Below are 118,745 nucleotides of genomic sequence, written 5' to 3'. Positions count from 1 at the left end.
TTTTTTTTTAATTCAAATGTCAACAAAATACACATTTTGCCCAAGGGTGTCCAAATTTGTGCATGGATCTGTATATTATATGCACAATTTTTAAATTTATTTTTTCTGTACCCGCCTTAAAAGAATCATAATGTACTTTTTTCAAAAAAGATTTTACTGTTAATAGTATACTATATTATTTCTGCTGAATGGTAAGATGAAATTCAAAAGAAAAAAACTTGCATTTCAATATTTAGTTTCTAGGAAGGGAGGCAAATTTTGAACTGTATGGTCTATCCTTAAATAGAAAATAAAAGCATATAGAAATTGTAGTTTTAGAATTTTTTTTTGAATGGTTTAGTACTGCAGGACTGAAATTTTAATATTAACATTTGTAATTAGTTTTGGTAATTTGTAAACAAACTGTATTCAAAAACTAAACCAGCAGCGCAAATAAGCCTTATTAAAAGTTAAACATTCATACATGTGCTGATAAAAAACTGTTCTAATATTTTATTTCAGAAGCTCCCAAATTGCTAAATGACTAATATGTACAATAGGTACACTCTGTTTAATATAATTAAAATGTATTTAATCTGATACAACTGTGATTAATGATTTTTTGATTTAACATTAACTGCTTCTAAGGTGAAATGTTCTGGTTGTATTAGTTTAGTTTCAAATGCTTGTATATGAATTTTGGAACAAGATTTTAACGGGGCTCTAAAGTAGGACTGCCCAAGCGGAGGCCTGCCTGGCAAAATCTGTTGAAGCCTTTCTTTTGGCTCACAAGACGTCTTCTGAAATTATGCTTGTTGTATGCCACCAATATAAATATGCACAAAAGATGCATACAAAAAGTTTGGATACCCCTGGCCAAACTACATATTTTGTTCAGCAAACAAACTAAAACAATTGCATTATTACATTGTTAATATACAGTTAATTAACCTAAAAAATGTAAAAATAAAGTAAATGTATTAGCAAAGGTTTGTCCACCCTACTAAGTCAGCACCTATTAACACCCCTTCTAGCTAAAATCATAGCTTGCAAACATTTTTTTTTTACATTTTTTTTATTTCATTAAATAAGTTAGGGTTAACCATACATTGACATTTTTATAAATATTGTTTTAGTTTACTGTATTTACTACTCCTCTGATTTCAACAAAATATGTAATGATTGGGGTGCGCAAATTTTTGCATGAAAAAAAATATATGCATAAATATATGATAATTTTACATTTCATAGAGGTCAGTATTCGGGACCTGCTTCTCTGAGTGCAGACACTCTTCTAGTTTAGTAATAGCTGTGTTCTAGAAACCCAAATGAAACTAGAGGTTTATTTAAATTCAAATTGACTCCACTCTCCACCTAATTAATTACACTGCCCAGAATATCCATATATGTGTATAGTATTGCGATAAATCAATGAACATGTTATTTCTTTTTTTTTTTTTTTTTTACTTTAAAGCACTACATGTGTTTGTGATGAGGCAGGCTGAACGCCTCCCAAGGAGATGTGGTTGCTCCTCCGAAATCCCTCTTAAATGGTGATGCAATGGGAAACAAAATAGTTTTTTTTTTTTTTACCTCCTCTTTGCTCGATCAGCTGCTGGCTTGCTTTTGTTGCCTTGCTGCGTAATCTGCATCTCGTGCAGAGCTTGAAACATTTAAAAGCCTGGACAGCAGCTGTCCTTTTGTCACTCTTCTCCACCAGACCTCCTCAAACACTATTTGATCTCTTTTTGCTGTTCCGTTATTTCACCGAGTAATATTTTCCATTTGTTTGCACTAATAAAATCTTTGTCATTTTTTTGAGACTTTCAAATTTTCCTACTTCCATTATCTCTAATCTGCTCTGCAGGTGTATCACACCAATGTTCTTTGAATTCTTTGACGTTCTACTGTCTTTTTATAGCCCCAGGTGTGGTTAAATCTCTTCATACAAAGTCTAGTCTTGCAGGACGTGAAAGTGTCTTTCTGAGAAGGTCATGTCTTGTCTCTCTGAACAGGTCTCGTCACGTCCCAAGGTTTTTTTTTTATATAATAGAGAGAAATGTTTAAATAACTTTTGCTTATTCCTTAGTTTTATTGTATTGGCTTCTTCGTAAGTATTATTGAAGATCACTGTAGGCAGTCTTATTTGAATGACTGTGACTGAGGACGTAGATGTTAGATGAGAAGATTGAGGAGATCAAGCAAGAGGCAATATACAGAGTAAAACTTTTTTTTAGCAACAGCTTGGTAGCAAAAACAAATGAAAACTGAAAGCTGGAGGTGAAAAATACGGAGGACACAACATGAGAACTGCCCTGTGGTGTTGTGAAATTTTCAGAGTTAATGCAAAATTTAACTTGGAAATTTTATTACTGGAGTTACAAATAATTCGTGTAAACCTGAGATTATATAAATTGCATATTATGTAACCCAAGAAATGTCTATATTTATGCAGCCATGCACTAAATGGCAGAAAATGTGCACATGTAGGAAGATATGTTACATGAATTTTTATTTTTATTTTTTTTAAAGCCAACCACAGCTTCCCGACAGCAACCACTTCCCACCCCTGTCAATCTGTATTGTCTTTTCACCTTAACTGTAAAAAGGTAGATGACGTGCAAGGCTGTTGTTCACTTGACTTTTTAATTTTGCTCCTTAGAAGCCCAATTCACTGCACAGAAGTTATTTCTTGAGCCACAAAATATTGAGTCAGGTTGACAATATGTTTCTAGTTGTCTACGAACTGCTGTGTAAATTCAGAGACCCTAACAACTGACCAAATATACTAACAAAATCCACACCTCTTTTGGCTGTATTTTGGTTGTCCCATTTTTGATTGTTGTGGATGTGAGCTTAGTGTAACCAGTTGACAATGATGCACGAGTTGCATCTTAGAATTGGGGTGCCTGATTTATGGCTGTTTGTGCTAAAACTGATAAAAAAATGTTAAAAACTGTTTGCTGCAAGCAAAATTAAGTTGGCCTCCTTAATAATCAGTGGTAATGAAAGTAAAGACATATGTCTGATGTGAATTTAATAGGCTTAAAATGATCGATTTTAAGAGCTTTTTCAATGTTTGCATAGTTTTAGATGTCTCTGTAAATGGGTATTTTGACATGAATCAAGGTACACCTTCTGATGTGACAGGAATATGTCCTGCTTGTCAGTGTTTTCATTGCCTGCTTTATCTGCAATGACACAACGCTTAAATTGGTTTGTTGTAGTGTAAATAATACTCATTTATTAAGTAACTGTAAAAACTCATTGTGCATTTTGTTCCTTGACTCCACATTGCCACCTGCGGAACTAAAATTACAGCAGACGGTGCAAAGAGTTAATTGGAGTCTCCTGATCTACTGCAGTGATGCTCGACCTAAAGGTTCATGTATAGATAAGAGTGCTAAAAGAGAAGTAATTAACACAATCTCGAGGAGCTTTACCTTTAGTGACCACTGGGTGTATGTGTTTTGACAGAATATCTAACATTTTGAAACAAATGTGCCTATTTTGTATTAACTGTAAATCGCCACAGTAAGGATCTGTTACATGACTTACAAAACCGCCATCATAAGCAAGGCTATGTAAGTTGGAGACAAAGTCTCCAAGCCAGTGTTTTATGATACATTCCAGTTGAACTAATTGTTGGTTATTCAGTTTGATTGAGTGTTTTATTTAATTAAAATATTTACTATTGCTGCTATTTGTCAATTTGTTCCATGCAGTTTTATAAAACTTGAACATCAATATATTTTAACATAATCTTGGATTGTAATGGGTAACATTAGTAACCCCACTTGCATTTGACCGCCTTCTCCTATCCTGGTAATTTGTGTTTCTACTCACTAAGCCAGATATTTTGGGCACCCTTGCCTTAAACTATGTGTATTTTTTTATTTATTTAGTTTTGTAATAAAATGTGATACTTGAATGGTGGTCATTGTTTTTGGTGAGAATAAAAATAATTTGTGCCAAAATATAACCATAGAATAACTAACCGATGTTAGTTAACATTTTAACAGAAATATAATAGTGAAAAATGCTGGCTATAAAAACTTGTGTGCCTAGTATTATTGTCAAATTTTGCTTTAAATTTTAAAATAAATTTAAAGAGTAATCCTTTTCAATCTCTTTTACCGTGTTTTATATATAGTATCTTTTCATTAGGTACACTAAATAGTACAGAACAGATGGTACATTTGAAACATAAGGGTTGTGATCACAAATGCATTTGTTTTTTGATGACTTGCAAATTCTTCACTCCATTTGCAAAAGAATCTTATCGAATTCCCTCTCTTGATTTCATCCATGATTAAGTATTTGCTTTTTAGTTTAACTTGATCTTGTCATAACTAGAATCAAATGAGGCCACAAAATAAATATAAGCATATAAAGTATTATATAAGGTAATAAAATACTATCTAAAATCAGTAGAGAGATGCACAGAAACCACATTAGCTGTAATAAGTGATCTAAGATTAGACAAATTAATTTAGAATTGAAAAGTTCATGATGACTTTTTAATAGCCATTATCTCAATTTACCCAGAGTGAAAATTTGATAAAGTACACAAATTCCATACTTCCCGTAATTTTTAATGGTTATAATTTTGAGATAAAAAGCTGTGAATTATGAGTTAGAGTTTGTTGGCTCATTTATAAATGTGGTAGGATTACGTGTTATTTTAATGTGTCGACTGTGCTACAGCATCACTTGAGGTTTTAAAGCCAAGCACACGTGTGTAGATTAGTGAGCAGCACATCCACTGTATTAGAGAAGGTGCCAGTCTCAAGGAGGCTTTATCTCCTTGTAAAGAAAGTAACCAAACCTTGTTGAAATTCAAATGTGACAAAAGCTAGGGACAACTATTAGAAATATTGTTTTATTTTTTTCAGTTTTATAGAAATAAAAATCTTAACAATGATCTCACAAACCTTTTTTCATTTATGGAAGCTGTGTTCTTTAGCATTGTGTAACTATCTTATACTAATAATTAATCATTTTCTTAATTTAAAATTGTTTATTTTGAAATCTATTATTTGCTACCAGGATATTTTTTTAAATATTGTAAGCTTCTCAGTCATGGGCAGCGAGTTGCCACTTTTCCATTCCATTATTACTGTAGCTACTATTAATTTATTTCTTAGCATTTACTGTATATATTATGACTAGAGAACATAGTTTGCATTTTTATTTTGTTAAACATAAATAAAGCATTTTGCATGTCTTTATGAGTGTACACAATCTTTTAGCTGGTATTGTACATTGCTGTTGACTGGTCCATCCTGCATGCTAAACTTAAGCCCTCCAGTATATTCTACTTATTCAGAAGCCTGTGTTGCACTATTCAAAGTGAGTACTTGTTGAAGCCTCCTTTTCAGAACTATAATCTTATAATATTCTGTATGGTTTTATCTTTCAGCAGTAACACTTGAGTTTTGACTTATTTTGTATTTTGTTGTTGATCTGTTGTATTATTACATGTGGTTTAATATCCTTTTCCATTTCTATACAAAGCACTTTATTCTTTTGCAATGTAGTATTAATCATTCTGTCAAGCTGTTTGAAATTAAAATAATGTACAAATAAAGGTTGCTAGTTTGTTTTTGCAAATATGAGGCCCCTCTCCTGCTGTCTGAGATTCTAACTAATACTGCAGTATTAATTATTGGAGGATGATTGTGATTTAATTTCTACCAAACAAATTGGTGATTTTAGAGCAACAACCACAACAATATTTATTTTTATCACACACTTTACAAGATGGCAAAGAACAAGTGAGAAAAGAAACACAAATTAGATATAGATGATAAATTATTCAATAATGTTGAAAAAAATATTAGATAAGAATAAATTAGCAACAGATATACAGGCAATAGAGGGAAAAAGTCCTAATTAGATTTGTCTTGAGAAGGTGACGTTCTGAGCTTTTAGGCAAAAACAAAATACTGCTCTTATGGTATATTTTCAGATGTAATTTGTGGATACAGGAATACAACTTTTTTTTTTTTTTTTAAGTAATTTGTATACACTCTATATAATGTAAATATTTACAGAACACACGTTATTACAACTTTATTGTATTCCTTTCAGGTTTATCAATTTATCAAAAGTTGTTGAACTTTTCTTTATTCCTTCTCCCCTTCTTGTTCAAGTGGGATAGATAGAATTGTAGAATGGTAGGAGGCAATTCCTTTAATTATAACTTTGATGAAGATAAGAAGTTACACAAATGAGAGGAGACTGTTCAGTCCTATAAGCATATTTGGTTCGCAGCTCGTTTTTTCCAATATTTCTTCCACATTCTTTTCTCAAGAGTCATCTCCACATCAAAGATCGGGTGGGCAACAAAATATGGAGAAGATTTACCAGCAATTGTTAACATTCGCAGGTCAGTGTTATTCAGGTCAAGTTATTGTTGTCATACCCAACAGTACAATGAAAGGTGTTTGTTGCTAAACAACTGGTGCAGAAACCTGCAGTAATACAGCAGAATGACACGGCAGACACACATTCTTAAAATGGATAAAGAACAATTATAAAAGTAATTTTAATATCCGTTTACTAAATGATAAACTGACAAATGGACTGATGCAATCCTGCTTTCCTGTTCCTAAGGTCCTGGTTACATGAAACATTACAATCTTGTGTGGTTCCTGGCAGGAGACTTTAAAAGACTTTGCTATATAATTAAAAATGACATACTAATCTTAAAGTTCATCCTGTGCAGAACTAGAGAGTCAAATATAAAGTAAGATGTTGGAGTCTGAACTAGGGGGAGAAACTGTTTGACTATCTATAGTAGGGACAACCCTTCAACACTGGATCTGGGGGAGCAGCCATGGGAGGCACTGAACGTCCCCCGGAATGCAAGGTGGCAGCCCTCCTGGGTTACGTCGGGGCCACAGGTGTGGGACTTCAGGACTCAGGCCAGTTGTGCTCCGTGGCCACAACCCGAAGGAGCTGCATGGCTTAATGAGCCTCTGTGGGCTGGAATGCAGCCACACCCGGAAGTGCAGCCTAATTAGGCCAGTTACCACCTGGAGCACTTCTGGGAGGGCTACAAAAAGAGCCTGCAGCCAGTACTCCAGGGCCAGAGTCGGGAGGAGTGGTGGTGCCAGAAGGGTGTGTTTATGCTGCTGCTTATTAATAGTGCTCGAGTTGGGACTGTGTATTGCCTGTGGGTCACAGGGAAGACGTGTGCTCACAGGTGAAGAAAAATAAAACATTTTATACGTGCCTCCGAGTGTAAGCTGTACCGGGTCAGACGCTATATAGCGCTATCATTACACCTGCTATAACTTTGTATATAACTATGGGGTAGCGATAGTTTTTAGAGGTGTTACTGGTGAGGGATGCTCTTGAAAACCAGCTATTACACTCACCTAGTGATGGACGGATTGAAGCTCCACGAAGCACCGAAACATTTGAAGCAATTGTGCCGTAAATGGTGTCGAAGTGTTTGTCACTCGCGTCTCTAGTAACATCTCCTGGCCATTTTCATTAACATTACACAGAGTCATAATAAAGCTCAATGACGTCTAGTAACTGTTACTTCGTGTTTCACTACTACGGGTTGTCGGTGGCTTCTAGTCTCTGATGTCCCAAAAAATCTATAGAATTAATGCCAATGGGCAGAATATACTATACGCAAGACTTTTACTGAAAGAAAACAGACGCCTCACTCATGGAGTCTAAACTCTTATTCCCCTTTTACATTGTATTTTTAGCCCTCATCTTTTCTTGAGATTGCATTTAGTCCACCGTCATTTGGAGTGACACAGTCCCAATGTTGCAGGTTAAAATAATAATAATAATAATAATTAAAAAAAATGGTACATTGAAAACTGTTTTCTTTGTTCTGACTTACGGAAAATAAAGGCTTAACTCTCTAGTTTGCCATAATATAGGCAAGCACATTTGAGAAAGAAGATGAAATTCTTAAAGTAACAGACATTATTATTGCATCAAATAATGAGATATTTCAATTTTTAATACTTTATAAAATTTTGTAGACCTCAAAATGAATGTGTTTGCTACAAAGAAATAACGCCATCACGTTCAAATCTGTCACAATCACTGATCGTGCTGTCCTGTGGCTCGACCGACTGAGGTGGTTGCTTTTCTTATTCTGCACGTAGGGCAAACCCTGGTTCAAGTTGGGTTAAAGAATCACGTAAGTTAAAATTAAGGTGTTTTTAACCTACCTTGACAAAATAATTTTGATAGATACTGTGTGTGGATGGATTCCCACTTGCAATCGTTATCAAAAATGTAATGACTCATTTGCAGAAGGCAGTCATGTATTTACAATAATCCATCTTCATTGCTACTTGAGGACTATGAATCCCACCATTGAAAAGGATAACAAACCCACTGTGGCAGATTCAGCTGAATTCACTCTGCTGGCCCCAAAATTCAAAGGTGTTAAGCCGGAGCGTGAGGCCGAGAGACACAGTGCAGATGTAGTCACCAGCACAATCTCGCACACACATTGGATACTCCAAGGTGAGCACAGTTTGTATTACATGATCCACACCCTGTAGTTGAAATCTACTGTATACATAAAGTGTAATGTGAATAAAAGTGTGTGCTGCACAACTAATTACCACTGCCATTCAAACAGAAACAGCCCCATGGTCCTTAACAGCAGCTACTGTAGATGCCTTTGTGGTAAAAAGGCAATTCCGAAGATCCAGTTGAGTGCAAAAAAACAAAACTATAAATTATACATCATACGAATGCCGACTGGTAGATGCATAACACTGCAAAGAACAGCTTTAGTAATATGGGTCACTACACCCCTCTCGCCATAATCTCATCTCATAAACATCCCCCCTTTCCATCTTCTCATCATTATCACTGTTAGTATCTAGCTGTGGTATCTGTAATGAAGCAAAAGTAGATTGTGTCTTATCATCTTTAAACTGAGTAGAATAATCGCCACAGTTTAAAACCAAGTAAGTTAAGCTTCAGAGATATCAGTCTGTCCACTGAGGAAGCATAAAATATGAACCAATGTCACCTGCTTTGCTTTGGTGCAAATGAAAGTGACAACAGGTGCACTGGAGAGGCAACAGCAGTACAACCCCCATAACGGGGATGGCTTTGAGGATGGTGGCCACATATAGTTGCCAACTCCTTATCCTTCGTGACTGATTCTTCTCTAGTTTTGCATTTTGCTAGTGTGCTTGCCACTACTGGTAACATGAGGTGGTACCTTCAGCTGATTCAGGTTGCACAGCTAGTCCAGCTCCTCTAGGATGGCATATCCATAGGTGCCATTGCAAGAAGGTTTGCTGTGTCTCCCAGGAGAATGGATGACACACCAGGGAATGGACTAGTATAATGTAGGCAGACTGCATAATGTATTCTACTTTGCATTATACAGTAATGAGTGCCAGTGTGGCTAATAGACTGAGGCGTGGAAGACAAGAGACCTCCTGACCCCGATGTCTAGGCTCTTCTAATAAATATTCCCATCTTCTGCTTTTTTCTCATTATTGCCATTTGACTATTATTATTATTATTATTGAATAGGAGTGAAGTGGAAACGTGTCTTGTTTTAGGTGCATAGTATAAAGAATGTTAAAGCATTGAATAAAACTTGGTGTTGACAAGTGACAGTAGATTCCTCCTTTAAATAAACAACAGATAAAGAGCAGGGAAACGTTAAATGTGTCAGAGACTGGGATTGTGTAGCTGGAAGATGGTTTAAGAATACAGAAACGATAGAAGCGCAGTCTTTTTTTTTTTTTTTTTAAATTCTATTTACAGTACATAAAGGATTTGTTCTGCTGTGCTGCAGTTCAGACGTCTTATTTACTGATCCCTCGCTAGCCTTTTACAAGATGCATTCACAATGGACGAATGTTGCTGACAAAGTCAGATGCTTTTTTGAAAGTTTGGGTCCATATGGGCTTACCCAGCTGCTCATTCTTGTGATCTCAAGTGGTTCACTCAAGTGATCTTTATGTCCAGCACTAGATGAATCCACAAAGTTTCTTCACAACAGTTTTTGTCTCGCTAATGCAGATGCCTCGTGGCTCCCACAAACTGCAGAAGATGCTGCTATTGGCACTGGTTCTGTTTGAAAATCTCTGAATATTAATGTTTATTGAGGAGTGTAATGTGCCTGTCATGATGGCTGTATTGGCTTTCTAAACTCTTAACGTGAAGGTGCATTAGAAACAAGCCTCGAAGCAGCACTTAAACAGCTAGACAGGGTGTTGAGCAGCCTATCGCTACACTCGCCTCTCTCCTTAGTGTTCCTGGACATCGCCCCAGATGTCACAACGAGAGAAATTGGCCAGGGTTCTGTCCATCTTCATTTCATGTCCTCACATTGATAGGCCAGTTGCCAACCCAGGGACTCCAAGTTAGTACACAGCAGCTTATCTAGTTGTACTAAAGGAGCATTCCTTTAAGACAGCTGTAGAGAAGGGCACTCGGCAATCCAAAGGCTCTGAGTTTGAGATTCACCATTGTCATCTCAGGGACAATAAGCAGCTGAAAGATGGACATCATCCTGGACCAAATTCCAGACCAGGGACAGGAATTTGTATTGATATTGAATTAAACCTCGGCTGTATGGTACTAGAATTGAACTCCAAGAAGAAACGAATGATCAACTGTGTTAAAGCAAACACTAAAATCCAGAATTCAGGTAGTGTGTCATTTCTGCTTTCAGAAGATCAGCATCTTCTTTGGAATGTAATAGACAGCCTTCTTCAAGTTAGGATTGCATCTGCTTTAGCACAACTGTTTTCAGGATCTGAAGAGAAGACGAACTTTTGAAAAAGGCCTGTACACCATTAAGACTTTATAGACACAATTAGGTTTTCCAATGTGAGGCCTAGTATTAGTGGAAAGAATCCCTATATAAAAGCTTTAAGTACAATGAGTAGAATGACTAGACTCATTCCCATTTTGACAGTTTTGTGTTTTCTACAAAGAGATGTTAATTGACTCCAAAGATATTTTTTAATTTTGAGATTATTTTATCATTATAATTTTTGGCAGTCTCCAAAGGCAAAGAACACAGACATAAAAGAGTAAAGATATGATCTGAACCACAGCTGAAATTTATGCTTAATACAATACTATGATAAAAAAAGGCTTTCTCCAAAACAATTTAGTATTCACATACATGTCAAAATTTATTAGGTAGTTATTCGAGATACAAAATGGGAATATCAAAATTCCATACAGTATGTATCCTAACTGTAAGTCTTTTCAGGCAGCATTATAACTCACTACACTACCACACCCACCACAGATCAAGCGTAAAATTTGAAATAAAATTTTGTGACATGTATCACTTTAATTAATAAAATAAAAGGGAAACAAATTACAATAACCAAATATAAAGATAAAAAGCCATTGCAGATGTTTTCGCTGTCCATTTTGATCATAAAGAGCACTTGTGGTATATTTTGATTCACAACTGTTATTCATATTGTTTGGTTTTTCAGCAGTGTGTATTAATGCTTATGGCATTACATTGTACAAATCTGGTACAGTAGGTTTTACTGTAGAAGCTTGTTATGATACGATTGTTCTGATATTGCTTTTGGAGCGCAAACGGGTAAAGTGACATCCTGAGGGTCAGAATGAAGTCACCCATATGGCTTGTACTTCAAAGCCAGTTCTACAGAATAAAATCTCACAAAGATGGCCTCACCAACTAGTTGTCATAATGCAAATAATGCAACTGAAACGTCCCATCCCTGTATTTACCTTTCACATTTATAGCACAGGTATTTTTTCAACTTATCAGTAGGAGGAAAACTACATTTTCACGCTATACTGTATTACATAAAATGCCATCCTATATATGACATACCTGTACATTCCTATGACAAAACTGTTAATATTTTTCAGTATGTTTAAAATACGTATTGAAACACCTACAGTGGAGGAAATAATTATTTGACCCCTCACTGATTTTGTAAGTTTGTCCAATGACAAAGAAATGAAAAGTCTCAGAACAGTATCATTTCAATGGTAGGTTTATTTCAACAGTGGCAGATTGCACATCAAAAGGAAAATCGAAAAAATAACTTTAAATAAAAGATAGAAATTGATTTGCATTTCATTGAGAGAAATAAGTTTTTGAACCCTCTAGCAAAAAAAGACTTAATACTTAGTGGAAAAACCCTTGTTTGCAAGCACAGAGGTCAAACGTTTCTTGTAATTGATGACCAAGTTTGCGCACATTTTAGGAGGAATGTTGGTCCACTCCTCTTTGCAGATCATCTCTAAATCCCTAAGGTTTCGAGGCTGTCTCTGTGCTACTCTGAGCTTGAGCTCCCTCCATAGGTTTTCTATTGGATTAAGGTCCGAGACTGACTAGGCCACTCCATGACCTTAATGTGCTTCTTCTTGAGCCACTCCTTTGTTGCCTTTGCTGTATGTTTTGGGTCATTGTCGTGCTGGAACACCCATCCACGACCCATTTTCAGTTTCCTGGCAGAGGGAAGGAGATTGTCGCTCAGGATTTCACGATACATGGCTCCGTCCATTTTCCCGTTAATGCGATTAAGTTGTCCTGTGCCCTTAGCAGAAAAACACCCCCAAAGCAAAATGTTTCCACCCCCATGCTTGACGGTGGGGACGGTGTTTTGGGGTCATAGGCAGCATTTTTCTTCCTCCAAACACAGCGAGTTGAGTTAATGCCAAAGAGCTCTATTTTGGTCTCATCAGACCACAGCACCTTCTCCCAGTCACTCTCTGAATCATTCAGGTGTTCATTGGCAAACTTCAGACGGGCCTGCACATGTGCCTTCTTGAGCAGGGGACCTTGCGAGCCCTGCAGGATTTTAATCCATTGCGGTGTAATGTGTTTCCAATGGTTTTCTTGGTGACTGTGGTCCCTGCTAATTTGAGGTCATTAACTAACTCCTCCCGTGTAGTTCTAGGATTCTTTTTCACCTTTCTCAGAACCATTGACACCCCACGAGGTGAGATCTTGCGTGGAGCCCCAGAGCGAGGTCGATTGATGGTCATTTTGTGCTCCTTCCATTTTCGAACAATCGCACCAACAGTTGTCACCTTCTCTCCCAGCTTCTTGCTAATGGTTTTGTAGCCCATTCCAGCCTTGTGCAGGTCTACAATTTTGTCTCTGACATCCTTGGACAGCTCTTTGGTCTTTCCCATGTTGTAGAGTGTGGAGTCTGCTTGATTGATTGATTCTGTGGACAGGTGTCTTTTATACAGGTGACTAGTTAAGACAGGTGTCCTTAATGAGGGTGACTAATTGAGTAGAAGTGTCTAACCACTCTGTGGGAGCCAGAACTCTTAATGGTTGGTAGGGGTTCAAAAACTTATTTCCCTCAATGAAATGCAAATCAATTTCTATCTTTTATTTAAAGTTATTTTTTCGATTTTCCTTTTGATGTGCAATCTGCCACTGTTGAAATAAACCTACCATTGAAATGATACTGTTCTGAGACTTTTCATTTCTTTGTCATTGGACAAACTTACAAAATCAGTGAGGGGTCAAATAATTATTTCCTCCACTGTATGTGCCCAAGCATTTCTTCACAAAAGAACGATGCAGGGTTTTTATTTTTGGCCTGGAAGAGTTCCCATGTACTTGCAAATAATGGATAACATGACTTCATCTGCACCAGCACCTATGGACAGCAGCCTTGAATCTCTAGATAAAAAAGAAAGAAGAAATGTTCAGGTTATCAATGGCTTCTACCTTTTCACTAGAGTTAGAGTTCTCTTCTCATTTGAGTTATTACCAGAGTACGGTAATGTTTTATGGCTTTGGATACAGGAACAAGCAAGAATGATGTCCTACCCTTCATGTCAACCTGAAAGTAGCATGAAAACCACGACAGCACTAGACTTTAACTAGCAGCAGAGTGGACTGCTTACCATTACTTGGTGAAGAAAAAATGGGCGGTAGAATTGGGAAATAAGGTGGAGCAAGAACACTAGACATTGTCTGAGCGACCAGAGAGAGTCACCCTGGGATTCAGCGGGCAGCTGTGTATTTTTTGCATGTTCAATACTTCTTCCTACAAATGTTTACTAGTGAGATTAAGATACAAATCAGGTAAGTGTATGCAATTACAGTTTGTGATTCTAATCTAGCACAGAAGAAGTGATTCGAAGCAAGATACGATATAAACACTCCTGTCAGAGTACATTAAACTAACCTTGTATTTTCAGAGTAAAAACAGTAATATAATTAATGGTTAAAAAATGTTTTAAACAGATGAATGCACATATATTTGCATTTAGGCAATGATACTGGCATCAATAAACTGATTTAACATATAATAATTTATGGATAACTATTGTAATGCCACCGACTTACAATGATACTACATTAAAACAGTATGATCAGCATACTGAAGAATACAATTAATCTTTTTCTTCCTCCATCTTTTCCCACCTCCATGTGGTGTCAATGTTTTCTAGGTTTCAGGCTGTTATAATGAAGAATACGTTTATTTTACATTAAACTACAAAAAAAAAATAACTCGATGAGCTGTTTTCTGTCTTAAACTTTTGCTTTTCCTCAACACCATATGACCCCAGGCAATATCAAATTTTGTGAAAAAGTGGGAAACACAACATACTTACTGTATAGCCATATATTATATGTCTGTAACTGACTGTTAAGTTTGTTTAGAATTAATTCAATTGTAACTGTACTTTAAAAATTAAAATATTTCATGTTTAAAAAAACACAGAAATACAGTATGTCGACAAATCAGCTGGAAGTAATTTTACAGTTATGGTAACATTTTTAACAATTTAAAAAAGAACGCTAATATTCATTTCTATTATGAAATAATGTACTTCACTGCATCTTAAAATTTCTTCATTTTCATAGAGAACAACACCATTAATAATGTTTAGATTTATATTGAAAACAACATTATGCTGCATAGCAGTAATGTTTTTATATTGTTAATTTTTTTAATCCATTATCTTCTTTCCGACTTGGGCAACATGTCACAATCAGTGCCTACCAAGACATAACACTGGATGAGAAAGCAGTCCATCTTGTATACATGCACAAACTAACACACACTCAGTCGAGAGTGACTTCAAATGTGGAGAGCACATGCCAACTTAAGCAGGAATCAAACCGGGAGCCCCCAGTTTTGAAGTGTGTACCATCTCTCTCTGTTGATTTAACAGCTCTTTTCTGGGGTCACTCAGGCTGGCCATTCACTCCTGTAATAGAACAATTTCACAGCCAGATGCCCTTCCTGACACCAACTTCCTTTAGTTTCTATTTACAATGTGCAAGAGGGACAGTGGCATCCTTATTCTAAGCTCAGGTCACAAGACTTTCTGTAGGTGTTAATTTTTTAAAATTTGAACCCAAACAAAATTAAAATATTTTACTGTAGGTACATAATTATATTCCCATTTTTCTTAAAATACATTGAAACAGAAAATTGCTTAAATTCAAATGATCACCAACCGCATTATTGCAATACATCCTTTTTCAAGATTGACTTTTTTGTCTAAATAATGCATGACTTTAAAAACTATGCATAATATTACATCAATTAAAACAATGTAATCTTACTATTATTTTTTTTTTCAGAAATCCACAGAAAAGAGAGCAATAAGGATAATAAATAAGTATTACACAAAGAATGTGGTGTGGTTAACAATACAATTACCAGAGTCTACAAAAAAACTCGTAGATCTGGCCCACCTTAAATCTATTTGTACCAATCCGCCAGCGTCCCCTGTCCTGTAAATGTTAAGACGGACAGCAAGCAGCCTGCTATTCCATTTCCCACTGCCACAGAACATGCACAAAGTTCTCCCAGCTCATGCCTTGATTGATTATCTGGGAGTGAAGTGGTAGAGTTTTAGAGTGGAAATAATAGATTGTTATTTGGAACACATGCATTTCATGTGTGTTCTGTTTCTACAATAATCTGTGTAAACACATTGTTAAAACAGAAACTTTTTTCATATTTTAGTAGTAAATGACAAAATGTTGGCATAAACTATATAATGTGTGAAGCCTGAAGTCCAAAGATCAAATAAACACTTTCACAAAAGGTTCAAAGACGATACAACAGCTTCCGTGGCATAGCGGTAAGATTTGCTGACTTGTAATCAAGAGTCCCCGGGTCGATCCCAACTGCCTCCTATATTTGCCGTTTTCAGTAGTGAGCTGCTCTTATCTATACTAATAAAAGACAAAGCCTTCACTGACTGACTGACTCACTCACTCACTGACTCATCACAAATTCTCCAACTTCCCGTGTATGTGGAAGGCTGAAATTTGGCAGGCTCATTCCTTACAGCTTACTTACAAAAGTTAAGCAGGTTTCATTTTGAAATTCTACACGTAATGGTCATAACTGGAACCTACTTTCGTCCATATACTGGACATAGCCTGCAGCTCGGTTGCCGTGTGAGGCGGAGTTGCATCCCGCATCATCACGTCTCCCACGTAATTGAGTGCCTGCCCATATAAGGTAAATATTCACGGGTAAAGGACTGTGCTTAGCATATTCATAAGTGCAGCTACTGCGGAAACTGTCTGAAGCAGAACAAGCCTTTGTACACATATCAATAGGAAAGCAAGGTGTAAAGCTTAAGTTTAAATTACATTCATAGACACGCTGTCGCTAAATATTCGCAGGCAAATCCACAACTTAATACCAGGAATGCCTGTTAAACATCTTAGATTCACGAGTACCGATTTGGGTAGTGATCACTTCGATGAATGAAACCTGTTCAAAAAACGCATTACACAATTGAGAAGGCAGCAAAAATATGAAGCGAGTGACGCATACAAGCATATTCATAAGTGCAGCTACTGCAGAAACAAAGCACGGTGTAAACCTAAAGTTTAAATTAAGTTCATAGACAGGCTGCCGCTGGGGTTTGTCATGTCTACGATGAATACGGTATTCGCGAGATACAAGTTTAATGAGAAGACGCAGGGTATAAACGAGACTTTTGATCACTTTGTAACAGAGTTAAAATTGCTGTAACGGAGTTTAAATTGCTGGTATGCCAGATCTGAGCTAACATTAAATAAAGCCGTGGACATCGTGAGATCGCACAAGATAGCACAAGCACAGCTGTGAAGCTTTGATGCATGTATTCCGAGCGGCTCACGTGAACTGACTTTGCAGGACTGGGAAAGATAAAATTAAGTTTATAGACACGCTACCGCTAAATATTCACAGGCAAATCCACAACTTAATACCAGGAATGCCTGTTAAACATCTTAGATTCACGAGTACCGATTTGGGTAGTGAACACTTCGATGAATGAAACATGTTATCTTTACAACGGTTGACAAAAACGGAATAAAACTTGAACACAACACATCCTCCAAATACGAACCTGATTGAAAGAAATAATGATAATCAAATCCTTGATGACAGCAACTCTCATAACAGTGACAAAACTGTTACACTGACAATCATGTTACGTTATTTTTAAAATGTTTCCTTTTTCATAACTTCTTTGCTACTTGTTAATATTATACAGTACACACATACATTTGGTTTGCATCTGTAACAGACGGTGTGCATTTATAGGACTTGTTTTTTTTTTTTTCCACTTTTATTCTCTCAGTCACCATCATGATACATACACTGCCCTAGGGATCTGACGCTGTTAGTTTTTATTTGAAACTGGGAGTAACTGTACATGTGAGTGTTGTTTTGAGGCAATGGAGTATGGTAGTATGTATCATGATCATGACTGAGTGAATAAATGTGAAAAAAAAAAAACCCGGTAATTTTTAAAATATGAAAAGCACTTCTGTTTTAACAATTTGTTTACACAGATTATTGTAGAAACGGAACACACATGAAATGCATGTGTTCCAAATAACGATCTATTATTTCCACTCTAAAACTCTACCACTTCACTCCCAGATAATCAATCAAGGCATGAGCTGGGAGAACTTTGTGCACGTTCTGCGGCGGTGGGGGATGGAATAGCAGGCTGCTTGCTGCTTGTCTTATTCGGCACATTTACAGGACAAAAGATGCTGAGGGAGAGGTGCGGACGGATTTAAGGTGTGCCGTATCTTTGAGTTTTTTCGTTGGCCTGGTAATTCTAGTGTTAAAAGATACACGAGTATACACAAATTCTGTATTTGCCATAAAATTAGAGCAAACACAATAGTTCTACAACATGTGAGGGGTCCTCGTAACATGAACATTGTTTGTTGGCAACACTGAAATTATAGGCACCCTTCTGCTGTGTTGCTGTGGCAAATTCTATAAAGTGTCCTCTTATAGCCACATCTTCCCTCTTCACACCTGAAACTACAAGTGGCTGCAAGCAAGCAGTTTCCCCAAAATGTCAGATTATTAATTTACTCATTACTGGACATTATGAACTTTCTTCCTTTCTCCGCTTTATTCACCCTGACATGTTAACATTACTGCAGTGCCAGCAGAGACAGAAAAAGTTTAACTAGTGAAATAAATGAGTACTACTGCCTTTTATTTATGAGATAACATAATTTAAATGAGGTTAAGAAGTCTAAGCAAAATAAATTTCACAACTAAGGAATGAAAAAAAAACTTTTATGATTACCATAGATGGGACATCAAATTAATAATTGGATTCATAGATTAATATTTTCATTATATGTAACAGCAGAATAAAATTTGTTATTAGTAAAAATGAAAAAAATATTATTGAAATAATTCAAAATGCAAAAACTAATATTGCAGTTTTGAAAAGATATGAGAAAAGTCTTGCATTACACAGTAAATGACAAAGTGCAATACGTATAATAGTGCTTGGCAAATGTCAGTGTTAATGAAAAGCAACCAGAATGTTAACTTGCCTTAGTTGTTCAAGATCTACTGTATACATTTTGAAATTTAAAAAAGGTGGAGAAACGCAAAAAAGCCATCAATCATCACTGTAACTACTCACTCTGTCAATGTAAACTTGATAATTTGAAGGTGGAGTATCATATAACGATTTTCTAACTGTAATTTATACTGATGATGTTGTCCAGAAAAAGATTCTCTGTGTCCCCTGAAGTTTTCCACAGGTTTCGAATTCCAGTCCTGGGGCCTCATGTATAAACGGTGCATACGCACAAAAATTTGTGTAAGCCCGTTTTCAGGTTCAAATCGCGATGTATAAAACCTAAGCTTGGCGTAAAGCCACACACATTTCCACGGTAGCTCATACCCTGGCGTACGCAAGTTCTGCGCTCAGTTTTGCAGACTGGTGGCACCCAGCGTCAAAGCAGTGCTACTGTTCCTGTGTGGTTTATCTTTATTTTTTAGATCCACATCCCTGACATGGCTTTATAAATACACTGAAATTAACCACATACTGTTTATTAGTTTAAGCCATCTGATTGTAATTAACCTGTAACAATATAATGGTCCACAGAATGGTCAAACTATTCTAAATACAATAGCTGCTTTAGCGTTGTTGCTCTCACTGCACCTTTTTCTTCTTCTTCTTCTTTCAGCTGCTCCTGTTAGGGGTTGCCACAACGGATCATCTTTTTCCATATTACTCTCACTGCACCACTCGGAGTATTTATATCACTGCATCTGAGTGGGGAATCACAGATCTACAGCAGCTGATTGGAAAGAGAATTCTCGGTATACAGCATCAATCACACGCTGCCTCAGCCGTGCTGTCTATTGAACTGCTCGCATACAGCAAACACTTCAGAGCCTTTCCTGTAGGGACCTCACTGTTCAGAAACAGTTTCATCCCAAGAACTATAAATGCACTCAATCAGTCCATCAAGTGCTCCTTGTAGAACTGTTTGTACTTATAAGTACAATTACCTCACATTAAACTTGCGATACAGTTATAATATTGCACAACCTGAGCCACTTGATAAACCGTGTATTTACATATGATGATGATATCATTTTTAAGATGAAATGCAGCAAAATATTTTTATTATATTATACAGATAAAACTTGAACTTTATTTAAATAATTTATATTGTTAATAATTAAACATGTGAGGACACGGTGCCGCAGCGCTAGCGAGGAGCTTGTGCTCCGTTCACGGATTGTTCCTGCCTCGTGCTGTATTCTTGCTGGTGCTGGCGCGACACTGGAAGGACAGATGGATAGAATAATTAAACATGTACTACGAAGATATTTCAGTGTTCCTTAAAAGTTTTTAAGAATCACCGTTCTAAGCTTACAAATGGCTTACCCAGCTCTATTACAGAGCTGATTGTGTGGCGATTGGTTACTTGGAGAAAGAAAAGTAAGGACAGGAATTAGAAGTTAGTACGTTTGAAAGCGACAGTACTGCTGCAATAAATTATTCCATCGAAGGTTGCACACAGCGCAGAAAGCATCTTGCATGAGGCATGAACAATCACTGGGCCACCGTGTTCCCATGTTTAATAACATGCTTTAAGTCCTATCATCATGAAAATGATATCAAGTATACATCTCAGTATTTTAATTATTCAGAAAGCTGTAATATCACGAATGTAATGGATTCTGTGTCCTGTCGGAGGAAGAGAAAGCCCGTTTAAGAAGCACGTACTGATTCGGACACACAGAGCACATTGAAGATCAAATACAAAACAAAGCATTTAATGTGCTACTTTAGTTAAAATGGGATTTGAGAAACTAGTAAATTAAACGATTTAAAGATTAAGTTTATGATGTTCTACATTAATGACAAAATAAACTACGTGATTAAAGTTGAATTTTCGAAATTAAAGTTGACATTTCGTGCTTTTTCCCCACTGTACCCTAATAAGCTTTCATATGACACTCAGACAGTGGGCTACGACTCGCCTTTTCACACCAACTTTGGTATGTGACAACTTCTTTTTTATTTCGGGCACTGTGCGACTTTCTGAACTTGAGCTTTCAAGTTTCTCCGACACTCTGTGTCACTCAATCAACTTCCTTTTGTTGTTTATACCACTGTTTGAACCAACAAATAGTACATTTTTCCTTTCCTCCACTTGGTATTTGCTGAAATTCTTCTGTTTTCTGGGCAGCAGGCATGTGCATTAATTTTCACGCTGACCGGGATTTATGTAGCAGAAGGACCTGGACATTTTAATGCATAAGCACATTTCCGCTTTGGTCCATACACCATGTTATAGTGTGAATTCTACGCACAGTGTTATGCATGAGGCCCCTGGAGAGCCGCAGTGGCTGCAGGTTTTCATTCTAACCATCTTCTTCATTAATGACCAGTTTTTCCGGCTAATTAACTTGACTCAGTCCCCTCAGTTGTTTCTTTTTCCTTAAATGGCAGGTAAACAATAATGAGACACAAATCAAGGCACCACATGACCAGCTCATCTGTGCCCATCACACAATATCTGAAAATGAACAAAGGCGATGGTCTCGGTAAGGTGCTTTTGGTCTACTTCTCTGTGTCAGGCAGCTCCTATTTAAGTGATTTCTTGATTGAAACAGGTGTGGCAGTAATCAGGCCTGGGGGTGGCTACGGAAATTGAACTCAGGTGTGATACACCACAGTTAGGTTATTTTTTAACAAGGGGGCAATTACTTTTTCACACAGGGCCATGTAGGTTTGGATTTTTTTTCTTCCTAAATAATAAAAACCATCATTTAAAAACTGCATTTTGTGTTTACTTGTGTTATATTTGACTAATGGTTAAATGTGTTTGATGATCAGAAACATTTTGTGTGACAAACATGCAAAAGAATAAGAAATCAGGAAGGGGGCAAATAGTTTTTCACACCACTGTACATGCACTGATGTTTTATTTATGCTTATGCCTTACTTCTGTTAACATTTTCAAGACATGTTATTGAATACTCACCTATAAAATCTGCTTACAAAGACTTCACTGGTAAAGCCCATGCCTCCCCAGTACTGTAAACAGCTATCACTCAACTCTCGTACAAGTCGTCCTGCTTTCAGTTTTGCCATAGATGCAAGCCTCGTTACATCATTTCCTTTCACATATAAAGCTGTAAGAAATATTAAATGCAATTAAGAATAAATGAAATATTGAGCAAAAATAATCAAAGCAATTCCTGGTCATAATGAAAAATCATCTCCCCCCCCCGCCACCAAAAAGAAGAAAGGATTTCTAATTCACACTGATACTATAAATTACGGTTGACCAATCAAAAAGGGTCTACTTAAAAATGCAAAAATGAGTACATACCAACTGCACGGTACAGAAGGGAGCGAAGGAGTTCTACTTCAGTTTCCAGCTCTGCCAAACGGAAATGCACCACTTGGTTGTTAAGTACTGGCTGGTTAAAAATCTTCCTTTGCCTTGTGTACTCGATGGTTTCTTGAATCACATTTTTCATAGGTGTCAAGACTATAAAATAGGACAAATGTGAATTAAATAAAACAATTTTTGAAACGTTTTGACTTAAGTCAGCTACAGAAATGCTGTAAAAATGTTAAAAAAAAGTTAAACAGTTTGCTTTATTTTACCTCACTTTACTGTTTTTACTCTGAGTATGACCACAGCCATTCTATTGAAACCTTTTATTATTAACATTTGCTGCAAGCTGCTTTGCCCTCAAAAGCTACTGTCTGATGAAAGTAATCGGGCTCTCTGGATTTGCAAATCCAGGGAGAGAAAGTAACAAAATCACAACTCTATCAAAGAGATTGTAAAATTGTGTGCTTTATTATCTTAATATGTAACACAATTAACAATGCAAACAATTGTACGATTTTCTACAAAAGAAGTACAACACTGTATATCTGTTGAATAAGACACACTTTTTCCGGGAAGTCTTCAAGGTGCCGACTGGCTTTTCATTTGGTGTGCTGTGATACAAATGATGCCCTACAGCTCCCTTTGTCTGGGTCACAGGGACACCTCCAAAATAATAAAAACTGATCGCTTACGGCCCGTCTGTCTCTTGCCCACCCTTTAACCATTCGCTCCCTTTTCCAGTCGCTGTTGCCGTCTTCTTACCTAGCTCCACAGCTACCCCTTGCCAGGAGCGCCGTTAATTATCCCTAACCCCTGTCATTCAGCTGTTTCTCTAGGGAGGTGCAACAAGCCCTCACAAAGTGCTTCCCCCCAAGATTCCACCTCAACTCTGCTTCCACTTGCCACAACCCCTGCGGTAGCGATACATGTCACAATTTTATTTCAAATGTTACGCTAGATTTGTGATTGATGTGGTAATGCACAGAATTATAATGCTGCCTCAAAAGACTTCCAGCTTGGATACATACTGCATGGAATTTTGATGTTCCCATATCTTATAGCATGGGTCCTCACTCATGGTGCTCGAGGGCCGCAGTGCTTACCGATTTTCATTTCAACTAGTTTCTATTAGTCTTTGCTAATAATGAAACTTGATATTTGAGTGCAATGCTTGTTAGTGCTTTCTTTCATCCAAAACACATTTAAATTGCATTATAGAGCAGGAATACTCTCTTATGGTCCTGGAGGGCGGCAGTGGCTGCAGGTTTTCACCTCAACCAATTTCTTAATTCGAACCAATTTATTGCCTGCTAAAGTTGTATTTTTTTTTACTTAATTTTAGTTAATTCATTTGTTGTGATTCAGAACAATTACTTGCTTGTTTTAGTTTTAAACTGTTGCACTTAGGTTTTGAATGTTTCCTGTTTTCTTAACCAGTCACCAGTTAATAATGAAATGCAAATAACACAGAAACCACCATCTCTCCAGCTAACTTGGTTCCATTTACAGTGGTGCATATGCATCATGAAGTATCTGTATTAATAAATATGTAGAAATAAATGAGAAAGAAAAGAAAGTACTGTGAAGTGCAAATCTGTTCCTGTCCTCAAACCATATGGATAATGTTCTCAGAAAAGGAAGCTCTACAGTGTGATAAAAGATTTGTCTTGAATGTATGAAAGCATCTACAAAAAAACAAAAGTTTCATTATCAGCAAGGCCTGCATTCTAGTCAGGAAACTGCCACTGTGGCCCTCCAGGACTGTAAGTGAAGACCCCGTCTTATAGTCTTTCACTAGGAATGTCCCCACAGTCCAAAACGATTTTGTCAAACTGATGACTATAAATGTACATCTATGCAATTGTGTGTGAGAGTATGCTACAATTTGCTGGAATCCTTTCAAACACCTGGCCTGATTTGCTGCTAGGGTCCTAGGGTCTAGCTTGTTTATAAAATGGATGGATGAACTCTTAAAGTGTAACATCATTAGCACTTGTATATTCACCTTGCTCTAAATAGCTATACAAGTGGAAAATGTAACACTAAATTGCACTGGATTTTGTATTTTTAGAACTTCTCTCAATGCTTGAGGCAGCTATATGTAAAGTTACACAGCTCAAAAAAGTCATCCTACCTTTACTCCCTAACGTGAGGCAACTGAACGGCTTTACTGACACCGCAAGCCTCAAAATGGGGAAAATGAGGAAATAATACATTCTTCTTCTTCATCTTTTCCCACTTCTGTTTGGGGTTGATGTTCTGCAACTCTTCAACAGCCAAGCCCTTTCCCTAGTAAATACTATAGAAGTAATGATAAATGTGCCTAAATGTGTAAAAACAAGTGTCATAAATGTGACCCAAAAAGAAAAGGTATACTTAACAAAATGGGCTAACCCTCTAGCACTGGTTGGAGACTATGAATTTTTAAAAGTCCAAAGGAACAACATGCATACCTGTCAAGCCTCCATTCCAAACTTTGGCTTCTGCTTGTCAAATCAATAAATGGACTGAGTGCAGTGGGTTAATGGAGTAGGGCACGTAGCCAAAAATAGGTAAAACAGCCCAATACGTCAGCCAAGTCTAATTAATACAACATATAAAATACTTTCATTTCATCTTGGATGCTGGAAAGTAGGGACAACTTGCCATACAGATTTTCTGTTTAAGAAGACCATTAAGTAAAACAATAAGCAACAGACGTTTGGGTAAGAACAGTTAAACAAAACCATTACTGGACAGTGAACCTGAAGGAAATGTATTATAAACAAGAAAAAAATAACATATTTTTCTGATATTGTCAAGAAAAAAATGAGGTGCACAGATACAAAAAAAGTTCAATGTACTTAAGTGAAGATAATATCAAAGATCTGGTCTGGGACTTTTCACTTTGACAGGAAATGGAAGACTTCACATTACTTACCATTGGCAACTCCCCACATGCGCTCTTCCTGAAACTGTAACATTTGGTAAGTAAAGCCCATTCCTTCTTCCCCAATGACATTTTTGCAAGGCACACGGACATCATCAAAATAGATTTCAGCTGTATCTGATGACTTCATTCCTATCTTATCAATTTTTCTTGCTACATGTATTCCTTTAATAGAAAAATAATTGTAGAATAACCAAAAGAGCATTTTAATAACTTGGTGAAATCTGGTAAATAGGAAAGCACAATATTAAAATAAAAAATAATAGACACAAATTATATATTTAAAACCATGTAAAGTTTCATTTCATAGTATTATGTGGTGTCCCGAAGTTGATTAATTTTACGGAACAATGTCACAACTATCAGTTGTCTAGTGAGCTTGGCTTGGTAACAAGAAATTTCTGTACAATTTTTAAAAATATTTTCAAGATATGAGATTCTAGATTTATCAAAGTTAGAATACATTTAATAAATCAAGAGAAAAACATGAACTGGTATTACAAAATGCAAAGACATATTTCATATATTACATTGTAATGTTTTAATATTGTTTTATAAAAAAAGAGCTTAGGCGCACACAGGTTTATATTATAATTTGTGAATGTCAGCAAAACAGACAGAGATGTATAATATCTAGTTTTAACATACAAACAAATATTCTGGAGCCTTTTGGTCCATTACTGTGAGGAAAGGGTGTGAAGTCTATAGTTGCAGCACTAAATGAAAGCCAGGGTACACAAGTTCACACACATGTACTAGGTGGGTTTATAATCTCCAGTCTCCATAAAATGAACGTCTTTGGGATATGTGAGGAAACCCACACAGATACTACTGTATCTAAATTCCTCCATGGAATATGGAGTTGTACACAAATGTCCAGAACAGTGAAATAGAAGTTTGGTAAAAAATGCAACCATTCTGCCCTTAAATAAAACCTTTTTATGTTAGCTGTCATACTTAAAAGTATTAAAATCTGAACTGTGATACATTAAGCCCTAAATTATTTAATACTTTATAGTTGTGCTAGTTATATTAAGTGTCAAATAAAACAGTATAAACTCTAATAGGGTGGCCCAATTCTGTAAGGTCTTTAGGTTTTTCTGCAGTTAGACTTGAAGTTGTTTGGAAGTATGATAGAAGGTGTAGCTTGATAGCACAGTGGTAAGCCTCACAGTAAAAAGTGCCTCACAGCTTCACAGTATAGGGTTCAAATCCTGGCTCAGGCATTATTTGTGTAGAGTCTGCACCTTCTGCCCATGTTCTATATTTTTTTCCCCATTTGTGGGTCCTTCAGCTTCTTTTTTCGTTCAGATGGCTTTGAACTGAGCTCACATAAGAGAGAGAATGTGCAAGTGCCATGCAGTGGATTGACATACCCCCAACCAACCTAGGTGTGTCTTCTACTATGTACCCAATGCTGTTCTCCATAACTGTGCACAATGTACAACGGGTAACTAAATTATTAAATGGACAGATGATGTATCTGTCAAATAGCACTATAAGTCATTATATATTGTAACTATAATCACTGAAATCTTGGGAAAAAAAGAATAAAAGCCACCAAAAAAAAACCCAGAAAAATAATAAAGTATAAATTATCGTATATGCTTTCAGTTAGATCTGGAATTACCATTGCATTTGTAAAAGATTTTAGGTTACATAAACTATTTTAATCCCATGGGGAAATTCAGATGCATACAGCAGCAGATATATAAAAAACAAGGATACAGACTCACAGGACAAATAACAGAGCCAATCAATCGATAAGTTTATTTTTATTTATTTATTTACTTATCGAGTAGATCAGGTGGCAGCCCTGAATTTCCTGATAGCAGTGGGAAGAAAGTCCCCCAGAGGCACTCATTAGTACATTATGGTGGATGGAGCCTGTGGCCAAAAGTGCTCCAGGATTGTGCTATCTAGATGGGATGGAGGGTTTTTTTTTTATGATGGCATCCAATTTTGCCATCATCCTCTATTCCACAATAGCTTCAAGTGTCTCCAGGGTTTGCCCTGGGATGTAACATGCTTTCTAGATAAGTTTGTTCAGGCATTGTGCTCCTTTTGTGTTCAGGTTTCTTCCCCAGGAGACTGTAGAGTAGAGCATCACATTGGCCACTATGAACTGATAGAAAATTTCCAGCAGCTTGCTGCACACATCAAAAGACCTGAATCTCCTTAGCAAGTACAGTCAGCTCTGGCTCTTCTTCTACAGCGGCCACTGTGTTGTCAGACCAGTCCAGTATGTTGTTTATGTGAACCCCCCTGGTACTTGTTGCTCTGCACCTCTTCCCCATCCTATCACTGAATGGTGACTGGTCTCAGAGTCTTCTTGGCACACCGGAAGTCTTGATGATGTTGAGTTGCAAGATGTTGTCTCTCCACAACAAGACAAAGTCCTTCACAACCTTCCTGTGCTATGACTTGTCTTCATTATTAATATAGCCTATGATGGATGAGTCATCTGAACATTTCTGTAGATGACAAGTGCTGGTACTGAGCTGGAAGTCTGTGGTGTAGAGGGTAAAAAGGATGGGAGACAGTACTCCAGTATAACACACCACCATTTCTAATACACATTTTTACACTGAGATTCACTGTATATGTAAAAGCAAACCAGTACTAAATTGTTTAGACATCTCAAATACACCAGAAAAGAATGAACAGTGTACAAATTATAATTGTTTTATTTTCATTGGTAAACAACAAATGAAAATGCTGTAGCTTCTTACCAGGCAAGTTCATTGGTAGACATATTAATGATTTGTTTCTGTGACTTGGTCCATCACTTGTGTTAGCCAAAAGACACATCCAGTCTGCTTGAACTCCATTTGTGGTCCACATTTTACCCCCATTTATGATGTAATCATCACCCTTCCTCACTGCTTTGGTTTTGATACCTAAAAAAATTTTAAGAATACTGATTATTTTTATTAACTCTAAAGAATAATTTTCTTTTCTTTTTTTTTTTTTTTTTAAACTGTTGTTTCTACATAGCCTAATATGAAAACTGATTGAAATGACAGCATTGTGTAGAAGGATGCCTTTACTCAAAATTAATATCTGACAGTGAAGCACTTTACTATAACATTTAATAATGGTTGTAATAAAGACTTTTAAAAATATAATTTTTATAATCTATTTTATTATTTTTAATCACAAAAGAACTCTGCATGATTTCATATTGAAATGTACAGTGCATCTGGAAAGTATTCACAGCACATTACTTTTTCCACATTTTGTTATGTTACAGCATTATTCCAAAATGGATTAAATTAATTTTTGTTCCTCGGAATTCTACACACAACACCCCATAATGACAATGTGAAAAAAGTTTACTTGAGGTTTTTGCAAATTTATTAAAAATAAAAAAATTGAGAAATCACATGTACGTAAGTATTCACAGCCTTTGCCATGAAGCTCAAAATTGAGCTCAGGTGCATCCTGTTTCCCCTGATCATCCTTGAGATGTTTCTGCAGCTTAATTGGAGTCCACCTGTGGTAAATTCAGTTGATTGGACATGATTTGAAAAGGCACACACCTGTATATATAAGGTCCCACAGTTGACAGTTCATATCAGAGCACAAACCAAGCATGAAGTTCAAGGAACTGTAGACCTCCGAGACAGGATTGTCTCGAGGCACAAATCTGGGGAAGGCTACTGGTAAATTTCTGCTGCTTTGAAGGTCCCAATGAGCACAGTGGCCTCCATCATCCGTAAGTGGAAGAAGTTCAAAACCACCAGGACTCTTCCTACAGCATCTAAACTGAGCAATCGGGGGAGAAGGGCCTTAGTCAGGGAGGTGACCAAGAACCCGATGGTCACTCTGTCAGAGCTCCAGAGGTCCTCTGTGGAGAGAGGAGAACCTTCCAGAAGGACAACCATCTCTGCAGCAATCCACCAATCAGGCCTGTATGGTAGAGTGGCCAGACAAAAGCCACTCCTTAGTAAAAGGCACATGGCAGCCCACCTGGAGTTTGCCAAAAGGCACCTGAAGGACTCTCAGACCATAAGAAACAAAATTCTCTGGTCTGATGAGACAAAGATTGGACTCTTTAGTGTGAATGCCAGGCGTCGCTCATCACCAGGCCAATACCATCCCTACAGTGAAGCATGGTGGTGGCAGCATCATGCTGTGTGGATGTTCTTCAGGGGCAGGAACTGGGAGACTAGTCAGGATAAAGGGAAAGATGACTGCAGCAAAGTACAGAGACATCCTGGATGAAAACCTGCTCCAGAGCACTCCTGACCTCAGACAGAGGTGACGGTTCATCATTCAGCAGGACAACGACCCTAAGCACACACCCAAGATATCAAAGGAGTGGCTTCAGGACAACTCTGTGAATGTCCTTGAGTGGCCCAGACTTGAATCCGATTGAACATCTCTGGAGAGATCTCAAAATGGTTGTGCACCGACGCTTCCCATCCAACCTGATGGAGCTTGAGAGGTGCTGCAAAGAGTAATGGGCGAAAATGGCCAAGGACAGGTGTGCCAAGCTTGTGGCATCATATTCAAAAAGACGAGGCTTTAATTGCTGCCAAAGGTGCATCGACAAAGTATTGAGCAAAGGCTGTGAATACTTATGTGTATGTGATTTCTCAGTTTTTTTATTTTTAATAAATTTGCAAAAACCTCTAGTAAACTTTTTTCACATTGTCATTATGGGGTGTTGTATGTAGAACTCTGAGGAAAAAAAATGAATCTAATCCACTTTGAAATAAAGCTGTAACATAACAAAATGTGGAAAAAGTGATGCGCTGTGAATACTTTCTAGATGCACTGTATATTAATATACAGTATATGAAACCCAGGTTCAGAAATGTAATGAATTTATTAATATGACAAGCATACATTTCTTATTGAATTTGTAAATCGAGCCAAAAAAAAAGAAAAAAATACTGATCACAAAACAGGTGTTGTTTTAGTCCACTTGCAAAGGATTATGATTATGCATCTGGTTTTGTAGCATTTCGGTTACCTCTATTTGCCTAGGTTTATTTAGATCAAAATGACTTTGTATGCAGTTTAACTGAATCAAACATGAGCATGTTCCTGCACAGTTTATTTAAGAGTAAAATATGTATATTTCTAAAAGTACCTGAAAACTCACACCAAGATTTATTCATGAGGAATAGAAAAACCTTCTTTATATACAGACATCAGTAAGTGGTTTGGGTAAAATTTGTTAAATCTGGGCCAAAACAGCTTCTACCATAGTAGTTTTATTTGGAAAATGTTGGAACTTATTGTTTTGGGCCTTTTCATAAACTGTGGCCTAAGAGGCAAGATCACCACATTTAGTAAATGTTTTTGGTGTTTTTTTTTTTCTTATTATTACTGCTCATTTAATAATGATGTGATTATGCTAGATGTGCAAGGAGATGTAGGTTTTCTTGTCATAATTACACACCCGATTTTGACATCACTGTGTAAAAAGATAGAAACGTATTCCTCACCTAATAAAATCTCTCTATATAAAACAAAATGCCCCGTGTCCTGCGTCTGTGCCAGGGTGTAATGTTATTTGATGTCCACAAGAGGGCTGCAATGTCTGATGAACAAAGGCAACAAGAACAACAAAGAAAAAGGGGCATAAGGGCTAGCATATCCTGTTAACAGAGATTCCAAATGCACGATATGATTGAAAAAGACAGACTTAATATTGTATCATTGTGCCCATTTTAACAAACGGGCATTTTGTTATTCTAATATTACATATTTTTCACTACAAATCTAATGCAAATGCTGGCAATGAACTTGTTATATTGCGAGATATTTATGTGGAAACATACTTGCAACATCTGAGCCAGCTCCAACTTCACTCACACCAAGACATGCGACTTTGTCTCCTTGTATAGTTGGTGCAAGAAATTCCTTTTTCAGCTCTGATGACCCAAACCTTAAGAAATAATAAAACATGGCTTTAAAAAACGTGCAACCAATTGATATTAAATCTGTATTCCCTCTTTAAGCTCTAATTTATTAATGCATCATGCTAAGAAATCTTTTACTTCTTTCATTTTTCACACACAATTTACAAAGAGGCCCAACCTGAAAACCTAATTTAGTTAGTTTCTTCTTATTTTATTCAGATTTGCTTTTACATCTAATACTTTAGAAAACTAATCTTAAGTAATTTAAATTTGTTTAACATGAATAATGACACAAGACATAAAACTATACAAACTTTATTGTGTGAAAAAGAATGCGTCTCAAGTACCTTTTTCAGAATCTAATTGATGTGATGTCTTAAATTCATTTCAAGTATATTTTGTAAACATTCTTCTCTTTGCAAAGGTGAAAGTTATATTTGTTTTAATGTTTTTTGTTGTTTTAGAATGTCTGATCCTGAAGAAGGTGTGTTGATGCCTAAGCACATTAGTCCAAAGAACATTAGATTTTCCCTGATTCAGCTTTTTTGAAGACTTCACAGTTTAAGTTCAATTTGCAAACATGTATTATATTTTAAATACTCTACAAAAATGTGTAATCCAACAAATACTGTAATTTATAGTTCAGGAAGCCCATATTCACATGCTAAATATTAAAAATGGAAAGCGGTTGCACCTCAAATTTTAATGTGGTTAATACATCTGGAGGTTGGTAAATTGTGCACATTCTAATATAATTATTCTATTCACGATATATTTGCAGCAGCTTATTGAACAAGATGGTTTGGGAGTAGCTGATTTTAATATGAAACAAGTTAGAGGACTTCTGAAATTTCAAAGAACCTATGATCCTTTAGGAATAAACAGTCAGAATACAGTACTGAATACAGTCATATGAAAAAGTTTGGGAACCCCGCTTAAGTCTTTGGATTTGTATTTATCATTGGCTGAGCTTTCAAAGTAGCAACTTCCTTTTAATATATGACATGCCTTAAGGAAACAGTAGTATTTCAGCAGGGATATTAAGTTTATTGGATTAACAGAAAATATGTAATATTTCATTCTTTCATAGGAAATGAAAAGACATACCACTGTTATCTTTTATGTTGAAAGTAGAGTAAATTATTATGCAGGCTGTATGACTGTATGTAAAATTAACTTTTAAGAGTTGAAATTAAGCTAATAATATACCTTGACAGAGCTTGCGTGGTCATGTCAGACTGAACTCCAATAGCCATAGGAATTCCTCCACAGCGAATGTTGCCAAGCTCCTCAGCCACTGCTATATTGTAGCTGTAGTCCAATCCTAGACCTCCATACTCTGTTATAAAAAGAAAATGAATTAAAATACAATATTCAACTTTATATGTAAAGGTCATTAATGTGCAGTTTATTTAAATTTCATGTATCACAATTGTTGCTTAAATTAACATTAAAGTGACTCAAAATCAGAAAATCACAGTAATAGTCCTTGGGCTAAAGCACTATATGATATCCAAAAGAATCGGGTTTAATTAATTCTTTGTGGCATTTGTCAAATTACTTGAAATTTTTATGATGTTTAACTGTTTCAGCAATTACATTCTAGTCTGAGAAGAAATATCTTGCTTAGGTAACTAATGCTAACTAAAAAAGAAACAAACTGTGAATTTTTCTGACAGACTATTGTAACCAACTGATATCATTACATCATTTGTTCTCTAAAATGTGAATATCCTTTACACTTTTTGTCTATATCTGATGTTTTCATACTTTCTGTATATTTATAGTTCAAAGATGATAATTGCCACACATATATAAACTCTGTACTGTAGTTACTATCTGGGCCCTGATACAGCTATGCAGCCCCAAACCATAACATTTTCACTTCCAAGCTTTCCAGTTGCTATCAGGTTCTTCTGGTCAAATACAAGGGTTTTTGCCAAACATTTTTTCTAGTTCTGTGGATAAATAACTCTATCTTTGCCTTGTCTCTCCACAGCACATTTTTCTAGACTTCCTGGTCTTTGCCTAGGTATTAATGAGCAAAATTAAATTTTGTCCAGATGTTCTTTATGGAGAGCAATAGTTTCCTTCTGGCACATCTCCAATTTGTGCAATCTCCTTAAAATGGTATAGTCGTGCATTATGACATGAACAATGACAAGGGCTATCTGTAAGTGCCATGATGATGAAACTCTGAGAGAGACTTCTTTTAGCATCTTCTGTTCTGTTCTCGGGCTGAACTTGCTGGCCTGGACAAACAGGTATTGTCTAAACATTTTTCTGCTTGTAGATAATCATTCTCAATTGGTTGGAATTTTTTAAATCCCTCCCCAGACTCACAGGCATCTAAAACCTTCTTTCTGAAGACTTCAAAGAGTTCTTTCGATCTAGGCATGGTGATAACACACACTTCAACAACAAAGAGCAAACAAAACTAAATGTTTGATGTTTAAATAAGACAGGTTCCTCCAAGATCCCCTCTAACAATGTTCTTATAATTTGCACCTGATCTGATTCACCTGATTCTAATATTAGGTGTCTGAGGTACTGACAAATGTGAGTTTATACTTACTTTTTCCATATGCTAAAGTTGCATTTAAGTTTATTTAAATTATGCAACAGACTACAAAATGTAAATGTGGCATAATGCTTGCTATATTATATCAACTTTATTATATATACTTTTTAAAATGAAGATCCAATTTTAATATGCACAAATAAACTAAAAAAAAAAAAATCATGGGGTTACTTTCTGACATTACTGCATCATGGAGAAATTAAGGGTTGGTGGCTTTATAGGTGGTTAGGAGTTATTTCAGTGATATTTGGGGAAATTGCCAGGGGGTTTCCTATCAAGCTGGAAAAGCATTATTAGTTTTCCTATTTAAAATAATTGTCACCCTATTTTCCATTTTTCAATGTGTTTGCATGTACGAATTAGAATCAGATAAAAGGGACTGACTGCATATGAAGTTTCCTGATGAGTATTCACTGACAACAACAGAGATGTCAGGACTAACTCATGTAGGGGCATGGTGATAACTAACATTTTTTATTGGTTTTGTATAGGAATGCATCTAGAAAATGTGCATGGTTACACAACTATTACACATCTATGTCATCTGATGACAACTGAGAAACAAAACGTTTTTTTTTTGTAATTCTAGGTAAATGGAGGCACTTAGCAATTTACATGTTTTTTCTATTGATGTTATCTTAATCTCCTCTCAAGAGTTTGTTAATAGATGATGAACAGTACTTGTCCTTGATAACTTTGTGATCCTGTGTTCTTTCCCTTGAAAGATATAGAACAAGAAAACAGAAATCTTTACTTGAAATAACTCCAAATAATGATGAACAATGTTCTGCTAACAAATGGTCTCCTAATCAGCTTGGGAGAGAAAACAAGATCGATTACTTTCGTATTTTATTAAAAACAAGTATAATACTGTAAAAATAATCAGAGTTGCTTTGAATACGACATCATAATGACTTTTACCTTTAAGCCCACATTACACAATTTTCCATTTATGCAGCATAATGACCACATAAAAAACTTTCTCTTTGTTAATGAATCATGCTTCAAAAGTATGTAAGCAAATGAAGCTTCAGGGAGATCCGAAGGATCTAATTTTAAAATGTGACTACCTACTTTTTCATGACCATTAGAAACTTGAGTAAATGAATCATTAATGATTAACCTAGCAGTGTTGTAATAATGTTTCAAAAGAATATGAAATGTTGGGCAGAGGTGAATCAGTGGACATTCCAAGTTACCTCTGCTTAACAAAAAAAACACACACACACCTCGCTGTCTCTTTCACAATCAGCTCAGCCCTCCCTTATAACTGAGGGCCGATGGAAATATTTCATGTATGTGAACTCCTAAAAAAAAACCAAATTATAACTGCATCAACAAAAACACTGAAGTAAGGGATACTCTTGCAAACTCATTATATCAATCATAAGATTTTTATTTATTTGTTATGTAGATTATTAGTACAGCAGGTCTAAATTCATTTAGAAAATGTAAGCAAAAGAATAAATGAAGAATGTTTCATCAGAGAAAATAATCACTATTACATTATACTTATGAAAATATGTAGAGTGCTTTATGAACATTTCACTGCATATATTTGCTTTCAATAGTGCAAAATACACATATTTCCTCCAAGAGAGACTGATTTTTGGAACACGTTGAACAAGTTTAAAGATAATGAAATTTGTTATCTTTTCACACAAATTATGAAATGGCCTTTTTGAGTTGCTTAGTCCAGGCTACAAGAATGTGAACGTTCACTACTAACACATAGCTTTTGGTGAGAATAAACTGTTTATCCCATTATACATTTACTCAGTTTTTAGGGCTGTATACAACAGGATAAAGCAGAAAGAGGAGACAACGCTATGCCTTTAAAAATATTTTCAAGATGGTCAAAAATGTTTTACACCTTTCCCATAAACAGCCTGTTAATCTACTGAACAAAAAAATACAAATGCTTAAAATAGGTTATTTTTTACCCTCACAGAAAATTCTCCTGTGAAAGTATGTGACAGTGGAGCTAATGGATGCTGCTGTGTTTGCAAATTATACTCACCTATAATGAGTGTTGGTCACAGAACCTTAGGACAATGTTTACATAGGGAAATGGCTTCACACTATAGAGTTCACTAGCAGATGTGACAATATGGGGGTAATGTGTTGTAAAAACTGACATAAAAATGCAACAGCCTACGACTGCTAATTTAATATTGCAATAAAAATTAAAATTCACATTCATTGTTTACTAAAAATGAACAAAAAAGATATATTTATATATGAAATAGTTTACGTAAGTCGATCAGAATGCATGTCAGTATTCAGTAATAACATTACAATACTGCTTTACTGTATTTTTAAAATATTTTACTAGATGACAAAATTACTTCAACCTTCAGATCTTGCTATTTTAAATATTATTTATTTATTTAGTATATCGGGCGGCACGGTGGCGCAGTGGTAGCGCTGCTGCCTCGCAGTTAGGAGACCCGGGTTCGCTTCCCGGGTCCTCCCTGCATGGAGTTTGCATGTTCTCCCCGTGTCTGCGTGGGTTTCCTCCGGGCGCTCCAGTTTCCTCCCACAATCCAAAGACATGCAGGCTAGGTGGATTGGCGATTCTAAATTGGCCCTAGTGTGTGCTTGGTGTGTGGGTGTGTTTGTGTGTGTCCTGTGGTGGGTTGGCACCCTGCCCAGGATTGGTTCCTGCCTTGTGCCCTGTGTTGGCTGGGATTGGCTCCAGCAGACCCCCGTGATCCTGTATTCGGATTCAGCGGGTTAGAAAATGGATGGATGGATGGATATTTAGTATATCACTAATGCCCTGCTATGTTTGATTTAACAACTTCACCTTCTGTTCTAGTTTTCATCTATAGTAAAACTGAAACTGGAACTGGCAGTTTAGGATTTAGAACTGTGATTGAGACTATAGACTGCTTTGAACTTTCCACATTTAGTCTCTCATGGCCTTGGCCCATACATTCTGTGACTTGGGAGAAATGTATGCTCACTTTTAGGTAATTTCAGAGATTCAGTTACTGCACACAGCTGCACAGAAAGATGTTTCCAGAAAGCTGTGCTAAGCAAGGATAACTTAAAAATGATTTAAGTCAAAATAAAAAATAAAATGTATAGCAATTCATTTTCTGAACCTCTTTTATTCTAAAACTCAGGATGCCAGAGTCCTCCCAGCATCGAAAGCAAGTAAACTGAAAAACTTTCTGGTGTATGCAAAGCCACATATGGTTCCCATAAAGAATGTTCATCCTGACCCTTGGACTCTTTCATGTTTTCTTGGTTTGCAACATTGAATCAGAGTGGTTTAATTAGGCAATTTGATAGTGGCCATCAGAGAATGACTGCCAAAGTGAAAACAAATCTCCAGAATTTCAACCAAATGTATTACAGTTATTGAACACAAAATTATTGATTTTCAGTTATTCATTATTTGAGACATGCCTGGCAGCAAATACAGTCTCAAATCTATGTGTGTATGTCTCTATCAGCTTTCTACATGTGGATACTGCAATCATCTGATTCTACTTTTGCAAAACTGTTAAAAGCTTTGTCAGGTTGTACGAGGACAATAAAAGAACAGTTATTTTCAAGTCCAGCCCAACTACCAATTAATCTACAGAGTATCTTGCACCTTTGAGACATAGAAGGAAAAGAAACAGCCCTGAAAAGAACTCGGATGGAAACAAGTCAAATTTGCAAACTTTGCACAAATATTGCCCAGCATGGCATTGTTCAATATCGGTGATTTTCACAAATATTTTTAAAAGAAAATTTTTAAAAGAATATTTTCAAACATGTTCTTAGTCTACTGCCACTCACTACTTGATACTACTTCACTGATGTAGATCGGATTCGGGATGGAGCTATGCCTTATATCTTTATTGATGCTATGGCATTTTTCCTCAACATTACCATAAAGAATAATGATTAATACTGTAACTCTGGAGCCCAAATTAAATTTTAAATATGCAAATTTTCAGACATTTTGTGCTTTACAATATCTTCTTCTTTCAGCTACTCCTGTTAAGCGTCGCCACAGTGGATCATCTTACTCCAAATCTTCCTGTCCTCTACATCTTGCTATGTCACACCCACCACCTGCATGTCCTCTCTCACCACATCCATAAACCTTCTCTCAGGCCTTCCTCTTTTCCTCTTTCCTGGTTCTATCTTTAACATCCTTCTGCCAATATACCCAGCACCTCTCCTCTGCACATGTCTAAACCAACACAATGTTGCCTTTCATTGCCTCCAAACCGACTAACCTGAACTGACCTTCTAATGTACTCATTTCCAATCCTGTACATCCTCGTCACACCGAATGCAAATCTTAGCATCTTTAACTCTGCCACCTCCATGTGGTATAGCTTGTCCACGGCTCTGATGAAAAAGGCCAGTTTTAAATAAATAATCGCTGCACTTAATCAAGGGGGTGTGGGTAGTGTGGCCGGAGTGGTTCTCAGACGCTATGTGAGGCGGACGTTTCCTCGCTTATATGCACAAGTGAGGAATCGTCCACATCTGTAATTGAAGCTGGAAACTGCTAATCACCACACCTGAGCCATGTCCACATTATATATACTAGGAGCACAAGTGCGAAGGGGGAGAAAAAAAGGATTGGAGTGAACGGAGGAGGATGGGCAAGGCTGGAGAAGTAAAGAGCCAGTGCAAGAAAGAGAGAGTGAACGATTGAGAGCAGAGTCGCTGGTGTTTTGCAGGCAGCTGGAAGGAGAGCCCTCTGGAAAGTTATTTGGCCGACACTTGGTGGGGGCTGAAGGAAGCGTCACTCCAGCTGAGTGATCACGGAGCTGGAGTGACCCCGAAGGTGGTTGGCTTGCCGCATAAGGCACGGTAGGCAGTGGGAATCAGGAACGCTTAGGAGAGTGAGTGAACCCCAGCATGAGCGCCCTGGCCGTTGGGGAACCTAAGTCTCAGTCTGATGGAAACCAGGGGCCTAAAGGCAACAGGACGTGAAGGACAGCTGCAGGTAGGGTGACATTTTCCTAGATCTATCCTAGATTTACCGTTTTTGAGTAGTGAGCTGCTCTTATTGCTATTATTATAGAATAAAAACATTTGATTTGAGTCTGTAACAGCCGGTGTAAATTTATGGTACTTGTAAAGGTGTGTGTTTTTTTTTTATTCAGTTTTATTTTCTCAGTCACATTAATGTTCCCCCTGATGTGACACTGTTGTCTTCAAATAAAGACATGCTATAACAGAGGTGAACTCAGATGAGGATGAGGGTTCTACATCGGAGACAGAGAACAGAAGCCTTCTCCGCAAGAAATGTCCATTTACACATAAGAACAACACAGCTGCACCAGGTGTAAAGGCGAGAGATGGCACCGTTTGGATGCAGCAACAGGTTGGACATCATCCTAGCCGTGAGTCTGCCCTACACCTGTCCTTCAAAGAAAAAGCAGGGCCTACAGAGCTCGCCAAGGTATCATGCAAAGTTCCATTTGCGATTATGTTTTTGATGGTCTTCATGTAAAAAACATTTATATGTTACTTATATAAAAGCCATATCAAATGTTGTTTACCTATATTTATTTACTTGTCTTTCTACAATGTAAAGTCAAAGCAGACTGCAGAGCCTCCTGTGTTTGATCAACACAGGCCTGTTGACAAAGTACACGTGCAACGCCATTCCTCATTTAGGACAAGATCAGTTATGTAAAGTATGATGGTAGCTTACACCTGCAGCTATAGACACTTCAGCACATGAGCTAGTGTTTAGATCTGGCAGTGCCATGCTGACAGTGTATGTGCCAAAAGGAATTCGTCTGACTGCATTCTCGGTACTATTGCTCACATACAATGCTCATTTCATCCCAGTATACAAGGGGTATTTGACAATTTATTTACTTCAGTTGGAAAGAAAAGAGTTTTCAAAAAAAATGTTTTATTTTATTTTTCAATATAGTCTCCTGATAGCTCCATATACTTCATCTACTTTTCCTGCAATGACTTCAACCTCTTTGAAAAAAATAATCTTCTGTTTAACCTTTAAACCAGGACATCACAACTGCCTTGACGTCTTCATCACTTGAAAACTGCTGTCCAGATTTCTTCAAAACTCAGAAAAAGAAATAATCTGAGGGAGCGAGGTCAGGACTGTAGGGGTGGATGGTTCAGCTACTGGAACCCATATTCTCGGATGGCAGACTGTGATTGACATGCTATGTGAACCTGCGCACTGTCGTGAGGAAGCAGCATGCCTGCTGTGAATTTTCCTCGTCTTTTCTCCTTGATTGACTCCTGCAAAGCGATTGTTGTGTTGGAGTAATTCTCCCTGGTTATGGTTGTCTTGTGTGGAATGAACTCCAGAAGCAAAAGTCCTTCAATATCCCAGAAGACAGTTGCCATCACTTTGCCTGCAAATTTTTTCTGCTTTGAACTTATTTTGGATTGGGTGATGACTTGTGCATCCATTGCATTGACTCCATTTTGAACTCAGGATCTCTGTGATAGACACAAATCTCATCTCCAGTCACCAAAAGATGAAAAAAAATCACTTGGGTCTTCACAGAGGATCACTAAGTTCTCTTGATAGCACTGGAGCCTTGTGGCCAGACATGGCATCAGCATTCTTGGAACCCATCTTGCACTGCAACTTCTCATGAATTATTTTCCAAACTGTACCTGCCGAAATGCCCATTTCTTCAGCTATTTGGGAAACCTTAATTCGTCTGTCTGACAAAATTAAATCCTCAAATTTCTTGCACATTTCTATAGAAGTTGCTTCCACAGGCCGTCCAGTGTGAGGGTAATCTTCAATGGGCTCTCCACCCCACTTGAACTGCTTGCTCAAAAATTTTACTTTGTAGGATAATAGGACAGACTCACCATAAATTGCAGTCATGCATTCATGGATCTCCTTTGGCTTTTTCACTTCTTTTAAGAGAAATTTTATCATTAATCGTTGCTCCAAATTTAGCATTTTCTTACTTGATTCACACAAGGACTCTCCTGACATCCTGTCTCTTGGAATGTTAAGACTCACACTGAGCCACAGCTGTGCATGAGTAACATTGAGACATGACACAATATAGGTATGCCCAGACTTGTTTCAAAATGCTTGGTACTTTCTTTCATACTCCGGCACATACATTATTGAACACCCCTTATATCTGAACATTCTTCTAACTTTTTTGACTATAGTTTGTCTTAGCTCCTGTGTATTATTACTTCATGCTTTGTTTCCTGGTACCAACATTCTTTAACTATTTTAACTGTGTCTCAGCTATTGGCCCATTACCTGTATTAATTCCAATCCACCATAAAACTATATTTATTTAGCTGGTAACTGCAGACATACTAGATCCAGGAAGAAAAAAAAAAAACATTGAACAATTGGCTCAACAAGCAATATTTTTGGTGATTGTTTTAGAAGAAAAATATCTCTGAAGTAGGATGGAATTGCTAACGATAACAAACATGACAGAAAGGTGTGTGGATCTTATTGAAATTATTACTTTACTTGGAATTTAAAATGATAAAAAAAGATTATATCTTCTTATATTTATTTTTTATACTAGGGGGTTCCTCCCAGCTCGCTTCGCTCGCCAAAAACCCCCAGCCTGCGTTATGCGCCAGCCACTTCACATCTCTGCTGCTCGCATTGTGAAGAGGGGGGCTGCACACACCCCAAGGAGACGCGGTCACTCCTCCGAATCCCCCTCTTACACGGTGATACAATGGGAAACAAATAGTTTTTTTTTTACCTCCTCTTTACTCGATCAGCTGTTGGCTTGCTGCTGCCATGCCATGTGATCTGCATCTCGTGTGACGTTTCAAATGTTTAAAACCCACACAGCAGCTGTCCTTTGTCTTTTATTTCTGGCCCCGGGCATGGTTAAATCTCTTGGCACTCTTGGTTAAGTCGCAACTCGCAGGAAGTGAGTTCTTGATATTTTTTGGTTTATAATTTAAAAATGGAAGAAGAACCTGAAAATCTAATAATATCACATTGAAGTTCGATACATTCTGAAAAGAATGATACCAAACATATATATGTAGGTTTTAAAATAAGCCCGATTTATAACGTGACATAAAAAAGTTAGAGAAAATTGTTGCATTTTTAGGCTTAGGATTTTTCGCTCCGATGGTTAATCGGATATACAATTTTAAAAGCTTTTTTTTTTTTCTTTGGAATTGTTTCAATTTCATTATTTGCACTTTTACTTTAAAGCTTCATTAAAAACAATATTTGGAATTGCCTTTTCTTCAGGATCGCATTGAATGTTGATTCCGTTTTTAGAGACACATTGTGATGTTGCGTTGCCCGTGAGTGAATATTGTTTCTGTTTCTCTAATAAATAATCTGACTTTTTCTAATATTTGTCCCTGTGATTTGTTAATTGTCATAGCAAAAGCTATTCCCACGGGAAACTGTAAACATTTTAATACGAATGGCGCATCAAGATCTCCTTTGGTGTCTAATGTTATTCACAGAATATATACATTAACTTTCTTGTCGCCAGTTAAAATTTGCATCGCTTCTCCGTGATCATAAATATACACCTGACTGAATTGTGTTTACTTTGAAATTAAACTTGTCGTTGCTTTAACTGCTGCGGGACCATAGATTCTCATAGCGTATGGTCCATTATTGTGTAAATCTACGTTTTGTGCATTGAATGATGCGGCTAAAAGACTTTGTTTTCTGCTCTTTGCCTTTTATTTCTGACCTCGCTTTGTCCTGCTATTTTTTCAATTACACCTGGTCCTGATGATTAATTTCCTTTTGTTTGCACTAATGCGATCTTTACTATCTTTTTTTTTATACTGTAGCGACTGACGGAATAAAGTGTCACAAAAGTTTTACTTGAACAATCACCGATTTCGTAACCCCAAACACAACTTTCTAGCACCCTCTCCAACCCCCCCATCCCCCCGCTATCAGTCTTCCGTGCTGTACTCCGCCCTCCCTTAATCGGACCTAACAGTCACTTAAAACAAAAAAGGCTTCAACCTGGCTGGGACGCTACAATACTTTAGAATTTTACTGCTTTCATATTCTTTACCTTTCTCTGCATGTGTATAGCGTCATCGTTTGTTTGAGCCTTTCGAATTCCACTGCTTTCATAATCTCTTATCTGCCTTTTTTTCTCTCCAACACTTCTGGGTCTCATTTCTCTGCGCTGCTCTTTCTTCTTTGCTTAGTCGTTGACGTTTCATCTAGAACATATTGTCCTTATACACCTTATACGCTGAGAGCACAGGATCTGTGTGTGCTACGTGCCTTTACACGACTGAGTGTTTTGCTGGCCATGCTCTTATTTGATATTGTTTACGTTTCACGGGTCTTTTAAGTGTCTTCCGAGAAGATCACGTCTCGTTGCCCTGCTTTTCCTTTCCAAGATTTTTTTTTTATAATAGAGAGATAAGTGTACATGGTCAAGTGAACTGTGATTCTGAAATCAAATAATTCCATACAGTTAATTATTATGAGAAGAAATGCACTCTACACACTTTGACTTGTTAATTTAAAAAAAAAACCTGCCTCTTTTTCAATGGATTCTGTGAACCTTATTTTATTTACTGGATAAAATCCTTCCACTTCATCAGAAATGTATTTATAAAACATTTTGGAAAAATTTGATAATTTTTCTTAAAATATATGAAACCATTCTGGCAGCCTTCGCATTTCTGGGACAAAGTCCTCCTACTCCTGTTTCCAAAGTTTAGCGTTATGATCATAAAAATAAAGACATCTTCATTTTCAAATCATATTAAGGAAATTATACAGCTGCCCCATAGTTTGTTGTAGATCCTGCTGTGAGCATTACCCATTCGATTATCTGCATCTAAACTTTATGAAAAAGTGTATCTTTTGAACAAATAATTACAAGCAAACATCAAGTCAAATTACACAAATGTGACTTTCTGAAAGGTTTTTAACTGCTGACATTTACAGCAATTTCCTACCCTACTCCACCTCCACAACAAATCTTATCCAAATAAATTAGATAGTTGCACCCACACATCATACTTTAAATAGATGGGGGACAGTGTGACCTAGTTCTGCTCATGTTTTTAGTTCATCTTTGTTGCTAAGCTTTGGCACAGTGTGCTTTTTCATCATGCCCCTGAAATCCACATGGTAATTGAGCATGTAAATAACTTCAAAATTTGGTTCTGAAGAACATTTTTAATTAATTCTCAAAGCCCCTTCTTTTTTCATGCTTCTTGTGCCTAATGTCCCATTGGCTTTTGTGCTTGGCTCCCTTACAAGTACCCTTAGTAGTTTTGCACTTTATTATGCTTGATGCCATATACTGACCCAAAAACGTGAGAGTAAATCCCTACTTTTTCCTGTTCCTCATTTACAACTTCTTGCGAAAATGTGCCACAGTTAGCTTTTGCTGGCTACTACATTCAGGACACTTGACAATATTTGGTACAACAATTCACATAGTGTCTATGGCTTAACCAAAGGCCTCTGTATGAATCTCAGAAAAAGGTGAGAACATGTTATCTCAGAACGAAGGTGGATGGTTTTCTTCACTTTGGAGAAGCCCAAAATTTCACAATAAAACCGCTTCAGAATCAACCTTAATAAAAAGATGAAAACATTCAACATACAGCAATATAAATACATTATCATTTCATATTATCTGAATGAGTTCTTCATTCAGAATAGCATCTCGAAGATTGGCCACACTCAAAACATTTTTTTTTTTTTTAATAAATGTTAAATTAAAAAAAACAAGTGTTGTTGTGTTTAAACTAATATCTGTACTGTAGTTAAGAAATATATGTGAAGGGTGATGGAAAGAATATGCAAGGATATCAATAGTCTACTATTCTGTACTGCTTTGTTATTGATTAATAATGTATCCAATGCAAAGTGACTGACTGACTCACTCATCAACAAAAATGTTGTTTCCCATTTAGTTAAAAAAATGAAATTGGACAGGATGGTACAGCTAGGTCAATAGGTATTCACTAAGAAAAAACATTTCGATGTATCAATATTTAGGAGTAATCCCTCCTCCCCCAAAAGAAAAACAAAATATGTGAAAATTTCAAAAATGCCTTGACAGATTTGATTGAAGTTGATTGAAATTTGGCGACACTACAGAAAAACAAAAATTATCCAACCAGCATTTTTTTAATTTGTTATTTGTTAACATTAAGTCAAATGATATGCTTTTGGCTGTATGCAAATGAAAGATGCAGCAGAAGTGATTGATTGGACCATGTGAATAGCACCACTAAGTAATAAGGTGGATGGATAACTGAAGATAGGGCAGAGTCCTGGACAGGAAAAAAACAGACATGATGACGTTGTAACATGGAAAGAGAAAGTTTGGCAAAGCTCAATGGTTAGTAAGCATTGTTTTTGGCTGTTGACTATTGATACTCTTAGGGTGTACCCACACTAGGCATGTTTGTTCCGTACCGTGCCTGAGCACAATTGTCCCAACTCTCCCACTGGCCTGCACTCACATTGCACTTTAACATTTTTGTTTCATAATCACCATACAACTTTGTGTAAAGCTCAAACAAGATCCAAACAGAGAGTGACAACATGCATGTCAAAATGATTTTCCTTATTTTGTGGCTTTTTTGCAGTCATGTAGGGCAGGATAATACTCTGCCGTCTTACAGACTTATTGAGTGTGCAGCACAGCCTTTTGCTGTTAATCATGCTGCACATACGAGAAGATTTTTACATAGGCAAATGATGTTAAGGGGCTTTTCTTACCAACTACAATTTACATTTCCTTTAAGGTGAGAATAAAAACCTATTTTTAACTCAAATGGTATTGAATAAAATGACGTTGCATCATTGACGTCATGTCTGTGATTCATGCTTGGGCACAATTAGCAATCACACTGCTCCCGAATTCTACTAAACTGTGCCCTGGCCAACTTCTTTCATTGGGCAATGGCACGGTAAGGTTTTCCTGGCACGGAACTATCACACTAGTCAAACAAACTAGATTTTGAAGGGTTTTATGCAAACAAACATGGTCACAGACAGCAACAAACTGCAAGTATGAGTATACCCTGAGACGGTAAGCTATTTTGGTTCTTTGTTATCCATTCCACTCCATCAACTCCTAGCCCCTGGGAGCATCACTGAAAACAAACACCCTAGCGCTCACCACTCAACAGTCTCTGTGCTGCAGACTCAAAATGCAAAGAAGTAAGTCATAGAGATTGGTGTTTGAATTTTTAATACAGAAGCTGCAGAAATTGTGTCGGGACTATTGAATATATTGCTTTGTGCTTTTCGCTCTTCACATTAATACAACAGTGTAACACATATGATACCGGCACTTATGTATATCCACTTGATGCTCTTTTTTGCATATATAGAGGCACTCAGATCATAGGGCTAACTATGTGCTAAATGGTAAATGTATTTTTAAGAGTCAGATCCCAGATAACATCTTTTAAAAAGTGTGAATATGGTTTTCTGTTTGCAGCAGCTTTTAGAATAATTGGATTAATGTTATACCTATGATCATCTGACAATTTTATAGTTTAAGTACCACAATGAAAAGAATCACATGTAATTTGGAAATGTTTTGTTTCCAAAAGTGTACTGTGCCAATTGTTAACCATTGCAGGCAAACATTTATACATCCATTTAAAATTCAACCACATAGTCCATTATGAAGATTACATGAAAACTAAGTAAACAGCACTAAGTTCCAGTAATGTTAGGTCTGCGAAACAGATAATGTTTACACTAATGCATGTCTAAATACAGCAGGTTATGAAAAGTAAAATCAGATAACAATAGTCATGTTGTCGTGTTTAACAAAAGGCAAGGCTCTGATTAAAACTGTGTGTCATCCCCTACTAAAATTATTCTTCTGAAGTCACACTGCATTCACTTTATCGAAATTAAAATTTAACATTTATCTTATGGAAGACATTTATCCACACACATAAAACATTTATCTGAGAGATACATTTACTGTATCTTGTGAAAGCACAAGAAAAGCACACTTCCCTAAATACAGAAGGATACTAAAAATTGAACCGATGAACTTTTTACTAGTGATGACGTTGATAAAGTGTCCATAAGCAGCTTATAATAATAAAGTTTTAGGGTTTGTTGGCTTAGACTGCAACTATTATGTCATAAACCGTAAATTTATACAAGTCAAATTTTAATAGGCTATAAAACCTACTTTACATATAAACAAAATTAAAAGAGGAAGGCATCCCCATTCTGATATGTGTAATGAAAACCATCCCCACATGCTAATCTGAGGGCAAAAAATATGACTCAAAATCAGACACGCCGACCCCAATTGAGATTATGTTTTTTTATTTTTAACATTGAAAGTTCTATAATAATTACTCAACACTCATATGTCATACAATTATAACATTTAAATCTCTAGAGAGGCTGCTAAAAATTGATCAAACGTTTACTTAAACAGAGATAATTTACAGTACCTGTTGGTTTATTAACTCCCAGTATCCCTGCATTGCCAAGAATTTTGAAGATACGGTGTGCTGGAAACTGTCCTGCTTCTTCCCATTTGTCAACAAAAGGATTGATTTCCTTATCAATTATCTACATCAGAAGCAAAGAAGTGTTACCAAAATGAACCTAATACATAGGGATCAGATTTAATAACAACAGTTTCATACAGACAGCAGCACTCAAAAGAGTGAAAAGGTTCCTAGAAACCTGATACTGGTGCTGGGCAATATGAAAAAAAAATTATATTGTAAATTTTTTGACCAAAAATGTAATATTCAGTATACCTCGATATATTCTCCAGACACATTAGAGATTGAAGATCAACACGATATAGACATGTATATACATGTTTTCCGCACCCTATATATTTTCTCATAATAAGGAATTATTAGCAAAGAAGTTGTTTTTTTTCTTCTTCAAAATTTAACAATTTCATGAATAGTTGTCCTTCAAAGATACAGCTCAAATAGCATGTGTTTGTAACTATGTTTTACATCTCCTCTAATTATTATTTTTTTGTTTCCAATTAATGTATTTCATTCAACACCTTGCCTTCCTTGCAAGCATCTCCTTCTGCCAGTCAGTAAGCATTGCTAACCCTTTCTCTGTTTTACTTTTATACAGTTTAAATCCCATTATAGCGAATATCAATGTAACAAGATTTTCAAAATAATGAATACTTTTTGTGGGCCCAGACAACTGTTCATAGAAAATCATGGTAAACAAATATTGTTTTAACCAAATGTAAATCTCAGTATAACAAATATTTTTTCGACCAGAAATGGCAACCAAAGATAATTATGTGATGCATAAAATACTTAATGCCACTCCTACATTTTCAGTGTCAAGTCTCTATAACCCTGCAACAGGCTGTCTCAAAGACAGAGATGGTCTCTTATGAAATTTCCGGTCTTGGGCAGTCTCAGTTAGCATGTATGCGCAACATCATACACATAGCCGAATTCTGAGTCAGTGCTCGACAGAGTGGGTAGTTGTGTGTATGCGGATACCACACTGTTCAAGTTTCATAGTGCTTCTCAAAGCTTTCTTTGAGATGAACCAAAAAAAAGTGGAAAACAGCATCAGTTTATGCAGAAAGAAAAATTAACAATCCTGGAAAAAGTTTCTTTCGTCATGTCAATTTTCTTCATTCTGGAATCATTTTGGCGTCGCGCCTTCATCTTCATCTAACATGTCATTTTCATCCTTTACTCAAACCTATGTTTCTATTTAAAAGATTACATCTAATGTCTTTTTTTCATTCTGTGTTAATACCGGTATTTGTATTAAAAAAAAAAAAAAGACATCTAACGTCTCATTTTCATACCTGTATTCTGTTAAAAAAAAAAAAAGGTTACGTCTAACGTCTCATTTACAAATAAAATATTTTTGCAGTTTAAGAAGCGCTGTTTTTTATACAGGTATTGTCAAGCTTGGGTTACAAAAGTGGACAAATGTCAAGAAGACGAGTCCAGGTTTTCAAGGAAAATATAGGTATTTTACTATTGTACAGGGAAGGCAGGTACAGTCTCAAGATTTCATTCAGAATTGGAGATGTTAGGAGTCGTAGAACGAGCCATCGTCCTACTTTAGCTCCCATCTCAGATTAGAAGAACACCAGCCAGTCAGAATCACCGCTGTGGCAGACGCGGTCTGGAGAAGACAAATCGGGAGAGTGTGAGAAAGGGCAGATCAAAGCCTAGTGTTAAATGTTAAACAGTGTGCAACAAGCATGGTACACGGTAGCCCTGATCCTGCAGAGGATAACCGCTTTGCCCTTTGTTTACTGTTTACCAGACACAGCACAGCAGCTATGGAGCTGTCCTTGCGCCACTGCCATTAGACATGGCGAATTGCTAGCGGCCCCAGTCACAATACTACCGTATATGTAGTATCCCCATCTTCATTATAACAAAATTTCTGTTTTAACAAAATATTGTTATGGTCCTGTGAGTTTCGTTATAACAGGATTCCACCTGTATAAGGAAAGACAGAGCTCTTGATTCACTACCATGCTAATCACAAATTATACATGCAAATATGTATACTATACATGTTTTATGATTTACATTAATTGTAATGGTTCCAAATTGTGTATTTACATATATGTAATTTTCCTTGTCTATGAGACTTTATGCGGCATGAAAGCGTTTATTTTATAACAATTACCAACATAGTAAGTGCTGTATTTGCACTTGATCAACTCATATTCTGCATTAAATGTTTTTAACAGTTTCTTGAATCCATCTTTCTGTACAGTACAGACAGGTAGTTTACAGGGCAGTGCCAGAGAAAAATCTGTAAGAAGGCCTTTGAATCTGTGAGGAAAGTGGTGGTATTTCAATGGAAATGGCTGTTTCAAATTACCCAGCAAAACTACTTTCACTTTCAGTCTCAATGAACAGTGAAGTAACATCTCCCTATTAAAGTTCCGAATTATAAAATCACACTGATTTTTATTTAATTGATTAATATTTTATTATAGTATTACTAACCTCTGCTCACAAATTAATATAGTTGTATACAATAATCCCTTGAGATTCACAGGAGGGTAGGAGGCATTGACTCCAATGAATATGTTTTGGGCCCATGATTACTGTATATTCTAAATTTATTGCACTAAATAAGATGCAAAAAGTTGTGAGAAATGCAAGATTGAATAACCACTGCGCAATAAAATCAAGTGTGTAAGATTGATTGCCAAGACAACGATGTGTGGTGTCAAAGTAGTTCAGCAGTTCTCTAGTGAATTTAAATTTCTATAAAATTTAACTTATAATAAAGTTAAGTGTAAAGTTGTAGCCAAAAGTTTTGAGAATGACAAAAATATTAATTTTCACAAAGTTTGCTCCCTCAGTTTTTATGATTGCAATTTGCATATACTCCAGAATGTTATGAAGAGTGATCAGATGAATTGCAATTAATTACAAAGTCCCTGTTTGTCAAGAAAATAAACTTAATCCCAAAAAACCCATTTCCACTGCATTTCAGCCCTGCCACAAAAGGACCTGCTGACATCATTTCAGTGATCACACAAGTGAGTGTGTTGACGAGGACAAGGCTGGAGATCACTCTGTCATGCTGATTAAATTAGAATAGAGAGGTTCAATTGTTGTGAAGAAGGCTTCAGGGCACCCATGAAAGTCCAGCAAGTGCCAGGACCATCCCCTAAAGTTGATTCAGCTGTGGGATCGGAGCACCACCAGTGCAGAGCTTGCTCAGGAATGGAATCGGGCAGGTGTGAGCGCATCTGCACGCACAGTGAAGTGAAGACTTTTGGAGGATGACCTGAAATGTCAAGAAGGGCAGTAAAGAAGCCACTTCTCTCAAAGAAAAACATCAGGGACAGTGATATTCTTCAAAAGGTACAAGGATTGGACTGCTGAGGACTGGCATAAAGTCATTTTCTCTGATGAATCCCCTTTCCAATTGTTTGGGGCTTCTGGAAAAAAGACTGTCCGGAGAAGAAAAGGTGAGTGTTACCATCAGTCCTGTGTCATGCCAAGAATAAAGTATCTTGAGACCATTCATGTGTGGGGTTGCTTCTCAGCCAAGGGAGTGGGCTTACTCAACCTTTTGCCTAAGAACACAGCCATGAACAGCCATGTACCAAAACATCCTCCAAGAGCAACTTCTCCCAATCATCCAAGAACAGTCTGTTGATGAACAATGCCTTTTCTAGCATGATGGGACACCATACCATAAGGCAAAAGTGGTAATTAAGTGCCCCGGGGAACAAAACATCAAAATTATGGGGCCATGGCCAGGAAACTCCCCAGACCTTAATACCAGTTAGAATTTGTGGTCAACCTCAAGAGGTGGATGGGCAAACAAAAAAACACAAATTCTGACAAACCCCAAGCATTGATTATGCCAGAATGGGCTGCCATCAGTCAGGATGTGGCCCAGAAGTTGATTGACAACATGGCAGGGTGAAATGTAGAGGTCTTGAAAAAGAAGGCCCAACACTACAAATATTAACTGTTTGCATAAACTTAATGTAATTGTCAATAAAAGACTTTGAAATACTTGTAATTATACTTCAGTATACCGTAGAAACATCTGAGAAAAAGATCTAAAAACACTGAAGCAGCAAACTTTGTGAAAACCATTACTTGTGTCATTCTCAAAACTTTTGGCCATGACTGTAAATTTATTGCAGTAAATGGTCCTTGCAAAAAACAAAAATTGTGGTTTCCAAGTAATTAATGAAACAATAATTGGCACAAATTCTGAGAGGCCCTGTATTATATCAAAGTAAGTAATTTGGTCTTCCTCATACAGGTTAGAGTAATAAAACATGCCATGGTCTAAAGACACCTCAGTCTGAAGGATGATAAAAACATAACCAAATATCAGTTTATCAGGCCAATTAAAAAATAAAAAAAACTATACACAGTGTGTCCAAAGGATCACATTCAGGATGTTTATATGTCTCTTGCACCAGATGATAACCATACCCCCATTTCTCCAATGCAGCACAAGCAGAACTGCAATTACATTTATGAGATAGTGGCCAGGAGAAACATTCTGCCTTCAGAAATGGGCACTTCTGCTCAGTTTCAAGTTGATAAAAAATGTTTTCTTGATGAACAAGCGTAAAAATATTCAGCCACAACAGAACTGTTATGTTTGCCAGAAATAAAGTAAAATCACCATATTTTACAAAATACCCTGCGCTCTGACCTCCAAAAGGCATACGAAAAGACAATATCCCCTTGGAAATTAACACAGTGTACCAAATACCAAAATATAATAACTAAATATACTTAGAGTAACTGCGTACAAATAGCTGAGATAAATAAAAAAAAATGTTCTTCATTTTATGCTTGCCACCTGGTGATTTTTCAGTTTGATAACTTGTCTGCCGCAGTATGCTCACATCTCACAATCATGCTTCCATTAAAAAAACTGGAGGCACGGAAATTGGTGGTGCTCTACTAATGTACTACAAACAATCTCTGAACTCATTTACTCCAGTGCCAGGGAGATGAAGGCTGAAGTCTATTCCAACAGCAACTGGTGTAAGTGAGGATACAACACTAGATGGGAAGCCAGTCCAACAGAGGACAGACACACACAAACACACTGTCACAAAAACGAGACATGAACAGATAAACGTTTGGGGCAGCCACCCGTATAATATGGTATCCCGGCTGCAAAAGTTGTTTTTATCAGAAAAACAGCACTGAAGTGCATACAACTGAGTCCAGAACAAGACTGAGGGAAAAGGGGCAGGCTTTTAAAGGGGAAGACAGGAAGTGAGGTCATAAGGATCGGGCACGTGATCTTCATTCATTGGATTGAGCCCTGACATGACATCAGAGGGGCTGGAGCTGGTAAGGTCTAGTTCCATTGGCTTGGTCCCGGAAGTGACTTTAAGAGAGCCAGGTGGAATCTCCCGGGAATGGTCTACAGGAAAGGGAGAAAAAGAATCAGTGCACTCTGCCACATCCCGGCATGCCCCAGAACTGCCTTCACTCAAGCCCTTTAGCTGCCTCCCATGCGTACGTGTGTGACAACACACAAACACCTGCTGTAAGACAAGACAAATTACAGTCACCAGTCAATCTGAAAACACGTCTGTGTGAGGAAACTGAAATCTAGCAATAGACACCTATTCTATAAGAAATATTATTATCTCTGTTCCGCATTAAAACATGAGATTAAACATTTTCATTAGCCATCGCTACAAACTACATAGAGTAAATAACAAATAAAAATATACATTTTTGGATAGTGTATTCCTTTAATGTTGTCATTACACATAGGGAACCTTCAGCTATTTTACTTTTACTAAAGGGCTCAGTGTTCCTGTCTTTTTGGTGAGGTGGTTAGTTTACTTGCCTCTCTCCAACAATATTGCCCAAAGGACCACATATTCTCTCTCTTCACTTCCACACTTGCACTTCTTTAGTTTATGTACATACATGAAACTGAGACGTAACAACATTCATATCTATCAAATCACAATTATTGACCTGTTACATGCCTTAAGTTTTTTTTTTAAATTACTGACACATTACACAGCCTATGTGATAATGTAGCTGCAGATAGTTGAAAAGTATTTAAGTACAACACTCCATAGTTTTGAAAAATGTATACGATTAAAATCCTTTGTTTACACCTGTTTTTGCAACCTAGAACAAATTTTCTTTCGTACCCTGATCTGTCAGCTATCATTGTGCAAAATGTATTTGTCATATCCCATAGCATTACAAAACTATACAGTCTGGCACAAGGTGTTCCCCTTTTTGGAAACGTTTCAGTTACATTATTTTTACTTTTTTAGAAGGGAAAAAATATATATATATATATATATATATATAGATAGATAGATAGATATAGATATATATATATATATATATAGATATATATATATATATACATACTAATAAAAGGCAAAGCCCTCACTCACTCACTGACTCACTCACTGACTCACTGACTCATCACTAATTCTCCAACTTCCCGTGTAGGTAGAAGGCTGAAATTTGGCAGGCTTATTCCTTACAGCTTACTTACAAAAGTTGGGCAGGTTTCATTTCGAAATTCTACGCATAAGGGTCATAACTGGAAGCTATTTTTCCCATATAATGTAATGGAGTCTTGAGTTGGAGATGGCGCGGGGCGGAGTTTAGTGTGACATCATCACGCCTCCTACGTAAGTACGTAGAGCACAAGGAAGAACTCCAAACAGCGATCAGCACAAAACGCCATTTCACAATTGAGAAGGCAGAAAAACATTATGAAGCAAATGATGCATACAAGCATATTCATAAGTACAGCTACTGCGGAAACAAAGCACGGCGTGAACCGTAAGTTTATATTAAATTAAGTTCATAGGTACCACTAGCGTTTGTAATTTAGTGTCTGCCCATATAAGGCCGTCCATCAGCGGCAATCCAATACAAACACTGCGGTAAATATTCACGTGTGAAGGACTGTGCTTATGCAGAGGAAGATGAGATGGTCAGGGTGGTGTTTGGCACAAACTCATTGAAACTGCGAGAGAAACTTTTAAGTGCGGGTCTTAGCTGACATTACGAGATGGCACCAGTACAGCTGGGAACCTTCGATGCAAGAACACCAAGCGGCTCACGTGAACTGGCGCAGTGCACAGACAAAAGCAACAGTTCCAAAGAGTGCTGAACAAAAACCGAATTACACAATTGAGAAGGCAGCAAAAAAATATGAAGCGTCTTATACATACAATCATATTCATAAGTGCAGCTACTGCGGAAACAAAGCACACGGTGGAAAAAGTGAATGTCCTGCTAAAGGAAGACAGTGTAAAAAAACGTGCATGCAGTTTGTCACATCACAGATAAAAGGAAGACGAGCTGTTTATTGATGCAGTAAGGAACTAATCGATAAATGAAACCTCTTATCTTTACAACGATTGACAAACACGGAATGTAACTTGAACACATCCTACAAATACGAGCCTGATTGAAAGAAATAATGATAATCAAATCCTTGATGACAGCAACATTCAATAACACTCACAAAACAATTACTGTATATTGACAATCATGTTACGTTATTTTTAAAATGTTCCCTTTTCTTTTCATAACTTCTACTTCTCCACTGCGATACGGGTATATATATAAATGTATATATATACCCTGATCTACAATACATACTTTAGCATAGACAAGCCACACGCTGTGGCTAATTGTAGAGTCTTAAGCCTCTAATGCCGACATTCAGGTTGATTCGAGAGGGATGTACTGACTATGTAGCGCTACCGATTCATTTTACCTTCATCTCCTTGGTTTGGGACGTATGAAAAATATTAGGTTAACGCAGAATCATGTTACGTTATTTTTAAAATTTTCCCTTTCTTAGCACAAGCACAGCTGAGAAGCTTCGATGCATGTACTCCATAATGCGTTAAAAAATAACGCATTTAATCACACTTTCAATTCCAAGCAAACGGGAACTTTTGTCAATGCATGATTTCCTGGTACATCCATTACACTGATGCACACATCACAGCTACAAAAATGTTAGAGTCGGAATAAAGCGGTTCCTACGACTGATCATTTCGACTTCCGAAGCCTTGATAAAAGCATGGTTTTGTGCACACTGAAAAGCAAGCAAAATTAGATGCATTACAGAAAGCGGACTTTGTGGCTCTTACTAGGGATCATTGGACTTCCGTGACCGTTAGTAATTCTAAATACATCTAATTACAAAATGTTCAATGATCACACTGTTTTAGCCTAATGTACAAAATAATTTTGGCTAATGTTACTCAGAGTTTAAAGAGTAAGCTGGTCAAATTACCTTTTATGTTTCTGACTTATTTTTTAAGAAGAAAAACTGCACTTTATGGTGAAATTTTGGTTATTATTATTTAAAGACAATACTATTCTGAAAATGTACTTAAAGTACTTAAACTACCACTTTATTTTTATTTGGTTATTATTATTTAAAGACAATACTATTCTGAAAATGTACTTAAAGTACTTAAACTACCACTTTATTTTTAAGTCTGCCCAATTTTAACCAGGGATGATATTTTTGTTTCTGTTTTGAATTCAAATGCAGTTTAAAGGCTTTTTTTTTTCAGAAATTAAAACAGCTTCAGTTTACAATATTCATGTCCATGTCTATTATTTGATTCTGTAAGCCCACTAAAACCGTTTTAAATAAAAAAAAAACATTTGCGATTTGGGGCAAATTTACGTGTCGATTACATACGATTAATCAAGATTAATTCTTACACAGCCTCTAATTAATTGGATTAATTTTTTTAATCGAGTCCCACCCCTAATATATATATATGTAGATATATATATGTACATTTGTATATATATGTGTATATACAGTATATATGTAGATATGTATATGTTGTATATACAGTATGTATATATATGTGTGTGTATATATACAGTATGTGTATATATATATATATTTATATATATATGTTTATATGTATATATATGTTTATATATGTGTCTGTGTGTGTATATATATATATATATATATATATATATATATATATATATATATATATGCCAGCAACACTCATATCAATGACAAAACAATTACATTAACAATCATCTTACGTTATTTTTAAAATGTTTGCTTTTCTTTTCATAACTTCTTTAACACACTTCTTCTCCGCTGTGAAGCTGGTATTCTGCTAGTATACATATATATATATATATATATATATATATATATATATATATATATATATCCGAGGGTGTACCCAAAAATAACTGGAATCTGTACCTAGCACACAATCTAGACTTGGTTGAACATTTTGGCGCTAGGTGTAGCATACTTACAGTATTCTGTGGAAGTCTGCCAAGTGGTGTTGATCTGTATTCTGTATCCGTTTTTCTTGGTGCTTATTAAACATGTTCTGCAATTTTTGTGATGGGTGATCATAAAGAACAGCAAGTCTGCGTTAAATTTTGTTTTCTCTTAGGGAAAATGGCTGCTGAAACTGTTGTGATGCTTTAAACTGCTTTTAATGAGTAAAACACAGGTCTACGAGTGGTTTTTGCATTTTAAATGAGGGGAAATGTCAGTTAAAGACCAGCCAAGATCTGGCCGACCTTCCACAATTAGGAATGACGTAAATCTTGAAAAAGTTTGCAATGCAATTTACGGAGATCGTTGTTAGACTAATGAAGAGATTTCTGAATTGACTTGTGTGTCCTGGAGTTCTTTCCACCTTCCCTACTCACTCGATCTTGCTCTGTGCAACTTTTTGTTGTTCCTACATATGAAAAAAGAACTCAAAGGAAAGCGTTTTTGTACTGTGGAGGAAGTCAAAGAAAAATTACTGCAGGCATTGGACAAAGTTCCTCTTCAGCAATTCCTAAAATGTTTCCACCAGTGGGCAAACCATTGGAACAAATGCATTCATTCAAATGGAGAGTACTTTGAAAGAGACTAAAGTTTCAGTAAGTAAAAATTATTATTATTTTTTTTCCCCAATTCCAGTAGTTTTTGGGTACCTCCTCATGTATATACACAAACACTATACAGTATATCACTCTGAAGCAATAAGCACTATTGGAACTATGAACATGTAATTGCGTACTAATCTAAACCTTTACTTATAAAATTATTTTTATGCCAGTCCTGGAAATGATTTCTGCTTACCACTAGAAATTGAGAAACAATTCATATTGAACATTTTGTTCAATAATTGGGCTTTTTGTGCTGTAATTCACACATCATCTTCTGCATTCTGTTGCTGCTTCCCCACAAAGGTTTAGTTTGGTTTTTATTACTATTATTTATTTATTTAATTTTTTTTTTTCTTGCATTTAATGTTTGGAATAAACTACTTAATACCATTTTAATACCAGCTGCTAGAATCCTAACTAAGAAAAGGAAATCTGAGCACATTTCTCCAGTTTTGATGTCATTACACTGGTTACTTGTGTCCTTCAGGATTAACTTTAAAATACTACTTATGGTTTACAAAGCCTTAAATAATCTCGCTCCATCTTATATATTGGAGTGTCTGACATCTTATATTTCAAATCATAATCTTAGATCTTCAAATGAGTGTCTGCTTAGAATTCCAAGAGCTGAACTTAAAAGAAGTGGTGAGGCGGCCTTCTACTGTTATGCACCTAAAATCTGGAATAGCCTGCCAAAAGGAATTAGCCAGGCTGATACGGTGGAGCACTTTAAAAAAACTGCTAAAAACACATTACTTTAACATGGCTTTCTGATAACTTCATTTTAATTTAATCCTGATGCTCTGCATATTCAATTAATTATCATTACTATTCATGGTGGCTCCAGAATCTGTACTAACCCCTACTCTCTCTTCTGTTCTTTTTCCATTTTCCTGTGGTGGCGACCTGCACCCCCACCACCACCCAATCAAAGCACCGTGATGTCCCTACATTGATGGATTAAAGGCCAGAAGTCCATGTGACCGTCATCATCAAGTCCTTGCATGAGAATCCTGAATACAATGAGAAATGATAATTTATGTTAGATAGAATGCATAGAGGAGGCTGGGCAGTCTCATGGCCTGGAACCCCTGCTGATTTTATTTTTTCTCCAGCCATCTGGAGTTTTTTTTTTTGTTTTTTCTGTCCTCCCTGGCCATCAGACCTTACTTTTATTCTATGTTAATTAGTGTTCTCTGATTTTAATTTTTACTTTGTCTTTTTTCTCTTTCTTCATCATGTAAAGCACTTTGAGCTACATTATTTGTATGAAAATATGCTATATAAATAAATGTTGTTGTTCTTTCAGTGCTGAGTTATGGGGGGCGTTGACAATGCCTTTGCTGGAAGCCTTGTGCACAGGGCAGGAAACAGTCCTGAACAGCCCCTACCAGAGCTAATCACACATACACCTAAACCAGTGCCTCTCTGCCACTTTTGGGTCGCAGGAAGCCATCACCAAAAAACAGCCATTTCAAAGATAACAAAAACATGTTCAAAAATAGTTGTATGTATATAGCACATACAATACAAAGTTCAAAGATAAGAAAAAGGCAATCAAAGAAGGCTTTAAAAGTGCTCAATGATAATAAAAGAAAAGTTATGATTAAAGTTATAATGAAAGAAAATAAATTTAAAGCTTGTGGCCACCAGGGGGCGCTGCAACTGCCTAAACACCTGACATACACAGGCTCAGACAGAAGTACTGTACTAAACACAAGGGGCTATTACTCATGTAAAGCCCACGCCAAAATCACAGTCACAATTCCAGCACACAGCAGTGTTCTGTAATTCTATCATCTCTTTGTCGTCGTCTCTCTTTCTCTCTCTTTCTCAATTGCTTCTCCTGACTCTGGCTCCCTTCTATCGCACATGGGAGCTGTAGCTCAGAAGTACTTCCGGGTACGTCTGAAGTCTCCAAAGTGGGGACTCCCAATCCCAGCAGCTACCCCTGGTGGACCTCCTGGAACCCATCAAGGCTGTCCCTGGGGACTACACCACCCCAGTATTTCCCATAGGTATCCGGGCAGAAATCGCAACCTAGGTTGGCTGCCATCCAGGGTTCAGGGGAAGGAACCAACACAAATAAGTTGCCTTCAGTCCCGGCCAGGACAACAGTCCACGAGAGCTGTCCTTCACAAGCTATTCAGTATTTAAATATTAATACAGGTTGAGAATCCCTTATCTGGAATGCCAGGGACAAGAAGTTTTTTGGATATTTTCAGATTTGGAATATTTGCATATACATAATGAGATACCTTAGGTCACCCTTGATCAAGTAGAGAAATTAAGCCAAACCACCTACTGTAAATGACAACTTACACACACAATAATTCATATCTCTTATTATGATAATGTGCATTACTGTGACAAACATAATAAATCTCAAAAGTGATGAATATGATGTATAGCCTGTAATTTCAATGGGGACTCACCCTCATCCCCCTCAGAAAGAATAACTATGTTTTAAATCTGCACATATGTTATTCATGTCCACTTTTTGGCCTAAGCATATTTTCACATTCAGATGCAAATAAAGTTTTAAAATAGACCCCTTATGTGTAATTTTCCACTTGTGGCGTGATGTTTGTTCTCAAAAACTTTTTGAATTGGAAGCTTTTTGGATTTTGGAATTTTGGATTATAAATACTCAACCTATAGAAATATTAAATGCCTTAAAATAGCATTAAGTTTAGAATGAAGCTTGTATTAACAAATAGCTGAGGTATCAGTGAACAGGCTACAGATATTATTAAACACTTATTAGCAAAGCAAAAGACATTGATTACCACGAAGAATACTGTGCTTACATCCTTTGCTTATTTAAAGCCTCAAATGTACAATTCAATAAGAATTCCTCACTTCAAAGTCAACTATTTGGCAGATACAGAGCAACTATCTGACTTCAGAAAACAATATGTATTTCTTTGCTATTGTGAAATAAACATTTAGAAAAATAAAAACTCTGTAGGCCTTATATGAAATAGTTCCTTTGGGTAGTAAATGAACTCTTTGACAAATTCTGCCCCAAAAATAAAAGGTCAGAGTGACTGCCATTACTACAGTATATCCAATTGAATGGTAGTCTGTTATAGTCCATACATATGTCTTGGGGCAGGGTCTGGATCTGTTGCAAAAAGACAAAAAATAGTTTAACTTAGACCTTAAAATGGACTTTTTAAACGTAGAAATATCTAACAGCGACGTGTACTACAATATTACATATTCAAACATTTCGGACACATGCTGTATATGATTTTAAATTACTATTGTCCATTCCTATATTAGACACTAATACGCTACAAATTATCTAAATTCTGGTTTGTCAAATGTCTGAGCAACTGTTGTAAAAAGGATGAGAAAAAAGGCTCTCTCTTTTCCAGCCTATCTATATATGTCTTGAAAACTGATTATTGTGGAAAAGCCGCAAACAAAATAGATTAGCTTAGTACCTTGTTATGGCCCACTGTTGCTAAAGAAAACAGTCAAGAAAAGAAGAAATTACTCCTAATTACTTTAATAAGATAGAAAATGCAAAGCATTAATACAACTTTTCATTTGAACTTGGAAGAAGATGCTATAGTGTGATTTCACAGACTGGGTTGTTAAACTATTTTTTTTTCTTTAGACATTGAAGAAAAGCCCATCACCTTCAGATACCTGTTTAAACAAGATACAGTAACATAAAAGATAGTACCAGTTTCTATATAACTTTCAGAATTTTTCTAATTTAAACAACAATAACATCTAAAATCTGAATGGCTGTATTAATCTAACTCCCTCAGGGAGACCTGTAATTTCTACAACTAGATACAGACCTGCTCAATTAATTGCTGATTGAATCAATGTTTCTTTTTAGTATCTGGACCTATTAATTAGATAACAAAATTGAATATAGAATAACAACTGACTAGACATACTTTCTTACAGTAAAAATCCCCTGGCCCAAAATAAAAACATAAATAAATCATAGAAAAACAAAAGTTTAATTTGGGACTCTACATGAGTATATCTCCTGTTTTTTTGACTCTGTTTGATCTCATCCAATCAAATCAGTCCTAAATATATATTCAGCTTTGTCAGAATAAAATATATATGTTGAGCATGCTCAACAAGAACAAATTTAACTATATCAGGGTTAGACATCCCAGCATGGAACAAATATGCATAAGGCTGAGCTACTCCAACTTCCATAAGCCATCATCTGTGAAAAAATACAGATGAAAATGCTTGTCATGTTTTATTTCAGTTACTGGTTTGTAAAATAATTTTACATATTTCAAACTAAATATCAGAAGTAAATAGCTCTCATTATTCTGTACAACAGCTTACACTCTCAAACTGTGAGAGGCAATAGAAGAACCTATTTTTGAAGTATAAAAAGCTTCATTTGATTTTTATTGTCTACATCAGGGGTCTTCAACCTTTTCTCCCCTGAGAGCTACTTTGCCAAAATGAAAATGGCCGAGAGCTACTCATGTTTTCTAACGTTTATTCTCATTGCTTATTTCATCCCTAACAAACTGAATAAGCTTGTTTTGCCTGAACACTTACAAAATGTTGGTGTCCACAACTCACATTTTGCATTAAAACATAACAAAAATATTTAGTTCACTTGCAAGTGCATTTTGTATGTCTGTATGCACTTTCTAATGTATCTCACACTATTGAATTAAAATATGAATGCTGTCAAAATAAAACAATGCAATAACAAATACACAGATATGACTTATTCATTTGTCATTTTGTTCCATGTCGTCACTGTTTCACGTCACAAGATCATTCACATGTCCAGTTGTATGTGTGATGTGTTTTTGAGTTAGTCAGATGACTGGCACTGAACGAAGTCAACAAGATAGGTGTATGGTGGAGTGTAGCCACAGGTTTACTCTTATGGAGTCATTTAAATGTTCATCTGTCAGTCTTGTTCTGAACTTTGATTTCATGACATTCACGTCTGAAAAGACAGACTCACACAAAGTAGACATTTTCAGAGCTGCTTAATGAAGATTCTTATAGTTATCTGGCTCTACTAAGCTCAAGAAATGCTAAGAATGCTGTTGAGACTTTAACTGCACATTATTTTGATGGTTTACTAATATATAATACATAAAATCCAATGTCTGTCTGTTTGTATGTCTGTCCGCTTTTCACGAGAAAACTACTTAACGGATTTAGATTTGTTTTTTTTTCTATAATTTGCTTGAACATTCCAGTTGATTTTGCGACTTCTCTTATTTTGCTATGTATCATAGTTCGCTTGCGGTACCAATTTATTTGCTCGAATCCGAGTGAGACGCAGCGGGCCGAAGGGAAGGGCCTTCCACACTCACTCGCCAGCATCGGGGCGTGTTCCTTAACTCTGCTTGGCTAGCGAATGAGAGAACAATTTAATTCAACTTTGTTTAATATTTAAAATAAAGTGTTACTTAGGTCTTCATGAGTTTGAGTCCGGATATTCTCTTAAGTGTATGCCACATTGAAAAGATAGATTGCAATTCAGATTGTGGATCGTGATACTTTTTTGGAAAGATCACTCACCCCTAATTTGACTAATCAAGTTTTCAAATTTATGTAGGATTCATTAGCCCTTTGGCGAGCTACTTAGAAAGAGGTTGCGAGCTATCGGTAGCTCGCGAGCGATGTGTTGGAGACCCCGGTACATATTTCCTGCTGAATTAAGGGATTTCTGCAGACTCTGAAGTCAGCCTCTCTGCTATCTGTCATCAATGCACCCTAACAGTCATGAGATAATCAGCAGACCAGCATATAAGCACATCTAATAGATCACACTAGTAAACTCCTACATGGCTGACCTAGTATTTAAGATGTGTAAAACGCTTTATTAAAATAATCTGCTCAACAAAAATGTCAATGACCAGATATTTCACTGCATGTAGTCATTAAAAATAATTTAATTCAGTCTCCGAATGAATGAAGTAAATCATCTTCATTGGACACATGCCAGAAAAGGAACCTCTGCCGCCCCGCCCAATGAAACTGAATAGACTAATTAAACTGATACAAAACTTGACATAGGGAATCGCATTGTGTTTAATAGTGTTGTGATGTAAGATTTTGCATATAACTTGATAAATGTTTTGTATGTCTTTATTTATAATTTAGGCAAACCAAGTGGTGAGAGGTATTCATGTTTGCCTTCCCCCATCCCCCTTTTTACGACTGTCTCTTTGTAATTTTATGACAGGATTTGGGGGGATGTGTCTTAAACCAGTTTGATCTCCCACACAAAGCCAGGTTGTGTAATATATGGTCTTCCGGGGGGTAGGGCAGGAGATAACATGTTCTATTTCACCCATTGGTCTGAGGTATGGCTGTTTGGAATTGGCTTGTCTCAGAGGCCTTCAAGTACCGTGATACCCTATTGGTTCTAGGAATTGGAGAGAACATCTATAAATGTACTTGCTCAACCACATTCTCTCTCTGACTGACCCACATATGATGAAGAAGCATCTCTCTCTCTAACTGACATATGATGAAGAAGCATCTCTCTTGCTAACCTGTGATGATGAAGACAACACAATGAAGAGCACAGCTCAGCAGCCATATTGAACAGACATGTGGCTGAAAGCTGAGCACCAACGATGCCTTAACTAGAGACATTTTAAGTAACTACAAGTCTGTGTGCCACCTGAATTACACATCACCATTTTATCAGGTTGTATGGTTGCCAATATTCAAATGTACTTTGCATTTTGTTATTATTTATGAATATTATCAGTAATACATTATTTTATGTGTAACTTAACTCCTGCTTGTCTTTTTACTACATCTAATTGCCTGAGGTTATAGATATAGAAGGGAAGGTGGGGATGGTAAGTCTGTGAGATTAGGTATTCTAAGGCTACATATTAATAATACAATAGGGGACAGTAGAGCAATAAATATATTACTCTACCAAGATAAAACAAATAGTAATGGTAAGGAGGCCAAGAAAACAAACAGTTTTTGACCAGGATTTTAAAATGTCTTTAAATTTCTAAGTTCATACATTGTAAGACACGTGCATTTGTAAATTAAATATCCATAGTCCTCAGAAACACATTTACATAGTTTTCACGCCATGCAGTATTAATATTGTTATCAGATTACAGAAGGATTCTTAAATTCCCTCAGATTCGGTAGGTTACTCCATTTGGCTAGATGACCTCTTTGTTGATTTTTCTCCTTTTTTTCCTTCACCGTTTATGATCCAATGTTATGTTTTTATATACTTAGGTGGCACTTCCAAGTGTCAAAATTAAGATGACTGGGGAAAAGTCACTCTTCCTTTCCAGGAACCTTAGGGAGTCAGAGGTACTTGTGGTGGTCCCATGTCCAGCTGTATAATGTGACACACCCAGCAACTCAGTCCAGCTAGTCTGTGACTCACCCTGACTAAATCAATCAGGTTTGCTTTTGTCTTAAGTTTTAGGGGTGGATTCTATGTGCATGAGAGCTGACAACCGATGAGTACCCATCCATATGTACAATGCATAAGATCCAACAATGATGAATAAGGAATGTAGATGTTCTGTACATCACAAACAGAAGATGTCTGATGGCTTGTGTTAAACATACCATGACAGAAAAAATGGTAATTGTGTCTGAACTTGCTTTACCTCTAAAGCATTTGTACAGCATCACTATGATAAGGCAGCAAGCTATTGTCTGTCAAGAAAAGATGTGAGCTACTTTGAAACTGTGCCGGAAAGTCATAATATAATAATGTAATTTGACATGTCCTGTGAATTCTAGTCATGTAAACTGACATGCACCAGTGAGAAGATTGGCAACTGCTGATGAGTATGACACCCCCTCCAAATAAAGGTTGTGTAATGTGATAGCAGTTTTTGCAACCAACATAGCTCTTCCCTATCTGAAATCACAACCACACTCAGCATCATGTGGATAAGCAAGTAAATTAATGAACTATATGAGTAAAAGATGATGTTCCCTACCCTGACAGATAGTGCTACTGTTATCTGTGAAAAGAACCACCTGCAACTCAACATCAGCAGGACACAAGAACATCAGCAGGACAAAAGAGTTGGTGTTGGACTTTTGGCATGCCAAAGAGCCTCTGAGACCAGTTGCCATTGATGGAGAGGATATGGAAGTGGTGCAGAGCTACTAGTATCTGGGGTTCACATAGACAACAAACTGGACTGGGCTAACAACAAAGTGACACTGTACAAGAGGGGCCAGAGCAGCCTTTACTTCCTGATAAGATTTAGGTTTTTTGATATGTGCAGCAAGTTGCTGGAAATGTTCTAGCAGTCCAAACTGGCCAGCACATTTGTCTGTGCTATTAGCTTCCTGATGAAGCAATGAGTGCAAAAGACACACAGTGCCAGAGCAAACTTATAAGTAAAACCTACTCTGTCACAGGGCAAACCCTGGGCATACTAGAAGCTATTGAGGAAAAGTGGATGACATCAAAATTGGATGCAAACATGGGAAGTTACCTTCATCCCCTCCAGGAGGTGATCTCTTAGAGCAGTTTTAGCCACAGGCTCATTTCACCACAGTGTGCTAAGACACGCCTTTGGGAATCTTTTCTGCCTACTGCTATCAGGCAATTCAACGCTTCCTCTGGACATCATGAACTAAATGCTTACACTCTTTAAATTCATTTTGCACTTTCTGCACAATATACATTTATTTATGTATGTTTTCTTTGTTTTTTATATTTCTGCTGCAGTATGCATCTAAATTTCCAATTAGAACTTATAAACACACAGTGAACATTATTACATTCAACTTTACTAATATCAACAACAAAGTTTAGTTACTGCATTGTTCCCAATACAGCGTTTGATAATCCTTTGTCTGGTTAATCTGGTTGGAAAATGGTCAGATGGATGGATTGACTGTGTCAAGAATTTTCTTCAAAGTTAGCACATGCACAAAATTTGAAGTTTTCTGTTTTATTCATTTCATTTTAGATTTTGCTGGCTGCAGTAACGGTGCAGTGGCCTTACAATTTGATCACTGTCTGTTTGGAGTTTATCTTGAATAGATCGGCTTTCCTCTAATATTCCAGGTTCGTGCAGGCTGTGCCAGTCAGTGACTTTAGGACTGTATATGAAAGGTCAGGCGTATTTGCTTCTTCATTGTATCCAATGCTGTCAAAAAAAACTCCAGGCCACAACGACCCTGAATTGGTATATGCCACATTCTGAAAATATATGGATGAACAGCTGAATTTTAGCCTGTTCACACTGGCACTTATTAGTTTGTATAACAATAAACAGTCAGTTTATTTGTGATCACCGATTTCATCCCTTGGCAATGCCAATGCTTCAAACCCCTATTTGCACTTTGTCACAGCAGTTCACATGATTCTACCTTATCAGCCGCTGATGATTATCACCTGGCCCAAAGTTTTTTTCTGTGGGAAACTCAGCAGCCTTCTAGTTTAATGTAAAGAACATGGAAAATGTATGTGTCCTAGTTAACTGCATAATAAGCTGAGCATATACATGCAAGTAAACTGTTTATACAAATACGTGGAAAGGGTCAAAGTGTCTGCAAGTCTGTGCAAACAATGTGTGAACAGATTACACTGCGTGTCTGTGAGTGAATGAGAAATGTCAGTGTGCAAACGTTGAATTATGAACTTAAAATATGCATTTGTTATAAGATTGAATTTACGACCTTGTCAAAATAAAATATGTATATGTCTTAATGAAATGTAGGTCTGTGTGTCAAAGCAAAATATAATGTACAGTGCAGGCGTTCCCAAGGTACTGTATATAAACATGTTTATTAATAAAGCAATTCGTTGACAAGTTAGCACAGATCGAATAAACAATTTACAACTGCAAGGAATATCTTCCGCTGTCTTGACAACAGCCTTGATAAAACACTGAAATGTTGTACTGATTTCTACAGAATGCACAAATCGCAACACTTACACTAAACTGCGGGCTCCGTATTAAGCGTGTGACCTGTTTTACTTGGACACCTTAAAAGTGTTAACCCTGCTACTTACTACTTTTGACTTCAAGGTTTCACTTTTGATACATTTATACCTTAATGCTGCTTCCTACTATATACTTTGGAAAGTTACAAAAAAGTTGCAAAGTACCGATATGTGGCAATACATTCTGCTAACAACTATAAAAAAGGAATGCATTTCTCATACCTTTTTGAGGGTTTCTCTCAGTGCCAGATGGTCTTGTGTATAAAGCTCACTGTCTAACACTTGAGCGCTTGCATTCGTATTATACTTAACTGCATCTTTACCAGTGTAATTCCTGTTAAGTACGAGCCAGTATCCCGGTGAGGGTTTCTTTACTGACTTTGAAAATAGAAAGCGCAAACTACCTCCACAGAGAGCCATCTTTACTGTGAGCATTGCGCATGTGCAGAAAGGAAGGTTCCGCTTTTATTTGATATGAGCTGCCCTGACGCTGAGACGCGTCTTGAATAGGGCTGCTGTTAGGTGCACGTTAAACATTAGACAGAATCGATTGACTGTTTCGCCAGGAAACATTCCTTTTTGTTTGGAATAATGTACTGCAGCAAGACTGATTGAGCCCTGCAATATGAGACTGGATTTGGGTAGGGTTGCTAGATTAGAAAATTAGAAATACGGGACACTCTTAAAATCTCTCTCTATATTACTATATTAAATAAATTTATACATGTCCTCTACACACCCAGACCAATATATTATTTAAACGGATTTCAATGGGTTATGAGGAAAACAAAAGTAAAATCATTTGAAAATTATTTAATACAAGCTAAAACAAATTCTGTAAAAGTGAAATCATTTGAAAATATTTATTTAATACAGACAACAGAGAACTATTATTATTATTTAACACAGGCAGTTAAAAAAAAAGTGGGCCGTGAAAAGTAATAACAACACACTTTGTATGTTGCAGTGCTGATACAGAACTGCACAGCAGCGCGGCTGGAGAGCAAAACGGTAAAGAGTGTCGCTGTCATCAGCCAACCATAGCAACTGAACAAATTGTAAACAGGCAGCAAACACTAGTTTCCTCGTTACATTTGGGTTATTTTCATCAAGAGAATCTGAGAAAAGAAAGTATAATTACTTATAAAGTTACAAGTAAGTATCATAAGAAGGTAGCAAAAATATATTTTTATTACGAAATTTAAAAGTGAACTAAATACGGGACATTTGGGTGTCCCTGCAAGGTCAGTACGGGACAGAGAACAAAATTATCAAATATGGGACATGTCCCGTATATAAGGGACGTCTGGCAACCCTAGATTTGGAACGCCACGAATTATAACCAGTAGCCGTCTGCGCTCGCGCCCATGAAAGCTGATTCTGTTGCACCCTAACATTAAGTAGCATTTTAGAGTTCATACACTTAGTGTTAGTAAGTGACGTTTTAATAGCAAGTATCGCTTGCAATACATGCTACGTAATTAATTATTATTATTGTATCTGACAACATGTTTATACTGTACTAGCTGTTGAAATCGTAGAACTCAGAGTTAAAGTTTGCAGTGCACTATGCAATGTATAGGTCTCTGTTATATACCATTTGGTATGGGATTCATTAATGTGGGGTTATTGTTTTGTGATGGTCATATCTTATTATTACAAATGTTTGTGATGAACCATCTGTTGAAATGACAGAGACATAGAAAATTGACTGGTACACGGACAGGCACGCAGGCACTTATCCTTTTATTAAGGTGTATAAACATGTCTAATACTTAATATGTGGAATCAGAGCTGGGGGACAATCCCAATGTTGGTCCAATAAGCATCAAATGATGTGTACTGTTTTTTTACAATACAAAGTATATTTTCAATGGTTATCCATGAACCTATATTGGAATTGAGTTGTTCAGAAAAGGCTTGAATAGTTGATGTATAAAAGTGATTAATAATGCTGTTTACAATCAAAATAATATTACAGTAATCTTCAACGTGAAACGTATTTTTGGATTATGGTTTAAATGAGTTCACTCATGTATTGGATATTTCATATTCAGTCCAAACCACTTACAGCAGCATTGAGGAGAAAGAGAGAAGCTGGGAGAATGCTCCGATTACAGCACGTTGCCGCACCCAACATGCAGTGAACCACCCGGATTGAGATACAAATGCAGCTGTGCATTGAAGAAGAATGAAAATTAATTGTACTACAATTTAATAAGTTGGTTTGCTGTGATTATTTGAGTAGAAGGGAAATTACCTGTAAATAATTTCATTGAATTCATCCATCCATTCTTCCATCCTTCTTCTAAATCCACTTATCCACAGTAGGGTCATGGTCAACTGGAGCCTTCTTTCTTTTCCACATATTAGGTTATAACTTGGTGGTCAGTTTTATTGGAGGCTGACATAATCATTAGTATAGCTGCCTCACGAATCCAGCATGGGTTTGAATCCTATGGCAGGTTTCTTTGTATTGACTTTGCAGGTTTTCCTACTGTCTACATCAGGGGTGAGCAATGTCAGTCCTGGAAGGCCGCAGTGGCTGCAGGTTTTTGTTCCAACCCAGGTTATTAATGAGAAGTTAATTACTGCTGATGAAGCACTCATTACTTGAGCAACATTTTAATGCTTCATTTTAGTTGTCTTGCTTGTTAACATTTGTCACCCTTAATTGCTTATTTTAGCCTTAAAACACTGCCTTAACTGTTTTAATTGCTCCCAATTAGCAATCAGATGAAAATAGCAAAAGAGCAATTCTCAATCTAACGTGTGTCCATTTTTTTTTATTTGGAAAGAAACTGAAAAGAAAAAAAGTAAAGGACTGAGAATTTCACAGTTGTTTAAGGCTTCAGATCATTTGGATCATATCATTGGTAAGTGAAAAGATATCTGCAATGTAAGAATGACTTGACAAGACAGAGTTAAAATATTAACAAGCCATAAAACTAAATAAGATCTGATATTGGTAAGGATTGGTTTCTAATTAAGCAATTGGGTTGAAAAAAACCTGCAGCCACTGTGGCCCTCCAGGACTGACTTTGCTCACCTCTGATCTACATGGTTCCAGTTATCCTTTCTCTTTCCAAAGATATCCATGTTAAGTTAATAGCTGATTGTAAACTGGCCTTGTGTGAGGTCATGTCCATTCATTTTTACGTGTACAGTGATGTTCTTACCCGTTTGACCAATGCAACACATCCCACCCCACTGCTGTACGACTAGTTAAATGTGGACCTTACTCTGAGTCCTATGGATTCTTCTTTTTCTAAATAGGTCTGATCCTAGAAAAGATCCTTAACCCAGTTGTGACCCAAATGTAAGTGCCAAAACAGTCTGGGAAAGAACAAACAAATATAGTGTTTATTTACCAAAAAAAAAGATGATTGCACAAAACATTAAAAGAGCAGACAAAATGCTAATTCAAATCCTTCTGGTGTTAATTGTGCATGATTGGCCATTGCCATGGTTTGATGACCTGTGCAAGACTGGTTCCTGCTCCCACTAAATTAGACTAAGTGGGTTTAAGTATGTTATGTATATGGTGCATTTCATTCCATTATTTTTCTTTGATGACTTTGGGTGATAGTGAAAACTCCCAAGGAACTTTATGGCTGTAATAAAAATACATTATAGTTATACAGTGAGTAAAAATATAAAGGTAGTTGAGGTAATTGGGTGATTCTACTCCTTACAGTAATGGAAACAGATCAACCTTACCATTGCTGTACTTGGCAGATCCTATACTCTTTTTTTTTTTTTTTTCCTTCCTGATAATTCCTAAAGAACAGATTTCTGCCTAATTCGTTTTTTACTTTCTCATATATGAAGTATAAGGAAAGTATTGTAATCATCCAAAGATTCGATGTTGATATTTTGATGAATTGCGACGTTTTAGACCTCCCTGAGTCTGAAAATACCATTTTTGGAATTATGTCTGAGTGCCTGCGTGCCTGTGTGTGTGTGTGTAAACACGATAACCTGAGTACATTTTCACTTAGGGCAGCCAAACTTTTGGGCTATTTCCACTAAACGGAAGTGGTGCTTTACCTTTTATTCATGCAGCTGCAGAGTCCAATTTATTCAACTTTACTAATAATTGTTTAATATATTATTAATTTGATTTGATTTGTTCTTGATGGTTTTTCAATATACATAATATACAAATATAATCATTGTCTTGAGGTTTACTCCTCAAATATCCATCCCCATATCTGAGTATACGAGAAAATCTAGGTGAAACCATGCCCCCTTTTTTTTTTGTTTAACCAATCTGTCCCTCGTATCTCATTCAATACCCTATTTAAACTAAAAATGCTAAAGTTAGTAATTTTTTTTGTGTTTTTAAAGTAATTAATTTACTTTGTTTTATTTAAATCTTCATTAAACAAGAAATATCACAGAATATGTCAATGACTTCCCCAATTTAATTAAAGACATTGGCAATACTTTTAAAGTATACAAATATTCAAAGACATTGCCTTATTTTTTATTTTTTTTGTCTTCACATAAATCTGCAGTTTCTTAAAACTGAGCTCGGATATCAGTTTTTTTTGTATTTTTTTTTTTTCACTACATAGGGTTATTCACTGTATGGACATATGATTAATTATCAATTACTTGCCAATTACACTGAGCTTTACTCTTTCTAAAATATAATGGTGCTCAGTGTATCAGAACACACTAAGTTAATTAACTAAGTGAGATTAAATAGTGAATAGATGGAAACTAGAATTTTTTTTACTCAGATATTTCAGAACTTCTTTTAGGGGTAGGAAATCCTGCAGATAGCATTGAAATTAAACAGACTCAAATTTCAAAGACCTTAAACTTATGTTTTGTTAACTCGGATATGATCTTAAGTGTTATTTTTGGCTTTTCTTTTAATCGTTCTATAAGTATTAATTTACAGTCAAAACTTTGCTGTGTCACTGTTGCAAAACCTGAGATCTAATGCAATTCCTTACAGTTCAAAACACGGAAAATCTAATGCTATACAGTATAAGAATATCAAGCAGAGCTAATCAATGGAATGATTTGGTTTCACATATTTATTTTATTCTTTACTTTTTTCTAGGCATCAGTTCAGAAAATTTAGTAGAAAAGTGCTTGACAAGAACTAAAAAGTGTGGTCAAATTATTCCATTCATCTATTTACCAAACCAATTTGCATTTCACAGAACAAAGTCATTGGATTTATTAGGGGCCGACACTTATCTTCAAATCTTCGACGCCTGTTTAATGTAATATACTCACCAACTAAATCAAACACCCCAGAAATATTATTATCATTGGATGCAGAAAAAGCATTCGACATGATTGAATGGAAATACCTTTTTACTATTTTGGAGAAGTTTGGGTTTGGCCCGAACATTTGTGCATGGATTAAATTACTGTATACTAACCCAGAAGCTTCAGTTTGCATCAATAACATTTGCTCAGACTACTTTAAACTAGAACGTGGCACAAGACAAGGATGCCCTTTGTCACCACTGCTGTTTGCAATTGCCATTGAACCACTGGCAATACATTGTCGAAATACTGATCAGATAAAGGGGATTAGCAGAGAAGGACTGGAACAGAAAATCTCATTATATGCAGATGACATGGTACTGTATATATCGGACCCAGAAAATTCTGTGCCTGCAGTCTTAGCAGCACTCACAGAATTTCAAAAGCTCTCTGGTCTCAGAATTAATCTGAATAAAAGTGTACTCTTTCCGGTGAATTCGCAAGCATATAATATTAGATTAGACACCCTTCCTTTTATCATTGCAGAACAGTTTAAATACCTCGGGGTAAACATCACAAGTAAACATAAAGCTCTTTATCAAAAAATTTATGTCTGTATGGAAAAAATTAAACAAGACTTGCATAGATGGTCAACCCTTCATCTCACACTAGCTGGAAGAATTAACACTGTTAAGATGAATATTCTTCCTAAGCTCCTTTTTATTTCAAAACATACCAATATACATTAATAAATCGTTCTTTAAGCAATTAGATTCAACAATAACCTCATTTATTTGGAATTCTAAACATCCACGCATCAAAAGAGCGACCCTACAAAGACAAAAGGCAGAAGGCGGCATGGCTCTACCTAACTTCCAGTTTTATTACTGGGCGGCAAATATACAGTCGATAAGAACCTGGACACAAATAGAAGAACATACACAGGCATGGACCGCAATAGAAGTAAAATCCTGCAGTACTTCTTTGTATTCCTTGCTTTGTGCTCCAATAAACACACGTTATCGGCAATACACTAATAACCCAATTGTGCTCCACTCACTTAGAATCTGGAACCAATGTAGAAAGCATTTTAAGGCGGAGAAGCTTCTTTCTGTGGCACCTGCAAAAGAACCACCTCTTTCAACCCTCACAAACATATGCAGTTTTAATATCTGGAAAAATTTGGAATTAACTTGCTTAGAGACCTTTATATAGACAACGTCTTTGCATCCTATGAACAATTACAGTTCCAAATTTAACATTCCAGCTACAAATTTCTTTCACTATCTTCAAATCAGGAACTTTGTTAAACAGAACCTTCCAGATTTTCCTCATCTTGCACCCTCATCCACGCTGGAAAAATTATTGCTCAATTTCAAGGAGTTAGACTCCATCTCTACAATATATAAAATCCTTTTACAATCCCTTCCTTTCAAAGATCCAAGAGGACACTGGGAAAATGACCTCTCAATTAATATATCAGAAAAGGAGTGGAAAGTAGCAATGCAGAGAATTCACTCAAGCTCCATATGCAAAGCATACAATTATACAACTCAAAATTATATATCGAGCACATCTGTCTCGACTAAAACTCTCAAAATGTTTCCAGGGCATGATCCAACCTGCGAGCGTTGCAGCCAAGCCCCAGCCTCACTAGGTCACATGTTCTGGGCCTGCTCCAAATTAACATTATTCTGGACAAAAATTTTTAATTACCTCTCAGACAGTCTTGGACTCACAATCCCTCCTAACCCATTAACAGCTGTGTTTGGGGTTCTTCCAGAGGGTCTTAAAGTGGAGAAAGACAAACAAACTGTGATTGCATTCACTACACTGTTGGCACGCAGACTTATTCTGATAAACTGGAAGAACCCAAACTCTCCTCTTTTAAGTCAGTGGGAAACTGATGTGTTATATTATTTAAAATTGGAAAAAATCAAATACTCAGTTAGAGGATCTGTGCAGACTTTTTTCAAAACATGGCAGGATCTAATCAGTAATATTTTGAAATGATTTATAAAGCACAGAGAATTTGTTGATTTAGGTATTTTTAAAAGCCTTAAATTTTACACGTTTGGCTTGCTCTCTCTCTCAAGGGTGGGGATCGATCTGTTCTTAGCATAATTCTTTTTTTTTTGTAAAACTTGATTGCTATGTATTGATTGTAATAAAATTAATAAATAAATAAAAAAAAAAAGAACAAAGTCATTTATACACCTAGATTTACCCACACTAGAGGCATTTAGAGTAACTATATTAAACTAGTGTACTTGGAGAAAACTTTCACATAACCAATGTGTATGGACAAATATAGTGATTGAACCTGGAATCAAAGCAAGTTCCCTAACTCTGAAATGGTGGCACTAATGTCTACACCATGCAGTCTTTGTTAATTTTCTTACTCAAGTACCTTTGTTCTCCTCTCTTCGCTGTTGATCCAGCTTTCACGGAGGGTGATGAATCAATGTGTTTTTACTTTTGACTGTGTTTGTTTCTGAAACTTTTGCCATGTATGAAAAAATTTCTGAGTCTTTGCTTTATTTGTGATTGTGCAATTCCATGTCTGATCCCCAACAACTTACATACTGTATGTGTGCAAATACCTTGTCCAGGCAATAAATGGACAACATTTATAGTAACTTACCTCTATGTAAATCAAGTCACTTAAAAGAACTTTTAAAGAAACCAATATAGAATATAAGGGAACACACCATGGGGATTAACATGTGAGGAGTGCTTCAGGAATAGGGCATGGCTATACCTCTCTCGCTATGTGATGAGCAGAATGATTCCAAGCAACAGACTCTAGTAACTATGAGTGTGATATGGATTGATGTAAAATGCAACTAATGTGGAATATATTGTGCAACAAGGAACTCCCATCTGTGAAGGAAGCTTTTGGGAGCAAGTCTTGTTGAAGATTTTCAAAGTAAATCCTCTATGGCTGTATTATCCAGATGTCAATAGTGCACTAAGAGAAAGAGAGAGAGCTCTTTACTCTAAACATTGTTAGCACACTGCGAACATTCACTTTTTAAAGGACTAAATATGCTCAGGGAAGATGTATCCTTGTATTTATTTATTTACTTACTTATTTTTATGTATGTGTGTATGTAGGAGTACTGATAGGGATAATTATGAATTCACTTAACTTGACTAATGTTGGAGAAATTATTCATATGATGTGATGGGAGGAGGCAGCCTTGTGAAAATTGTTTTACTATTTTACTGTGGTATTATATTAGTTCTGTTTGTTTTCTTAAGCTTTTGTGATGTCATTTGTTTAGCAAGTGGATGTTTTTAATAAGTGTTTCTTTTAGGGTACTTTGTGATATGTGCCACCTTGTCCTGTTTTACTAGAATTTATTTTAAATTTCTACTTCTAAGTTTTTAAAGCTGTGAATAGTTTATTTATTCATCCACCTATTTTCTGAAGTTCTTATTTCTGTATAGAGTTGTGGAGAGACAGAAAACTAACAATAGGGTTCAATTCAAGAACCTGTTCTGGATAGGAAAGTTTATCTCAGCATCAGGGCATGATTACCTAATATGCAGTAATTTGGGGCTGTGAAAGCAAACTGGTGTGCAAAAAAATAGCAATGTGTAGATAAGGAGAAAGTTCAAACTCTAACACAGTAATCAAACCATGTGTCCAACCTGGCTGGCTAAAGATATGAAGCAGCAGCACCATAGTCTGTGCCAAACTGCTACTCTTGATCATTTTGTTCAGGTTTAACTGTCTTCCTTTTAAATTTGGAATTGATTATAATTATCTCATTTATGAACGTATTAAGCTGCTTTAGCTTCTTCTTATATTACTGAACTTGAATAATGATTACAGTACACAAGCTTGTACTGCCAGAAGATCTGAGGGATGTCCCATTTTTTTACAGTCATTTTAAAGAAGATGAAAAAACATTATTTTACTATCTCTTACTTCTGTTTGAACTAGAGATATGGTAATATATGTTTCATTATTGTTTTTCTGTTGCATTTCTATTCACTGTTTGAACTTTTTGTCTTAAATTATCCATTTAGAAATTAACGGCAGCATCTCTTCTGGTTAACTGGAGTATCTGTCTCTATTGCAAAATCTGGGGGTAAAAGAGGCTTTCTTTCCTGTTATTGATGGAAAATCATCTTTAGATTCCCTTTGAAAGCCTACATCTATATACAAGAATGAAGTCATTCTTACAGACAAGCTTCAAATTCAGGAGCAACAATGTAGATTGATCTCCTTTTTTGAAAACCACACTCTGTAGACTGAGGTGGTCTGGGCATGTAAATTGAATGCCCCATGGTGCCTCCTAACATTCTTTACCAAATAAAACTCATCAGGAATACACCCAGCTTCACACACACAGAACTCACTGAAGAGATTATATCTTCTAAGTGGCCTCTGGAGTTTGCATATTCTCCAGGAAGAGATGGGAAATGATGCAGATGACTGGGTGGTAACAATTGGACTTTAACAGTCATGATGGTCACACTTCACCTTCCGAAAGAGAGGCGGATAATGTCTTGAAACATCAGCCAACATCATACTGTACATGTCCTCAGTCCCTTCTCATTTATCCCAAATAAACACCACTCAAGTAGACAGAGTTAAATAAGCCAAAGATGTAGCTGCACTAATAACACAAGTAACATGAAAATAACATACATTAATATACATAAAACAAAATAATACAATAGACTAACAATAAAAGGTAGCCAATATTACCCATTCTTCTGTACAAATTAACAGTAGTTTTCTTCATTTATCCGTTTAGTTGAGTACAACTTTCGGACACTTTATGGATCACTGATCTCCATGAGTCCTGCGGTGGGTTGGCACCCTGCCCAGGATTGGTTCCTGCCTTGTGCCCTATGTTGGCTGGGATTGGCTCCAGCAGACCCCCGTGACCCTGTATTCGGATTCAGCGGGTTGGAAAATGGATGGATGGATGGATGATCTCCATGACTTCCGATCTCTCATGGCTTCTTTCAGTTCTTCTACTGTATGTTCAGTCCAGTATATTTCTTGATAATATCTAGCTTCAAGTTCTTGGGCAGCCTCTTCCTCTTTTACCACTGACCATTTCAAGCATGACATCTTTATCAAGCTACCTGCTTTGTATGATGTAACCAAAGTAGAAGAGATTTTGCTTTGTTACAGTATCTTGGCCTTTCGTAAGAATGTTAGTTTGATCCATTCCAGAACTGCTTGGTGCATTACTCTGGCTGTCCACAGAATGTGTAGCAGATGTCTTCAGCACCACAGCTCAAATGCATCGCTCCTTCACCTGTCTGGGATAAAGATCACACTGACCAATCTATATTTATTTGCCAGGCTGATGTCTTTGCTCTTCGATATGTTGTGCATACTGACCATTGCATTTCTTCCTAGTGCCGTCCATCTCTTAATCTCAGGGATACATTCGCCATCGCAGTCAAACTTAGAGCCAAGGTCAAATATCCAACTACTTCAGTTTCCTCATTGTTGATCTTGATATTGACATTTGCAGTTTTTACTATTGTTGTTATTTTTGTCTTTTTGATATTCAGGCGCAGTCCAGCCTTCTCACTTTCTTCTTTGACTTTCATGATCAGTTGTCGAGATCCTTCTTGTTTTCTGCTAGCAGGGTAGTATCATCAGTGTATCAGAGGTCATTGATGTTTCTGCCACCTATTTTCATGCCAATCTTCAATTCATCCAGATGTGCTCACCACATGCCAGCTTCTGTGTACATGTTGAAAGCTGCTGGTTGCAGGATGCATCATTGGCGTGTGCTCTTTCCAATCTTTGACAAGTCCATGTTTCCATATAGCCAGCTTGCACATCTGGTACTTCTCTATCGATGGTTGTACTCAAGCATTTTTGGGTAACCTTCAGAAGGATTTTGCTTGCATGTGGTGTCAGAGCTATGGTGCGGTAATTCTAACAATCCATCATATCTCCCTTCCACAGAATTGGGATGAATATTGATCTTTTCCATTCTTTTGGCCACTCACACATGCTCCATATGTGTTGACATAATGCTGTTAATGCTGCCGTTTGTATGGGTTTGAGCAATTCCTGGGGCTTTTCGGTTAGCTAATTGCTTCATTGCCCATATGACTTCTTCCTCCAGAATATGTAGCTTCAGTTCCAGTGTCTCATTCTCCTCCACCAGATAATTCTGATGTTCACGTTCATATAACTTCTCTGTGTATTCTTTCCACTGATTACATATTGGTTGCTGGTCATGTAATTCCTGCCTGCCTACCTTCTCTGTTTCTGCGATGCTGATGGTCAGATCAGAAATCCACTGGGCTGATTTTGATGGTCTCCTGTACAGGGCATATTCTAAAGCTGTTTTGAAAATACGTGCTTTCAGTTCTTCCCACAGCTCGTCTATGTACCTTTCTTCCATAGGGAGGAGGTTGAATCTGTTCTTTACTTTGCCTGTATAGCTATGGCTGATCTTGTCTGTGTCAGATTTCTTTGTGGCTGCCATTTGTTTGGTATTTCAGAATCTGAGTTTGACTGTGGCTACCAGCAGTTGGTGATCTGATTCACAATCAGCACTAGAGAATGTCTTTCCTGCCAAGGCTGATCTTTGGTACTTCTTTTGACACAGGATGTAGTCGATTTGGTTCCGCTGTTCTTCACTTGGTGATATTTAAGTGCACAGCCCCCATTTAGTTTGTTCAAACCAAGTGTTGGTGATTGTTAAGTCAATATTCTTGGCAAAATTGAACTAGTTAGTCTCCTGCCCCATTACGCTCTCCTAAATAGAACCTTCCAATAATTTCTGGTTCTGCCATAGTGCCCACTTTGGAGTGGAAATCACAAATAATGTAGATAATGTCCTTATTGGTCTTTTTGGCTTAGGGCATCCTGAAGTTTGCCATACAATTCTTCTACTTCTTCTTCAATTGTGTCTGCTGTTGTGGCATAAACTTGCAGAATTGTGACGTCACAAGGTTTCCCTCTGATTCGGATATCAATTGTTTGTTCATTGAATGTTTAATAACTCTAGGTGACTTTGGCAACTTTCTTGTTCACAATAAAGCTCACACATCGCCTTCTGGTGGTGTCATTGCCAAAGCAGTACACTATGTACTCATCAAAAATTAAAGAAACCATTGCCAGTGCAATGTATCTCACTGATGGCCAATGTGTTGGAGCTCACTCGATTCATTTCCCTTTTACGTTCCATGTTTTCTGCAGTATAGAGTGGTCGTTTCGCTGTACGGCCATATCAGCAGATAGGCATCCCAACAGATTTGTCCAATCCGCGTCATTACTGTCCCAGCTACTCTGACCTTCTTATTTCTCTTCTCCAGTCGCATTTCAGGTCCCATCCAGACTGGGTGTCCTACTTTCCTATACTATGTTGGAGTCATTGTTGAGTTGTTGATCCATAGAATATTTTTGCAGAATACTGGGATAGGTTGCCAGGTCTTTCCCCAGGCTAGAGCTTTTTAGCCAGCCAGGCATGCTGTTGCTACCTCCAACACCACAATGAGAAGAATGGTTAGACTTTGAAGGGGGCAAATTAACAGTATTTCTACCCAAATTGATAGTATCAATTATTTAAACAAAACAGTTAAATATTAACTGAAAAAGTTATTTTTTAGTCCAAAAACATTAGGTGAAAATATTTAATCCAAAGATCTGTGGAACATAAGGGTCAAAAGTTGGTTAAATCCACACAGGAGAAAACTGCAGCTAAATCAACAATTCAGAAAGTGCTATCCCAAAACATAAAAACAAATAACTGAAAAATGGACAAACCTAACTTATGAATCAGGTCACCTTTCTTGTTCAGTTTCAATCAAGTTTTAGATTATCCTCTCATTTTATATTATAAGCAATCATTCAAATTAATTTCCTGCTAAATTCATGCTGTTTCACTTCCTTCCTCATTGTTATGGAAAATGTTCTCCAATCAGAAGTCTCTACCTTGTAGGATCCTCAAAGCTTAGCTGCCTGTGACAGGGTTTGTCATATCTACTTTCCTGTTCATCATCTTTATGCTTGATCTAAAGGTGGATGCCTGGAGGCCTGAGAGTTCCATATCTGCTTTCTGAAGATGTTCTTCTAGTTTTTACCTCATCCGACTACAAGATTCACAGCCAGGTGAGACACATTTGTGATAAGAATAAAAAAAAACCGTATGATTAGTGTTGTTTTCTTGAGACCGAGTGGCTTGCTGTCTGCAGGGGAAGATGTGACAATGTGAAATACCATGGGATGCTGTTTACTATTACTGGTAGACAATGCTGTGAAACTGACCAACAGACCAGTGCAATAGTAGCAGTACTGTGGACTTCCTACTGGCATTGGAGGTGACACAGGCTCTTCATCCTTGAACGAGCTTTATATTTACTTTTCATTTTAAATACCTATCATCACCTATGGTTGCGATCTTAGAGTAATGAGTGGATGTATAAGGTGTTGGATAAAAGTGGAAAAGTTCTTCCATAAAAATGGAAGAATTGAGATTCTTGTGCATTTTCACTGGTTACACTCCATGTGACAGATTAAAAGAGACTAAGAATGTCTGACCCTCTGATGGAGAATGAGTGATCATGATTGAACATCTTCACCATGACAGGTAGCACAGGCATCCACTATAGGATAGCTGGTATTGTATTTCCATCTAGAGAAAGGAGGATGCCTGGAAACTCCCAGGCGTAAATGCCCTTTTAAGGGAGAAAAAGATAAAACAAGTGGAGTCTGCATGTCTGTGCATTGTCGTATGGATATCTTCCATAGACTCCAACATCTAAAAGTAGGTATATTGGTTGGCAAATCTGATTTGGACAAGCATGAATATACAATACATAATTTGTGTCCATGTTAAGTTCTGATTTCCTCTCCCATGGCTTGTTTCTGGCTTGTGCATAAAGATGATTTAGAGCATTATCGAGGTGCCATGGTAGTGGAATGGGTAGTACTGCATCCTCATGGATCCAACATCCTGGGTTTGCTTTCTGCAGCTGGTGGTTGTCTGTGTGCAGTATGCAAATTCATGTCATGTCTTTATGAAAACCAACTCTGGTTTTCCTCCCAAATCCTCAAATACAGGTAGGTTAATGACAGTTCTGATTTTGAGTAAATGTGAGTTTGGATATGTTAATGAGTGATATCCTGTGATGGACTGACATCCTGTCCAGGGGTTTCTTTCTGCCTTGTGATCAGTACTACTGGGATAAGCTGTAGCCCCCATGACTGGATTAAGAAGGGTTGAGAATAGTATATATTTTTTCTATATTATGTGGCAAATGAAAGATAATGTTTCTTAGATCAAAATCCCAACATGCAGTATCGTAATAAATAAATAAATAAAAGAGTATAAGTAAAATAGTCATGATAAAGTAATGTCTTATTAAAATAATGTATTTATCATATTGCAAAAATGCATTTAGGAGGTGCATGCCACCTCAAAAATACAATGGCCTTTATTCAAATCCCATGTAAAATTGTTGTCTTTGTTCTTTCCATGTCCGTGTGAGTTGTCTTCTTGGTACTCTGGTTTCCTCCCACATTTCTTGGTTTTGTTGACAGGTGATTCCATATTGACCCTGTGTGGATGTGAGTGTGGGTGTATGTACTGTATAAGTGGACCTTCCTATGGATAGGGTCCCTGTTTCCTGCCATGCCCCCCGTGCTGCTGGGAAAAACACTGGCCTTTTGTAACCCAGAACTAGATTAAGTAAATTTGAGAATATTATATTTTCAAGTAAAAAAAAGGCATTGCCAAACATATGTTTAGCAATTAAGAATATTCTCTACTGGTTCATCATGCCTATACAGTAATAACATTGAATCTTGGAAAACTGTACTTTTTTGCCATTATTTATTCTCTTTGCAAAATATTTTATACAATATTTTAAATTTGCATACATTGAATAGCTTTATTCCAATTTTATTTCATCCTTGATACCTGAATTTACATCATTCTTTATCACTATTACAGTTGTAGCATTTTGAAAAGCAACATTCAGCAATGCATGTGATACTTAAGCAATAATACAACCCCCTTTTTCCTTGAATGGGTTTTTATCTTCTGGAATTCCTTTGACAAGAGGGTCTTCTGCAGTACCAGCTTCAATGTAATCCTTTATTTCTTCACAACATTTAGAAACCTGTATTGAAAATGAAAATTGTTTGCTTTACAAGATGCTTTATTATTTTTGTTTGAAAATCTCTCAGACATCTAGTAACATTCTAAACAAGCTATCAACTTGATGCTAGAACAATGCAAGGCATGGGCTCATGGCAACAATCATGAAAGGAGACACTTGGGAAATTCAGGTTTGCAAGTTAGCTTAACAGAATGCTTGTCAATGCCAAGAAGCTGCTGGTTGTAAAAAAAAAAAAGGTCTAAATAGGCACTGGTAATACATGCAAAGTCAACACAATTTAATTAGAGATTTAATTATAAGATCTGTTACCTTTGGGACTCTGGCCTGCCTCTGTGCCATTGTTTTATAAATCAACATTAAGTTCAACTTTTATTATGTGGATTCTATAAAAGCTTTACCAATGATGTGTTTACTTTAAAGACTGATATTTAGTTGAAAATTGTTTTAAATGAGGATGGTGCAGTGGTTTCCCAAATGTACAATACATCTAATAACTGAATACATGCATTTCTCAAAAGCACATTTTAAACTAATGGCCTTCTCTTGAATAGAGCCTTTAACAACATAATGTTTAAAAACAAACCACATAACCAAATAAACAAACATTAAGAGATTATTATGTAAAATACAATTTTGTTAATGTCTGATTGTTTTAAATACAGAAACAATCATCTGAATATATTTTAAAATTAAAGCAAATATTTTTATGGATGCAGTATCAGCTTAAATAATTAACAGAAGAGTACCCTGGGAGATTTACCAGCATACACAATTTCAAAGCTGCTTCTAACAGAAGAATAAGTCAAGCTGCTGAAGTCTGGACCAACTTACCATGGCCCGTTCAAGTTTGACTTCTTTTTTAAGCTGGTCTACCTCCATTTTGAGCTTATCCTTTTCTGTTAGATCTTCAATATTGATGACAGGCATTTCCTGCAATATAATATAGTAAACAAATATGAGGTTAGGAATATTGTATGATTTAAAGCATAAGCCAGCAATGTGTTACCTGTGGGCATGACATTGCTTTGCTTTCCATCAGAAAATAATTAGGCTACACAAACAATAGTATTTTGTTATAACTAAAACACTTATCTGAAATTGTAGATACTTAAGGAAAGGAAATGAAGATTAGAGAAATGAAATAAAGTAATTTAGGCTTCTACCTGCCAATTTAAAATAGGGTAAAAGTGAATACCTGTTGTAAGATTATATTGATTGTTATGGGTAATATATGCTGTTAAAAAAAAAAAAAATCAGTTTATGCATTTCACAAACCTGTTTAGCCCAAAAATAAGAAACATGAAACCAGATTTAAAAATGGTTGATGCTGATGAGTCTTTTATTATATATAAATATATATTTCACAGTGTAAATATTGCCTTGTAATGGACTGGCACTCCATCAGGGTCTGTTCCAGCCAATCCTGGTAGAATAGGCTCTGCCCCCATAAATTGGTCTGATAATTGTTTTAATTATTGAGGCAAAAATTATGCATGTTATATGCTAAAATTGTTGCCACTTAAAAAATACTGCTTTGTTAGTTTATATTCAAAAATGAAAGTACCTGGTGTCTGTTCTGAAACACATTACATATTCATTTATTGGCTATTTATTTTTCACTACTCTGTTATGCCTATAAAGATTATTTAGAATTCATAATCAGATTTCAAAGTAAGCACAAATACTCCACTCTCACACTTTTATTAAAGATTTTAAAATTAACACAAAAATTGTTTCCTGTTTGGGTATTTGCTCCAAATTGCCTACAAAAGATACTTTAGGCTTTTCATCTGTTTTGTAGACACCAGCTCTTTCCTGGCTAAGGCTGTTGTGGGGATAACTCGAAAAAATATAATTTCTGTGACCCTCAAATATATGAATTATGTTACAGAATAGTTAACAAAAATATAAATAAACTGTTTACATTCATAAAAAATTGACACTGAAACTTACCAATGCCTAAAGGAGCCACTTTCTGTGCGTTCAAAAATCCTTTTTGTCTTTCTGGCACACTGGGACGGATTTTTAAAATACATTCCTTCTTCATCTTGGGTTTTAAAGTAATCTGTATATGTGTCCTAATCCGCTAATCTGATTAACCATATATGAAAAAGACGCACTAATTAGAGTTAACACTAAACGCAGAGCAATCATTTTTCTTTTCTTAACCGATATTGCCTACGAATATAAAGAAAATGATTCTAAATAGCATTTAAAATATAAGTGTCTGAGTGTGGATTCCGTGCGATGGTTAGTTGCCATTTACAAATATTGCTCAGTCTGTGGTTTGTATTACACTTTGAAGAGCTAATTAGACCGATTCGCAAAAGAGGTTGAAGGATTTTGCATTAAGCATAACAACTTTTCAGTAAGTGCCACTTTAAATGTTATATATATATATATATATATAAATAAACTCTGTTGCATGTGTTTGTAAAGTCAATTAAAATAATCTATTTATTGATAGCAGAAATTCACATTTTACTAACTAAAATGTATTAATTCGCAATTGCGGATCACGTAACACCGCGACAACATATTAAGATATAATTATGAGAATATAATCATGTATTCATATTTGAAAAGGATCTAACTAAATGCGATCATCTTAATAACGGAACATAAAAACAAGCGACTTTCATGACTAATGTCTATTAAGGTAATCAACAGTAAACTATCAGTATTCTAAAGCCTCTATTCAGGAACAAACACTATTGCTAGAGAGAAAAAAAAAACTAATGATAAGTTTCGAATTGATCTAACATGAGTAATCGTTCATGTCTCATATTTCGAAGTTCGAAATGTAATTAGGACAAATATTTCCTTTTAGCTCCTTCTCAAACACACAAACACACACACATATGTGTGTTAGGTTGGATGGGTGTATATATATAATATCCATCCATCCATCCCTGACCTGTTGTTGTTCAGTTCAGATCAGCACCCCTGGGCGGAAGATAGGAACGACGCCCAGAAGAGACGCTTTATTGCAGACACTCTCACACACATAGATTCTACGTTTCATTTTAAAATATATTTTTTTAGCATACAATATAATTGTTCAAGCATGTAATTCCTGAGCTTTTCGTAGAATTAGATTGAGTAATAATCTGAAAACGCTGCGTTTTTGCAAGCACTACTGGCAGTATCTGTTGGATTCTACAGTAGTTATCACTCTGAGCTGTTTACGTGCACGCGTGTGTTAATTAATGGAAAAAAAAAACTTTCACCCAAACTTACGTCACCAGCCGAGTCCTGGGGTTTATCCCTCACGTCACATTTAATAAATATCTCCCCCTTCCTTGGATTAGGTACGTGTTCTCTATCAGTAAGAAAGCCTCCTACGCCGGACGGGAAAACTCCGCGCAAGTGTTGTCTTAACTTTAGTTTAGGAAGTTACAGCAGCAGTTTTTATTGCCTCCAGTTTCCATTGCTATTTTCCTTAATGCCATCTGTACTGATCCAATTTTTTTTGTATCCACGAAAAATGCGTCACATTCTTTAAGGTTATATTATTCATTTTTCTCATTAAGTTAGTATTTTATTCGGCCATTTCGTAGAAATGGTAGGTTTCCGTTTTCCCATTTTTGTTTGCCAAATGCGTTATTTTCAACAGCTGTATGTATGGATCGGCAGTCACGTCGGCGCAGAACTCCATTCATAGACGATATGATTTCGGTCGGGTAATTGCCGCATGTCAGTAATTATTTTCTTCGAATTATTAAAATAGAAGTACAAGGCAACTAGTCTTATTTATAGGCTTCTTATGTTTAATAACTTAGTTCAATTGCTTGTTTCAGAATAAGAAATTCTTTTGGATAAAACCTTGTAGCCAAATGAGGTCCTCCGGGACCTTTTTTGTTTTCTGAAAATTTAACTAACCGTGAATCTAGAGATTGTCCTGAATCAATAAATGCATGGCACGTGTATTTGGTTATAGAGGCAAACCTCAAATTATTTGATGAAGAAAAGACACAGAGTGCCTTGCAAACGTATTCAGACCCTTGTCCAATTTTACAAATCCCTAAGGTTTTATTGTAAGTGACGTTTTCATTTAAAATCCAAGCAACTCATTTTTTTTTTAATGTGACATTATTTTTATTTTAGACGAAAGCACTGAGAAAAAGGAGCTGTTTGCATATTTAGGCAATCATCAAACCATAATGTTTTGCAGAGACACCTTTTGCAGCAAAAACAGCTGATTGGCACACTTTTTGAGAATAATTTTGGATTATTCTTCCAGACAGATTTGTTCCAGGTTGTTCAGTTAAATTGGAAGATGCTCATGTACTGTAATTTTCAAAGAGTGCCACAGATTCTCAATCAGATTGAGATCAGTGCTTTGACTGGGCCTTTTTCACCTTCTAGATTTTCAGTTCATGAATTAATTCCTTACATAGAAATAGTTGCCATAATAATGTTATATATGCATTAATATGATCTAATATCAATGTAAAAACATGCCTTTCCTCAGGCTGTGTCAATGACTTAATTTAAAACTAACCACATCCAGGATTCACTTACTGTCATCGAAAGTGACAGGGATTAACATTAGATTATCCAAAATATTTCCATTGCATTGCTACAATGCAGGTTTTTGAATTTTTGAAAGGTATGTAAAGAGTAAAACTTTGCACAGCATCATGGAAATGATTGCCAGACAAATTTTCCATTAGCATAAACAGTATATAGAAATTGCCCTTTTTGTTTCTTCTGTATCTTTTAAATTAGAACCTCCCCAAATTAATTTCCTTCAACAATTGTGTTCCCAAATTTAATCGTGACTATCAGCAAATTCTCAAACCTTAAGCATACTGTTGATTACCTCCACTTTTCTGTATTCATCAATAGGAAAGTGATTGAACAGCATGAACAAAAATCTGACCACTTTTGACCTTTTGTACAATCATGTTCAAGTTTATTGTTATGCTTACACAATACAATCAAATGTTTATTTGTATGTCTCATGTCTCCCACAGACTTGTGACAGTGGTACATTAGCAACAGCAAATGATGAATAAAAGACCAAATGTTAAATAGACCATTAGAGTATGTATGTATGTATATATACTGTGTATGTGGGTATATAGATAGATAAGATATTTAAATAGATGTGTTTGAGAAAGAAACTGCATATCACCACTGGAAAAGGCTGGGGTTGCCAAACTAGTCATCCCTGTTTAATTGCAACTACAAATATATAAAAAGTCAATGAGAATTAGGATTGCTATATGCACCAATAGAAATGAATTCTTAAAGTAAGCTTGACATCAGGCTATGCAATGGTAGTAGTGCAAAGAAGGAACTCTGTCCTGCGATAAGTTCAGTGAAAGACTGCATCCCTCCTTCTGGCAGCAGCGGGATTTGTAGGTCGGGGACTGGAAGTGGTGGAGTCAGTTTCCCTCACTAAGCATCTTTGCTGTTGCAGTGCCTCATCTCGACCCAGAGCGGTAATAAATGCCTCAGATGAGCCTGGAGAGTGGTCCACAGAAGTGCATGTGTGGCTATATAACTATGTACACATGTTGTACAGTATATTAAAAATATTCACGAAAAACATACAGCTATATTATGGTGTTAATGAGTGGTGTTTGAGTAGTCTTGGAACCTAATCGTAAACACTATTCCATAAAATGTGCTGCTGACTGTGCTATGCCATATTGACAATGCAGACTGTCTGGGCTCTTTAATAATACTGTCTTCCTTTCTAAGAAGTAGGCGATATACAGTATGCATCCAAGTAGAAGGGAACCATTTTCCAGTATACTCTGCTGGCTTCACCACTCTGCCGCCTTTTGTGACCCTGACCCTGCAGAAAAAGCATATACAGTAATCTGCCTTATCTGTACAGCCATCCATTCCTTATGGAATTTGATCAATCCAGTTCAGGGTCACTGAAGCTGAAGATAATTCCAGTAGCACTGAACAGACACCACCTCTGGTTGTGGCACCAATCCGACAATGGGCATGCTTGAGCACACATCTACACTACATCACTACACCATATGGGACCATTTTAAAATGATAAATGAATCTACCTGCAAATCTTTGGGATATGGGTGGAAAATGGGAGTATGAGGACAAAAACAGATCTGAACAGAGGAAAAATTTGCATGCTGCCTACAGACAAATTTTGGGCAAATTTCGGGATGCAGCATATATATAGTAAGACCCCTGGCACTTGACAAAACCCCCAACAGTACTGTGCACTAAAACTCTGTTAAAACAGGCAGGAATCAGTTGTCCACTGCCAGTTCAACTGCATGTTTGCAGGTTCACCATGTAATGTGTCTGTCATCCAATGGCTGATGCGTGGAACATTTAAAACTGGCTGCTGACTTGGCCATGTGCTCACGTTCTGTTTTCTCTCTTGTGCAGTAAGGCTTTCTGTTCTTTTCATCTGAGAAATGAGCTAATGCAGGACAACAACTAGCATCACTGGTTACGTGCTGTGTGTGATTAAGTGACAGCTCCCATTTGAATAAATGCTTTGAGAGTGAGCCTGTCTTCACAACAATAAGGCTGATTTTCTCAGAAACCTGGACTCAACTCCTTCTCTCTTGTGTAAGTCTGTGACCCTGCGTATATATATATATACTGTGTACAGGATATAGCGGGTTGGATAATGGATGGATGGATGTACATTTGGGATAGTGCTTAATATGAAGGCATTACATAAAGGTTACTGTTATACATCTGTTCTATTTTTTTTTTTCAGAGTAGGTCACATCTTTCAATTGTGCATTGAAATTCAATTAAGCATATTTTTAAAAAAGTGTGTGAGGATCTAGGCATCTCCTTTCAGACCAGTTGTATCCAGTTCAGGGTTGGGTATCCTATCTCTACAGTAACCAGCACAAGCAAGGAACTAGCCTTAAAGGGTATATTTCAACATCACTTGGGACACAGAGACCCAGTCATGCACTCGCTCATAGTGAGGTAACTTACAGATGCTAAATGACCTAATGGTATGTCTTTGAACTGAGAGAGGAAGCAAACGTTCCTGACGGAAATCAGTGCAACCAGAGGAAGAACATACAAACCTCACAGAGAAGGATCTCCTATCTATAACTGAGCCTGGGGCCAAATTCCTCTGAAGCAGGAGGAGTGTGCAAATGTACCTCACGCTTATGAAAACAATAACAAGGATTGTTTTGGTCTGCACTGTTAATGTCACCAGTGTACAAATGGCTGAAAACCAAACAGAAAGATTTGGTGAAACAATAGGGTCCCTGTCTATTTTGCAGTTCAAGTGTTTCAGCAAATAGTAGTACAGCAAATCAAAATGTTTTATTTTGTGTTCAACTATACTTTGAAAAATGCTGTAAATTCTATAATTTTCAAAGTTTTAGAATAAGAATTGTTAATTGTGGTCAGAGAGGTCTTCTTTCTAAAGATGATTTATCTGGTCCAGTGTAATTGACTGAAACAACATATTTGTACTAATATTAAGTATTATCTATCTATCTATCTATCTATCTATCTATCTATCTATCTATCTATCTATCTATCTATCTATCTATCTAGTGAATGCTATTTTAAAGTGCTTCATTTATTTTTACATTTGATGAACTGGCTGATTTTAGTGACTTGTTTTGTGTCACAGAGTGAAATAGTGGCAGTGAAACTGAGATTAGTGGTTATACCAGGATTGATATTCCTTATAAAATTAAGAAATTGCATTTTTTCTTCCTCCTACTTTAGCAGTAACTTCTTTGACACAAAATGGAGGTCACTTACAGTTACCAGCAGGTGCTTCAAAGAACATGACTAAAAAGCACATCTTGTCCAAGGCTGTTTATTTGTTAGCATCAATTTAGATGTGTACACAAGTAAATAACACCAAACTATGCAGTGATCCTGTAGATAAGCCAGACAGTTGGCATATGTCTGTTTTTCTTCACTCCCTTGTCCTTATTCAGCAGAAATTCAGTGGTCTACAGAGTGATAAAAGGATTTACTTGTAGCTGCTTCAGCTTATTACAGATGATGTCAGACTGTATGCTTTTAAGTGCTGAGAAGTCAAATGAAAGTATTCTTACAAGGAACCAGAAGAGATATTGCTGTTTACTCCATGAAACCGTTTGTTTTTTTTTTCATTTTGTCAAATCTGTAAGAATTTTGCATTCCAAAAATAAAATAATGTTGAATATTAATGGTGCTGATTAATACTGAAATGATTCTTCTTGCTTGTTCTTTTTATAAATGGTGAAAGTATGGAGCCCTTCTGGCTATTTTATTATTTTTGTTCAGTGTTTTTTACTGAGTGCCAGCTTAGAAAGCAGTAACAAATTCACATTGTAAAATACAATTACAAACTTTACAAGGTAATGAAGTATGTAATGCATACACATAAAAACAGAGACTAGATTAAGCAGCAGTAAAACAAAGCAATTCCAAACTGAAGAACACAGATGGATTCTAACCTTATACTTTATATTTATGAACATTTATCATTGATCTGTGGCTATTTGACAACAGAAAAGAGGAAAACAAAATCTCCTGTCAGCAGTATCCCTGAACAACAAAAAAAATGTCCGGTTTTTCCGCGGTCAGTACTAATCTTAAAGTTATATATATATATACTAGACATTAAGCCCATTACAATAACAGGCGCTAGAACAGTAGTGCATAAACATTAAGAGGAACAGTCTATATTAAATGTCAAGGGACCTTGTATGTGACTGTAATATGCGTCACTGTATTGTGTGCGGGCGGCATGGTGGTAGCGCTGCTTCCTCGCAGTTAGGAGACCCGGGTTCGCTTCCCTGGTCCTCCTGGTGTGGAGTTTGCATGTTCTCCCCGTGTCTGCGTGGGTTTCCTCCGGGTACTCCGGTTTCCTCCCGCTGTACAAAGACATGCAGGTTAGGTGGATTGGCGATTCTAAATTGTGCTTGGTGTGTGGGTGTGGGTGTCATGCGGTGGGTTGGCGCCCTGCCCGGAATTGGTTCCTGCCTTGCACCCTGTGTTGGCTGGGATTAGCTCCAGCAGACCCCCGTGACCTTGTGTTCGGATTCAATGGTTTGGAAAATGGATGGATGGATGTATTGTGTGCCTTTAATTTTCTCTCACAGTAATACTGGTTTGTATTTCCGTAAAATGCCTGTAATTTACTCTGACAGTAATACAGTGGAACCTCGGTTCACGACCATAATTCGTTCCAAAACTCTGCTCGAAACCCGATTTGGTCTGAACCAAAGTAATTTCCCCCATAGGATTGTATGTAAACACAATAAATACGTTCCAGACTGTACGAACTGTATGTAAATATATATATTTTAAGTTTTTAAGCACAAATATAGTTAATTATACCATAGAATGCACAGTGTAATAGTAAACTAAATGTAAAAACATTGAATAACACTGAAAAAACCTTGAACAACAGAGAAAACTTAACACTGCAAGAGTTCACGCTATAGTGCTATGAACCGCTCGATAAAAAAAACTTTTTTTTAATGAGTTTTAAGCACAGGGAAAAAAATGAACATTTGAAAAATCCGTAATTTAATAAACAACCAAGAAAAGTAACATTGCAACAATGCACGTGTGCGTGTGTGTGTGTGTGTGTGTGTGTGTGTGCCTCCGCCTCTCTCACGCACCTGTGTGTGTGTCTTTCTCTCGTGCACCTGTGTGTGTGTGTCTCTCTCTTGCGCCTGTGTGTGTGTGTGTGTGGCACCTGTGTGTGTGTGTCTCTCTCTCTCACGCACGCACCTGTGTCTCTCTCTCTCTCTCTTAAAAGGGAATGAACAGGGAGAGGCTGAATACGTGAGGCCCTGCATGCGCACTTCACCAGAAGACACACACACACAGACACCTGGATGCACACAGGGGTTTTATTAAAGAGGATATATATATATATATATATATATATATATATATATATATATATATATATATATATATACACACACATATATATATATACACACACACACATATATATATATATATATATATATATATATATATATATATATATACACACACATAGCATTCGAAGTCTGAATCACTATCTGATTATATGGGTGATTTACCTATCAGGTAACACGTGTGGTTGGTCTGCAAGTCGGCAAACATCCGCCATGGGTTCCCTCTCAGTTGCGAGAAGCAGATCATAGAATGTTACATAGTTAACTGTCAAATAATGCAAAGAGTACACAACACTTGTTTCGCCCTTATTTTGGGCTCATATATATATATATATATATATATATATATATATATATATATATATATAATATACACTGTATATATATTTAATACCAGTGACTGACAAAAAGAAATGTACCATGCACTGCTACTATTCAGCAACATTAAAGAGAGTATACCAGACTAAAGCAACTGGAGTGTTTAGCTTGGCTTATAAAGCTAAGACTGAAGAAACGCTTAATGCGTGAAATCTTTAGTAGGCCAGCATCATGACCTTGTTATGTTTTCTGCAGTCTGTATTCAGTGGTATGTTCAGTTAGGTAAGTAGGGTCCAGTCTGTTGTCACATATGCACCTCAGAGGATCACCTTTCTGGCTCATCAGAAGTAAGCACTACCATGCTGGTACACCAGGGGGCTCAATCACTGACTGTTTGGTGTGCCTGTTATTTTGGTTTCTTATTATTTCAGTATATAGCATGCCAACATTTCATTAGGATTCTTGCATTCCCCTCGGTCGACGACACCATTTAAAACCAAGCTGGTACAATATACACTCACCTAAAGGATTATTAGGAACACTTGTTAAATTTCTCATTAATGCAATTATCTAATCAACCAATCACATGGCAGTTGCTTCAATGCATTTAGAGGTGTGGTCCTGGTCAAGACAATCTCCTGAACTCCAAACTGAATGTCAGAATGGGAAAGAAAGGTGATTTAAGCAATTTTGAGCGTGGCATGTTTGTTGGTGCCAGGCGGGCCGGTCTGAGTATTTCACAATCTGCTCAGTTACTTGGATTTTAACGCACAACCATTTCTAGGGTTTACAAAGAATGGTGTGAAAAGAGAAAAACATCCAGTATGCGGCAGTCCTGTGGGCGAAAATGCCTTGTTGATGCTAGAGGTCAGAGGAGAATGGGCCGACTGATTCAAGCTGATAGAAGAGCAACTTTGACTGAAATAACCACTCGTTACAACCGAGGTATGCAGCAAAGCATTTGTGAAGCCACAACACGCACAACCTTGAGGCGGATGGGCTACAACAGCAGAAGACCCCACCGGGTACCACTCATCTCCACTACAAATAGGAAAAAGAGGCTACAATTTGCACAAGCTCACCAAAATTGGACAGTTAAAGACTGGAAAAATGTTGCCTGGTCTGATGAGTCTCGATTTCTGTTGAGACATTCAAATGGTAGAGTCAGAATTTGGCGTAAACAGAATGAGAACATGGATCCATCATGCCTTGTTACCACTGTGCAGGCTGGTGGTGGTGGTGTAATGGTGTGGGGGATGTTTTCTTGGCACACTTTAGGCCCCTTAGTGCCAATTAGGCATCGTTTAAATGCCACGGGCTACCTGAGCATTGTTTCTGACCATGCCCATCCCTTCATGACCACCATGTACCCATCCTCTGATGGCTACTTCCAGCAGAATAATGCACCATGTCTCAAAGCTCAAATCATTTCAAATTGGTTTCTTGAATATGACAATGAGTTCACTGTACTAAAATGGCCCCCACAGTCACCAGATCTCAACCCAATAGAGCATCTTTGGGATGTGGTGGAATGGGAGCTTCGTGCCCTGGATGTGCATCCCACAAATCTCCATCAACTGCAAGATGCTATCCTATCAATATGGGCCAACATTTCTAAAGAATGCTTTCAGCACCTTCTTGAATCAATGCCACGTAGAATTAAGGCAGTTCTGAAGGCGAAAGGGGGTCAAACACCGTATTAGTATGGTGTTCCTAATAATCCTTTAGGTGAGTGTATTCAAAATGGCAGCTAGTGTAGCTCCCACAAAGTGTTACCTTTGGATTGTTAACAAAATATGCTTTTAACTTTTCAGTCCCTTGATGGCAAAGAGGTCATTGTCTTCTGAGATTATTAAAGTGTTAGTGTCTCTAAATATAGTGTAATTATAGTGTCTCTAACATGGAGGTTTTGTCATCGGAGCAATACTAATCCATAATAAGATCATTGCAATTTTAATTATCTTAATGCAACTTGGGCAGCAGAGAAAGATTCTACAAGAAGGAGTAAACTTTGTCAAGTTCAAATTTCAATATGGAATCTGGTCTTTAACCCAGCCCTACCAGGGTAACCATCACCATCCTGTAAATCTCAAATTGATCTGAGCTGGTTCAGTAAGTAAACGGATGAATGGCTGCCTTGAAGGCTGGATAGATGAATGGAATCATGGATAGACACTGATGTTAGAGGCATACAATCTTCATTACACTAAGAAATCAATAAAATAAAAACAAAACAAAAAAGTGTGACTCTCAAAAAACATTGTTGGGAAGCCTGACGTGACTTATTAACCGGCTAACCTGGGCTGCAGCTGTTTTTCAAAGAAATTGCCATGCAGCTTTACTGGCTGATTAAGTCCTCTTTAACCCAAGTTACCTTTATCCCTGAGACAACGCATTCACCCCTATAACTTCACACTCTCCGTCTTCCCCCAATTTTACAGGTCTCCACCAAACTGCATGTAGTGATGAAGGGTGACTGTTGCAAGAGCATTTGGATTGCTGCAGGATTGTTGCACAGTGGTTGATGGTGCTTAAAATGTGTGAAGAAGAACGCAATTTATTGTGTGATAATGTGACATTTGTTCAGAAATGGCCAGTGACAGCGTGATAGATTCTAGGTCTAGTGACAGTGGCCCATAAGTAAACTATGATACCACTTCTGAATGGTCTCACAAGAACGTTGGGCATCTTTCAAAGATGCCATTCACTGATCACCAGGGTGCATGAGAGATGTATCAGATGCTGATGATCCATTTACAGAATTTCAGTCTGTTCATAAATGATAGCAAGTTAGACGTAATTGTGAAACAGCCCAAACTGCACTGCAGCACACACTGAAACCAAATTACTGATATCAGTCACGACAAGTTGCTTTCTTTCTTTGCATTTATTGTTTGTAACAATTCAAAAATCTCAAGTTGAAATGTGCTCAGAAACAAAATCTTCATTTGAAATGAGTGATGGACAGCAGATCATAAGTGAAAAATGTTTTTGCTTGTTTTGTTTTTTTTGAGACTATCCATACACCAACTACATAGCCTACTCTTGCTGTTGTTCTGTACTACCTATTCTGGTAACTTTGACATTACATGCTAGTTTTCCCGTGGTTATATCAGAACAGCTAGCTGAACCTGAACAATGGTTTGAGCTCAGAATCACCATATATGTACAAATGTATGTATCTGTGTGTGTGTGTATATATATATATATATATATATATATATATATATATATATATATATATATATATATATATATATATATATATAAAAGAAATCCACCACATTTTTAGCTTTGCCTTAGCAGTTAAATTTTAAAACAAAGGAAAACGATCAATTATACCCGGAATCTACTCGACCCGTTTACTTGTAATTTTAAGGCTTAACATAACTAAATTCTTGGGAATTGTCGACGCTACGTTGTTTTAATTTTTATTTAACCTCGCTGGTTTAGTCATCTGTGAACCAGCAGTGCCACAGTAAGAACTGGAAATAAAACCACGAAGAAACTTTCACTGAGTGGAAATGATTCATAAACCCTTCCCACAGAAGCTTTGCGAACCGGAAAACCGCTGGGTTTATAAACGCAGCCCAGAGAGAGTGGACGTTCAGATCGCCGTCTTCCGTGCACTAGTGCAGCGATTCTCAAAAGTTATATCGCTAAGCAGGATCAGGATGAAGAAACTCTTGCTTCTTTCCTTAATGTTTGCCGTCTTGCTCTTTTATGTAACGGGGAAGCAAATCTCGGGTAATATTTTGTTTTCTTTCTATGATGTGTGTAAATGTTAAAAATAGCTCGGTATTTTTCAGCAGATCACCACAGTGAGTTTGTCTTGATTTTAATGTGACAAGTAAAGCAGTTAAAGTAAAAAAATGATTATGAATATGTCGCTGTTTGAATATTAAAGGCGTCAAAGTGCTCATTTTATCATCTTCAGATAACCGAGACATCTGTCTGCTTCCCAAAGACGACGGGCCCTGCAGAGCCATTTTATCTCGGTACTATTACAACAGATACACGCAGCAGTGCGAGGAGTTTGAATACGGAGGCTGCGAAGGAAACGCAAACAACTTTGAAACTTTTGAAGATTGTGAAAAAACCTGTTGGATGATTAAAAGTAAGTTGGATTCGGTTCATTCCTTGTTACACGCGGCAGCTGACTGAACCCCAAAACTGGGCGAACACCACAAGTTGAAATGTTTCAGTCAAACTGACACCCACAGTACATCCCATAGGCAATGTTAATTATATTTCTACATCGTTTTTTAAATTAATTTAATTTCCTAGAGCAAAGTAAACTAATTACATTTAGATTTTAAATCATTTTCTAAAATATTGAAACGCTTAAGGAATAGCGAGTGATTCCGCTTCAGATTCCATCAATCTATCTAGCCAACCATCCATTTAGTGGCAGTTTAGTCCAATTTGATGAATCTTTTGCAAAAATGACTCACCAGTTGTAAAAGTAGAAAATCAAACGTGACGTGGAGATTTGTGAATAACATGGTATTTTACATAATCTTTGAAAATCCCGTATGTGTAAAAGTAATGCGTGTTAGATTAACGGACTGCAATAGAGATGAGCGAATGTATGAGTAAATACCTGCCTGGAAGTGCGCCCGGTTTTGGTTCTTGCACTGCTTTGCACCCGGTGCTGTCGGGGTGCTCATCGTCTTCCAGCGACACCCGGCTGGAAAGAAAGGCTAGGAGGTAAATAAATGATTGGATCCTTACGCACGAGTACTCTTGTGGATTGGAAGTTTTATTTGTGCCATTGCCGCAAAGTGAGAGATACAGTAAAACATCGAATTTACAGTATTGTGTTACTGGGTTTACCTCAGCGGTTGCTAGGAAATTGACAGTTTATTCAATCCAATTTAAAGGAATGCTCCTTTCCCCGAGATTTTTGTCTCGGGTGAGACGGTTTGTTTTACAGTTACCGTATAATTATCTGGATGTGTTAATCCACCTCTTAATTGTTTAACTAACAGTTTTATGCAAAAACTGAAGTCTTTGTTAACGTGTTTAAAGACCCCATATTTTAATATAGCATTACTATAGATACATTCTCACAATCAAAAAAAGACAAACTGCTCATAATATGTCATGCAACTTGTGGAGGAGCCTCATTTATAAGGTAATTTGTGTAACTGTATTTTCACTCCCAAAAATTAGATTCACTGTAAGAAAATTCTGCAAACTATGCACAAAATGTACATCTTTTGCTATTCATGCACAACTCAGAGGTACAAAAAAGACAAGAAATAAGAGTCATTTGTGTATATTGTCACATCACTTTAAAAGTATTTTGTATAAATAATGTAAAAGATGAAGTTAGATTTTAAAAAAGGTGTTAATTTTAGTAACCACAAATTTAAACATTTAATGATAAATAAGGTTTTCACTTCCCCACCAAAAAAATGATGCTTTAAAACTGTGTAGAATCTGTCCAACTGAAGTCGAAGTACAAAATAAATGAAAGAAGGTTTTTATGTCTCTATTATCTGTTTCATAATTAATTGTTTTGGTTCATTTGTTACTCTTGATGCTGTGGTGCACAAAGCAGGATTCTAAAGTGAATGGCTGCAGTTATGTATTTATCAGGTTCTTTATACTATATCTATATACTGTACATACTGCACTCTTAAAAGTAATAGTTCTTTAAAGCCATTTTATGGTTCTTTACTGGATTGTGTGGTTCCCTGAACTATCGCTTGACAAAGCACCATTTCATTCTGGGAAGGATTCTCTGCATATGAAGGTGGTTCTTTGTGCTTTGAAAAACTTCTTAATACATTAAAAAGAAAAACAAATCTTTAATGTGTGGCTAGGCTGCCTATCAGGACACTGACAGATTAAGAAAACATGGACTTAGCCTGTGTTATTGTATGCAGCAAGAGTCCATTGAAAATCATGACCCATTGGTATTTCACAACTTTGTTGCCATCTGTTCAAGGTTATTTACTGTATGGAGCCTGTTAGGGATCTAACTAAATAAAGGCTCTTTCTGGAACCTTCATGTGGATGTGTCTTTTGGGAACAAAATATGGTTCCCCTATGGCATCACTCTGCAGAACCACTCTGGCCCCTTTATTTTTAAGAGTGTGTGTATATAATACTGTACATGCATAGTATAGATGCTAATGTTTAATTTATTTGCTGTTGTGTAGACAGCATCTTACAAAATATGTAATACTTTGTATTGTAGCAGTCAGTTTTAACAAAAAATATTGTACTTATAAAATCGCAAATTGTTATTGTTTGGCAGGTTGGCCAGGTTCCTAAAAAATGTATAGCCCAAAGACAGTTTAAAAGTAGTCAATTTTCCCAAAAGACTAGCCCAATGCCTGAGGTAGACTGAATGACACAGTGGTGTCAGGGTGAAAGAGTTAGGTACACCATCAAAGCCCAAGCCGGTTGACATATTTCAGAGTGACAGAGTGGGTATTACACAATGGGAGGTGGGCTTGGAGATTTTACAATGATATACAGTGGGGGAGGGGGGTTGAAAAATAGCCCAAAATACTGTATTCTTTAAAAAAAAAAAAAAAAGTAGCCCAAAAAACCACAACCGCTAAAGCCCATTTTTTCCTTCGGAAGATGATCAAAAATTGCCTAATTGGATGAGAAAATCACGAACCTGGCAACACTGTTGTTTGGGAAACATTTGATTAATTGAATATGAGAAAGGACCAAAGCGTACATTTAAGCTTTTTCAGAATTCAGTGCCCTCTAAAGGACTGATATTCTTGATGGCATATAGTGCATCAGGTTATTATCTCAAATTGCCTAAAGATATTCTGTCTCATCTGTTGCAAAATGAAGCATTCTATACCTTATTGAAAATCAAAAATTTCCCACATTACCAGTTCTTGAGAACTAGGTAGAAATTGCATTAACTTTTTTGTATAATATCATAACATTCTGCAGCTTGCTTAATCCAGTTTAGGGTGAGCAGGAAATGTTTTGGACAGGGTGCCACTCCATTTCATGTCCAATATACACACTCACATAGGGCCCATTTATAACCACCAAACAACCTGATATTTTTCTCTTTGGAGGATGTATGAGGAAGTCTGAATACCCAGAGGAAAACCCAGGCAAGAATATGACCATGCTTTAGAGTGATTTTTCTTTGTATATTTTGCCTACAGTTTTGTTTTGTTTACTTACAAATGTTATTATATTATAGCTAGCAGCACCAAGATTTTTTTAAACTGTTTTCTCTTCACAGAGGTCCCAAAAATCTGTAGACTTGAAGCAGATGAAGGCCCATGTCGTGCCTTGCTAAAAAAATATTTTTATAACTTCACTTCCATGGCGTGTGAACCTTTCTATTATGGAGGCTGCTATGGCAATGACAACCGATTTGATAATAGAGCTTCCTGTCTAAGCTTTTGTAGTCCACAGACAGGTATGTGATGGTTTCGTGCCACATTCCACTCTCTCCTCATTTCAAAACATAAAACAACATGACTTTGATTATCACCACATATATCTGATAGCTGCGTTACTTTTGAATGCTTTAGCTGCATTTTCCTTCATTTGATTTCTCTTGTAAACTGGCTTATAAGACACTGTGCAAAAACATTCAATTAAAGTTCATAAAATATGGCTGTGTTTGCACAAATGTAATTCTGTGTTGTCACATCTCTTTATTCCAACTCAATGCATGCCAGAATGGTCCACATTAGTAACCTATTATCTGGTTTATTTGTATAATTTTTACCCTTTAATCAAACTCAGTAATGCACATTTGGTCTAACACTCACATTGTGTATTCTGTTTCCCATCTCATGATTCTACTTGTTCCATAAGTAACCTGTGCCATTAAGACCCTTTTGAAATATAGTTTGCGTTGAAAGCAGCTGGATGTGATTGTTGTAGCAAAAGAATAATTTATTTCTGTCCATGACTTAGCTTTCTAATGCTTATGTGGATTAAATCTGAAGCATTGCAACTCCTACTAGTTCATATGTGGGTCCAGATTATTGCTCTACTTGTGTTTCTTCCTTATCTGTGTAAGTGTTGCAAGTCCTGAGCACTTTGACAGCTTGGACAATAAATCAACTATACTATTTAGCTGTTGATCCGCCATTAAATATGATTTGATTCTGTAAAGCAATTTTCAAAAAATACAACATTGCAACTCAACATCCTTGTATGTGCACAGCAAATATTCCTCACTAAAAAGCAGTGTCTGGTAAATTATTGTGTGTATATGCCGCATGGTAACCAGGAGCCCCCTCTACCTCCCTGCTGTTCTCATATTCTCATGCCAGTGTCATGCTGCGTGATTTAAAGGTATTGAGGTCAAAGGACATTAGTCATTATGGAGCTTATAGTCAGCTATTTTCTAATTGTTAAGTCAAGATGAGTAAACAGCTTGCAGAAACAGCAGCCCCTAAAGCATATTTATTGCGTATACAGTAAGTAATTCTGGATGTAAGACATTGTTGTCTTAAAGGCCATTAGTTGAACAACATGCACAAAGCAAAACATTTCCCAGTAAAAAAGACCACCCACCAGGAAGCATGAACATAAATCCGTCTTATGTATGCTGTAGTGTATGCAATTTTAAGCAAAATGGACATGTAAATAGTCACCTTTTGAAGTTTTTTCTATTTCAATATTCACCTTTTTTATTCCTCTAACTATATATATTGTGTGCCTTTACTTAAATCCTACCATATAATCAAATTTTAGGGAAGCACTCACAGAATTTGGAGCTTTTCTCATGAGGCAAATTAGCTTTCTCAAATTAAAAACTAGTTCATTGTAAGATTTAATCTAATTCAATTTAATTTTATATAGCACCCTTCATTTACAAAGCTCTGAGTATTGTACACATTTACATATGTTGTTATAAAGTTAAAAAAAAAAATCAATAAAAACAAGACAGAATGCAATAAAACATTCAAAACAATTTGATCAACACAAAAACACCACAAAATACATTCACACTAACATATATAAAATGTAGCTATTACTGTTAAACCTACTGATAGTAATATTATATTATCCATGCATGTGGCACAGTGGTAGTGCTGCTGCAATAAGGAAATTGTGGGTTTGCTTCCCGGGTCCTCACTGCGTGCAGAGCGCTTAGAGTAGTGAGAAAAGCTCTATATGGTATAAATGTAAAGAATTATTATTATTATTATATCTAAATGGTAATTATGTAAATACTGTTATATGTAAGGTTAACTGCTATAAGATCAAGGAAAAGAAAACTCTGTTGTGCTGAGATTCCTGATTAAACAAACATCAGGAGCCCATAGTATTTAGGCAATTTTAAATTGGTATCTTGTGGAGGCTAACTGGCCACCCTGCTTTCCTCTGATCTTTCAGTTCACTTCATTTAAGTTTATTTTTATATAGCACTCTTCACAGATTGCAGGTAAAATATAAATTACATATTTTACAAAATACACAATGTACAGACATGAAAACACAGGTTTGGTCAAACACATACTATAACAAAACAATTTCAGTCTCATTAAAATAATATACTCCTCACAATGTATGTCAGTCACCACTGAGATATGGCCATTTCATAGCGGCAAGAGAACAGGAAAACAAAAGCTCCAGTATGTGTTATCCACTGGAGAAAATTAACCTCTGGGGGCTCAAGAGGAAGCATAACAGACAAAGTCACATTTCTGTGCCCCTCCTGGGCATTCCACTACATTTTAGGATATGGCTCTGCAGAGTGACAAAATTCTTTAATCCATGGATTCTGAGGCTCTCTAGTAATTGTGGTGTCTTTCCCTTGGGCAGGAGAACAGCTTGGCAATATGGCAGTGGCACCAAGTGCCACAGCAGAATATCGAGAAGAGAAGAGAAGGAGAATAGAGAAGGGTCAGTAACGGTGTTCTGCAGCACAGCCTAATATCTGTGATTTTGATGAAATATGACAAAAGTGTGATGATGGGTTTGTTGATGGTGATGCTAAAGTCTGTGGTCTTTACAAGGTCACATTGTAGTACTAGGGTGTTGTACCGTGTTAGCCATTATGAATGTAGAGAAGAGCCAAGCAAAATGACACCTTTTATTGGCTAACTAAAAAGATTACAATATGCAAGCTTTCGAGGCAACTCAGGCCCCCTGTAAAGACATCTTGCCTGAAGAAGGGGCCTGAGTTGCCAAGGTCACATTGCAAAGTCAGGATGATTAACTTTATCTAAGTAGTACCACAGCTCTGGATACCAGAATTGGAAAGTTTTAGTAGCAGTCAATTTCAATGGTTGTCAAAATTACTAAAACCCATTAATTAAAAAAACACTAACCATTTTAAGAAATACAGTATATACTATGCTACATTTGTGAGAGGCAGACAGATCATTTCCAATTCTTGGTAACCTGTACATAAATACTGTGGGTTTGTTTTTCAGCAGCTTAAAATACAACAATTTGAAAGCACCTACACCAGTGAGAAGAGCTTTCAATACAGTGCAGCATGCCATTCATTATGCATGAGACTTGCTAAAGGTTTTGAATGGTACAATGTTACTACACACAGTATGCCTAAGACACCAAAATAATATTTAAAATACACATCATAGATGAGAATGAAATGCAAAGAAGTATTGAAATATGTTTGAGATAGTAAGTGAGGAGGAAATAGTAAAAAATGAATCTTATAGAAGGAAAGACAAGATTAAAAATCTAAGAGATTTTGGGTGCTAAGGTGAAAGTGTGGACTTCAGAGGGGGCTCTTTGCTCACATCTGGTTTCTGTGCCTCTAACCACTGTTGTGGCTGTCCATTTCTTTTTTTTTTTGCCTGATACCAACTAGTCACAACTGTCACAACCCTTTTCTCCCACAGAGTAATTTATTTATGCATTTTTAACAATTTCATCACTGCAGTGGTTTATTTTTATTTTATTTTTTTTGTTTTTTTGTAGGCATTCAGATTTCTGTCTACATATTGGGCTTTCATTTTCTTGTATATTTGAGCATAGCTGATTTCTTACAATATTTCCTTTATTGATAGCTTAAATATCCTCATTTATTTATCGTTTCATTTGCATTGATTCACATCGGGCCCCTATTTTAAACTGCTGCTTTCGTAAAAGCTTTAGGAAGCCATGGCTCTTACCAGGAAGTGTTCGTTCAGACGTTTTGGTTTTGGTATTTTTCGATTTGGTGTTTCACCAGTGTGAGGTTCTCTCTCTTTCTTCTCACCAGTCTTCTTGCAACCCTTCAAAGCTACAAATAGTGAGAATTAGAAGTGAATCTCTCACAGGTCTTCATTGGAAAACCAGGCCTTTGTCTCTTAGTGATTCTAGTGTATTTACAGGAATATACAGTAAGCATTGATAAGATCCTTTTTGTACTGGGGTCTTGGCAACCGATAGCTTTATGCTGAAGGGTATGTTAAAATTAAAATTTTATAATCAGATCAGAAATGAACCTGAAGCCAACACAGGGACTTAGTAAAAACAGTGAAGGTATGTAACAAGTTATAATCCATTTAAGTAAATGAAGATTAAGAGGTGACATGATTGAAGTGTTTAAAATTATGAAGGGAAATAGTACAGTGGATTGAGACTGTTATTTTAAAATAAATTCGTCAAGAACACATTGACACAGTTGGAAATTTATTAAGGGTAAATTTCACAGAAGCATTAGGAAGTTTTTCTTTATACAGAAAACCATAAACACTTGGAACAAGCTACCAAATAGTGTGATAGACAGTAGAACTTTCAAAACTAGATATGATGTTATTTTAGAAGAATTAAGTGGATAGGACTGGTGAATTTTGTTGGGCTGAATGGCCTTTTCTCATCTAGATTGTTCTAATGTTGTAATGTTCTAAGGCGTAGTGGTACAGTAGAATGATTTGAATAGCCTGACACTAAAGCATTCTGGTAGTCAGATGTACTTGATTCAATTGACTGAACTATATTATATTACCCTACACTGTTGCCTTTAGCTTTCCAGCTATAGCTAGAAAAAACAGATCTTGGATAGTTTGGATTTGTGTCAAGTAAAGGTTAGATCAAGCCGAGAAACCAAAATATGAATTTAATGTAGATCATACTTATGTTTAAGCATTTTGAATTGTCAACTTGTCAGCAAAAGTTGTTTAATTGGAGTTTAGGGTCTCAAGGACCACAGGCTGTGATGGCACTATATTGAATGCAAGGCAGGAACCATCCCTGGACAGGACACCTTTCAATGAGGGCACACAATTATGGACCAGTTTAGAGTTACCACTAGACCTAAGTTTTATGACTGTTGGAAAAACACAAAGGAAACTGGAAGAAAAAAGAATGTGGACAGAATGAGAACTGAGGAGAACTGTCTTAAAGTCATTACCATTGTTACATGTTTGCAAGTGCTATATGTAACCCATTAGTGATAAATATCATAGAATACCTTAAAAATCATGGTACTGCACTGCTCAGTTTACCTCATTTTCGACATTTATTAGCTTTTTGTCTAGCCTACGTGACAGTCATTTTATGATTATGAAACTAAGGATCTCATTTTGGCAGCTGTACACATCAGTCATGTCTGTGGCAGCAATAAATACATCACAGCCTTAAACAAACATTAAAACAGTAATCACCACCCCAGGATACTTGTTAGGTAAAAAAGTATAACTAATGTCCAACAGTTTTTTTTTTAAATAATATCCAATGGGATGCTCAGGGCTGTGAAGAAAGGAAGAAAAAAATTTGACGGGGCAACTGGCTAAGCTAGAAAAGCCCAGAACATGGCCGATAAACTAGTGATGATTATCATGATGGGGCATTTTATTGTGTCCTTTTTTTTTTTAAACAATAATTATTGCTAAAAATTCAGTGCTCTGCACAGTCATGCAGATGTGGAAAGACAATTTTAAACACAGTTGTTGGGATTATTCTCTATTAAGGGCGAGCTAGGTTCTGTTTCACTGTTGCACTTTATATGACTATCAAGCAAATTTGGTAAAAGTTACATATATGTTCATCTGCTGCAAATAAAGTAAAACTAAGTTCTAAATTCACCACAGTTTAGTGTCTAATTACATGCTTAACTCACATTTTGTGCTGAGGATAAGTGTGCTGTATACTGAATATAACAAATCTAATGAAGTGAAAGGTCTGCTTACTTTTACTGCACAGTGACGAGATACATTTAATATTTTAAGCAGAACAGTAATAAAAAGTAACTACTAAGCATAAATTTAATATATTATTACATTTCCATTTCTTGTTATTCGGTAGTTTACCCACTTATATGTTGTGAAATGAATAGCCTCGACACACGAAAAAGGTTTGAGGCAGCGACCCATGTACTTGACCTTGGCTGCAAAAAGGCAAACTTTTCAGTACAATAGAGTAAAGAGTTGAGTCCAAAACAGAACTGATCAACGGAGGGAGGGAGGTCAGAGGAATAGATGTCGTCTTTGGGGCCGGGGCTGGAAGTAATGTTCTCAGAGCTGAACTGGAAGTGACGTCTTTGGACCTGGGTAGAATTTCCCATGTCTGGTCTGCAGGGATAAAATAAGAAGGTTTAGTGCACTCATTCCATTCCCCTGCCTGGTGTGGAATCCCCTTCTTTTGGTCCCTGTAGCTGGCTCCCATATTTATGTGTGTGACAATGGTAAAAGCATTCTTGTGATGGGGCTGCCGGTGTCAGATGGTGTGGTGTTGGTGCTCTTAGTGTTGCCCTTACAGCAGAGCTCTTTACTAAAATACGCGTATAGTGATAAATGCATTCTTTTGTATCAGCCTAACATGTCTTTTATACTTTGGTGAAATGACAAATACATTTTTGTATAACCCAAGCTGAATGTACTGTGTATTCGTTTTTTTTCTCTATCTCTAGAAATTCCTTCCATCTGTGTTGGACCTGCAGATCCTGGTTCTTGTTCCGCATCTGTTAGTCGATATTACTATGATGTAAAACTTAAGGCATGTAAGGAGTTCACATATTCTGGATGCGGTGGCAATTCAAATAATTTTCCTTCAGCTGAATCATGCACATCCATTTGTAAAAAAGGTATGTACTCTATTTTGAATTTAGAAAAGTCATAAGTAATAGTTTGTAAGATGTAAGGACAGAGACCGTCAGTGTTTTGGGGCACCCTGAGGCAAACCCTGTATAATAGAATGTATTAATTCAAAAGAATTGAGTGAAAACACATAAAAATAGTCTTCTCAGATGTGAGCCCTAGATGGTTGGTCTTTTGTTCATATGGCAGCCATGCAGAAAGAGGTGAGTCCAAGTGGATGGACACCGAAAGTGAGGTAGGTGGAGGAGAACTGTCAACTGAGTGAGGAAAGATGGAGAACATTAACATACAGTGCCACTCTCTGTTCCTGAGCACTTAAACTGTCTCCCATGTGCCCACTTTATTATTCTCTTATCTTGCCCTGCTGCTATGGGGACATTACATATATACTCAGTAATGTGGTAAAGTAAAATGTATTTTCTAAAAGTACAGTATTCTGTTGTAAAGGAACTGTTAACAAGCTTTTTATGATTGACATAGTTACATCTGTCAACATAATAAGTGTATTTTTAGTTCATTTACTTTATGATTTAATCCTTGTGTTTCAGGGCGGATGAATAATAAGATGAATTTGACAACAATGAAAATTAGAAGGAAAAAGCTCCAAAATGACAACTAAACTAAAAAAAAAGGCTAACCTGATATCCATAAACAATGAAGTTGAAAGCAATGTAAGCAAAGTTGGGTGGCATTCTATATTGAACTGCAGGATATAATTGTGGTATAAAGTGTCTATTTGTTTAAGGACAAGATCAGACTACTCACTGGTCGATTAAATTGGTTATGGTTGAACTGCTTTAATGAGTTGTACACTACTGTTTTATTATGGTTTGTATAAGTGTTTAATATTTCACTAAAACACATGTTTAACCTCATGCTACTGAAAAGAATAGGCATAAAATAAACACTTGTGTTGTATTGTTTAAATAGTAAATGGATATTAAATTTATTTAATGCGTACTGTAAATATTTGAAATATGAACTGTATTGTACATTGTGTGAATGCTGTAAGGATAGACATTTTAAAAAAACTTGCTGTAAACAATGAGTATGTGTTTGCTGGAGTATGTTGTAAAGCTCTTGTGTCTAGGTTCACTATTTTTGTATACTATTTTTACTATATATTTATGCTTCTAACACCCATTTCAATAAAGTGATTATGTAATATTTATTTTTAGTAGTTTCCTTTTAATGCTGTGAGTACTAATTCAATTTAATATAGAATAATTACCCAATGAATTTGTAATTTATGATACTGGGGGTACATTGAGGTCTTAAAAATAAACCCTAATAGGAAATTCAGTTCATGTGTAAGTGTCCATGTGCAAAATATATCATTTGAAAAAGTAAAAGCTATACTAAAAACTGTTAAAAAGTATTGTTAGATATTTGAATATTCGTCCACTTTAACATTTATAGACACCGATTCTGTCAATCTTTGATCATAAACTCACAGCACAGACTCACTTAGGGGGCACAATATGGAGTGATTCTGGTGTGACTGCTGGCACCTTAGCCTTTTCCATGGAGTTTATTTGTGTTTTGCTGTGGTTTCCTCTGGTCACTCATGATTTCTGACCCTGTCCAAAAACATGCTACACTAATTGGTACCTCTAGTCCGGCCTGTGAAATGGTGTGGATATACCAGATAAGAGGTATGAGATAAAATTGAGTCACATGCAAGGTTAAATCTTGTCTTGCGCAACTTGCTAGTACAGAAAACATTGAGCTATAACCCTGTACCAAATTAAGCCGATGAAGTTAATTCAGTTCATTTTTGTAAAGTGTTCTTCACTGTGTGCACGTTTATACAAATACAAACTTTAAAAATGATTAATTACATAATACGTACACACAGATTTCTTTAAACACACAGTAAAACAAGGTAGTTTGAAACTAATTAACCGTCTTACCGTCTCAATTCACTTGATTTAACCTTCGGGGTTTTTTTTTTTTCTTTTCCTTTGTGTTTCCTCTTTATACTCTTATGGATACAATGTTCTAATTAATATCTATGGAGTGTCAATGTGGAACAGTTGACCTAATCAAGTACTCAGCTTCTCTGCACAATGAATGCTCCACAACCGCAGCCACAGAACCTCAAGTTGACAAACACTACCCAGGATATATTGTTCTATTTCATACCACACAAGGAAACAATACTTTTAAGTACACCTTCCCTTTACACACGCTTGGAAGAATGAAATAGTTTTGAACATAGGGGGACCACCAGATATACAGTTAGGTCCATGAATATTTGGACAGAGACAACTTTTTTCTAATTTTGGTTCTGTATATTACAACAATGAATTTTAAATGAAACAACTCAGATGCAGACTTTCAGCTTTAATTCAGTGGGTTGAACAAAAAGATTGCATACAAATGTGAGGCAACTAAAGCATTTTTTAACACAATCCCTTTATTGCAGGGGCTCAAAAGTAATTGATCAAATTAAATAACTGGAAATAAAATGTTAATTTCTAATACTTGGTTGAAAACTCTTTGCTGGCAATGACAGCCTGAAGTCTTGAACTCATGGACATTGCCAGAAGCTGGGTTTCCTCCTATTTAATGCTCTGACAGGCCTTTACTGCAGCGGCTTTCAGTTGCAGTTTGTTTGTGGGCGTTTCTGTATGAAGTTTAGTCTTCAACAAGTGAAATGCATGCTCAATTGGGTTAAGATCAGGTGACTGACTTGGCCATTCAAGAATTTTCCACTTGTTTGCTTTAATAAACTCCTGGGTTGCTTTGGCTGTATGTTTTGGGTCATTGTCCATCTATATCATGAAACACCACCCAATCAATTTGACTGCATTTAGCTGGATTTGAGCAGACAGTATGTCTCTGAACACCTCAGAATTCATTCAGCTGCTTCTGTCCTGTGTCACATCATCAATAAACACTAGTGTCCCAGTGCCACTGGCAGCCATGAACGCCCAAGCCATCACACTTCCTCCACCGTGTTTTACAGATGATGTGGTATGCTTTGGATAATGAGCTGTTCCACGCCTTCTCCATGCTTTTTTCTTGCCATCATTCTGGTAGAGGTTGATCTTGGTTTCATCTGTCCAAAGAATGTTTTTCCAGAACTCTGCTGGCTTTTTTAGATGTTCTTTAGCAAAGTCCAATCTAGCCTTTCTATTCTTGAGGCTTATGAGTGGCTTGTACCTTGCATGCAGTCTTCTCTTTATGGTAGACTTGGATATCGATACGCCTACCCCCTGGAGAGTGTTGTTCCCTTGGTTGGCTGTTGTGAAGGGGTTTCTCTTCACCATGGAAATGATTCTGTAATCATCCACCACTGTTGTCTACCGTGGACGTCCAGGTCTTTTTGCGTTGCTCATTTCACCAGTGCTTGCTTTCTTTCTCAGGATGTACCAAACTGTAGATTTTGCCACTCGTAATATTGTAGCAATTTCCCGGAAGGGTTTTTTCTGTTTTCGCAGCTTAAGGATGGCTTTTTTCACCTGCATGGAGAGCTCCGCTGACTGCATGTTGTCTGTTCACAGCAAAATCTTCCACATGCAAGCACCACACCTCAAATCAACTCCAGGCCTTTTATCTGCTTAATTGATAATAATGACATAACGACGGACTTGCCCACACCTGCCCATGAAATAGCCTTTGAGTCAATTGTCCAGTTACTTTTGAGCCCCTGAAATGCTTTAGTTGCCTCACATTTTTATGCAATCGTTTTGTTCAACCCACTGAATTAAAGCTGAAAGTCTGCACTTCAACTGCATCTGAGTTGTTTCATTTAAAATTCATTGTGGTAATGTACAGAACCAAAATTAGAAAAAATTTGTCTCTGTCCAAATATTTATGGACCTAACTGTACATGCATTAGGGTATCAGTAAAAAGAAACCTGTCATACACAACAGTGCCATGGATGTCTTGACAATAATCAACAGAGGCTGAAACATTTTGTACTGACTAATAAACAGCCTATGAAATGTCTCATTTTCTAATCGATTTGTACAAGATTTAGGTAATTATATCAACTTATGGTTTTAGTATTACAGAGTTGTAAAGGCATAATAATTTTGTTAAAAAAAAAACTCCTAAGTTAGTTATTTTTATAGTCCTGGGTTAATGATAGTTTTTTGTTTTTGCCCTAACACCAAAATGATGATTAAAAAAAGGCCAAATTATAGTGAGACAAGTTTACTGCCTTTTCAATCCCTAAGGTCTTTTCTTTTTTTATTTTCTAACACTATATACATTCTGCAACATGAAATTCTCACTACTAATGAAAGGAGACAAAGTCTGAAAGCTAATAGAACTCTTACAGTATGTACAAAACAGCATCCATGATTTAATACTTCAATGTCCATGCACACATTACTGACAGTGAGGACTATATCTCAGAAGATATCATCACAACACAACGGTTCTATGTTAAAAAATGCTAACTAAATAGCCACATTCATCAAAATAGTAATAAATGATGTCACACAAGTGTGCATAGGAGGAAGTTAAAGGGCCTGAAAGAGAGTAATTCCATGCCAGACCAGGGGGTGGCGGAGTGCACAAACTCTCTCAGTTCTCTGCAGACCTGATGTGGGAAATTCCGCCTGGCCCCAATGACATCACTTCCGTTTCCGGGGTTCAACGGTGTAACTTCCGGTTCTGGGGCTACTGATGATGTCACTTCCAGTCCTGGCCCCAATGACGCCACTTCCAGTTCTGGCCCTACTGATGATGCCACTTCCACCGTTCTCCCCTAAAGTCACCATCTTTGTGTTATCAAATCAGTTCTGTTGTGGACTCTAGACTGTACACATCTGTATATTGATAATATCCATTTTGCAGCCAAGAATAATATATGGGTAGCTGCCTCAACCTTTTTGTGGCTCTTTTGTTGTGCTTATGACAGTGCATAATCAAGTCAAATGTATTTAAAATGCTATTTCAAATACCATGAGATCCTGACATAGTGATCTAAGAGGTGATTAGATAGAATGAGGCTAAAAAACACAACAAATATGCATAATTTATTGAATTACTCCATTGAGGGGGTATAGCTACCAACAAGTTACCCAATTTCTACTCTCTCAGTGATACTGGAGACTAGTGAATTAGCGGAAGAGGATATGGCAAAAAAAAAAAAAACTTAAGTCCATTTATCAGTCCTACTATGTATAATAAAGTGAAGTGTAATTTTGCATCTCACATTAGGTCTTTTAAATGCTACATGTAATCTGAACATTGTTGTTGACCAAGATGATCATTTCAATGGAATCTTTGGAGTGTTTAGCAGATTAACACTCCATGCCATATGGCTTAAAAAGTCCTAGAATTGATCCAGAAACATAACATTAAATTCATACATTGGTTATAACCTAATCGTGAAATATATTTAACACACACAAAACAAAGAAATATTTGTTAAAATTAGATACAAAATGTGCTTTCTTTGATGGGTTGCTGGATTCTTCATTAGAGGTAGGGTGAGATGACCAGTCATCCTGAAGAGGCTTAGAGTAGAGCCACTGACCTTCCACATTGAAAGGAACCAATTGAGGTGGTTTGGGCATCTGATTTAAGTTACCTCCTGGACACCTCCCAGGCCAGATGACCTGGGAATGCCTTGGGATCCCACAATATGAGTCAGCAAGTGTGGCTGGTGAAATGCATATCGGCCTCACTACTAATACTGTTGCCCTCGTGACCTGGTTTCAGATAAGCGGTGGAAAAATTAATGAGTGAATCAATGACAGATACATTTCTAGAAATGCCTAAAAAATGGTTATGGCTTTTTTCTTTTCTTTTCTTTTTTTGGATAGAGATATAGTCTCAAAGTTTAACTGCAATACGTCATGGTCCAGCATTCTGGATTAACATCCCTAGCATTTGTAGGTTTCATTGATGCTCCAGCTCCCAACCCAAATATATGTGTATTATGGTAATGGACATTTGTGAATTTGCTCCATGTGAATGTGGATCTAAGTGTGTCCTGTTCAGTTCTGGTTCCTGTTTTCTACTAAGCTGCTGGTACAAGCTGTGGTGCCCCACAACCCTGAACCCTGAATTAAACAGGTTTGAGAATATTGTGTCATATTATGGGGCACTAACTTACACTTTAAAATAGTTTAAAGTGAATACCAGTGGGGAAATTAAAATGAAAGTTATAAACAGAACATTGTTGTAATGCTTTCAAGAGATATATATTCACTAAAATTTAAATTATTTTTTATCGATAATTCAGAACTTGCTTATAGTAAGCTCAGTTTTTTCTGTATAACTAGAGTTGAAAAATAACTCTCTGATACTGTGATATGTGAGTGTGGATTTGTTTAATATACTTATAATTATTAAATATGCAAATAATGTATATTTGAACAAAAAAATGTGTAAGATTTGCTAACTCAGACTACATCTTTACAGGCAGCTGTGACAATGTAAGGACTTTAAAAATGAACCTGAAGGAAGGTTAGTGATTTGAGCAGGTGCACCAAGTTACTCATATAATCTGGAGAGTCCTAAAGCAAAAAGTGCTAAACAATGACTCAAAATGCCCACTACAGGAGGAAACTGTCAACCTCAGCTAGTCAAACAAAAGAGCAATGAAGAATCATATGAATAAAAGATTTATTTTGACAAAAATGCTCTGTGGTACAGAGCACAAAAGGCACAGTTAGTGATGCCAGAAAAGGCAAATGGCAATCCAAGGAAAACAAATCCTAATCACAGATCCAGAATACAAAGTCACAAACAGAGCATTAGGTGAAAAATCCAGTAAATCACAAATAATCTAAAAGCAGTAAACACCAGAGAACTCACCGCCACCCCTCGAGTGAATTCAATGAACCACAAGGGAAACCCTGGCTTAAAAACACAACACACTGTTCCAATTTGACAGAAGAAGGCTAAAGTATGTAATGGTCAGAAGTGCATGCAAATAGCTCACTGAATGTGCTAAACTGACAGAAAAACCTAATCCATATACAGTATATAGTATTGGTCAGCTGGAAATATTTACAGCTACTTTTAGAATGAGTGTATATCATCCTCTCACAGCCTAATTGAGACTGAGGTCTTTTTGAAGAGATGGAAGTCATCTCTTCAGGTCTGTGTCTGAGACAAATGCCTCTGAATTTTCAGAAGACGTCAACTATCTTTAAAGTGTACAGCAATCTTCTGACGGCCCCTGTGACCTCCTGCTGACTGCTGGGAATTGAAGTCCTCTCAATTGTACTGCCACTGGTTCATCCATATAATGTATATATAGTTCTTTTTTTTCATTGAACAATAAAATACAGTAACAATGCACTTTAAGAGCCTAATACAATTTATTATTTCACTTTCCCATTTTTATGTATCCCAGGGAACACTTCCAAAACTAATGCAGCCTGGGGACAGTACACGGCTGTCATGCACTGTTCCCATCTTGAATGTTTTTGGTATCACTGTATCAGCAATTCAGCAATCGCTGTTACACTTGCTATCATCACAAAGATTAATGATAATATCCTATACAGGCAAGAGCTAATGCCTGCAGTGGGTTTAAATTTTTTCATTTACTAAAAAGATAAGTTCTTTTCAACTACTATTTGAGATTACTTATATATTTTCAAAATTTATTAAGAAAACTCTGTTCTGTACTACACTGAATTAACTGAATAATCTAAACCATTGCTTACCTTTTGGATATTTCAGTATTTTTGAAGGATTACTTCGCATTGATTTTTTTTCTTTTGCTGTCTAGATGGTTAGGGGAAGAGGTGAGTCCTTAAAATCAATAACATTAGAAAATAAATTTCTTTTGTTCTTAAGTGATTCAGATACAGTATAGAAAAGGAAATAAAAACCTGTTTTCCTATAATGTTTTGTTGTTGTAGAGCGCTCTCCGCAGAAGGTGCACTTCTAATTACTTGGATGAAGTCTAACAGGCAAAGCTGACTAAAATATGTCATCCTCCACAATTTGTCCTGGGTGGTGAATGCTAAAAACATTTAAATGTAGCTGATGCCTAAATTGTTGATGCAAGGTGATCCATTGTAATTTTAGATCATTTAACATTCTAGACTTCAGCGTTCCAAGGTATTGGTAGATGACAGTGTTAGTAGTGAACCTAGATATAAATTAATCTCTCCTCCTGAAGCCATCCTGTGAAGGGGAATCAATGGCTGCATCCTGTAAGGAAGTGGGAGACACAGTGGTTGTCATAGTACTAATGTGTGTAGGCCAGAAGGAGATTCATTAGGCATTGGAGTATCAAGCAAACAAAAGACCCCACCACCAGTCAATACAAATCCTGTACAGGAAAGAACAATACTATTATGCCATTTCTTAGCTTTCCTTTCTAGCATGTTTTATTTAATATATTTTTTATTTTTGAACAGGATTTTTATTCTATTTGATATGGTTATGTAGAAAGCAAATATTCTTTCTCAAATTGTCACCTTTGCAATCATTAAAACTACAAAATGTATACACACAGCAACGGGAATATTTGTGTCTATATTGATTATGCTGCTTTCAATTCACAAGCAGAAATATCTAACATTTAAACAACTATCTTATCTGTCAGTTGTACTGAAAAAACTGCAGGATGTCAAATATTTATCCAGGCTAGGGTGTGAATTCTACTCTGATAACACATGCTCCAAGTTTATTATTTTAAGGATTCTGAAAATCAGGAGGAGAGCATGGTGACACAGTTTTCTGCACCCCTACTTCCTAAAACCAAAATGTGCCTGGCAGTCAGATGATTGTCTACGTGAAGTTTGCACACTTGCCTCTGGTGCCCCATCCAGCGTTAGTTTCTGCCTTGTGCCATGCTTCTGGGATAACCTCTCATGACCTTGAACTGGTTAAGCAGTTGAGTTCTGGGCATTGCCCATTCTGTTAGGTTTAGTGGCACACCATGCCTGTAAGGCAGCAGATTTATCAGACCTCCAGCTGCACAAAACCCCCACTTGCATTCCAAACTAAGTGACTGAACTCCTCATAATAGGATTTGCCTGTCGTTCATCTGATAACAAAAGTATAAATCAGAGGTGACCTGACATCTTTGCCAAGGCCCTCTCTCTGGAACAAGAGCATGAAAATAGACTCCAGGCAGGACAAAGACCTATAATTCAAAAGATGACAAGTAGGATGGACAGAATAAGTTTCCTAATAGAAGGCACTGATTTTGTAACTGGAAGTGACTTTAATCCAATCAGGAGACGTTTCAGCCTACTTTTAAAACCACATCTATCAAAAGGAAGCAGAAAGAGAAGCAGACAATGGGAAGAAGCAAATGGGAATTGAACACTCTCACTGAAATTCTCTGGAGAACCTTAGAGAATTCTGGGACTCTTCTCAGGGGCACTCTCTGCACATTCTAGAAAAATGACTTTCTAAAATCCTCATTCAAGCTGAAAAGCTGTAAGCTGCCCTCTTTATGAGGAGCTAAAAAGGGTGACATTCTCTTTTCTTTGTCGAGCAGAATAACCTGCCTATTACAAGACACTGATTTTTTAACTGGAAGTGATTTAAATTCAATCATGTGAAGTTTCATTCCTCCTTTAAAACTACATGCATCACATCTCTCAAGAGGAAGCAGAAAGAGAAGCAGAGAATGGGGCAAAGCAAACAGAAGCTTGGAGAATTGGGAACTGAACACTCTCATTGACATTCTCTAGGGAATCCTAGAGAATTATGGGACTCTTCCCAGGGGCACTCTTTGCACATTCTCCAAAACTGACTTTCTAAAATCCTCCAACTAAAAAGCTGTAAGCTGAAAAGGTGAAATTCACTTCTCTCTCTCCCCAGTCTGTCAAACTAAAGGTGTGTGCCAGTAGTCTGACAAGGCAGAGGAGCCATTACTTCTAGAAGGGAACTTCAGCATTTAAACTCTTGGGTTAGAATGAGAAATGCCCTTTCTCTATGAAATGGCAAAGGGACATCAGAAGGCAAGCTGAGGAAACAACAACACAGCACTAACTAGGACAAAGAGAAAGAGTGCACTGGCACACATGAAGAATCTTCTACTTGAACCTGGAGCAACAACAAAACAACACCTCCACACAACATTAGGTAATATCTTTAAAGACCTGGCATCATAAAACTATTTGTGCCAAGAAAAAGTAGAACTCTAAATACCCGTAAACAGCCAGCCTATATGTTAGATGTTTGTCTGTCTGGTCTGTCTGCATCTAGTCTTTTATACTATATATATATATACAATTATTATACATCTATAATCCTTGTGTTTATTAATAAATCATATTATTTTGTTCCTTAAAATGAGTGTGCTTCAGTTATCTTGATGTAGGTCTAAAGGCCAATGACTCCATCCTACAACATAAAAAGGTAAGATAAATAAAGTAGGAGCCTTGCCGAATTACTTAAGCAAATTACCAGTATTACTAAAGGCAAAACTGATAATTAATTAACCAACTTAAAATTCACTCTATTGCTACATTTAAATTGACTGTCTCTGGGTGGGCAAGTTAAAATTTCTTTTCTGCTGTTCACATGGGTTTCATCTGGCTGCTCTGGTATTCTCTGACAGTACAGAGATAGTGTAAAATAATTTAATGGCTAAATAAAAATTTAGCCAGTTTAGTGATTGTAGGTGTGTGCGTAAGCAAACACTGCAACGGAAACACTTCCTACCCAGTGTTAGGCCCTATCCAGACACATTGCCTGTCCACAGTCTCACAAGGGAAAAAGTGGATGTGGAAAATGTATGCAAATACCATATATGATTTTTCATGTTTTGCCGTTTGTGGAGGTTGTTAATAATAATAACAACAATAATAATTGTAATTTCAAAGTTACTCACATGTACATCCAAAGTATTCTGGGAATGTCCATATACAGTGACTAAGACATCAATTCTGAAATTAAAACAGATTTTGTTTTTAAATTAAGTCCCAAAGACTTCTATTTCATCACTTTGTATATGCTGTTCTCTACATTGGAAACTTGGCAATATAAATGAAATATGAGCTCTACTGAAAACAGAGAGCAAGCAAAGCCCTCCAAAATCTATCATAAAATGGCTTTCTCATTTAATGTTAATGTAATTTGCCTGTAATCCCTACAGCCTATCAGGCTATTGTATATAATTAAATCAGAGTAACTGATTACATGTTTAGAAATGTACTGAAACATACTAAGTATTTAATAAAATAAAAGATGTCATTAGCCATGCATCCAATATTTAATTTTCAAACCTGCTTTATCCACTTCATTTTCATGTGGGGAAGACAGGGTGTCAACTTTTGACCTTTCCTCACCACTTCTGACACTCAAAGAATTCTAGCTTTTGTTTTCTCTCAGCTGTACTACAACAACTCTCTCCTGGCAGGGTTCCTAGGGTTCTGACCTCTCTTACTCCTTCATGATGCAACTTTTTAACGGGTGAGTTCTATAATACCTTGCCATTTCACTACTGCTTGTTTCTCCACTTGTTTCCAATTGCAGTCAGGATCCATTTCAGAACTTGATCTTGCTTGGCTCTCCACCTCACCACTTATGGTATCTATTCCTTATGTATGGTCCTTCAAGAAGTCAATGTTCTGCTTCAACCTTTTTACTGACTAGTTTTCCTCTCACTAAACATGCTAAAAATTGAAAATGTTTCTCACTTCTTGCCCCTAAGGTGTCAGCCTTTCTCATTTACTGCTCTTTCTCTGTGTTTTGTGCCATTCACCATGCTTTCCCAAATCCTTTCCTTTGAAACTTAATTTTGTCAATTTGCAATTGACCATGTCTCTTTACTGTACATCCTTTTTTTCCTTGATTCATCTTCCCTTGTGTTTTACTTTTGGAAAAAAAATCATATTAAAAGAAGATTCAATGCATGTGTACAATTATTGAGTGTATTCATTTAAGATTGAGTAAAGATATCAATGGCAAATGATCATTGACCAATTAATCTATGTACCTTTGCTCATTTGTGTATAAAAATCTGATCTAGATACAGTTTCACTGCTTTTCTAGACGTTTGAAGAGCCATATGCACTTTTAATTAATGCATCAATTTCAACTTCAAGGATTTCATTGATCACGAGTAATTCAGTCATTTCAAAATGTCAAAAGGTACATCCATATTGTCAGTTTTATTGCTCTGAACTACTGTATGTACATGTGACTCGTGTGATGTCACGTGTATCAATAGATGGGGCTATTAAATACCACACCACAAATTTCAATATTTTCACGTATTTCCTGCTATTCAAAATTTTTAGTATGACTTTCATATTACTATCTATTTAAATATGTTTGTGTATGCTGCATAATAAACTGCTTAAAAATATTAAAGGAACACATCAGATCTCAATGGGAAAAAAAATCCTGCTGGATATCTGCACTGATATGGACTTGTAATGTGTTAGGAATAAAAGGATGCCACATCTTTATCGTTTGATGGAAACGAAAATTATCAACCTACAT

The 118,745-nt window shown here is 36.6% G+C and overlaps 3 protein-coding genes across 6 annotated transcripts; 1 reads left to right on the top strand and 2 right to left on the bottom strand.

Annotated features, from left to right (window-relative positions):
* Positions 1-11,112: 11,112 nt before the first annotated feature.
* Positions 11,113-67,260, bottom strand: zgc:85777 (uncharacterized protein LOC405871 homolog). The gene is made up of 10 exons (XM_039736700.1): positions 67,027-67,260; positions 46,914-47,034; positions 32,135-32,264; positions 30,845-30,951; positions 27,782-27,949; positions 25,041-25,214; positions 22,109-22,270; positions 21,758-21,908; positions 13,505-13,639; positions 11,113-11,891 (listed from the first exon to the last, which is right to left on the bottom strand). Exons 1-9 carry the CDS (start codon positions 67,237-67,239, stop codon positions 13,546-13,548), a joined length of 1,320 nt encoding a protein of 439 aa, XP_039592634.1. The 5' UTR covers positions 67,240-67,260; the 3' UTR covers positions 11,113-11,891; positions 13,505-13,545.
* A 14,589-nt stretch (positions 67,261-81,849) lies between these two features.
* gngt1 (guanine nucleotide binding protein (G protein), gamma transducing activity polypeptide 1) lies at positions 81,850-97,033 on the bottom strand. Of its 3 annotated transcripts, none has more exons than XM_039736615.1 (3): positions 96,946-97,033; positions 82,987-83,085; positions 81,850-82,155 (listed from the first exon to the last, which is right to left on the bottom strand). In XM_039736615.1, the coding sequence occupies exons 2-3, from the start codon at positions 83,080-83,082 to the stop codon at positions 82,030-82,032; spliced, it is 222 nt and encodes a 73-aa protein (XP_039592549.1). In that variant the 5' UTR covers positions 83,083-83,085; positions 96,946-97,033; the 3' UTR covers positions 81,850-82,029. The 3 variants fall into 3 exon arrangements, with proteins under 3 accessions (XP_039592549.1, XP_039592546.1, XP_039592547.1); XM_039736612.1 differs by lacking the exon at positions 96,946-97,033 and adding an exon at positions 85,396-85,693; XM_039736613.1 differs by lacking the exon at positions 96,946-97,033 and adding an exon at positions 84,109-84,566.
* tfpi2 (tissue factor pathway inhibitor 2) lies at positions 95,852-107,522 on the top strand. 2 transcript variants are annotated; one of them, XM_039736610.1, is made up of 6 exons: positions 95,852-96,089; positions 96,280-96,459; positions 99,577-99,756; positions 102,123-102,203; positions 106,165-106,338; positions 106,900-107,522. In XM_039736610.1, exons 1-6 carry the CDS (start codon positions 95,867-95,869, stop codon positions 106,968-106,970), a joined length of 909 nt encoding a protein of 302 aa, XP_039592544.1. In that variant the 5' UTR covers positions 95,852-95,866; the 3' UTR covers positions 106,971-107,522. The 2 variants fall into 2 exon arrangements, with proteins under 2 accessions (XP_039592544.1, XP_039592545.1); XM_039736611.1 differs by lacking the exon at positions 102,123-102,203.
* Positions 107,523-118,745: the final 11,223 nt, after the last annotated feature.

The sequence above is a fragment of the Polypterus senegalus genome, chromosome 15, assembly GCF_016835505.1.
Source record: "Polypterus senegalus isolate Bchr_013 chromosome 15, ASM1683550v1, whole genome shotgun sequence".
NCBI lineage: Eukaryota > Metazoa > Chordata > Cladistia > Polypteriformes > Polypteridae > Polypterus > Polypterus senegalus.
This window is presented reverse-complemented; position numbering and strand designations above follow the sequence as displayed.

Coding starts and splice junctions, on each gene's coding strand:
- zgc:85777 (XM_039736700.1), bottom strand. CDS start 67,239: ATGCTCACAGTAAAGATGGCTCTCTGTGGAGGTAGTTTGCGCTTTCTA. Junction 21,909..22,108: donor CCTTCTGTACCGTGCAGTTG/GTATGTACTCAT, acceptor TATTTCTTACAG/CTTTATATGTGAAAGGAAAT. Junction 13,640..21,757: donor TTTGTAAGCAGATTTTATAG/GTGAGTATTCAA, acceptor TTTTTTATCTAG/AGATTCAAGGCTGCTGTCCA.
- gngt1 (XM_039736615.1), bottom strand. CDS start 83,082: ATGCCTGTCATCAATATTGAAGATCTAACAGAAAAGGATAAGCTCAAA. Junction 82,156..82,986: donor TCAAACTTGAACGGGCCATG/GTAAGTTGGTCC, acceptor TTTTCAATACAG/GTTTCTAAATGTTGTGAAGA.
- tfpi2 (XM_039736610.1), top strand. CDS start 95,867: ATGATTCATAAACCCTTCCCACAGAAGCTTTGCGAACCGGAAAACCGC. Junction 99,757..102,122: donor CTTTTGTAGTCCACAGACAG/GTATGTGATGGT, acceptor TCCCTTGGGCAG/GAGAACAGCTTGGCAATATG. Junction 106,339..106,899: donor CACATCCATTTGTAAAAAAG/GTATGTACTCTA, acceptor CTTGTGTTTCAG/GGCGGATGAATAATAAGATG.